The 144179-nt window shown below is 41.0% G+C and overlaps 2 protein-coding genes across 7 annotated transcripts; both read right to left on the reverse strand.

The window, feature by feature from the left end:
• Positions 1-4337: 4337 nt before the first annotated feature.
• KCNE5 (potassium voltage-gated channel subfamily E regulatory subunit 5) lies at positions 4338-5128 on the reverse strand. The gene has a single exon (XM_042975119.1). It carries the CDS (start codon positions 5035-5037, stop codon positions 4624-4626), a length of 414 nt encoding a protein of 137 aa, XP_042831053.1. The 5' UTR covers positions 5038-5128; the 3' UTR covers positions 4338-4623.
• An 8425-nt stretch (positions 5129-13553) lies between these two features.
• On the reverse strand, positions 13554-82650 carry ACSL4 (acyl-CoA synthetase long chain family member 4). Of its 6 annotated transcripts, XR_006213602.1 has the most exons (17): positions 69154-71117; positions 68733-68910; positions 67272-67381; positions 67014-67152; positions 64774-64924; positions 64495-64618; positions 61239-61310; positions 57324-57463; positions 55774-55946; positions 53704-53778; positions 50152-50343; positions 48906-49020; positions 45732-45889; positions 30545-30724; positions 18991-19270; positions 16055-16182; positions 13554-14418 (listed from the first exon to the last, which is right to left on the reverse strand). XR_006213602.1 is itself a non-coding variant. In XM_042975313.1 (15 exons), the coding sequence occupies exons 1-14, from the start codon at positions 69502-69504 to the stop codon at positions 30567-30569; spliced, it is 2136 nt and encodes a 711-aa protein (XP_042831247.1). In that variant the 5' UTR covers positions 69505-71117; the 3' UTR covers positions 18277-19270; positions 30545-30566. The 6 variants fall into 6 exon arrangements, 4 of the variants coding, with proteins under 4 accessions (XP_042831247.1, XP_042831248.1, XP_042831246.1 ...); XR_006213603.1 differs by lacking the exon at positions 16055-16182; XM_042975313.1 differs by lacking the exons at positions 13554-14418; positions 16055-16182 and having other exon boundaries at positions 18277-19270.
• Positions 82651-144179: the final 61529 nt, after the last annotated feature.

The raw sequence follows: 144179 nt of genomic DNA on the forward strand, positions 1-144179 counted from the left end.
AGAATCCCAAGCAGGCTCTGCACTGTCAGCATGGAGCCTGATGTGGGGCTCGAACCCATGAACTGGGAAATAATGACCTGAGCCGAAGTCAGACGCTTACTGGACTGAGCCACTCAGGTGCCCCTACCTTATGTATATTTTACCACAATTTTTAAAAAATGTAACTGAGGTATCTCCCTGTCTGCTCTGAGTGTATTCTCTTCAGAGGAGGAGGCCCAGGTCACAGTTTTTACCAAGACCCTGCCCTCCATCAAAACATAGCTGATTGAGGGACTGGTGGGGTCACCTAGGACCTAAGTGTGCAAACTTCAGTGTCTCGGTATGCCATGTATCCTGCAACATGAATATGGGTGTACTATTCTGAAGAAACAGTGTACTAAGACAAATAAGGAAGAGGCTAAAGAAAGAATATGCCAAACATTTGGCCAAGAGAAAGAGGTCATAGACAAACACCAGGGACAGATTGCCAAAAGACAGAGGCTGCCTTCTCTGAGAGCTTGGTATGCCTCATGTACTATGCTCTGAGGTCTAGCACAGAAGGAAGAGTTGCTTTAATCACTTTGTCTTCCTGCGTAGGCTGTAGGTTGTGGTAAGTAACAATAGGGGTTGAAGAGTGACTTCTCATCCAGCTTCTTCTCCCAAAGCCACTTTGATAGGTGATTCAAGTTCACCTAGGGTTGGCCATTGACCACCATAACCCATTCACCCTGGTGGTCCTCAGTCATGCTCCCTTACCTTCATAGAACATTCTAGATTGCTCTTCCTCCTAGCTCCCTCATGAAGCCTGTGATTCCTTCCCTTCCTTCTCTTCTCTTCTGCCCTCTCTCAGTCCTTGACCTGTTGTCTTCAAGGTCTACATTCCAGTCTTGGTGGAACCCTGAAAATACACAGTATTGTCGCATTTCTTTTTTAAAGAGGGCACTGTGGGCCTATGAGTAAAGGGAATGAATAGGATGGGGAGACAGTTATGCACAGATCCCTAGTCATCCAAGATTCTGAGAATGGGGGAGATCGGCTGAGAAATTTAGGAACCAGTGGCCAAGTCCCTACAATCCTCTTCTTTGAGCAATAAGAGCAGACGGTACATGGTGGAGAATTTTCTCTCCCCTGCCCCACCTTCCACCCACACAACTATCCAAAGGCACTGACTGTCCCAAGGAAGGAAAGGGAAAATATAAACTTAACGCCTTATGCTTCGATAGCTGTTATAGGTCTAGCTTTTTCCCATACATGATCTTACTTGATCCTCAAATCCCCACAGCTGTGGAGACAGGCCCAGGAAGGTTAAGCAGCTCTTTCTGAGAAATGAAGCCATCTAATTGGCAAAGCCAGGGCTGGGCCTCAGTCCTTCTGATTCTGGTCCTGTGCTCTCCACCACACTGTGGGACATTTGCTTTAGCCATCAGGCAAGATAGTTTGGAAAGCTGCCCAGTCCCTTTTCTCTTTGTTGGTACAAATCATGTGCAGATCCTTGCTTTCCAAAAGAGATGGCAAATTGAAAAGGAGAAGATGGTAATTACAAACTAATGAAAGACCCCATTTATATCCCTCTAGAAAAGTCAATCAGTCGACAACACAGAACTATGTGCATAATGGAAGAAAAGTTTCCGTTTATTTTTGCGCTGTCAATGAGCACTTCCAGACATCGGAACTCAAAACATCTCCTAGTCGTGCTCTGTTGGAAGCCTCGAGTTACAATTAAGGAAGCATGGGTCTTTCTTCATTATTGTTATGGAGCAACGATCTGACCTGACCTAAAACAGGATCTGCTTACACAGAAGAAATAGACTTGCCGGGTGGGTTGATAAAAGAAGTCACTCCAATTTATTAGAATCACATTCAGGAGAAGGCTAACATTTTCCCAACTTGTACAGTCAGCTCAGGCTATTCAGGTTGTCCTTTCTGCCAAGCCCTGGTTGTCCTTTCTTCTGTCTTTTGCCGACCACAATATGATCCCTTCCATGCTGTTGACACCCCCATTGGCCGGTAGAGATTCGAGTGCCCAGGCTTCTGGGAAACTTTACTCTCTGGGACACAGTCTCAACCCTGAATGTATTTGGAAAAAGTGACTGGACAGTAGAGCAAATCGCTCTCCCGGGGCCAGGTCACTTTTCTCACTGGGAGAGTTCTGTCACTCCTCTTGCTACGTGTTCTTCACAGGTACTGTAATCATCATTTAAAAAAATAATATTTTTAAAAACAGAAATATTTTTGCAGTGGGATTTGTTTGCCCACAGCTGGCAATTAATGTTAATTATGGGCATCGTCCCAGTGGCTCCCAGCTTCCTTTATATATACATCTTGGCAAGATGTTTAATGTCTATGAAAAATGGTACCGATTTGTCAACACCTAACCAGTGATTACACTTCATTGTCAGAACAACCTTGTGTCCCCATTTATGCAAGAAAAATGACGGTCATGGTTGTACTTGAAATACATGGCTGGGGATTGTTCCTCTCACATGCCCCTAGCATAGCTGGGTATCTGTGCCCTCCCTGTACATCCCACCCTGGCCGCCATGATGGCTCTCACAGCATCCCCTCTCTTCCTGTCATTGTCTTGGACTTCTGCCTAACCCCTGGCCCCCACTTGCACAGCCTTAACGCTGAAACAAAACTAGAGATCAGCCAATGGGGCAAGGCCAATCTATCTTCAAGGAGTGGATCCTGGAAATGAAAGTAAGTTCATTTAACTTATTAATAGCTCCAGTAAAATACCAGATGGGCTACAAGGTCAAAACCAATGCCTTGAATGAGGTTTATGTACTATCAACTCATTTAAGTGCCCCATAATATGCTTGCCTTGCTGTCACAGCTTCCTTAAGCTGTGTTTAAACAAGTTGGCTTGATGCTAAAAGGTGATTTTTATCTGTGTTTGATGAAACCCAACAGCCACCATCAGTATAAGCATTTAAGCCCTAAGCAGGCAAGTTCTGATCACTTCTTGAGACAAGGAGAATAAACCAATGAACATGCACCTGTAGCTTTACCCATCATTGGCTAAGATGGCTTAGTTGAAGCATTGTCCCTCTGACTTGAGATGTACAGCATTTGATGGATTTTTCTCTTTTAATAAGCCACATGATTAAGACTTACAAAGGTGGAGGGGCACCTGGGTGGCTCAGTCGGTTAAGTTCCCGACTTCGGCTCAGGTCATGATCTCACGGTCTGTGAGTTCAAGCCCTGCGTTGGGCTCTGTGCTGACAGCTCGGAGCCTGGAGCCTGCTTCGGATTCTGTCTCCCTCTCTCTCTGCCCCTCCCCTGTTCATGCTCTGTCTCTGTCTCAAAAATAAATAAACATTAATTTTTTTTTTAAAGACTTACAAAGGTGGCTTCTAAAACTTACCTTTGATAATAGTTAATAGGGATGGGTATGAAAAGACTTTTTTAAGTGTATCCTGAAAAACTACTTAAGTGGGAAACCCTTACTTAGCACCGTGGTATTTCAAAGTGGTTCAGAATTAAAGGGAGAAAAAAAAAGAGAAGAAAGCAGTTACAACTTTTGAAACAGCTGAAAAAAAATAAAACCCATTTAACCATATCAACCTTTTCTTCACCCACAATCACATCTGTGGTATTGGAATTGAATATATAGATCTAAATATTGCAACAATCCAACCCTCAAATCTAAACATCATTTTCAAAAGCAAAAAGATTCCTTTTCTGTATAGTACTGGGTCTCAAGGCTGGGATTGTTGAGAGAAGAGTCTTAGGCTATTGCTTAAACAACCTTTATTACCTGCCTCTGATAATCCCCAGGTTACAGGGGAGGGAAACGTCTGAGCCTCCTGTTCCATACATGAAACACACAGCTGCAATGGCAACTGAATCGATACAGGGGAGGCATTTGGAGGTATGGAGGTGACACACCCAGGGACGGTTACCCACACCAGAAGATGGCCACGCTGCTAAAAATCAGGCCAGTTACTTTTGGGATGACAGCGGGATGCAAGAAAGGCATACAGTTAGGGTCATAGATCTTCCCCTCCCCTTGCAGCTTCCCTCCCCCTTCAGTCCCCATGAAGTCCATTCTAGCCCACAGACTGGTCCTAGTGTCCTGCTAGCTCCCTGCTGCAAGAGGGAGGGAGGGGAAAGATGTCTGGGGTCTCTTCATTTTTCTTTGTCTCGGTCCCTAAGGCAACAGGAAGCTGGAACTGCCGCCGCCCGCCTGGCAGCGAGGGCAAGCCCGCTGGCTCCGTGGAGTGAGCAGTCCCTGGCAGCCGCTGGAGAAGCTTAGATGGCCCAGAGTTCTGATAGACTTCATTGCTTCACTTCAATGCCAAGTGCTGGACGTGTTGGATTCAGTTCCCAGGGGGCTGGAGCATGGTGTCAGGGCTGTCTGAAGACAAGAGAGCAGAGGCAGTTTAGTGCAGTTGGGTGTGCGGGGTAGGGGTGTAGGCATGGGGTGGCCGGGTGGGAGGGTTAAGAGGGAAAAAGCGGTCTGGGGGGTGGGTAGGGTGGTGCTCCTTCCAGGGCCTGTCAGACGAGGTCTGCGGGCCTATCCCCGTCTGGGCCTCAGGTGAGGCGGCACCTGGAAGGGGAGGAAAGGAGAAGGCGGGCGCCGCGCCCGGGGACGCGGGAGACCAGGAGGGCGCGCGCGAGAGAGCAAACGGGGCCGCGGTTCTAGACCCCCTCGGCGCCCTGGGCCGGGGCGGGCGGCGCCCCGGGGGCAAGCTGGCGGCGGCCCTGGGCCGGAGAGCCGGCCGCAGTCTCGGCGTCGGCGGCGGCCCACTCGTGCGCCGCGGAGGCCTGGGCCGGCTCGTCCTTGGCCTCGACGAGCTTGCGGGAGCGGGTGTAGGCCAGGATGAGGCCCCCGGCCAGGCAGGCGTAGAAGATCATGATGAGCAGGATGTAGAGATAGGCGTCGTCGCCCTTGGCGCTGGTCGCCTCGCGGCCCACGAACGGGTCGGGCCCGACCCCCATACCCATGCTCGGGCCGGGGCCGGCGCCCAGGCCGCTGGCGTTGCCCCGGTGGTGCAGCTCGAGCAGCAGGCGGCTGAGGAGGGTGCGCAGCCGCTGGCTCTCGCTGCAGTTCATGGCTGTCGGGGAGTGACACGGCGGCTCCAGGACGCTGCTGACCTTTCCCCCCTGGGCGAGGGGAAGCGAGCGGGAGGCGGCGGCGGCACCCGGGCTCCCGGGCGGGCAGTGGCTGGGGGCGCGGGCCGCGCGGGCCTCCTTATCCCCTCACCCCCGCCCTCCTCCCCTTCCCCACCACGCCCCCTCCGGCCCGAGGCCGCCTCTTCCCAGGCTCCGGCTGTCTCGGCGCTCTGGGGAAAGGGGACAGCTGGTGGAGGGAGGAGAAGGGGACAAGGGAGGGGGCGAGGCCCGGAGAGGCGCGGAGGGGCGGGGGCGCGGAATGCGCGAGGCCCCAGGCGGCAGAGGCTGGCGGGGCGGCTTGCTGGGGCCAAGCCTGGACCCTGGGCTGCGGAAGAGAATTCCTTCCAAGTTCTGGCCACCTGCCTTGCAGGCCCGGCTTTGGCCCAGAGACAGCATCTGGCCCCCCAAGGCAAGCCATGCCCCAGGGTTCCGTCAGCTCTGCCGCAACGGGGGCAGGCCAGACGGCTCCCGCGCATCTGATGGCGTCTGCTCCCATAGACCAGGACCTTGGCCTATCTTTCCAGCCCTAATTCCGTCCCCCGCGCCCGGAGGAGAGAGCGTGTTATTCTGAAGATGCTCAGGATGGATTTGGTGACTGAAGCAGAGGACGACCCCTTGGCCTTCCAGAAAGGTTTCTGACAATATAGGAGCCTCCTTGGAAGTACCCCTGCTCTGACCTCCTATCACGTGTTTAGAGAGGCCTATACATCTTAGCATGTGACTATACTATCCATGATATGACCCTGTTTCCCTCTGGCAAGCCCTCTTCCCAGAAACGAAACCAAGCTCTTCCATTAAAAGGAACACAGACCGTAAGAAGGCCCATTGACTAAACTCTCTAGACGTCTCAGGATCTGAAAAGTGCAAGTTCTAGAAAATATGTGCACCTGCCGCCTGTACATCCAGTTAGGTCAGCACCCAGCCCTGTGCCTCCCCAGGGCTTGGTAACAGGTCTAGGCCCTGCGGGCTTGTGGGGCAGCCATATTTTCCCCAGAGGGTATTTTCTTTTAGGGGAAAACAAGGCACTAAGACGAATGATGAGACCACAGTATGTTAAACTACAAAAGGTCTGGGCTTCACAAAAGAAGCATGCTCAAAGGATTAGTTTGTAGGCAGTGAGTAGAAAAACACAGGAGGTAGTGCTGATCAGATCTGGTTGTCCAGTGAGAATAGAATGAATGAAAAAAAGGATATGCCCTTATGCACACCTTGAAAATCAAGCTGCACACTCAAGACTTTTCGGTCCAGGGACCATTCAGTCTGCAGGAGCCACGGGTTTAAAAAGGAAGGTTTAAAAGAGAGAAAGAGAGAGAGAGAGAAAGAGAGAGTGAGAGTTTTCATGTGCCTCTGCCCCAGCCATCCTTCAGGGATTGCAGTCTTCTGTGTGTTGGGGTGAGGTTGGCACCCCAGGGCACTATATCCAGGGTCTCAAACAGAGCCGTTCTTACCAGCTTCTGCAGGACTCAGAAACATTCCACGTGGCCCTGACCACTGACTCCCTCCTAACCACCTTTCCTCAGTGTCCTCACCTCAGAGTGGCTGAGGGAACAATTGTTAAAGGGATTTGGCATGACTAATGCCAGAGGACATACCTAGCAAATTCTCAAAACAGTATCAACCTAGGGACAGGACTGATAAGCTAACAGACTCCTCTTATCTGTTACATAATGCCCAGAAATCTCTAGGGTTGGGGGGTGGGGTGAGGGGAGGTAAGGAAGAAGCCCCTCCACTGTAGCATAAAAATAATCATTAAATTTGTATTGTACTTTCAACAACCTTATGAGCTAATAGGATTATTCCCATTTTCAGAAAAGGAAACAAGTTCAGTTAAGAAGCAGGACTGGAATGAGCAAGTTTGACCTTGTTCTTCTCAGTCCTAACACATTACTCTTGTCACATGGATGCTATCCATGAGCTGCTTCCATTTCTCCACCTCTCCCCTGGAATCTTCTAAAATCCAGGACATTTTGCCAAACCACTCTCTGTAAGTTCACCAATGACCTCCTGACCAAATTCAAGGATCTCTGCTCAGTTTAAGTCTTTGACCTCGAGGATGAATTTGATACCATCCACCACCCACTCTTTCCTGTAAGTGTCCTACCCTTGGCTCTCATGGCATTGCATTCTCAAGTTTCGCTTCTTATCTCTCTGACCCATCATTCTCAGTCTCCTTTGCTGGCTCCTCTTCTTTCCTCCTCTCATTAACTATTGGAATCCCTGAAGACTCAGGCCTCAGCTTTTCTCTCTTAACATCCATTTCCTTGGAAAGTGTCTCCTGACATGGTTTCGCCGACCACCTGCCATATAGTTAGCCAAATTTGAATCTCTGGCTCTGATCCTTTCTCAGATCCATCAGCCCCTTCCTTTCTGGTTTTATTGCCACAAGCTTAATCCAAGCTCTCATTACCTCAAGTCAAATATGCAAACGGCAGAGTCTCCTGACAGATCTCCCTGCCTATAACCCAATCCACCCCACTCTGGCTGGAATACAGGTCTTCCTCGACTTACAATGGAGTTATGTCCCCATACACCCATGACAAGTTGAAAATATCTTAAATCAAAAATGCGTTTAATACCCAACCTACATCACAGCTTAGCCTATAGCCTACCTTCGAAGTGCTCAGAACTCTTACATTAGCCTACTGTTGGGCAAAATCATCTAACACAAAGCCTATTTGATAATAAAGTGTTGGATGTCTCATGTAACTTACTGAATACTGTACTGAAATCAGAATGGCTGTTACACAGAGCATATTGGTTATTTACCCCAATGATGCAACTCACTGCCACTACCCAGCGTCATGAGAGCAAATTGTATACCACATACAGCTAGCCCAGGAAAAGATCCAAATTCAAAACTGGAAGTACAGTTTCTAAGAATGTGGGTCAGTTTTGCACTATTGTAACGTCAAAGAATTTTAAGTCAAGCCATCCTAAGTCAGAGACCGTGTGTAATTCTTCAATACCACTTCCATCAATTCAGCCCTATGTTCAGAAACTCAGTGATGTTCCCCATTGCTTCTTTCATGAAGTCCAATCTTTGGTAGGCCTGAGGTCCTCACCACCAATGGGCGCCATTTGGTCCCTCTTGAATCTGAAAAACCGCATTTTCCCTGAGTTCCTCTCCAATGCTCTGTGCCTTTCACCTTCCTCAAAATCCACTGACTGAAGGAAGCCTTGTCTGATACCCCTGTTGGCGCTCTCAGAGTCTTTACCATGCAGCCCTCCTCGTGGTACCTTAACTCGGACTCCAGCATTCAATACAGAAAATCTAGAAAATAGAAAAACGCCCAGAAAAAAATTACCAATAGCATGCACATGTGTGTGCACACATCATTGTTTGGTAACCTATCTGTTCACTTAACATCTTGTGGGGTGCCTGGGTGGCTCAGTTGGTTAAGCATCTGACTTCAGCTCAGGTCATGATCTCAAGGTTGGTGAGTTCGAGCCCCACGTCGGGCTCCGTACTGACAGCTGAGGACCTGGAACCTGTTTGGATTCTCTCTCTCTCTCTCTCTCTCTCTCTCTCTCTCTCAAAAATAAATAAGCATTTAAGGAAAACATCTTGTGAATTTTTCCTATATCAATTACTATTTTTATAACACCATGGTACTATCCGCAAAGTATTTAAGACCATAGATCTGCCATTATATATGTAAATTAGCTCCTATTGTTAGATCTCTGGTTATCTCCAGGCTTTTGCTATTCAAAATAATGTTTCAATGGATACATACAAAGCTAATTCTAATTCCGTTAAATGAAATAATTGCTAGAGGGAAGGCACATCACTAACTTACAGAAGACTGGCAATGGGGAATGGGAGATGTGTAGAAGGGGGTGGAGACAGGAATGGAGACTACTCATAAAATTTAAAAAGGCCCAACCCTCAGAAAAAAACAACAGGTGTGTGTGGGGGGATCTGGCTTTCTTTTCACTCAAGGGGCTGCTGTGTATCCCTTCAGATCCCAGTTCCAGGCCAGCCCTGAATGGCTGAGATGCCAACCCCATTTCCCCACCACACTTAATGAAATTGTAAATCCATCAGATGAAGATTAGATCTCATTCCTCCCCACCCTTCCACCCCCCCTTTCTAAACCTACCCCATACCTGTCAAATAATCATCTGTTTATCTATCGTCCAGAACTCACTTATTTCCTGGATGGCAATCGAGTGTGTCGACAGAGGGAAGTAATTTTGCCAAAGGACGGGCACAGATGGTAAGCCCTGTTAGAGTCCAGAAGGCCGGCAAACCCATAACGGGCCCTGAGGAAGGGGAAGAAAGAAGGCTTCATGAAGCCTGAAGTACAGACTGAGAAAGAATCATTCATTCATTCATGCGTTCAAGAAATATTTATCACATGTATTTATCACATGTTCCACTGGGCAAGGTATTGTGCTGAGCCTGAGACACACGGATGAACGAGTCACATTGGTGGACTATCTGTGGCTTCATAACACTTACAGCCGCTTTGTGAACTGCAAAAAAGCAGGGGGCACAAGATCTGGAGTGAAATGAGCAGTGGGCTTGAAGTCTCACCAGAATTCTGGCTTGGAGAGAATTCTGACTCTGGACCCAAACTTTAATCACTAGAGCCCAAAGCCTTGTTTGAGAAAGGAAAAGCCCAGGGGCTCCTGGGTGGCTCAGTCAGTTAAGTGTCCAGTTTCAGCTCAGGTCATGATCTCAATGGTTCATGGGTTCGAGCCCCACATCAGGCTCTCTGCTGCAGAGCCTGCTTCAGATCCTCTGTCTCCCTCTCTCTCTCCCCCTCACTCCGAACTCATGTACGCGCACACACTCTCTCTCTCATAAATAAATAAAAAATTTTTTAAAAAAGGAAGATCTCAGGTGGTCTGAGCTCACCTTTTTGGCAAACTGCCCTATGTGCTCCTGGTGGCACCATCTTGAGGGTGTGGCCTGCCAGCCGCCACAGTAGATCCATTCTCAAAAGACAGAGGAGAATAAATGAGAGACTGACTGGGTCCAACTGGGGCTTCTCAGTTGTTCCATAGGAATATGCATGGTATTTGGGTGGGGGGTGGGGTGGAGATGGGTTTGATAAAGATCACAATATGTGTGGGTTGGAATGGGCCTCAGGGGCTTCAAGTGCCTTCTTTAGAGACTATTGGGGGTCTTGGTGGGCTTGTGCTGAGGTCACCCTATATCCAAGCCACAAACTGGAGCATCAGATATGGTTCCCTGACCTCATCTATTGAAGACTTAGCATGTGCTGGGCAGATTACATACATTATATTAATTAACCTTGCAGCAACCCTATGAGGTGGGTAGGAGTGATGTTAAAAATATTTAACAGCAGGGCGCCTGGGTGGCTCAGTCGGTTAAGTGTCCAACTTCAGCTCAGGTCATGATCTCATCGTTCATGGGTTCTAGCCCCGCATGGGGCTCTGTGCTGACAGCTCAGAGCCTGGACCCTGCTTCAGAATCTGTGTCTCCTCTCTCTGCCCCTGCCCCGCTCTCACTCTTTCTCTCTCTCAAAAATAAACAAACATTAAAATTTTTTAAAAAATATTTAACATCATTATGTCTTGGGAACTGACCATTCAGAGTAGACTAACAATCAGAATAGATGCTGGCCAGGGGCGCCTGGCTGGCTCAGTCAGAAAAGCACAAAACTTTTTTTTTTTTTTTAAATCTCTAGTTCACATACAGTGTAGTCTTGACTTCAGGAATAGAAACCAGTGATTCATCTCTTACAACACCCAGTGCTCATCCCAAAAATGCCCTCCTTAATGCCCAGTCACCCGTTTAACCCACCCCCATCAACCCTCAGTTTGTTCTCTGTATTTAAGAGTCTTTTATGGTTTGCCTCCGTCTCTGTTTTTATCTTATTTTTCCTTCTTTTCCCCTATATTCATCTGTTGTGTTTCTCAAATTCTACATGAGTGAACTCATATGATATCTGACTTTCTCTGACTGACTTTTTTCCCTTAGCATAATACCCTCCAGTTCCATCCACGTTGTTGCACATGGCAAGATTTCATCCTTTTTCATCACTGAGTAATATTCCATTGTGTATATATACACCACATCTTCTTTATCCATTCATCAGTCAGTGGACATTTGTGCTCTTTCCATAATTTGGCTATTGTTCATAGCACTGCTATAAACATTGGGGTGCATGTGCCCCTTCCAATCAGCATTTTTTAATCCTTTGGATAAATTTCTAGTAGTGCAATTGCTTGATTGTAGGGTAGTTCTATTTTTAATTTTTTGAGGAACCCCCATGCTGTTTTCCAGAGCGGCTGCACCAGTTTGCATTCCCACTAACAGGAGGATGAAACTCTTGGTCTCAGGGTTGTGAGTTGGATCCCCATATTGTATATGTAGAGATTACTTAAATAAATAAAAACTTAAAAAAAAAAGAATAGATGTGAGCTATAAATAACCATTATAGCCTTACAGAGCCACAACATCATGGAGCAAAGGAGGAAGAGAGGGGCATAGACTAAACAGCTGCCTGTTTCCATGAAGGTGAAACCAGAATCTCATCCCTTTGTGCCCTGGGTCATTCTGAACTTCCCTCCTCCCCATGGGAGCTTCCATCAGTTCCCTCTGCTCATCGAAGATACATGAAAAGCTCCCTTGCCTGCCAACCCCCCTAAAGCAAAGATATCTATTGCGGCTACCCCCTTTCTCCCAGCAATTTTCCAAGGATGTTACTTGTTGCCTTAAAATTCTTGAATGGGCTCCACTGGATCGCCAAATTATCACCTCAGTGTGGCCTTTGAGAGACTCTCTGTGGGTTCTGGCTTGGAAATGCCTTCCAATCATATTTGCAGCAATAACTACCCACATGTCTTCAATGCCAGGCACTTTTCCTTTTTTAGTTACTATTTTTTAATTGAGCTATAATTGACATATAACCTTATGTAAGTTCAAGGTATATAGTGTGTTGATTCGATATATTTATATATTGCAATATGATTGCCACTGTCGTGTTACCTAACACGTCAATCACGTTCCATACTTATCACTTCTTTTTTTGTGGTAAGAATAATTAAGACGCTTTTTCTACTAGATGAAATTTCACTCGCCTTAGCATCTCCACAGTGTAGGATGACAGTGACATGTGTGTTTGTCAGATGGTCCCTACAGACCCTTCGAGGGCAAGTGCTGTGTTCTTCCTCTTTGTAGCCTTGGCCTAGTCTGGCACGGTGCCTGGTGTATCACAGGTGCTCAGGAAATATTTACCTAGGTTTGTGGTCTGCCTTCCTCCAATGAAGCCTTTTTACATTTGTAAAAAAAAAAAAACAAAAAAAAAAACCAAAAAACACTCCATGCAGGATACAAAACCTTGTGGTTACATTTTTTTTTCCAAAAAGAAAAACTTCATTATGAGAAATTTGAAACACACAGCAAAGTTGGAAGAATTTTCCAGTGAATACCTTGTTACTTACTGGCTAGATTCCACCACTAATGTTTTCCTATCCTAGCCTTTATTCATCCATCAGCTATCCATCTCTCCGTCTGTCCACTGTCTTTTTGTCTTTTTGAAACTGCAGACACCAGTACACATCCCTACTCCTAAACACTTTCCACATGCCTATCCTTAACTTGAATTCAATATGCGCTTATTCTTGTTTTCCTTTTAAGGTAAAATATACATAAGATGAAATGCACAAGCATTAATTGTACCTTTGCTGAGTTTTGACAAATGTAACGGTGTAACTTAACCACCTACTAAAATATAGAACACTATCATCTCTCAAGAAGGCTTCCTCTTATCCCTTCTCAGATTTTCCCTTCCCTTCACCCCCAGAGGCAACCGCTCTTCTGATTTTTTGCCCATCATTGGTTGGTTTGGCCTGTTACAGACCTTCATATAAATGGAAACATATAGTATGAATTCTTTTGTATAAGAGTTCTTTTACTCAGCCTGATGTTTTTGAGAATCATCCCTGTCATTGTATATACAGTATTTAGCCCCTTTCATTGATTTGTTTATTTCTTTATTTTGAGGGCGAGAGAGCACAAGGGGGAGAGGGGCAAAGGGAGAGGGAGAGAATCCCAAGCAGGCTCCGTGCTATCAGCACAGAGCCCAAGATGGGGCTCGATCTCACGAACTGTGAGATCGTGAACTGAGCCAAAATCAATAGTCAGATGCTTAACCAACTGAGCCCCCCAAGCGCCCCAGTGGTTTACTCCTTTTGATTGCCGAGTGGTACTCCATGTTGTGATCATAACTCAGTTTGCTTATCCATTCTCCCTTCTCCTGCTGATGGAAGTCCAATTTTTGCTATTAAAAGTAAATCTGCGGGGTGCCTGGCTGGCTGAGCTTATAGTGTATGTGACTCTCGATCTCAGGGTTGTGAATTTGAGCACCCATGCTGGGTGGGTGTAGAGATTGCTTAAAAATAAAATCTTTTTTTTAAAAAAGTAAAGCTGCTAAGAATGTTTTCATACAAGTGTCTTTGTGGACATATGTTTACCCAAGAAAGGGTAAATACCTAGGGGTAGAAATGCTGGGTCATAGGAAAAAGAGTTTTAGAAGACACAGCCAGACTGTTTCCCAAAGTGTTTGTATCTTGTATACTCCTACCAACAATGTATGAGGATTTCAATTGATTGTGGTTACTTTTAGCCTTGCTTTGTACTCACGAAACGCATTTGCCCTTACACTTCTGAAAGGGCCAAGCCTGACTGTGGTTTATTACTTAAAGCCTTCCCCCTATTTTGCTGATTACTAAATGCACATCCAAACTAAGTGTAGATAGAGTTGCTAAAACGCGAAAGTCAGTTCTGTGTGACAATAGTTTTCACTGAAAGCTATTCAGTGAATAGCTGTGTGCCAAGCACTGGGATAAGACTTTATACCTCACTCAGTCCTTGCAAGAACCCTGTGAGGGACGTACAGGACCATTCCCATTATACAGATGAGGAAACAGGCCCAGAGAGGTTAAGTAACTTGCCCCAAACCCCAGAGCTTGTAGGTGGCCAAGCTGAAACTTGAACCAGAGTCCTTAATCTTTATTACTGCCATGCTATAATGCTGCTGTATAATGTCCTTTGTACAGAGGCTGGTAGGGTGGGGGGGGGGGTAGACGGGTGGAAAACTTCTGTGTTAGAAGCCTCATCTCACCTCCTTATTTTTCAGCTGAGGATATGGAGGTCCAGAGAGAAGGGACTTGCCTGAAGTCCCCCATTAGTTCATGGCAGAGTCATCTGAATCCAGCCAGGGAGACTTTCTACTCCACAGCACAGCCTTCTTCAATGATTTGTGCAATTCAGATTTTATTTCTGACTTTTCGTTGGTGACAAGAGTCTGCAAACCACTTTGAGGTCTTTCAAAGAAGTGCATAAATCTGAAAGGGTGGAGTAGAATCAACCTTCCCTTTGGGGCCAAAGCATAAGGTCATAAATTGTCAGATGTGTGTCAATACATGCCTGAACATTATCTCAAAACTGTTCCTCCCACCAACTCGCTTTTCTCTGGAAAGGGAAAGAAAACAGTGAGAATGCTTGGGATATTCTGTGGGAAAGGAGTGGGAAAGGAAGAGTCCTGAGGGCACGTTTCTCTTGGACTCCCACGCCGCCACCTGGTGGAAGCCTAGGGTTTTGTTTTCTCTTTGTTCAGAATGTTTTTCAACTGGAGCGTTTAATGCCAGTTTCTGTGCCAGGACCTGCTTTATTTAGATGGTTAGGCAGGGGGGGGGATCTACAGGAGATCTGCTTCCTCCCATGATAGAGCTAACTTTCTAGGGTTCAGGGGTTACCTAGACCATTGCAGCAGGGTGTTGGTAAAGACCCTATTAGAGGCAAATAGTAAAGCACAGTACTTAAAAGCAGCAGATCCAACAAATAAACTTTAAAAAGCAGGGGCTGGGCACCTGGGTGGGCCAGTTGGTTGTCTGCCTTTAGCTCAGGTCATGATCTCACCATTCGTAAGTTCAAGCCCCACATTGGGCTCTGCACTGACAGCACAGAGCCTACTTAGGATTCTCTCTCTCTCTCTCTCTCTCTGCCCCTCCCCCACTCACGCTTTTTCTCTCTCTCTCTCTCTCTCTTTCTCTCTCAAAATAAATAAATAAACTAAAAAAGAAAAGAAAAGAAAAGAGCAAGAACTCCAGCCTCAGATAAATTGACATTTTAGTCCTGGCTTGGCCACCTACCAGCTGTTACCTTGAGCTGTCCCTCAGTTTCCTCTTCTGTAAAATGGCAATAATAATAAAAGTGCTTATTATAGGAGTGCCTGGGTGGCTCAGTAGGTTGAGCGTCCGAATCTTGATTTCTGCTCAGGTCATGATCTCACTGTTGGTGAGATGGAGCCCCGAACCTGGCTCTGCGCTGACAGCTCAGAGCCTGCTTGGGATTTTCTCTCTCCTCTTTCTCTCTGCTCCTCCCCCACTCATGCTCTCGCACTGTCGCAAAATAAGTAAACAAATAAATACACTTAAAAATATCTTTTAAAAAGTGCTTACTATAGAGGCGCCTGGGTGGCTCAGTCGGCTAAGCGTCCAACTTGGGATCAGGTCATGACCTCACGGTTCGTGAGTTCGAGCCCTGTGTCAGGCTCTGTGTTGATAACTCAGAGCCTGGAGCCTGCTTCAGATTCTGTGCCTCCCTCTCTCTGCCCCTTCCCCACTCGCACTCTGTCTCTCTCTCTCAAAAATAAACATTAAAAAAATTTTTTAAAGTGCTTACTATAGGATTTTGTGGCAAAGGTTGAATAAGATAATGCATGTAAAACACTTAGCCTAGTGCCATGAACATATTAGATGCTCAATAATGTCAGCTGGGCTTATTTCCTCATTAACAATAAGCATGTGGTGTGTGGAACCCATAAGAGGAGCATTCAACTCAACCTTAGAGAGCTCACAGCAAATGTCCCTGAGGGTGCGACACTTGAGATGTCTTGAGTAGGAAATAACTACTTGAACCCTTTCTCCAAGTGGGAAGCAATATCCACAACATATGGGCAAGCAAAACGACAGGACTCACCTCCCTTCACCCCTCCGTCATGAGGGATTTCAGGGCGGGCCTCTGAGCTGGAAGATGATCTGGGAACATTTAGGAATCACTGGAATCGGGCCCCAGTGAGTAGGAGCAGCTTGACTTATAATTAGATGCTAGGAGAAAAATCAAGACCAGTTTTATCAACTACCATGTGTTTGTTTTCATTTTGGCTTTGTTTTGGGGCAATAATGCTTCAGTGGCTCTTCATTCATCCAGCATTATGCTAAATAGGCATGATGGGGCTTGCTAATTTCCCACTGCCTCAAAACACAGTTCTGGGCCCCTCAGCTGATTTTCCAAATTGTGCCTGGCACACGCCATGACCGTGTGGGACTTTTTCTGTTTTTCCCTGCAAACTTTTTTTTTTTAATGTTTATTTATTTTTGAGAGAGAGACAGAGAGACAGAGAGAGCAGACAGAGCATGAGTGGGGGAGGGGCAGAGAGAAAGGGAGACACAGAATCCGAAGCAGGCGCCAGGCTCTGAACTGTCAGCACAGAGCCCGACATGGGGCTCAAACCCATGGACTGCAAGTTCATGACCTGAGCTGAAGTGGGATGATTAACCGACCAGCCGTCCAGGTGTCCCCTCCTTGTAAACTTTTAACCCTTCCATATTATCCAAATTTTACTCGTTCTCCAAGGTCTAGACTTTTTCAGTCATCCATTCATGAAATGTTTTCTTTTTTTTAATTGAAACATAATTGACATATGAGTTTCAGGTTTACAACATAATGATTCAATATTTGTATATATTGGGCGGCTAACTATCCAGCTTTGGCTCAGGTCATGATCTCATGGTTCATGAGCTCAAGCCCTACATCGGGCTCTGTGCTGACAGCTCAGAGCCTTGATTGAGCCTGCCTCAAATTCTGTGTCTCCGTCTCTCTGTGGCCCTCCCCCACTCTCACTCTGTCTCTGTCTCTGTCTCTGTCTCTGTCTCTCTCTCTCTGTCAAAAATAAATAAACATTGGGGCACCTGGGTGGCTCAGTCTGCCTGAGACCGCATACGTGAAAGCAAAGGATTGTGACCACGTGTTTCCAATGCCTTCCAGGAAGAGGGATATATCCAGAAGAGTATTTCCACGAGCTTTCACCACATAGCACACATCAGTAACACACAGGATGCCCCGGGATCAATGAACAAGAAAGCAACCACCTGAAGGGCAGAGGGCATCGCTATCTCAGGCACACCTGGAATCTCTGAAAGACCATTGGTCTAGAATGTCAAGCTATGAGATCGCTGTTGCTCTCACCCCACTTTGTTCTTGCAGGCTGATGGGCACAGGAGGGATGCTGCTACAGATGAATATGCCCTCTTTGTTATTAGCTAGAAGCCGGTGAGAGTCACTCTGGCCTCCTCAGCATCAGGCTCAGACTGGAGGTTCCAAAGAAGCCTTCCCAGACAACTGAGGCCTGAAAGGATCTCTCCCTTTTCCAAATTCCTATACACTTAGTCTTCCGCTCACAGTTCAGCTTCTAATTCACCCCCATAGGCTGATATTGTGCACTGATGGCACAAGACCTTCCTCCTGCCTGCCCTGTAGCCACCTAGCAATACTAAACAGGACAGGGCTCAAAAGTATGGCGGATTAAGTGCCGTGCTTTAAGACAGAAGAAATTTCATTGGAATTTAAGAGGGCCTTGCCACAGAAATGTCTACTATCCAAGAAGAGTCCAGTGCCCAATCCATGTTTAAAAACTTAAAAAAAAAAAAGTTACAGAGAGGGAGGGAGGCAAACCATAAGAGACTCTTATATACAGAGAACAAACTGAGGGTTGATGGGGGCTGGGGGAGAGGGGAAAGTGGGTGATGGGCATTGAGGAGGGCACCTGTTGGGATGAGCACTGGGTGTTGTATGGAAGCCAATTTGACAATAAATTATATTAAAAAAATAAATAAATTAAAATTAAATTAAATTAAATTAAATTAAAAAAACTTTAAGAGAGGGGCGCCTGGGTGGCTCAGTTGGTTAAGCATCTGACTTCGGCTCAGGTCATGATCTCACAGTTTGTGAGTTCGAGTCCCGCGTCGGGCTCTGTGCTGACAGCTCAGAGCCTGGAGCCTGCTTCGAATTCTGTGTCTCCCTCTCTCTCTGCCCCTCCCCCCCCCCCCACACACTCTGTCTCTCTCAAAAATAAATAAACATTAAAAATTTTTTTTTAAAAAAAGTAAAAACTTTAAAGAGAGAAAGTTACAAAGTTTTAAGAGGATAAAGTCACAGCCTTCTTCCTGGAGACACGATGCTGAATCCCCATAGCTCCAGGCCAGTTTGGAGTTTTTCTTCTCTGAGCAAAACCAAAGGCCAACTGAGACCACCCACAACCCTGGGAGATAGGATCGAGGGAGCTCTTATTTCCATCATAAGCACAAGGGAAGAATCCAGAAGCAAAGAGCACCCAAGGGACCTCTTGCAGACCAAGCAGAGGCTCCTGCTGAAATGAAACAGAAGACTCTTTTCCTTCACTCAGACTCCCTGTGAGAGGTTAATTCTCTCACCTTCAGGAATCCTGATGGCTAATGAAAGGCAGATCTGGATTAGAATTCCTTCCCAGGGGAAGGCTGGGGATCCAACTGGACAGATCTTAACTCCCTCAAGTTGTTCTTGCTTCCAACAGTCACTGTCTGGGCAGAAAGACTTCCTGACTTCCCTCTCTGGCCCTGTCCCCTACCCCTTCTTGGGGAGCTATGTTACTACTGCCCTGGGTTGATGTGTGCCATTCACCATCCCACACAGAATGTGGGCGTTAGAGTGCCCGATCCCAAGGAACGTTGAAGTCACAGCTAAGGTAGGACTGTTGGCCATAAAGAAGAAAGTATACTTGGACACATCTGTACTAAATATAGGTGTATATGTATATCTGATTCTGAGCCTCCTGTAATACCATGGGCTGGCAAAGAGCTGGGCACATGAAGAAATACCTGACTTTGAAAGAAATCGTTTTCAGATTTCTGCTGCAGAAGTCTCTCTGGAGAGATACAAGACACAGGAGTCTCTTGACTTTTGTTGTTTGATTGATTCCTTACCACTCCAAAGCAAAAATACAAATTGGGTTGAGTTGAGTTGATGTTGAGTGGCCTCACCACTGGAGCCTGTTTCTGATCCTTGCCACCCTTCAGGAATGTCTCCCAAGAAACATCCTGCTTGTAGGTCTCATTCTCTCGGGAATCTCTCAGGGTTTCAAGTGTCAAAGAAAATAGTCTGCCAAAGCAAAAGAAATACCAATCTCAGACAAATAAGAGTGGGTTATGGGAGCCAACGTTTAACCAGGAGCCTCCTTCCTTGGTAACCTATGAAGATTGTTCTCTCTTATGTGAATTCATTTTTGGTTTAGTCCGAAAAAGAGGTGCTTTCTGTTTGTTTGGGTTTTTGTTGTTGATATTGTTAATCTTCCCATATGATTATTTAAAAAAATGTTTATTTTTGAAAGAGAGCATGTAAGTGGGAGAGGAGCAGACAGAGAGGGGGACAGAGAATCCCAGCAGGCTCTGTGTGGAGCTGGGACTCACAGACCATGAGATCATGACCTGAGCTGAAATCAAGAGTCGGATTCGTAACCGACTGAGCCACCCAGGCACCCCCTTCCCATGTGATTCTTAAGTGCAGCCAGGGTGAAGAACCACCTGAAGGGATGAGCTTGACATACTGGAGAATACAGAAGTGAATTGAATGGAGGATCCCTGCTGGAGAAATGAGGTAAGATAGGTAGAGAGATCTCTCCATCCAGGGACTTGAATACCAAGATGACATTTTGATTTAAATTAGAATAGCATCAACAAGGCAGTATCTTAGCAAAGTCAGTCTGGTGGGTTTATATACAAGATAGAGTAAACTGATGGAAGGAATAGATAGACTTGCCACGAAACTAGTTAGGAGGTCAGTGTAGTAATTCTAGGTGAAAAGGAGTGAGGGTCTGATCTGGGGTAATAGCGGGAAGAGAGAATCTCCCAAAAACTAAGCCCAAGTGAAACTACAAGTGGGTGCAAACATTGAAATGTAGCTAATCTGGGGCACCTGGGTGGCTCAGTCAGTTAAGTGTCCAACTGTCTTGCGGTTCGTGGGTTCGAGCCCCGTGTCAGGCTTTATGCTGACAGCTCAGAGCCTGGAGTCTCCTTCGAATTCTGTGTCTCCCTCTCTCTCTGCCCTTCCCCTATCTTCTCTCTCTCTCTCTCTCTCTCTCTCAAATAAACATAAAAAAAGAAATATGGCTAATCTGCATTTAGTGTTTAATTTTAGGCACGTTGTCTTGGCCCTTTACATCACAGCTGTCTAAGCCTGCTTCTTTCCAATCAGGCCTGCAAAGATGTTCTTCATCACACGAGCCTTGGACCCTCCTGCACCATTAATTACACACACTTGTTCCAAAGAGTGAGCAGTTGGAGGATTAGCACATTTCAGATGGAATATGATGAACCGAGTTGGTTCATCCTTTTCTCCCTCGATATATGCAAATACACCCACCCTTCACCTTCTTCACTATAGCACCCATCTTTCCTGCCCGGGCCAGGCACATCCAACTCTACACAGGATACTCCTATAAAAAAGATACAGGATGCAGCTCCTGGGTGGCTCAGTTGGTTAAGCATCCGACTGCGGCTCAGGTCATAATCTCACAGTTCGTGGGTTCGAGCCCCGCGTCAGGCTCTGTGCTGACAGCTCAGAGCCTGGAGCCTGTTTTGGATTCTGTGTGTCTCTCTCTCTCTGCCCCTCCCCTGCTCATGCTCTGCCTCTCTCTGTCTCTCAAAAAAAAAAAACCCAAAAACAAATGTTAGAAAACAAAGATACAGGACATTTCCAGCAGACCTGAAGATTCTCTCATGCTGCTTTCCAGGCAATAATACCATCCCCTTCAGAGAAAAACCATTATTCTGGATTCCATCACCATAGGTCTGTTTTGCCTGCTCCTGAACTTCATATAAACGGAATCATAAAGTACTCTTTTGTGACTAGCTCCCTTCATACAACATCATTATTTGCGAGATTTATCTATCTGTATGCATGTAGCAGTAGTTAATTTTTTTTTATCTGCTCTGTAGTATTTCCTTGTATGGATATATCTACCACAATTTCTCCCAATAATGGATATTTTAGTTGTTTCCAGTTTTAGGTCATTATGAATAGTGCTGCTACAAATCATTCTTGTATGTGGACAAAAGTACTTATTTCTCTTGGGTACATCCCTAGGAGTGGGATGGCTGGGTCATTGGTTAAATGTATATTTAGTTTTATGGTCAAATAGCTTTCCAAAACAGTTGTACCAATTTCTACTCCCTCCAGCAATGTATGAGAATTCAGATACTTTATTGCACATTTTCACCATCCCTTAGTATTGTCAGTTTTTCTAAGTGTAGCTATTCTGGTGTGTAGCTAAGAACTTCTTCGTAACTTAGATATAGACTTCATCATATTTGATAAACTTTGGGGTGATTTCTGGGTAAACAACAAAGGAATTCCAGAAAGAAAACCCACTAAAACTACTGTAAATAAAATCTGGTAAAGGTGCAAACCCATGAGGACAGGGAAAATAGAAATGGCAACAATAACAATGTTTTGGAAGCCAGAGGCTGATGGAAAGTCAAATCTTAACAGAATCCTAAGTGGGTAGTAGGGAAAACAGAACCAATCTAATTTATATATCATAAAATGTCCAAAAGGCTCCAGAAATGGCAGCACCGGGTGCTTCTAAAAGTGGAGGTAGGAGCGCCTGGGTGACTCAGTCAGCTAAGCGTCTGTCTTGGGCTCAGATCATGATCTCGCGGTTCGTTGAGTTCAAGCCCCATGTGGAGCTCTGTGCTGACAGCTCGGAGCCTGCCTCGGATCCTCTGTCTCCCTCTTTCTCTGCCCCTCTCCCACTTGCGCCCTTTGTCTCTCAAAAATAAAGAAACATTTAAAAATAAATAAGTAAATAAAAATAAAAGTGGAGGTAAAGAGGGTGGAGCCAAAATAAAGACTGGGTAAAAGCTGCTGTTACGGACTAAACGTTTGTGTCTTCCCTGCCAAATTTATATGTTGAAATCCTAACCCCCAATGTGATGGTACTAGGAGATGGGGCCTTTGGGAGGTGAAGAGGTCATGAGAATGCAGCCATCATGAATACGATTAGCGCCCTTATAAGAAGACACAGACATTGCTTTCTCTGCTGTCTGCCTCATGAGGACATAGCAAGAGGCCGGCTGTCTGTAAATCAGGAAGGGGGCCCTCACCAAGAACCCAACACTATGGGCCCCCTGATCTCAGACCTCTAACCGCCAGAACTGTGATAAATGTTTGTTTACGCCACATAGCCTACAGTATTCTGTTATAGCAGGCCAAAGCCTGGGGCAGCTGTTTTGTTTTGTTTTTGTTTTTTTTTTTAAAGAAATGAAACAAAATAAAACCACATCCATCAACCACTTGCCTCATCCATACCACGGGGCTGATGGCTGTCCCTCATCTCACCACAGCAGAACACTGAAGCAGAAAAAACAGCAGACATTGGGCACAGCACAGGGGAACTGTGCAGAAAACAGGGTAATTAAGCAATGGTATGTGTGATGAATGTAGAAACCACCGACCCCCAACCTCCTTGTACATGTTCCCCCAGAACACTGGTCATTCAAGGTTAACCCTCCATACAAGAGATTGGAAGAGACTTCTCTGAAGGGGGCTGGCCCTAGAGGAGAACTCCGAAGATACTGACATGGGGTTTGCCAAATGGCGCGGCCAAAATCACCTGATAGCAAAACTCTTTTCATGAGCTCCACCCACACTTTCAGACCTTCCAGTCAGCTTTCTAGTACTTTCTTTTTTTTTTTTTTTTAATTTTTTAAAAAATGTTTATTTATTTTGGAGAGAGAGACAGAGACAAAGTGCGAGCAGGGGAGGGAGAGCAGAGAGTAAGTCGAGATAGAGGGAGACCCAGAATCCGAAGGAGGCTCCAGGCTCTGAGCTGTCAGCACACAGCCCAGCATGAGGCTGGAACCCACAGACTGTGAGATCATGACCTGAGCCGAAGTCAGGCGCTTAACCGACTGAGCCACCCAGGTGCCCCTCTAGTACTTTCTTCTTAAATGAACAGGCAAGAATTGTCAAACCTTTAAAGAACAGAGAAAAAATCAAGCATCAAGCAGGAAAAAGCAAGTAGTTGTAAACTGGCTCTGCAGAATACAGAAAGCTTAAAAACTTAAAAAAAAAAAAAACCCTACCATTCACTAACAGAAAGCTTCAAAAAAGGAATGTATAAAAAACAAACAAAAAACTCCAGCTCTTAGAAATTGTTAACATGTTATTTTTTATTCCCTTCCTCTATGTTCATCTGTTTTGTTTCTTAAATTCCATATATGAGTGAGATCATATATTTGTCTTTCTCTGACTGACTTATTTCACTTAGCATAATACACTCTAGTTCCATCCATGTTGTTGCAAACAGCAAGATTTCATTCTTTTTTTCCACTGAGTAGGATAAAAAATGAGAGGGAGGCAAACCATAAGAGACTCTTTCTAAAAAAATGTTTTGATGTTTCTTTATTTTTGAAGAAGAGAGAGATAGCACAAGTGGTGAAGGTGCAGAGAGAGAGGGAGACACAGAGTCTGAAGCAGGCTCCCGGCTCTGGGCTGTCAGCACAGGGCCTGACACGGGGCTCAAACTCACAATCTGTGAGATCATGACCTGAGTGAAGTCAGATGCCCAACCGACTGAGGCACAAGAGACCCTTATATACAGAGAACAAACTGAGGGATGCTGGAGGGGAGGTGTGTGGGGAGATGGGCTAAATGGGCGATGGGCATTTAAGGAGGGCACTTGTGATGAACACTGGGTGTTGTATGTAAATGATGAATCACTAAATTCGACTCTTGAAACCGTTACTACACTATATGTTAACTAACTTGGATTTAAATAAAATTAAAAAAAAAACTAAAACCAAAACCAAAAGAATAGCCATTTACTGATAGTGAACTGTGTTTATCATTAAATATGTCTTTGTTTGAAAAAAAAAAAAGAAATCATAAACACAATACCAGAAATAAAAAAAAAAATCAGGAGTTTGAAAGAGCCAAGAGAGGAAATCTCCCAGACAGAATTTTTTAAAAGATGAAAAATAGGAACACAAAGAATATTAAAGGATCAGCCCAAGTGATTCACCATTTGAACAACAGACGTGAGAGAGAGAACAATGAAAATGGAAAGAAGTCAATGAAATAACTCGGGAAAATTTCCCAGAACAGATGTACATGAGTTTCTGGGTTGAAATGGCCCTAGCACAATGGATGAAAACATACAGCAAAGCTCAGTCATGAGATTACAGAGAACATGGAGATTTTATGAGCTTCTGGGGGGAAAAAAATCAAGTCCTAGGGAAGGGGTGGGAGAAATCAGAATGCCCTTGAACTGCCACAGTAATACTGGAAGCTTAATGTCAGTGGAATAATGTTTTCAACAGGGAGGGGACATGTTCTATCTAGAATTCTACACCCAAGCAAATGATCAATTGAAGGTCTCAAATGTACCTCCCATATATCCCTTCTCAGTAAGCTACTGTGGGATGTGTTCCATCAAAAAGAGGAAATAATCCAAAGAAAAAGACATGGGATACAGGAAACAGGAGGTGCAACCTGTGATTAAAGGTGACGGGAACTCTCAGGATGATAGTGAAGTTAGATTCTAAGTTAATGGAGGGATAGTCTTAAGGTAAAGGAAGGTGAACGATCTAGCTTGAAATTGGTCAGAAGGTTCTAGGAGATACTTCTTCCAGGGATGAAAAATTGTTCGAATTCTTATTGTCTGCAAACATTGAAAGGAGATATATGGACGCTTGGTGGAGAGACTGGGGTTAAATCCTTAGAAAACCAAGCAAACGCATGAGAGACTTCTTATGAGCACTATGGGGTTCAAAGTGCAGGAAAGGAGAATTCATCATAGCTTTCCTCCACACATTTCAGCCTTGACTAGCATAGTTATCCTAACTGAAACTTACTGATTTGATTACACTTCTATACTGACAGGATGGGAAGTGTGCCCCTGTATCGCGAGGTCAATGGATAAGGACAAAGCAGAGAGGTAGCAACACACGCACGTTATTTAGATACAAGTCAGTAAATACCAAAACAATCCACTAAGAGTCAAAAGTGGATGGGCTCCTGGGTGCCTTGCTTGATTGAGCTTCCGACTCTTGATTTCGGCTCAGGTCATAATCCCAGAGTCGTGGGATCAAGTCCCAAGTTGGGCTCCATGCTGAGTGTGAAGCCTGCTTAAGATTCTGTCTCCCTCCCTCCCTCTTTCCCTAAAATGACATCATTTTTTAAAAAGTGGTTGCCTCTGAGGTAGAGGAAGCAGGAGGAATGAGGGCAGGGGATGGCTTTCTTTCACAAACTTGGTAGGGTAGTGGGCTTTAAACCTATGCTTTCCAAAAGTGGCTTGCAAGTTCCCTAGAGGTGTGCTAACAGGAGAATGAAATTAGAGATTCAGTTCCTCAGTCACACTAACCCCTTTCAAATGCTAAGCAGCCACACGTGGCTAGTGGCTACTGTAAGGGATAGGAGAGATCCAGGACATTGCCAACTTCACAGAAAGTGCTGTTGCACCGCAGTATTTTACAGGGTTGTGAAATCAATAGGGGGGATCACAACCGGAATTTAAATAAATGAAATAGAATAGAAAGTTGGTGAGCAAGTCATTAATACTGTTTTTTCACATAAACAAACAGTTTCACAGAATATCGCTTTACGTACATGTCAGTGGGTGTGCACAGCTTTGTGAATCATGGTAAAAAAATGTTTGAAAGCCCTTCTTTAAATTATGTGTACAGAATGTGGATGTTTTCTTTTTTAAACAAGAGAGTGGCAGACTCCTTGTACCTGGCAGAATCCTCACTTCTTGTGATGGCATCATCCACAGCCTCATTTCCTTGAAGGAAACTTTGGGACCTAGGGCATCATTAAAAAAAAAAAAAAAAAAAAAAAAACAAAACAGGGGCACCTGGGTGGCTCAGCCAGTCAAGCATCTGACTCTTGATTTCAGCTGGTCATGATCCCAGGGTCGTGGGATCAAGCCCTGTGTCCGGCTCCATGCTGAGCATGAAGGTGCTTCAGGTCCTTTCTCTCTCTCTTTCTCTCTCCCCTTCTGCCCCTCCCCATGCTCACACTAAAATAAAATAAAAAAACAAAGGGTATCTTTTTTGAAGTTTGGCCTTTGTATTTATTTTTTTAATATAGGAAGAAGAAAGTAAGGCTAAGAGGGTATTTTGGGATTTGCCCATGGTTACAAAGCCAGTGATAGAATGAGCCAGGTCTCCCTCACCTCTATATCCAGAACTCTCCACAGTCTTCAGGGACTGGCGATCCTTTCGGCAGGAGTATGTTGATATGTTAACCTGACTGACAAAGATTGGCTATAATGATGATGATGATGATAGCTAACAAAAGCTTACTATGTTTCAAACATTTTACCTGGACTAACGCGTTTTAACCCTCACAACCCCCCTGTGAGGTAGATCCTATTATCAACCAATCCCATTTGTTCAGATGGAAGAATGCAGGGGAGGGGTGTAGATTAACCTGCTCAGTCACCCAGCTAGTGACCAGACTGAGGCAGTCTGATCCCAGGGCGCTAACACTATATGACAGACACCCTCATAGAGGTGCCTGGTTGGTTCAGTCCATGGAGTATGTGGCTCTTGACCTCGGGGTTGTGAGTTCGAGCCCCCATTGGGTGTGGAGATTACTTAAAAATAAAATCTTGTGGTGCCTGGGTAGTTCAGTTAGTTAAGTGTCTGACTCTTGATTATGGCTCAAATCATGATCTTAGGGTTGTGAGATTGAGCCCCGTGTCGAGCTCTGTGTTGACAGTGGAGCCTGGTTGGGATTCTCTCTCTCCCTTTCTCTCTGCCCTTCCCATTGCTCACGCTCGTGCTCTCTAAATAAACGTTTAAAAAATAATAGTAATAACATACACCCTCATATAACTCAGATAAACTGACTTCCTAAATTTTAAGTAGCCTAAAGATAACAGTTATCATTTATTAGCACCTACTAATAATCCACACTGACAGGACTGTGTTTTGTTCCACAATTAGCAGTGTTACAAAGGAGGTCTACTCTATGAACTGTATCAATGTAACAGCTTTGGGTTCCAGCGCTCCAAACTAATGGATGGGATTTACACAGGCCAGGTTAGCTGCTTAATGCAATTCCATAAACCTACATTTGAGTACTTTTTATTTTTTTTTAATGTTTATTTGTGAAAGAGAGAGAGAGAGACAGGGCGTGAGCGGGGTAGGGGCAGAGAGAGAGGGAGACACAGAATCCAAAGCAGGCTCCAGGCTCTGAGCTGGCAGCACAGGGCCGGATGAGGGGCTCGAACCCTCGAACCGCAAGATCATGACCTGAGCCGAAGTCGGTTGCTCAACGGACTGAGCCACCCAGGCGCTCCTACATTTGAGTACTTCTTAAATATGTGTTTAAAAGTCTGGCTAACAGGGGTGCCTGCCTGGCTCAGTCAGAGGTGCCTGTGACTCTTGATCTTGGGGTTGTGAGTTTGAGCCCCATGTTGGGTGTAGAGATATAAATAAATAAACAAACAAACAAACAAACAAACTTTAAAGAAGAAAGGAAGGAAGAATGGGAGGGAGGGAGGGGGAAGCAAGAGAGAGAAGGGAGGGGAGGGAAGGAGGGAGGAAGGAAGGAAGAAAGTCTGGCTAATATTCTGGATTTTTATCTGCAGATTTTTATCTTGGCACATCATTAGGCACAAACTGGCTTGATATGGATGGTTTTATTTCTTAAGATTCGAGTGCAAACTTAAAAACAAGAACAAACCAAGTTTTTCATTAGGAATAAACACAAAAATCAAAGTAACAATCCTGCGATCGTGCATTTTTAACAGAAAGTACAAAATATGAATACATTATCATTTGTAACTACATTTGAAAATTAAAATATTTCTCTCCAAGTTCCAAATACCACACAATCATTAACCTGTCTTCTTCTTGTCACCTCAGAGACATTTGTCATGTGCTATCAGGAAAACATAGGCAAGGATTATTATGAATCAGTCTTTATGCCCCAAAGAAACATTATTCTCCTTAACTTCTGACTCTTTGAATCATTCACCTGTATCTCGGTTTTGAAAAGCCATACAATTATATCCTTCCACTCTAGGAAGAAAAACAAGAAAGAAGCAATACAAGTATCAAGGAGGCAAGATATTTTCATGTAATTAAAGCAAAAGTCACAAGTGTTCGATTTAGAAATATACAGAACTGTAGTAAAATCTTTAAGTACAACTTCATTTGATGGCTGACATGTCAGAATAACAGTGAACAATTTAAATAGGTATAAAAATGTAGGATTAAAATCTTTAGCCTCAAATACTCGAAAAGTCACTATGAACATGGAAAGACTGGTTTACATAAACATGTATATATATATTTTTTTTTGGGGGGGGGGATGAAAAATCAGGGGGTAGTGGCATCTCCCTGGTCCCTTAACAGTATTTGGATTTTCCCAAAGAATTAGCAGCACCCAACTTGAAGTGTTAATTCCATGTTTCTAAAGGACCTATACAACAGATTAGTTGGCAGTGTTCTAGCTTTCTGGAGATGGGAATGGGTCGGGGTGAAGACACTGGGGTATGCATGCATTCACATATTTAAAATCACCATTCCAAATGGGGCGGGGGGGGGGGGTGGAATTCACATATTGAATAAAAGATCTAAGGAAATCATCCTTAAAGGATCAACAGTGGGCCAGAACAGCAGAAGCTGACCAGTAGTCTACTTGATGATGATGGTTATTCACTCTTCAAAGGCAAGTCGGGAAGAATGACAATACTCACATACACATAACTTCAGAGTGCTTGCCTTGAATTTGACATTGCAGAACACTGAACAGAAATGTCAACAAAAACCTTCATTCTTGCTTATAACAACACCAGACTATTTTTTCCTTTTCACCACCATATACAGAACATTTAAATATTTTCATTATAAATATCTTAGAGCAAAAAGAATGTATTTTGTTGCAGTGGTGGCCCATGTCTGTACAAAGCAATGTCAGCAACATATATGTGTGTGTATGTATATATATATATATATATATATAATGATTAAGAAAAAAGTGCAAAGAATAACAGTATTAAGAAGTTTTGCTTTTTACAGTAACTATGGTTCAAGTGTGAAAATCTGTCAGATGTAGAATCCCAGATCTTAATGAAAGATTCAAAAAGAAGCCCGCATTGCCAAGTTACTGCACAAGTTATCAGTCCCTTATCGAGTATCTTCCCTTTTCCCTGATCTAGCATTTCCAGTTTCTCAACTCTTCCCACAGACAGGAAAATAGGGGTAACAGTGTATCCTTCCCTTTAACTTCCCCAAACTCCTCCGAGCAAATCATTCAGAGATTCAAACAAAATACTGGGGAGGTCATTCATCATCACCCGCTTTGCTCAAATTAAAGCTAAATGAATCAAATCAGCAACAGCAAGCAGACCTTAAATTACACGGCTAATTTAATATGAGTACACTTTCAAATCAATCCCTGTTATCAAAGATAAATCCAGAACTGAAATTCTTTCCCAGGTGGTAATCCTAATGGATTTCATCACCTTTTTGAACACAGAAAATAAAAATACTTCCTGTTAAAATGTGATTTCACTTTTTACCATTTTACCCATGGTCTCAGTCCTTTCTTTTGAACAAACCTAGAAAGACAGCTCTCGACATTCTTCAAAATGTACTTTACTCTTAAGTCGTTCCAATAATTACAGTTACTGATTTCAGACCTCTGAGTTTCCAAAAAAAAAAAGAAAAAAAACCAATTTCCCTTTAAATATATCACTAAGTAATTTTTGGTGCATTTAATGTTGTATTCAGACTTCAGGCACTGTAATTATTCACAACATTACAATGATTCTATGTCTAACCTATGCCAACAATTATGAATCCTAAAATGGTTTCCAAGGTACTGTTTGATTCTGTAGATTATATTATGATTGAATTTTGCCTTCAAGATAAATTGTTGGAAGAGAATTTTAAAGCCCTGCAACACTTCTGCTTTGAAGTAGTGTTAGTACATATTTCTTTTGTCATACTTAATATTTAAGCTTCTTCTGAACTAGGAAGACAGTAGACATTGGAAGATGCAAATTACCTCAAACTACATTCTACACCAGCTCCAGTTCATTTTGTTCAACATTCAATATTTTCCTTTAAGAGAGCAAGCAGATGGTAGGCTAATTTTTAAAAGCAGAATTTTTGCTCTAAAATTAATGACACAGCTAACGGGAAACAACTTTTCGATTTCAGCTTCATGAGAACTAGGCAAAAACTAAGTTAAAGTAGACTCCATGACTATTTTAATAACTTTGGGTTTCTTTCTTTCTTTTTTTTTTTTTTTTTTTTACTATGTCTTTAGAATGATACGCCCCTTACATTCTAACAGACAGCTCAGTAAGGCTTAAAACTCTAGAACTGAAAAACCACCAGACAACCTCCCACACACCTGTAAATGACTGAGCAGCATTTTATTTGCCCCCATACATTCGCTCAATGTCTTTGAGGTAATGGTTCTTCAGTTCCTTTCTCTTCAGTTTGAAAGCATCAGTGACCAAACCAGTTTCAGGGGTCCATGGCTCTGGACTCAAGCGGACCTTGATAGGAATTTCAAATCGCTCCAGATTCACTGAAATGAGAAAGGTAGGGGGAAGGTGGGAGAGAGGGAAAGAAAGGGGAGATGGGAGGGAATAGTTAATGATTCCGGTGCCTTCCAATTTCATCGTAGAGTTTCATCGTATTGTTTCAGTTGAATACAGTTTTAGCCTACAGAGATTTTATTCTACCATATTCCTACCATATGTAGGAAAAGCCTTCAGAGCCTTCCTATTTGTTGTTTCTTCTGCCTGCGATGGTCTTCCCTTTTGGTAGCTGCATGGCTCATTTCCTTACTTCATCCACGTGTCTACTCAAATGCTACTCCTCGGGAAGGCTTCCCTGACCCTTCAGAACAGATGTCCCCGTACCCTCTTTGTCCATCCCTTGGCACGAGATTTTCTTCAAAATACTTATCGCCACCCCACACATCATGTATATTTGTCTCACCTGCTAGAACATAAGCTCCATGAAAGCAGAGTTTTTGTTTCGTTCACTGCCATCCACGGGGCCACATTAAGAGCCCTCAGGAAATACATACGTATGTATTTATTCATTCTGCAGGGACCTAAACCGCTAGCCAGCCGTTCTTCTTGAGCTTTACTATGCATTCAAATTAGAATCAAAAGGGGGATTGTGAATTTCACACTTAAATGGTCTCAAGAATTGAGGTGGCACATACTGCACCTGAGTTAAACAACTCAGCACATGCTGAGATGTCAGAGCACAGAAGAAAATAAGGACACAGAATCAATCAATAGAGTACTCAGTAATTTTAAATTCAATTACACTCCATCAAGTTATTATTAGTACAAGCTCATTCCTAAAATCCTGAAGACCCATTAACAGCAATGCTAATCTACAGAGGAGCTTTATTTTTTTATTTTGAGAGACAGAACGCGTGTAGGAGGTGCAGAGAGAGGGAGAGACAGAATCCCAAGCAGGGTCCTTGTTGACAGTGAGGGAGCTCCCAGATGAGGTTTATTTTATATGCAATTATTTAAAACAGCAATTTTGGGGCACCTGGGTGGCTTAACTGGTTAGGCCTCCAACTCCTGGTTTGGGCTCAGGTCATGATCTAAGGGTTGTGAGACTGAGCCCCGTCAGGCTCCATGCTGGGTGTGGAGCCTGCTTAAGATTCTCTCTCTCCCTCTCTCTCTGCCCCTCTACCCCTTGCTCATGCTCTCTCTCAAAAAAAAAAAATATTAAAACAGCAATTCTGAAGGAGCACACATCTGCATGTTTAAAAACTACTGCTAGACAGCCTAGGTGACTTTAGAAACAACTTGGTTTCAGTGACAAGCACAAAAAGAAATCAAACTCAGGGATGTTTTTGACCTACTACCAGTCCTGAGTTTTTCAAAAGCTGGATTAAATTACTGAATTTCTCATTAAAATCAGAGAAAAATATAAACTGGAGTGTGGAAAAATAATCTTTCCCATTACACAGAACCAAATCCCTAAAAGTAATACCTGAACAGGAACATGAAACTTGCCCAAATTAACCAGGTCTGCTCTGTTGATACATTACAGCTCAGATATGGGGGAGGTGCCAGAAATAAGCCCATCTGTTCCCAAGGTCACATCTGGATGTTAAGGATACAGTTACATCCTCAGCTATAGATTTGGTTCCCAAACCTTTTATTTCATAATACAGTAAAACCTTGGCTTGCGAGCATAATTTGTTCCGGAAACATGTTTGTAATCCAAAGCACTTGTATATCAAAGCAAACTTCAAGATCCATTGGCCCAGTTGTGATCATGTGACGTTCAGCATCACGGACTATTTGCATTGCAAGACATCACTTGTTTATCAGGTTAAAACTTATTGGAAATGTTTGCTCATCTTGTGGAATGGTCACAGAACAAATTACTGGCAATCCAAAGTTTTACTGTACTTCCCTTATTTACATAAGTCCTATTCCGGAAACACTGATAAAATCAGGACAAGGTAGGCATATTATTTCAGTTGCACACAAGCAAATTTAGGTATATTTATAAAAGTGACTCTATTTAATCTTCATGAACTAAATTCCTGTTCAAAGGGGGAAAAGGCTACATTCTGGGAAATGTACATTTTGGGAAATTTCATTTTGGGAACTCCTAAATATTATCTAGTACCACAAGCTTCAGAGAACAATGGGTAATACCCCAGTTTCTTATAAACAGGATACACTGCCAACAAGTGAGAAAGAGCAGGGGGAAGAAAAAACAAACAGGATTTTTACACGTGGCATTTTATATGAATTACCTGCAACATTATGAAATACAGCCTGCAGGTGGCAGCAAATATCGTTGGGTTTTTTTGTTTGTTTCCCTAGCCATTGGTAGTTGTCAAATCACTACAAAACTTTTCAGTTTGTATTCTTATGATAGGTAACCTGAAAGCAAGCCCCACTGGGGTTAATGAGGTTGAAACTAACAATTTAAAGCTTGTTTTTCAGAGACGTGTTTCTCCCTAATCAGCTATGGTTTCTTGCCAGACCCCACTAGCAAACCCGCTAGATGTCTCTGCAGAGGTATAAACTGAAGGTCATGGATATGGCTCCAGCCTGTGAACAAGCATTCCTTCCCCGAGATAATGAGCTTGACACCGATCCAGTTTATACTGACTCACAGAGCATGCACCTAGCCCCTCACCTTGTCCTAAGAGGACCTCCTGAAGGCTGGGGCCAAATTTTGTCTCCTCCTAATGGTAAGTCTGCACCGCAAAGTGAACATGGGATGTATGTTACTTATATGTGCAAGCTCCATCTTTCTTCATTCAGTTATAAGTTTCCCAGCCCTTTTCATCAAGGTGCATGTAATCCCAACCCGTATGATTATTTTTTAATAATTTTGTTTGAGAGAGCGAGTGAGCACAAATGGGGGAGCGGCAGAGAGGGAGACACAGAATCTGAAACAGGCTCCATGCTCTGAGCTGTCAGCACAGAGCCCGACATGAGGATTGAACTCGTGAACTGTGATATTATGACCTGGACTGAAGCTGGACGCTCACCTGACTGAGCCACCCAAGATGCCCCCCAGCCTCTATGATTATTAATAAAGAAAAGAAAAGAAAAGAAAAGAAAAGAAAAGAAAAGAAAAGAAAAGAAAAGAAAAGAAAAGAAAAGAAAAGAAAAAAAAGAAAAGAAAAAACCTTGTCCTGTTCCCCTTCAGGAAGGCAGATTTGAGGCTTGCCCTTCTGTCTCTTTGTTTGGCTGCCTCTTAAACCCTTTCCTTGCTGCACATTCAATGTCTCAGTGATTGGCTCTGCTGAATGTCAGGCACGTGAACTCAAGTTTGGTTACAAATGTGGTGAGCCAGCCAGGAGCTCATTGCACATGGTTTGTCGGCTCCCAGCCGGGAACAGGAGTCTGATGATGAGTCCAAGCAGCTGCCTAGGCTCCTTGTCGCAGGGACAGTTCCTGGGGCCCCAGCTGGACTGGGCACCGGACCTTTGCTGCTTAACTTTTGCAGCAATAGTTTTGGGGTTTGGTTTGGACAGACCTCTCTTGAGTACTTCACGTGGGATGGCACGTGAGCTTATTTCTTCCTCCCATTCAGTTGCCTTCAAATAGGGGGTTTTGGTTTGGCTCTCTTAGCTTGAGTAGGAAGCCATGTGGTTGAGTCAGTAAACCTCTGACTTTTAAGAAGAACTAGCAAGTAGGAAGCTGTTTCGTTCAGTTGGCGAAGTCCCGACTTTTCACGAGGACCCAACACTCTTCTGGGCTTTATTTATTGTGTTTCTTGCTGCAGTGTTTGGTATCTTTCGATCAAATGGGCCACATGCTAATTGGAAAATTGGAAATGCCTATTCAGTTCCCAAATGCAACCCTATGGGCTGTATTTCCCCAAACTTGACAATGTTTCATTATGAACCCATGAAAAGGGGGAAAAAATGGAGGCACGTGGGTGGCTCAGTCGGTTGAGCATCCAACTTCGGCTCAAGTCATAATCTCACAGTTCCTGAGTTGGGAGCCCGGTGTTGGGCTCTGTGCTAACAGCTCAGAGCCTGAAGCCTGCTTCAGACTGTGTCTCTTGCTCTGTCTTGGCCTCTCCTCTGCTGGCGCGCTCTCTCTCAAAGATAAATAAACATTTTTTTTTTAATTAAAAAAATGATCTTCTTTTTGCAACATGCAACATTGCTTGGCCACAATGTTCATTAGACTCTGGAGAAAAATAATGAACTAACAGACCCAGAAATTATAATGTTATCTTGCAATTAGCTTTGTTCTGTAAAAGGGAAGAAATGGGATGAAATACCCTATGTTCAGTTTTTTAGGATGCTATATTAGAATAAGCCCATGCAGAAGAAATGTAATATTTTATTTCAACACACAGAGACAGACTTGGAAATTGGGCTTTTAATGTCCTCTCCACAAATATTAGTAAAACAAAGGCTATAAGACTTTGTTTGTATCTTGTGTATTTGTAGGTGTGTCCATAGATGTTGTAAATATATATTCTCTACCTCTGGGTGGTACTGTTAAGATTAATTCATAAAAGAGCTCTATTTAGTTGGTTTATAGGCAAGAGCTTGCTAAGAATTGGGCATTCTTGGGGCTCCTGGGTGGCTCAGTCGGTTGAGCTTCTGACCTTGGCTCAAGTCATGATCTCACAGTCCATGGGTTGGAGCCCCATGACAGGCTCTGTGCTGACAGCTCAGCCTGGAACCTGGAGCCTGCTTTGGATTCTGTGTCTCCTCTCTCTCTGCACCTCCCCCACTCACACTCTCTCTCAAAAAATAATTGTTAAATTTTTTTTTTAAAAGAACTGGGCATTCTTAAAACTCAGAAAGATAGAAACCAACCCAAATGGTTTTCAAGTTCACATGATCTGCAAAAACAGTCAGTATTAAAGCTAACTTAAGGTTGTTTGTTTAATTAAAATGGAAATGTCTTTCAAGTTGCCAGCATTAGATGTAAAACTTTTATTCTGCCTGCATTTACTTAAGTCAAATAAGTTGATAGGATCTGTTACAATTTTTTAAAAATATGCCTTGGGAGAATGACTGTGATATCTTATAAAGTTTTTATGGGTGATCAAAATATAATTGTTGAGAGCAAGTAAATTAAGATAAAAAGGTTTCTAGGTAAACTTTTAAATAGCTTCCAAAATCTTTGGTAACCTGAAACCTTAAAGTTAAATTCATTAAATATCCAGATCATTTCCAAATAAGAGAAAATAATAAAACATTCCTTACCGACCATAGGTTTATGCACTTTTGGTTTCTTTATTACAGAGAATCTAAAGATCAAGTGGGGTCTCGGGGCACCTGGGGGGCTCAGTTGGTTAAGCATCTGACTCTTGACTTCAGCTCAGGTCATGATCTCATGGTTTGTGAGACTGAGCCCCGCATCAGGCTCTGCGTTGACTGTGCGACTGTGCAGAGCCTGCTTGGGATTCTCTCTCTCTCTCTCTCTCTCTCTCTCTCTCTCTCTCTCTCTCTCTCTGCCCTTCCCCCAGTCATATGTGCTCTCTCTCTCTCAAAAATAAATAAACTTAAAATAAAATAAGACAAAACTAACAAGATAAATTGGGGTCTCTTAGTAAACATGTTTTGTGCTTTATTAAGAGATTATACTATGAAAAGTCATAGGTTTCTAAAAATTATTAAATAAACTCATAAATGTGCTGAGCTAAAAAATTCTGGTGTAAGAGTCAGTTCACAATCGGTTACTATTAGTTTTCACTAGAAATTGAAGTTTATAATAGTTAAGAATTCTAATAAATGTAATTAAGGCTACTGGAAAAGGGGAACAAGTCTGTATGCAAAGAAAATGGTGTATAAAAGTGTTGAATCACTGTATCATACCCCTGAAACTAATATTAACAGTGTATGTTTACTCTACTGGGATTAAAATAAAATTAAAAGAATAAAAATAAACCAAAAAAAAAAAAAAAACCAAAGGAAATGGGATATATAATTTTGGTTAAAAAAAAAAAAAAAGGTATGAAGAATGTGAATACATTTTTGTTGAGGGAAAAGGATTTTGTCCTAAAATAATGAGACTAGTTATTTAAAAAAAAAAAACTGAGGAAATCTTTTTTTTTTTTTTTTTTTTTTTTTTTAAGAGATCGGGGGTTGTGGACAGAGAGAGAAAGAGAATCTCAAGCAGGCTCCATACTCAGCATGGAGCCTGATGCAGGGCTTGATCCCACGACCCTGGGACCCTGACCTGAGCTGAAATCAAAGGTTGGATGTTCATTGGGTGTTGTATGTAAGCCAATTTGACAATAAATTATATTAAAAAAAAAGAGTGGGACACTCAACGGACTGAGCCACCTAGGCGCCCTGGAAAAAATCTTAATGTAAAAAAAAAAAAATTATGGAGGGTTTACAAAGGGAAAGTTTTGAAACAGAATTTTATGTGTGGTCAGGACTAAACTTGTAATAAATGAGTTTTAATATTAATAGTACACTAATATAAGACTGGAATTTGTTTTTTCTCTGTGTTAGGATAACAAAGTTTTCTTAGATTGTTGGTATGCTCTTGATAGAAAATTACAAACAAAGGTTTTCTTCATCTGCCTGGAAAAACAATTTGTATGTTTTGTCTTTATCAGGCCATTGAAAATACTTAAGAAAGCTGAATCTTCTCCATATTGAAAAAGCTAAGTTTTGCTAATGCCTATGCAACCTTCTGTGTTTACGTTTAAAATCTCGTATTGTCATCTTGGTTAAACAGATAATTATTAAGTTTTGTAACGATCTGTAATCGTATTTTGGTATGTATTTTAAAATGTTCTGATATTTTTGACAAACTTCTCCAAATTCAAATTCTAAATGAAATCTTTTCAACCAATTAGGCTTATTTATTTGGTTTGTCCAATTACACAAGAAGCATTGTCAAATAAGTGCTGATAAACTTTCTTTTTTAAAAAAATTTTTTTAACATTTATTTTTGAGGCACAGAGAGAGAGAGAGAGAGAGAGAGAGAGAGAGAGAGAGAGAGAGCATGAACAGGGGAGGGTCAGAGAAAGAGGGAGACACAGAATCTGAAACAGGCTCCAGGCTCTGAGCTGTCAGCACAGAGCCCGACGCGGGGCTCGAACCCACGGACCGCGAGATCATGACCTGAGCCGAAGTCGGACGCTTAACCGACTGAGCCACCCAGGCGCCCCAGTGCTGATAAACTTTCTTAGGCTATACTGTGTAGATAAATGTTATGACTGTTCCAGAAATTATATAAAATTCCTAAGGTCTTGATATGTCCTGGTATAATGTCATCACTTGTAATTCTGATTACTGAAATGTTATGTGTTTGCAGAAGTAACCAAATTTGCCTGTCAATTGCATTATAATAAACTCTTATCAGATTTTTAACCATGGCCAATTTTTACATCTTTTATCATTTACAGACAGTTATACTTTTGCTCAGATGCTCAAAAGCATCCTGCAAATGTGTTTCATCATGAGAGAGATTCATAAAAAAGACTTTCAACAATTACAGGTTTCTGATAACCTTAAGATCATAAAACTAACACTGGTTAAGAATCCTGAAAAACTGGATTCAAACAGAACAAAAACAACATGGGCCTGAAAGAACTGACAAAGAGGATTATATTTTTTATGACTCTTGTTTGAAACATGCTGGCTCTCTAATGTTGGCTCTTCCAAATTTAAAAAAAAAAAAGCTTTTTTTTTTCTCTTAAGCTAACTGGTCTATAGCAATTTGATGAATTATACCTTTGTAAGCAAAATCGAAACATTTATCTTTTCCTCCCCACTTGGTCCCCCCAAAATTCAAAACTCCCAGTGATTATTCTTATTTTCATGGCAGTTACAATTGTTTGCTGAAGTTCAATAAGAATCTGTTCTCCTTGTAATAAGACACTACTGGAAACACTGGTTATATTACCAAGGCTTTGACTGGAAAGTCATATTTGAGGGCAACATGCACGGACCCGAACAGGACCAGACAGCTTTAAAGAACTAAGATTCAGGGGCACCTGAGTGGCTCAGTCAGTTAAGCATCTGACCTCAGCTCAGGTCATGATCTCCTGGTTTGTGAGTACGAGCCCCACGTTGGGCTCTGTGGTGACAGCTCAGAGCCTGGAGCCTCTTTCCAATTTGGTGTCTCCCTTTCTCTCTGCCCCTCCCGCACTTACTTTCTCTCTCTTTCTCTTTCTTTCTCAAAAATAAATAAACATAAAAAATAAAACAATTAAAGAGCTAAGGTTGAATTTATGGATCCAATAGCGCCCCTGGGAAATACCACCCTGATACCTTGCTCACAGAGTTCCCTGCAGCCATTCCAGGTGAGTAAAGAAGTCACTTCCTGGCAGGTGCAGGAACCTCAGGATATCTTGGTGGGGCCAGGGGGAAACCTCAAGAAGGGAGGAATTCACCCAAATCTATAGGTGTTGCAGGCAAGTCTGAGGGCAATTATTTGGCTTGGCTTCTTAGCCTCAAGAGGCTCTTCAAAGTTCAACTCTGGGGCACCTAGGTGGCCCGGTCAGTTGAGCATCCCTTGATTTCAGCTCAGATCATGACCTTGATCGTGGGATCAAGCCCCTCATTGGGATCCTCGCTGAACCTGCTTGGGATTCCTTTTCTCTCTCCCTCTGCCCCTCCCCCACTCGAATGTGGGTACATGTGCTCTCTCTCTAAAATAAAAATAAAATTAAAAGTTCAATTTGAAACTTCCTTATGAAAAGTTCCAGCAAAGCAGATTCAAAAAGAACATACATGGCCAATCACTATTCTTGCTGCACTTATGTAAATAATTAGGCCAAGTTAAAACTGGATTTATTTTACAAATAAATTTGTCTAAATGTGGCAGATCTTTGATGGAAATGAGGGTGATTTAGAAAAATTATGTTTCAGTAACACAGCTTTGTGGATGTTACATGCTAGTTCTAATTACCTGTTTTTTTGAGTGTTTGCTGTCTCCCCATAAAACTGGGCTGGATAGTCAATTCTTCTGGTTTCCTCGCATATCTAGCCATGACTCTTCAAACTAAGGGTTCCAATTTTCTCCCACTCCCTTGACTTGAAATCATTTAAAACTAAAACTGGGGGCGCCTGGGTGACTCAGTGGAGCATCCAACTCTTGATTTCTGCTCAGGTCATGATCCCAGGGTCGTGGGATTGAGCCCTGTGTCAGGCTCTGCACAGAGCATGAAGTGTGCTTGAGGTTCTCTTTCTTTCTCTCTCTCTCTCTCTGCCCCTCGCCCAAGTTTTCTCTCTCTCTCTCTCTCTCTCTCTCTCTCTCTCTCTCTCTCTTAAAAAAAAAATAAAAACCAAATAACTAAAACTTCCCTTTTCCTCAAGCGCTCTGAACTGAAGCTAGACTGCTCAAAGTAAATTTCAGAGAAATTGCCACAATAGCTCATGTTTGGAAAATCTTCTTGCCTATTGCTGTATCAAGGCCACCCGGAAAGGTCGCTAAAGACATCTGAACTACAAACTAGGAAAATCTGTCAGTCTGCCACTGCCTGCCCTCACTCCATCTAAAGATGCTTCAAGCCTGGGGATGCCTGGGTGGCTCAATTGTTAAGCATCCAACTCTTGATTTTTCCTCAGGCCATGATCTCACATTTCATGAGTTCGAACCCTACATAGGGACCTGTGGTGACAGCGTGGAGCCTCCTTGGGATTCTCTTTCCCTCTCCCTCTCTCTATCTTTCTGCTCCTCACCACCACCCCCCCCCCCACATACACACACTCTCTCTGTCGAAATAAATAAAAACTTTTAAAAAAATGATGCTTCAAGACTGACATCTAGAAACCTTCTCACTGGCAGCACTGGGTTTGTAATTTGCTACAACCACTAATAAGGGGTTTTCTTTTGTTTCCATAGAAATTCCACTTAAAATTAATTACTTGCTTGCTTGCACAATATAGCCCCCTAAGTTTGAGATCCTGCTGGCATGACTGCCTCCTGAAATGGGACAAGTGTTCTAACTGAGCTGACCTTTTCTCAAGACTAAGACTGGTTCATGTGATATGGAGCAAACTTCTTACCTAAGGTTCAGAACAGTTGAACCCCAGCTACTAGTGAACCATGTTGATCTGTGTGATGTTTTTCTAAGAAAAATCTTGGTCAAAGGGGGTATCTTCCAATTACTTCTAACCAGCCCTGGGTTAGCCATGCCTTGGCAGTTGGAAAATAAGAGAAATCTACTTATTTAAAAATTAGGTTTCCCTTTCTCTATTCGCAATCTCAATGAAACCAGTTATTGTACCAACCCTCTTAAACCTTTTTATCAAACAAAAAGGGAATGAACACCAGATGGGAGTTACCTGCCTGGTTACCAAGAGGACAGATTTTGACATCTGTCTGGGAAAACATTTTTACCCTGGAGGGGAATCAGGGCTCATGATCAAGAATCTTTCTATCACCTTAGGCATGCTCACCAACAAAACTGCTGTTGTTGTTGTTGCCCAACAAAAAAGAAAATAAACGTGTTAGCCAAGGTAGTGTTTGATAAGCACGCTGCTTTGGACTATGCTTGCAAAACAGGGTAGGATATGTGCCAGTGCTAACACAACTTGCAGTGTTTATATAATGCTTCAGATTAAGAACAAACTCATTCAGATAAAAGCAGAGAGTAAGCCACTTGGCTACGTAAATTTCCCCAGAGGGGTCTAGAGAAATTGATTTGGTTAGTGGACTCTTTTCCCAGATTCCTCAAAGGATTGGGTCAGTGTCACAGGGAATACTAAGATTTGGGTTATCTACACTTTACATTAATTAGATAACGTAATAATCAAATATGCTTTCCAATGTTGTTTCAAAACAATCAAAAAAGGAACTGATATTTTGGTAATGCCAAATGTACATGTTAAGTCAAGTACCAGGGAATATTCCCAAAGGGGTACAAAGTTGCTTCATTCCTCAAATCCAGAAACTGTGCCCTTTTGCTGCAGGAAGCAGCCAGAGTGGCCACTGTCCCAACTCCTTCAAGACACAAGAGAAAGCGAAACCATGCCCATAAGGTTAATGAGGTTGAAACTAAAAGGAAATTTGAAGCTTGTTTTTCAGAGATGTGTTTCTCCCTAATCAGCTATGGTTTCTTGCCAGACCCCACTAGCAAACCCGCTAGATGTCTCTGCAGAGGCATAAGCTGAAGGTCACAGATATGGCTCCAGCCTGTGAACAAGCATTCCTTCCCCGAGATAATGAGCTCGACACCCAATCCAGTTTATACTGGCTCACCGAACATGCACCTAGCCCCTCACCTTGTCTTAAGAGGACCTCCCGAAGGCAGGGGCCAAATTTTGTCTTTTAATGGTAAGTCTATACCCCAAAGTGAACATGGGATGTATATTACATGTATGTTTGCCAAATGTGCAAGCTCCATCTTTCCTCCTTAAAACTCATAAGTTTCCCCACCCTTTTGATCAACATGTATGTATTCCCTGGCACTATGATAATTTAAACAAAAACGAAAGCAACAACAACAACAACAACAACAACAAAACAACAACCACCAAAAAACCTTGTCCTGTCCCCTTTCAGGAAGGTGGATTTGAGGCTTGCCCTTCTGTCTCCCATTTTGGCTGCCTCTTGAACAAACCCTTTCCTTGCTGCATACTCGATATCTCAGTGATTGGCTTGGCTGCGCGACAGGGCACACAAACTTGGTTGCAGACCTCACACTTCTATTTAAAACATGAAGAGGCCCGCTATAAAAGTTGTGTGCTTTCAGGCAGTTTTAGCTGAACACAGTCAAGACTATTTTATACTTTTTTGCCTTAAGTCTCTGAAATTATAACTGGAAGCAAAAGGTTGGCAAGATAAATATTTCGTGGCACAGAAAAACTAGGACTTATACATTTAAGCTCATGATTACTGTATATTTTCCAAATCACTGATTGTTCAATTTCATGCCTCAATCTAGGAAAGTTATGGGGGTCCTGCAGATCCTAGAACCTTATTCCATTTTTCACCTGATTGTGATCCAGGTTGACTTTCCCCATTATTGCTTTTACACAGTGAAATACACAATGACAAATTATTCAAGTCGCATTTTACCCATTAGTACATTCAGCGGGTGACTAAGAATAACAGCCTATTTGCTGAAATACTTTTTGAAATACTACATGAAAAAAATTCTGGTAGCCTGGTGATAACAACATAAAAAGTGTGATATGTCAATAATACTATAACTGACAAAGCCATCTTTGAGAAAAAAAAAAACATTAAGCCCCTGTCTTTATGGTCATAAAGCAACCTACCTTTCAATCTGATTATGTTAACAGGCATCTGTTATGTAAAACTTTATAGTGTCCACAGTTAACTACAAGCATGTTCTTCTTGGGGAAAAATAGTTTTTCAACTTCCACCCAGTAGCTACTATTACAAACCATATTTTTAAGCCAAAATGGAACCTAAGTAGTTAATTAAAAAAAAATAAATTATATGTAGCCTAGTTAGGGAAATAGGAGTGCTTGTGTACCTCTGATAAAGGTATAAACTAGTCTACAGTTTTTCTGGGAGAAGAGGGAGTTATGTGACAACAGAGAGGAAAAAGCCTTTTAAAAATAGACATTTTCTTTGACTCTGAAATTCCATTTCTAGGGATTCATAGTAAAAAAAATAATTAAAAAAATAATTTGAGTATGTAAGATATGTGTTATATTTGTTTACAGTGCAGGACAGAGGAACTCACTTAAAAAGTCCAACAAAGACTTAAGTGGATACCCGGATACTGGAATACTATTTAGCTGTTAAAAATGAAATGCAATTCTGTATCTACTGACTTAGAAACAGGTCAATGATGCTGATGGGTTGGGTATGTTTACCAGAATGTAAGGTCACCACCCAAAATAACTACTGTAATCACGTGATTTTTACTTCCTCTTTTATAATTTTCTGTACTGTCCAGCATTTTACAATGAATATACATAACCTAATCAGAAAATGATATTTTCACTTTTTAGGAGGGGAAGCAATAAGGTTAAAAACTGGGTTAATTTAAAAAAAAAAGAAAATTTATTGGGGCACCTGGGTGGCTCGGTCGGTTAAGCATCTGACTCTTGGTTTCAGCTCAGGTTATGATCTCATGGTTCGTGAGTTTGAGCCCCGCTTTGGGTGACCTCGAACCCTGCTTCGGGTGAGTCCCAATTCTCTCTCTCTCTCTCTCTCTCTCTCTCTCTCTCTCTCTGCCCCTTGCTCACTTGGGTCCTCTCTCTCTCTCTCAAAAAGAAAAAAAAAATTAGGTTAACAGCCTCCAATTAAGCATGAGGAGTTCACAGTTTCTCTACGTTCCCCTTGGAAAATCATGTAAACAGTTTAAAATAATTTTTAAAGTGAAAAAGTTATTAACCACAAGGAAACACCTGAAAGGAGAGAAAGAGGACACTGGATGAGAGTTCAACAAAATTTTGGAAGACCTAAAGCAAGCAAACTAGCAGTAACTGACAGGGAGCCGAGAGAGCTAAAAGCTAACGGCCAACAGAGGACACTGACGAGAGGCAAATGGACCCCCTGAGCCCATGCCTCTGAAGACAGAGATGAGGGATACGCTGAAGAAAGAGGGTTGGCCCTCAGCTTGCACAGAGGACAGTTCCTCTCCCTGATCCTGCTCTTCCCCAGCTGGGCTGGAGACAGGTTTTCTTTTCAGAAAAGCGAACGAGAGAAACTCTGGACTCCAGGACACTAGGTACAACAGAAGGAGGGAGTAAAGCTGAGACGAAAAGGATGCTGTGGGGGTAAGAACCACCCACCCTACCCCCAGCCCCATTCCAATTTCCTCTTTTTGGCTACCGGAATAGGCAGTGAGGCTAATATCCTCCAGGCAAGGGACTGAAGAAGTCTGCTTTGTAGAAATGGAATGACTCAAGACACCAACATCTGAATAGCCTGTTGGTAAAGCCCAGTGAGCTTTCCAAACAGTATTTTAGTGCCTCGTTCTCAAATATGAATGGACAGACAAGGATCTGCAGATATAGGAGAGGCTGTGACCAAAACAAGCAGGAAGTGGAACTTGGAGGAGATAGGCAATAACAGGAGAAGTATCCTTCATAAAAGGAGTCCCTTGAACATGCTCGAAGGAATAAGAGACAAACACACTGACTGCATTCATGAAAGAGCAACAGGGTGCTACGAAAAGAACATGGAGGAAATGGGAACGAGCTCTTGAAAATTAAAATTCTGATACTGGAAATGGAAAATCCAATAGCTAGAAGAAGTGATAAAGTAGAGAGGCTCTGGGGGCGCCTGGGTGGCTCAGTCATTTAAGCATCTGACTTCAGCTCAGTACAACAGAAGGAGGGAGTAAAGCCGAGTAAAGGAGGGAATAAAATTCATGGTTCGTGAGTTCAAGCCCCACATCAGGCTCTGTGCTGACAACTCAGAGCCTGGAGCCGGCTTTAGATTCTGTGTCTCCCTCTCTCTCTGCCCCTCCCCCACTTATACTCTGGCTCTCAAAAATAAATAAACATTAAAAATGTTTTTTAAAAAAAGTAGAGGGACTACGCCAGAATGTAAAACAAAAAGGATGAGATGGAAAACAAAAGATAATAAAACCAGAGGATGAAAGCAGGTGGTCCAACAGTCACAGAAACGTAGTCCCAGATAAAGACACAAAGAATCTGGATGGGGAAAAACTATAAAAATAAGAAGGAGCAAACAGACAAAAAAGATAAATGGGTATTTCCCAGAACTGAAGGGCAGAGATCTCTAGATTGAAGGGGCCCACACCAAGTTAGTATCCACAACAATAAATGGTAAGAGATCCACACCAGGGCACCTCATCATGAACTATCAGAACAAAGATGGGCCATTCCGAGCACAGGCTGGGTGACCAGTCAGCAGGGATGGTTGTAACATGCAATAAGGAACTAGATAGGTTATTCTACTCTACGACATTTAAGGATCTTTCCGACATACAAATACATTTATATATGTTTCTATATATTTATTATAGTATAATACATAATGTATATATAATGTATGTGTATATACAATTTTTTTTCAAGAGGCAGGTTTTTAAAGCCCTGTATTTTACCATTAAAACAAAGAAATAGACGTCTCAAGGAGACTAATGCACAAGACATCATTAAATGACATCCAGGGACTTCAACAGACAAGTGATTTCTTACTTACTGGCATTGGCAGCTTCTCTAATTTCTTTCAGTATTTCAGCTTCCATGGCAGGGTTATTGCAGATATCGACCCAAGTTCCTTCCACTCCTTTCTGTTGTGCCAAAAGTGTCAACCTTTTCTGATTAGGAACCACAAAACTAATCACATACGACTGATCACTAAAAAATTAGAAAATAACACAAAATAGAAATTAAAACATTGAGAAAAATTGTAAGTTACTGAATGGAACAGTATACATAATTCCAAATACATATTTCTCTTATGTGTTACAGCTTCATTAAGAAGTAATAAAACCCATAGTCCTGGCATAAAGACAGACATTTAACCAATGGAACAGAACAGAGAGCCCAGGAATAAATCCTTGCATATATGGTTAAATGATCTTCAAGAAGGGTGCCATCACCACTCAGTGGGGAAATGACAGTCTCTTCAACAAACGATGTTGAGAGAATTGGATATCCATATGCAAAGGAATAAAGTTGGGCCCTTAGCCCATACCACTTACGAAAATAAACTCAAAATGGATCAAGGACCTAAACACATAAGAGCTAAAATTATAAAACATCTAGAAGAAAGCACAGGGAAGAAGATTCATGACACTGAATTTGACAATGCTTTTTTAGATATGACACCAAATGCATAGGCAACAAAAAATTGATAAATGGGACTACAACAAAAATTTAAAATTTCTACGTTACCAAAGGACACAGTCAACAGTGTGAAAAGTCAATTTATGGAATTGGAGAAGATACTGGTGAGTCATATATCTGAGAAGAGGTTAATATCTAGAATATAGAAAGAACTCCTATAACTCAATAACAAAAACAAACCCCCCGAAATAACCCAATTAAAAAGTGGGCAAAGACCTGAAACTATAAAACTCCTAAAGGAAAACACAGGGGGTAAGCTCCCTTGACATCAGTCTCAACAATGTGTATTGTTGGTTTTGACACCAAAAACAAAGGCAACAAAAGCAAACATGAACAAGTGGGACTATATCAAACTAAAAAGCTCTGCACAGCAAAGGAAACCATCAACAAAATGAAAAGGCAACCTACAGAATGGGAGAAAATATTTGAAAACATATATCTGATAAAGGGTTAATATCCAAAATATGTGAAGAAGTCCTATAACTCAAGAGCAAAAAAAAAAAAAATCAAAAAATGGTCAGAGAAACCAAATAGACATTTTTGCAAAGACATACAAATGGCCAACAGGCATACAAAAAGACGCTCAACATCACTCATCATCAGGGAAATAAACGCAAATCAAAACCACAATGAGTTATCACCTCACAACCGCGAGGTTGGCTATCATCAAAAAGACAAGAGACGACAAGTGTTGGTGAAGATGTGGAGAAAAGGGACCCCGTGTGCACTGCTGGTGGAAAGGTAAATTGGTGCAGCCACTGTGGAAAACAGTATGGACATTCCTCAGAAAATTAAAAAGAGAATTACTGTACGATCCAGCAATCCAATTGCCTAGACAAAGAAATAAAAATCCAAAAGAAATGAAAACAAGATATTGAAGGGAGACGTGCATTCCCATGTTCACTGCAGCATTAGTCACAATAGGCAAGGTATGGAAACAACCTGTGCTCATCAGATGTGGGATATATATACAAGGAAATATCATTCAGTCATGGTAAAGAAGAAACTTCGGCCATTTGTGACGACATGGATGAACTCAGAGGGCATTATACTAAGCGAGATAAACCAGACAGAGAAAGACAAATACTGCGTGGTATCACTTATATGTGGAATCTTAAAAACAGGAAAAGAAGTCAAACTCCTGAAAACCAAGTAGAAAAGTGGTTTCCAAGGGTTAGGGGAAAGAGGGACAGGTTGATAAAAGGGTACGAACTCTCAGCTATAAGGTAAACAGGGCCTGAGGATCTAACGTAAAAACATGGTGACTACAGTGGAGAACACTGTATTGTATAACTGAAAGTGAGAGAAAAAATGTTTAATGAGCAAAGGACTTGATATTTCTCCAGAGGTGACATACAAATAAATGGCCATCAAGCGTATGAAAAGATGCTCCATGTCACTGATCAATAGCAGGGAGAGATCCCCTCGCACCCATTATGATGACTATCAAAAAACTAGAAACAAGTGTTGGTGAGGAGGCGGGGAAATTAGAACACTTGCGCATTGCTGGTGAGAAGGTAAAGATGGTGCTGCTGCTCTGGAAGACGGTACGGCGGGACCTCAAAACATAAAAATAGAGCTACCCTATGATCCAGCGATCCCACATCTGGGTAGATACCCAAAAGAATGGGAAGTAGGATCTTGAAGAGATATTTGTCATGTTCATAGCAATATTATTCACAATAGTCAAGGGGTGGAAGCAACTGAAGTTGTCCATCAGTGGATGAATGGATACACAAAATATGGTCTACCTGCATAATGGAACATTATTCAGCCTTAAAAAGGAAGGAGATTCTGACACATGCTACAATATACAACCCTGAGGACATTATGCTAAGTGAAATAAGCCAGTCACAAAAAGACAAATACTGTACAATTCTATTTATATGAGGTATCCAGAGTAGTCAAATTCACAGAAACAGAAAGGAGAATGGTGGGGAGCCAGGGACCACAGCCAGGAAAAATGGGGAGTTGTTTAAGGGACAGAGAGTTTCAGTTCTGCAAGATAGAAAGCTCTAGAGATTGACTGCACAACAATGTGAATATACTTAACACTAGTCACCTATACACTTAGAAATGGTTAAGATGATAACCATTATATTTTGTGTTTTTTACAGTTACGTTTCTTAAAGGGTGTAATAAAGCCCATAAAAATAAACCATATTAACGTGTAAAGAAAAGGATCTAACCTCTTAGGTTTCTGATTTAGAAAACTTTGACTAGGGGTGTTAACTTCTTAGGAAATTTACTTATGCTATGTCTCAGCTGTTAAGGATGTTGAATGAAGTAAGTGCTGTGGCATAGCTAAGTACTTAGCAAGACACAGAAGGTGTCCAATAATTAGTTAAAACGTCTCAATCATCTCAAATGATCTTCAAACTGTTGAACTTTCAGAAATGCGTAACATTCCCCATTGCTGATGAAAATTTGATGTTTCCCTTATGATTATACGTAATCACAATTTTTTTTCCAATCATCCTTTTTCTGGAATAATAGGAGACACAAATGCAGCCTTTAAAATTACCTTTTGGCAAAAGCACAGATGTTGTCTATTAGTGGACAGTTCTTCAATGCAGCTTCAACTTTCCCAAGGGATACATATTCTCCTGCTTGTAACTTCACCAGATCTTTCTTCCGATCTAGAAGTCATGAAGAACGAATGGTAAATTATCCGGTCCATTTTATTAAGATCCGCACAATTCTGATTTTCCCTCAATCTCATTGCCTTAATCTTTATTTACACAGATACTTCTTCTAAAATTCTGTTATAGAATAATGCTTGTTCATGCACATCCATTACAAGGAAAACACCTAGCTGAAGAAGTACTAGCTAAAATGCTCAGTATTTTATTATAATCTTAAATACTATGATAAAGTTAATGGAAGGGACAGGGTCTTACAGCATTAGATTTGAATGACAGCTCTGCCCATTACAAGCTACATGATCCTGGGCAGGTCAGTTGACCCTACCAACCCTCAATTTTATCAGAGATACTGACCCCTACCTCATATAAGCATATAGGACAATGTCTGGCATACAGAACATGGTTAATAAATGTTAATTCCCCATTTTCCTTATTTGACATTTCCTTATTAAAATGACAGTGCTCTAAGAAAGAATGTGCTGGCACAGGATGGCACAGCTTGAATAATCATCAGTGGCCTTACAACTCCATATGAATTCTGACTTGCCTACCCATAGCCTGGGAACCCACTCTACATGCTGACAGAAACCCACCTTTGATTCCAGTGCAATTAAGGATCAAGAAAAAAAAAAAAGTGGAGGGGATTGGTTCTAGATTAAATCATGTTTACCGGGGATTTCCCCAGTAGATCAAACTTCAGGATGAAGAACCAATTTTCCCAAGAAATCTTTAACTACATTCAGGTCAGGTACAGGTCCAGAGACAGATTTAAATGGACCGACCGCTAGAGATATGACTGAGGAAATTTTATGGCTTAAAAAGGACCTGAATGGGACTCTACAGAGTGGTCCTTCCCAGCTGGCTAGTCAAATTTTTATTTTAGCTTTTGCCCGATTAAAGGGAATAACAGAAGGGCTATTTTGGAGCTAAAAATCTATTTCACTAGGCTTAGTGAGGGCAGTGCCAAACCAACTGACATTCTCAGAAGAACAGATTACTGTTGAGGATTTATGATTTTCTAAGGTTCCAGGATAGCTGGAGCCATATGTATAGATAGCCACTAGGGAAAATAATGTGTCCACACTGCCTCTTGGATAGGAAGGAAAATGGTGAGAATATACTGACCTATAATCTGTAAACATCCATCAGGGTGAAATTCTCCAATATCTCCAGTACAAAACCACCTTTGGCCATTTTCATCCACAGAGTAATCCTCTGCCGTTTTCTCTTCATTTTTAAAATACCCCATGGAGATATTCTGTCCACCAATTACAATTTCCCCTCTGGGGTTTGGCTTGTCATGAATTGTGTAGCCGCCTGGAAGCCATTAAATTAGTTATTGTTCTAAAACAAAATGTACTTGCATTCATTCTTAACACTCCTGTGCTAATATTTTTCTGCAGATCAAATTTTGTTACTCCTTGGGAGAACATTAGTTTCCATGTATTCACATTGACCTGAGGATAATGGGTAACTGTAATTTGGGGGTACTGAGGAAGGCACAATGATAATAACCAACCACCACCCATCCCAAACCTTCCCAATGACAAAATTTCACACTTAGAACGCCACTGAAGCTTGGGGTTCATAGAGCTTTAGAAAAAATTACCCCCAAGAAGGGTAACGCTTGAAGCTGTTTTAAGTAAATTAGTAATATGCTGGTATCAATGCATTTCAGATTTTTTTCTAAGGAGGTTTTAATACAGGGGCGCCTGGGTGGCTCAGCTGGTTAAGCATCTGATTTTGGCTTAGGTCATGATCTCACAGTTTGTGAGTTTGAGCCCTGCATTGGGATCTCTGCTGTCAGCACTGAATCCGTTTTGGATCTCATCTCCCTCTCTGCCCTTCCCTCTCTTGTGCTCTCTTTCTCTGAAAAATTAAAAAAAAAATAATAAAACATTAAGGAGGTTTTAATACAAGAGAGCAGGTAGGGAGTGTCTACCAAAGGCAACACCATGAAGTGAGAGGGAAAGAGAAGCTATGGGAAACCGGAAGGAAACTGGATTTTCTTAACTTTGGCCTATGGCCAGTCACGACTTTAGACTTTTTAAAAAATTTTTTAATTTATTTTTGAGTGAGAGACTGAGCATGAGCAGGGGAGGGGCATAGAGAGAGGGAGTCACAGAATCTGAAGCAGGCCCCAGGCTCCAAGCTGTCAGCAGAGAGCCCAGTGCAGGGCTTGAACCCACGAACTGCAAGATCATGACCTGAGCCAAAGTCAGATGCTTAACTGACTGAGCTACCCAGGCACCCCACCCAGTCACAACTTTAAAACACTGAAATGACTTACAAGAGCTCTAAAATATTTTACCACTACTCATTACCTATTTATTATTGAATAAAGCTTAAGGGAAATATACAAAAATCTGAATTCATAAACTGAGATGTTGATTACGTTTTATGTTTAATTTTGTAATGTTTATTTATTTTTGAGAGAGAGTGCTAGAGGAGGAGAGGCGGAGAGAGAGGGAGACACAGAATCTGAAGCAGGCTCCAGGCTCTGAGCTGTCAGCACAGCACCCAACGCAGGGCTCGAACTCACGGACCGTGAGATCATGACCTGAGCCGAAGTCGGACGCTTAACTGGCTGAGCCACCCAGGCGCCCCTAGGTTTTAAGTTTAAAAAGGATTCAAGCAGAGTCCTTTCAGCTGTTAGCTGCTCTTAAAAATTTTAAACTATTCAATATTTAAATATAAAATCCATTGCATATAAAATATTAAGATCATTCCTATTATATAAAACAAAGTTTCCCTCATGGCAAGGAAAACTCCAGAGACATATGCAAAAATGGCCCCACTCCCCAAAACTGATAGATACTGAAGTACAATAACAGAAAATAAAAATTAGGGGCAAAATTTGCCTTACCAAGTTGTACGATATACCTGCTTTCTCTAATTTCACTGCCTAATAAATAACCCATCTAATGAAACAGTTGTGCTGCTGAGGCTCAACACACCCAGACACATATTGTCTATGATGTCTTCAGATTTTCATCCTAAAATCAGAACAGCATTGCCATGGGAGACAGAAGGAGGACTTAGTCCCAGGATGTAAAGATCTTGGGAATGCAACTGGATTTTAAATGTGGTTTTTAAAAAGAAGTAGTTGTAGGGCACCTGGGTGGCTAGTCAGTTAAGTGTCTGACTTCAGCTCAGGTTATGATCTCATAGTTTGTGGGTTCTAGCCCCACATCAGGCTGTCTGCTCTCAGCACAGAGCTCACTTTGGATCCTCTGTCCCCCACTCTCTGCCTCTCCCACGCTCACATTCTCTCTCTCTCTCAAAAGTAAAATAAACGTTTAAAAATAAAATAAAATAAAGGGGCGCCTGGGTAGCTCAGTCGGTTAAGCGTCCGACTTTGGCTCAGGTCATGATCTCATGGTCCGTGAGTTCGAGCCCCGCGTCAGGCTCTGTGCTGACAGCTCAGAGCCTGGAGCCTGTTTCAGATTCTGTGTCTCCCTCTCTCTCTGCCCCTCCCTTGTTCATGCTCTGTCTCTCTCTGTCTCAAAAATAAATAAATGTTAAAAAAATAATAAAATAAATAAAATAAAATAAAATAAAAATAGTCATTTGCTCTTTGAGCACTGACAATAATGCACATAGGCAGAAAGTCATAGAGGAGAAACACTTAGGAACTCCAAGTTTATGTCAGATACAGCCCATTCACGGTCTTGGGTTTGAACAACCTAAGAGAATTGTCCTAGAAGGTAACTAACTGGTCCTTTAAATTTTCAGCCTATGGCTCCATTCAACAATGAATATTCCCTTTTAAGATCTTAAGTTTTTAAAAAAAATTTTTTTAAGTTTATATATTTATTTTGAGAGACAGAGAGAGAGAGAGAGAAAGAGCACATGTGGGGGAGGGGCAGAGACAGAGGGAGAGAGAATTCCAAGCAGGCTCCACACTGTCAGCACAGAGCCCCACGTGGGGCTCAAACTCATGAACCGTGAGATCATGACCTGACCTGAGATCAAGAGTTGGACACTTAACCAACTGAGCCACTCAGGCACCCCTAAATTCTTAAGCTTCTTAATTACTTTTCCTTTATCTGGCAAGGCCAGGCTGTTCATTATTTTGCAGTTAATGCAACACATTTAGTAGTTTTCAGTTTTACCAGGAAGACTGGTTTACTTCTGCCTCCAGCTGCTTTTATAGAAAGGATTATCACCAATGTCTATAAAGTGCAGCCCTCCCTTTGCAATTAAATATAAAGATAAAATCATACAAATGGCCTGAGAACTGAGTCTCATCTGTGAAAATGTTTGCGGGGGTCAAGAGCTAAGAGGTTGGAGCATGCATGTGTGATTAGTCAGTCCCTCAATCCCTTAAAAATCTGGGGTTTCATTTCCTGGCCCAAATGTCCTCGCTAGCAAAGTCAAGCTTCCAAAGATCGGATATACATCCTTCTCCAGACCTAGGGAATGCCCCACTAAGAATGTTCTTCCTCTTTACCATCAAGTATTCTCAAGTTCAGAATCATCATGCCTAAATTCCAGAGGTTTTTCTTTTCCTCTTGGGACCCTCTTTACTGAGGAAAAGAAAGCACCGGGAACCAGCAACAGCAAAGAGTCCCTTGCTATCACAGACGACCTAACACTTTAAAGACTGGGTGTCTTGGGGCTCATGGTGGTTTTCAGCGTATCTAGAACCAGTAGAGCTGGTCATAAAACTCTTACCTTCCTGCCAGTCTTTTAGCTTAATTTCACAGCAAATAAGAGGGGCTCCAACTCTGCCCGTAGTATAGTCAGTAACTAGGAGGAAAATGCAACAAATATATTAGCATACCACATTTCAGACTCGTGCCCATGGGAGACCAGGGATATTGGAGTTAGAACCAGAGTCTCACAGATGATAAAAGAGAGGCCACTGTGAGTGCAGCGCAACGTGTGACCATGCTTCAGTATTTCAACTCTATTTCAACAGTGCAATCAGTACCAATGTTGTTACATCACTTTCGCTTCTCACGGGCTCTATTTGAGATAATAAGTACAAAAATCTCTGTAAAAGGAGGAGAGCTGCCCCTACCATTATCTACCTAAGATTCCAGGAGGACAGGTTTGGATTGGAATTCCTTTTCTGCCACTCACTGATTGACTGTGTAACTTGGACAAATTACTTAACCCCACTGGGCCTCCATCTCCCCATCTATTAAAGGGGGAGAGTAAGAAAACCTACTTCTTATAGAGATATGCTGTAGGGATTCAATGAGATGATGCGTGGATGGTGCTTAACACTTCTTGGCACAAACTCAGTTTTCAATAAATGTTAACTGCTATTACCAAACAGGATGATGACAATATTCTCCTTTTGTAATTTGTAAGTACTGCTATCAATAATCAAGTATTTATAGATACCCTATAATGTACCTAGCATTATATTAAACACTGAAAGGAGGAAACACGTAAAAGATAAGGAGACTATGCCCTCAATGAGCTTACAAACAAACTACCTGGGACAAAATGCGCATGAAGCAACTCAGAGCACATTTAAATACTCAATTGCATGGTACTGGAAGTGCACACAACGGTACCTCAGGGACTTGAAAGATCAATGTGAAATGAAATCACTGGCAAAGACTTAATTGAAGAGTTGGGCATTAAAAGGTGGCTGTGTCCAGTTAGCAAAAAGGGCATTCCAAGACAAGGGAACAGAAAATACAGAGAGGTGAGAGCAAGAATGCCCGTAAGAGAAAGAGAGGAGAGCAGAGCCAGGGTGTGTGTGTGTGTGTGTGTGTGTGTGTGTGTGTGTGTGAAATAATGGAAAATAATGATGGATGGGGACAACGGCAACAGATTAAAGATGTCTGGAAGCTAGATCCACCAGGGCTGAAGCAGTGAGTGTTTGAGGTGGAGATGCCCAACAGAAATATACAGGATCAATCACAAGTGATACAATAGAGGCAGGAATGGCTGCCGAAAGGCTGTTACCTCAGAGGAGTGTGAGGCAATAAGAGGCCAGGTACCAAAGGTGGCATGCAGGGGAGGGAGGAGTCCAATGAACAAATGGGAAGATCCAATTGAAGTTAAAGTTTTAAAAAATAAACAATTAGAAGACTTCAAAGCTAATGCTGTGAATGGTTTTAAGGATGGTAATACCACAGTCACCAACCATCTGCCAGGTGGACAGAAGGTCTGGGATGATGGCGTTGATTTTGGGCACATGAATATAAAGTGAAAGTGGGATGATCCAAAAAGTATTACCTACCCCAGTGTTTCCCAACCCAAGATGATTTCACCCCTCAGGGGGTATTTGGTAATGTTTCGATTTATGTTCCATTGCCACAGCTGGGAGGAGTAAGTTACTCCTGATACCTACCTGGCTGATAAACATCCTATAATGCACAAGAGAGCCCCACCAATAAAGAATTATGTGGTTTGAAATTTCCATAGTGCCAAAGTTGACACGGCTATCGGGTTTTGAAAAGAACAGAAAACAAACAAGAAGTCATGGCAGGAATATACATTCAAGAGGGAGCATAAAAGTGATACTTTCTTCCAAGAGTGCAGTTCTCCGAGGAAACAAGCATTTAGACAGAAGAGACTAAAGGACCAGGGTGACAGAATTTTGAGGACTGACAAGATGGCATAAATACAGACAAGGCTTAAACATAAAGGGCACACATGATAGTTCAACTGGAAGTTTCTAGAACTAAACCTGTTCAGGATTACACTGAATCTGTTATTACTTAAGGGGTATAAACATTAGTGGCAACAAACAGAATTATTTGCCATGTTACCAGTACTTACCTTCAGTAACTGTGCCGGCACCACATGATTCTGTCAGTCCGTAACCCTGACCCACAGGGCAGCAGAAGCAGACATTCATGAATCGGTGTGTCTGAGGAGACAGCGGGGCTCCACCAGACAGCATCATGCGGACATTCCCTCCCAGCAAAGCCTTCACCTTTTTAAACAGTAACCTTGAGAAAAGCACAAGGGGCAATAATTTGAATACATGCATACATTATGCTTGGTCACATCCTACTGTATAAGCTCTGGGAACTATTTCTTGACTTTGGTTGGACACCTACATTTCAGAACCATGGTGGTAATTAATGAGAGGTTCACAAAGCAACGACTAATAACATCTTGAAAAAAAAATGCCAGAAAATGACAGATGGTAGCTATACTTGTGGCGAGCACAGCATAATGTACAGAGTGGTCAGATCACTATGTTGTCCACCTGAAACTAAGGGAACACTGTGCGTCAGCTATACTTCCATTTTTAAAATGCCAGAAAGACTCTTAAAAATTAAAGAAAAAAAAAGAGGCAGTGTTGGGAAACTGCTCTCACATACAGCAAATGAAAGAAAATGATGATGTCAAAGGAAACAAAAATTACAATTGTCTTTAGAACATTTAGTTATTGACCTTATCTCCCTTTTAATGAAAAATGTTTCCCTATATCCACCCTCCAGCACAACATTTAAAATAGCTGTTATGCTCAGGGTGCCTGGATGGCTCGGTCGGTTGAGTGTCCAAGTTCTGCTCAGGTCATGATCTCATGGTTTGTGGGTTCGAGCCCCACATTGGGCTCTGTGCTGACAGCTCGGAGCCTAGAGCCTGCTTTGGATTCTGTGTCTCCCTTGCTCTCTGACCCTCCCCCACTCGTGCTATGTCTATCTCTCTCCCTCAAAAATAAAATAAACATTTAAAAAAATTAAAAATAAGGGGCACCTGGATGGCTCAGTCAGTTAAGTGTCGGACTCTCAATTTTGGCTCAGGTCATGATCTCACAGTGTGTGTGGGTTCAAGCCTCTCACTGGGCTGTGTGCTGAGAGCTCAGAGCCTGAAGCCTGCTGCGGATCCTGTCTCCCTCTCTATGCCCCTCCCCTGCTCTCTCTCTTTCTCTCTCTCTCTCAAAAACAAACACTAACCAAAATAGCTGTTATGTTCATATATTTATTACACTGTTTTATGAATACAATAAATCAGAAACCTTCCTGCAGATTAAAATCTTGAGTATCACCTTTTGTCAGAACTGACCCTTTGTAAACTCACACATTTTGATTCCAAAGTCTAATCTGGTTTTTCTTCATAAGGCCAAATTCTGCAATAACGTCTTAAACATTTACTCAATTATTAAAATCTGTTCAACTGCCAAGATCAGAGCTCAGAGTCTTCTATGTTTGCTATGGAAGCAATGAGGGTTAGAAGTGAATAAAAGGGAAATGCAACCTTATGATGATGGTGGTGATGCCCAAAGTAAATTAGCTTGCCATTTACTTCTTCATCTTCCAGATGTAAACACACAATATCTCCAGGCTCACACTACAGAGTCTATGAAATGTACTTACATATTGCAAAGTGGTGCATCGTATCCCTTTTTGATCTGTTCCAACTTGTAATCATACCCTATCTTGAACAGTGTTTTCTGAATATAATTCATCTCTTGGACTTTGCTCATAACATTCTTATAAATTCTGTCCATGATTTCCTAAAAGGCAAGCAAAATATTCAATAATCTGAAAAGAATTACACCAACACGGAGATGGTCTTTAGTTGAAGATACCTTGTTTCTGACCTCTTAGGTCAAAGTTTTTAGTATAATGGATATATTTACTTTATTATATAATTAATTTCACTGACTTTACTTGTTCACGATTTCAAAAAGACTAGGGACACGTATAGGGATTTTCCGGTTCTATACACTAAGTTTATCTAAAAATTTTAAAAAATGTTTACTAGATTGTAAATAATTCATTCACCTCCCACATAAGTTATCATTTTTAATTTTTTCAAATATATTCACTTATTTTCCAATAGCACCGAAAAACACCCAACTATGTTGAATCTAATTCTGATGTTTTTCTCGCTACTACCTTGTGACTCTTATAGCATGGCAGAGAGATTTACAGAGTTTCTTAAGAGTTGTCTTACAGAATTTTCTAGAGTTCCTTAAAATTCTTATGTCCCTGTAATTTAGGCATTTCTACTCCCTTTCAGTAGAAGCTAAGATTACAAAAACGAACAGGATTCTTGCTCATGGCTCCTTGGAAAATTCAAGGAGGACTAGGTTCGAGATACAGTGACTCCCAAGGTAATACACAAAACAACAACAAAGACCCCTGAAACAAACCAGCAAAAAAGCCCAGACTATCACTAAATGATGTTTTCTTGAAATGAGTAAGCACAAATTAATAAGAATTATTGCATAAAGCACATCTATTTATAAACACCTAGTTTTAAATAGTTAAAGTGGCAATTAGTGGAAATTCAGTTGTGCTACCATGAATAGTTTTATGAATGGCTCTTTCGATATCATAACAGAGCCATTCACAAATAAGGACAGCAAAAACATCTCTTGCCTTATGCTATGGGAAAGTAGTCAGAAAGGAAAAGACAAATACTATATGGTCTTACTTCTATGTGGACTCTAAACCGGCCAACCTCAGCAACAGAGAGTAGACTGGTGGCTGCCAGAAGCTAGCGGGTGGGGCAAATAGGGAGATGTTGGTCCAAGGATACAAACTTACAGGCAGAAGATGAGCAAGTCCTGGGGATGTAATGTACAGCACAGCACAGGGAGTATAGTTAACAAGACTGTATTATATGCTCGAAAGTTGCTAAAAGAGTAGATCTTAAATGTTCTCATCACACACATACACATGGTAACTTTGTGAGACGATGGGTGCGTTAACATTATTATAGTAATCTTTTCACAATACATACATATGTCAAATCACTGTACACTGTATACCTTAATTGACACGATGGTATGTGTCAATTATATCCTGATAAAGCTCATGGGGGTGGAGGGAGGCTGCAATGGCATTCAAGGATGGCACAATGTTGTCCTGTCCATTTCCACAGATGGAATCATTGTGTTAACTGACATATTTGTCTAGATCTGTGATTGAGAAATTCCAAAAGTTCCCTACAGGACTTTAATATCCTGTAACTATCCCACTTAAGAAAGTGAATAGGATGTCAGGTGGAGGAAAAAAGCCTACAGGAGTGAGACAGATGTGACAGAACTACCTCCACTACTCTTTCCAGTAGATAAGAGTCATGGGCACTGGAAGGCCTCTATGAGTAAGGAACACAAATGATAGTCGTAACAAATTGGCAGGATTTATTATTAGCACAATAAGTCACCCTTCACTTCAACCTAATGTTACATGATGTTCAACTGAGTCAGTGCTTACAAGAAGCAGTGATGTATTCTAAATTCTCAGCCTGTGAATATGTGACTGTACAATACTAAATGGATCTTTCATTCTGATCCAGGAAAGAAACAAACTCAGATAATAGAATCTATCGATTTTCAGTAAAAAAGATTTTTTAAGGCCTATTTATACAGGAGGGGGAGGAGTTAAGGGAACCAACAAAGTTCAGTGAAACACCCATGGACCAGCAACATGAGAGTCTGTTTACTATCCTCAGGCCTAAAGAACCAAGAGGAGAGATGTATTATTGGAACCCGGTGAAGACTGTAGCCACGGGCAAGACCTGGTTACAGCCAATGGGAAAGAGATTGTTCAATGGACGCTTGACAACTGCCCCAAATCGCAGCCCAACAGGGAAGGAGCAAAGGCAGTAAATATGCAGAACCCCTCCTCTCTCCCTGCCCTGTGATCTCTCCTGAGCGCCAGTAATTGGCTGAACCCAACAAAAGACAAGCAAGCCCTGGTGATTCATCCACAGAAGTTAGCCTTCCAAGGCACCAAGTAAAGAAGAATGGACCATGGGCAATTAGAAGATACACAGCATATCCACAAACTCCTGCTTATCCTTCAGGCCTAAATTCAGACATTGCTTCCTACAGTCCTTGGTCTTTTTCCTTCCCTATGTTCTCTGATAGGGTTTACTAGGGACTCCTGTACTTTGAGTAATAAACCCAAAATATTATTTCCCAAAACACCAAACACAATCACAATCCTAAACAGACAGGCATAGTAGTTAAGAAAAGTCTGGTATCAGACTGGTAGAGTTCGGGCTCTGTGACTTTGGGAAAACTTTTTTTTTTCTTTATAAAACCAGAAAAATAGGATCCACCTAGGAGAGTCTTAGGGAGGATTAAGTGAGATAATCCATCTAAAGCCCTTAGGGACAGGTCCTAAAAACAGCAAGTACTGTAGTACCTATCATTAGCATCACTTTATTATGTTTTAATCAGAAGCTTCTTTCAGTTTCCAAACTTGCCGAATTCTTCAGCACCTCTAAATAAAAAGGCAAAGGCTACTGTGCCCTCTTTTAATTCTTTCGTTATTTAATAATTTTGTAATAAGAAGCTTAAAAAACAAAGTGGCTGAACACTTCATTATCTCATCTCCAATTTTCCATGTACAAAAATAATTCTGGGAGAGATACTGGGATGAGACTTAAAATCTGATCGCAATACAAGCAGTCACGGTATACAGTCCCGCTGGAGTTTCCAAGCCTAAAAGTGCTAGAACATATCTGATTATGCAAATTTGAAACACTGTGTGAAATGTTTATCATTACAAGGCCAAAAACGCTGTAACATCTTATTTTGATGAAAGGCAGTATTTCACATAAGGATTTTAAACGTCTGGAACTAAGCTTTTTTCTTTGGAAGATCTCTCAAGTGCCAGTTTTCCTAGTCACGATTAGGGTCAGGAGGCTTGGATTTGAGACTCAGTTCCATAACTTTGGATATGCTGCTTCAGTTCTCTGGGATGACCTACGCTTCCTCATTTGTTTGAAATTTGTGATTAGGGGCGCCTACATGGCTCAGTCAGTTAAGCATCCAACTTAGGCCCAGGTCATGATCTCGCAGTCCATGAGTTCAAGCCCTGCATCAGGGTCCACGCTGTCAGTGTGGAGCCTGCTTGCGATTCTCTCTCTCCCCCCTCTGCCCTTCCTCCGCTCATGTGCACATCGCGTGTGCACACTCTGTCTCTCTCTCTCAAAATAAACTTTTAAAAAGTTCAAAATAAAAATAAAATACAGTTTGTGATTAAACAAAAATGAGATCTAGAATATCTTCTACCTTTGAAATATTATGGCCACTTCTCACGCTAGGTAATCTGAACTAGGTCATGTTCATCACTAATTTTCCAGGATCAGCAACACTAACAGGCATACGTGTCAGAAGTTTGCCAATGCTGATTTCAGATTTTAATGAACACACTTGCCACGATCTCAATTGAGTGAAGTTGTTTAAAACTGTATGCAAAACCCTGAGAACATCACCTTTAAAAAAGTCCAAGTGCAAGCAATAAAGGACATTTATATTCTGTACTCACCGGAACGGCCGCCATGAGTGTCGGCTTCAGCACAGTACAGTCTCCTTTGCTTCCCTTTTTAATTTTGCTGGACTACATGAAAGAAAAAGCAAATAGGATCAGGAGAGCCAGCCTCAGCAAAAAAGTGTGATAATTCAAGTACTGACAGTGACAGAAATTTACACAATGGAATCTGATCTTCTATGGCCCCGTTGAGTTATTGGTTACAACTCTCATAACTTGCAAATGTCTAAAGTGGAAGTGGCTTTAGTGCTTTATCCTGGAGATGATTTCTTCTAGTACATTTCGGCTTTCCTTAGAGGAGAAGCTCTGACTCATAATAAAGGAGAGTGGGATATTTGGGTAAAGTGCGCATTCTTATCTCTCACGTATCAAGCACAGCACAAATCATCCATTAAAAAAAGAGAGAGAATACAAAACCTCAGCTAAGGTACACTGAACACTAAAAGAAAATGGAAAATATTTTAACTTTCTTTGATTAGCCAAATGGCAAAGCCACCTCTTCAAGTCACTGCCGTTGATGAACACGATGGAAAAACACTAATTCGGTAACATTGTGGTTGACAGAATACTGAAGACCCTGCCAGTGACCATGTGGGGATATGCACATATATATCTAAGTATGTATATATTTCTCCTTTCTTTTGTTTTCTTTCATTGCTTACACACATAAATACTATTTGGGATTTCAAATATCAGAGCAACAGGTAGAAAAACTGATAAAGCAGCCCACTGAAAAAGGGAGATGAAAGGAAGAAAGAACCAGCTATAATGCAGTTCATTAGTCTGTAAGTTTAGATGTATGATGTGTCTATTAGTCACGCTGACACAGGCGGGAAGTAAACCAGCTCTTAAGGGACAGTGTGATATGCCAGGACCACCGGCTTCGTCATAGAAAATTTTCTGCCAATAGAACCAAATTGCTTTTATCCTGCTTTTCTTTAAGAGGGATAAAGGAAATAAAATAACTGCTTGTTGTTTTATGTATGTGCGAGTGTGTGCACATTTGCAAGTGGAAACCGACGCCTGCACATGCATATGACACATGGGAGGGCAGCTCTGTAGAGAGAAAGATGGGCTCTCATGTCCTGCAAGTCCAAGCTGCCCTCCATGTAGTGCTGACCAGTTGTCGCTTTAAAGAGCTGTTCCAGGGTAGCACTAGCCACAAGGAGCCCTTCTTCACTTTCTTTATGACTCTATGTAATGGTATCAGTTCTCTTCTTATGATCGCAATAATCTCAGGACAGCATCATGCTTATCTGTTGGCTTCAAATGTGGCACCTCTAATGTCCCACCTATTTCTGATTTCCTATCTGAGGGAGATTCCTGGGTTTTTGATTCCTAGGAAGATTGAGACTTTTTATTAGGAAGTTCGTGAAAAAGACAGGTGGGGCATTCACTCCAACTGCCCCCCCCTTCCCTACACTGAAGCTATTATTTCCAGAAAGGCAGTGAAAGCTAGGGTTGCTAGTCCCTGACTTCTGAACTTCCCTAAGGTGGGGGGGAATCATACTCAAAGCTTATTGAAAGGTGTTTCACATTTTGAAACATTTCTAAATACAAGAAAAGCCCACTACAGTGCATCAAAAACATAATCGTTGTGGATTTTTTTTTCTTTTAACATTACAGAGTTTTCTAAAATTTTTATTTTACAGTTCAAGCCCCAGTCTTATTCATAGATCAATTTTAACTTGACTACATCAAGTCTCGTTTATTACTTTATTTGATCCCTTCTTTTCTCCATTACTGTTCTAGCAGATTTTAAATGTGAACTTTCAGCTGAGTAGTTCATACGGCAGCTCTCCATCTTACAATGAGGTTGTGTTCCCTAAAGTACCAAGTAGGTAGTTGTCTAGAACACAGAACATTTTTCTCATGATAAACCCACTTCAAGAGGTGGTTGGATTATCCTGAGAAGTTGCAGGGAGGTGGTCATCATTCAGAAAGGACACAAGGACGTTATGGAGTTCCAGGAATGTTCTTTTTTATCTTGATCTAGATACGGATGGTTACAGGGGTCTATGTGTGTACATTAAATGCAATCAAGAAGTGTACTTAAGATTCATGTCCTTTAAGTTATACATCCAAAAACAATTTTTTTAAAAAGATGGTTGGAATCTCAAATCTAAAGACATCCATTTAACTTTTCTGCCTTAATATCACACAACCTACCTAACCTCTCCCTAAAACCAAGTCATTCCTATCTATACTCAGAAACTCTTTTTTGCCTCAACCTCTGGTTGACATTTTTCTATAGCAACAGGTCCAAAGAAGAAATTAAACAACTGTGGACAGTAGGTATTAGCTGTGTAATTTCAAATGCACGTAAAATACGTGAGTTAGCTCTAGCCATTGTTGGGCTTCCTACTGTGAACAAAGGAGAAGGGAGAACCCAGTTGGACTCCAGGCGCAAAGCTGAGGGCTGCCTTTGGATACTCAATAGAACTTTCCATGATGATGGAAAGGTCTGGTACCTGTGCTGTCCAAAGTGGTACCCACTAGTGACACTTAGCTGCTGAGAACTTGAAATGTGGCTGGAGGGGAGGGGGACAAAACATAAGAGACTCTTAAATACAGAGAACAAACTGAGGGTTGCTGGAGGGGTTGTGGGTGGGGGGGATGGGCTAAATAGCTAAGGGGCATTAAGGACGATACTCATTGGGATGAGCCTTGGTTGTTATACATAGGGGATGAATCACTGGAATCTACTCCTGAAATCATTATTGTACTATATGCTAACTAACTTGGATGCAAATTTAAAAATTAAAAAAAAATAGAAAACAAAAAGAAATGTGGCTGGAGCAACTGAGAAATGAGATTTTTCTCATATCATTGGAATTATCTCTACTTCAGCGTGCTGTTGTGGACAGCACAGTGTTAGAGAAAACTGAGAGCAAAACTGGGCCACGATCCTACCGCCACATCTTCTCCCAGAAAATCTATCCCTGTTTATGGGTAATGTATCCAAAAGACTCGGTGCATTTATCTTCTCTACCCAAGCTATCCAGAGTCAAAATCTCATAAAACAAAATGAAAGTAACTGTAAGCTTCAAAATCATGTAAGAAGATGTAGATGAAACAACGCCAACAAATCCATAACTCTTTTTTACAGCTACATATTTGCCCACAGGGGCTATTTTTGAAGTCGAGGAGAAAGCTGCCAGTGAACTGAAGTGTCTCACATTCGCAGTAATACGTTCTCAGCCAAACAGCGCAACTTAATAGGATGGCGCGGAAAGAGTAAAAGGCTTGTCACCTGGTCAGAGAGTGTAAGTGGAGAAGAATAGCCAATCCTACAGCCGTAGGTAAAGCAGGATATCTCTGCTGTCAGTTCTAGCACATGAGCCAAAGGCAAGTAGCCAATGTAAGTGTCCTTTGGTCTAAAATGAAATAAGAGAAACATGTAAGCCGTCAGGAAAAAGGCATGGTTAAGTAGAAACATCAATAGCCTTCTCGTTTCTACACAGATGGAGTTTAGACGATGTCGAACAGGAGCTCTCATCGCAAAGAAGAACATGGAATGAGTCTCTCTTACCCCAGCCCAGGAATCCTCTCACACTGGCCTGTCATTCCAGCTATCAAATTGCTATGGTGCATCATCACTCCCTTGGGCCGGCCGGTAGAACCACTGGTATACATGACAATAGCCATGTCCGAAGGAGTTGGTCTGTTCGGAGGAATGCTCGCTAAAAGAATGAAAAAGCACTGCGTTTTCTTCAGTTTAGAAGTTCAATTGCTTACACAAAGATTAAGAGTTTTTAGGTATTTTTTGCATAATGATGAACCATGTAAAACAAATGCTCTCTACTGACAACCGACACAAAAAATGGTGATCGAATTTCTGGTTACCTGCAGTGAGAGTCTTGAACGCCACTGTGGCCCTTTTTCTGGGTGTTGAGCCCAATCCTGGTCTACCCCTGCCTGGCCGAGGTGCTGCACACACAGCAGTGCTGTGGAAAGCTAGCCAGGACTTTGGAGAATTAGGGAGATAGACTATTGTGTGCAAGCCCTTCAGGCCTCAGTTTGCTCACCTTTAAAATGAGATGGCTGGGCCTGATTATGGTTCTCAACCACTGGGGGGCATGAGAATTACCTGCAGAACTTAAACAAAATACAGTCTCTGTCTCTGGCCCCCACCTCTGAGCATTCCGGGTCTGGGATGGATCAAAGGCTCCACAGGTGACACTCATACACACCCCTGATTGAAAGCCACTGGACTTGGTATTTTTCTCACTTTTTATAAAAATAATTTAATAATAACTGAACCATGGACACTGAATTAGATAACCATTATACATTTAACAGATTATTTTAAGATTACATTCCAAGCAGCACATATAATCCAAAGAACACCAAACCAAAATGATATTTTCTACTGTTTTTAGTGTTGCTTCTTGAAATCTGTGTAGGAAATCAGTTTTTCAAAGTACTGAAAGTGTACCTAGATAAAAATAACACCAAGAGGTCCTTTCTCTCTTCTCTCTCTCTGTGACTCACTCGCTCACTCACTCCTGTAATTACAACCCATGTTATGTGTCTGGCTTCAGGACTCTTTTGGGTCTTCCAGATTTAGTGCTTATTGCCCTATCTGGATTGGACCATACTTTGATTCTGTCTAATCAAAATGAGACAGGAATTTTATGATACTGAGAGAGACCGTGTGGAGAGGTTTATAAACACTTCATTCCCTATCAATGGTAATATCTAAATAGTATCTAAATTTCACTTCTCTTAGCCCTCTGTCTGAACTTAGGAATATTATTGTTGTTGTTATCGTAATTTATTGTATTTTCGAAAGAGAGAGAGTGTGTTTGCATGAGTTGGGGTGAGGGGAAGAGGGAGAGAGAGAGAACCTTAAGCAGGCTCCATGCTCAGCGTGGAGCCTGACACAGGGCTCGATCCCACGACCATGGGATCATGACCTGAGCCAAAATCAAGAGTCGATGTTCAAGTGACTGAGCCACCCAGGTGTCCCTGAAGGTACAAATGTTGCATCATCTTAAAGTCCTGAGCTCCAGTGCTATCTTTGCTTTTACTGAATGACTGGGGGAGGAAAATAGAGAGGTCTTCCCAACAGATTATATTCAGCGATCTTGAGCAGGGGTCGGCAGACTCCTTTTCAGAAAGGACCAGACGGTAAATATTTTAGGCTCTGAGGGCCATACAGCCTCTGCCAAAGGTACCCAGCCATAGACACTTGTTAAATAGTTGTCACGGTATTCTAGTCCAACTTTATTTACAGAAACAGACAGCAGGCTGTAATTTGCCAACCAATGTACTAGAGTCGTGTTTCTCAAACTATGTGTTGTGAGGACCTTTTCCCCTCTAATGATTTATGGATAGATGCTTTTGTAAAATACAATAAAAAGGCATTATTGGAAAAATGAAATGAACATAACACACAAACTTAAAATTTTTGCATTGGGGTGCCTGGGGGGCTCAGTCCGTTGAGTGTCTGACTCTTCATTTCAGCTCAGGTCATGATCTAGCGTTTCGTTGAGTTCAAGGCCCACGTCGGGCTCTGCGCTGAGGGTGGAGCCTGCTTGGATTCTCGCTCTCTCCCATTCTCTCTGCCCCTGACCCACATGCACACACTCTCTCTCACACACACACAAAGTAAATAAACATTCAATCATATATGGTCTTGATAAAAATTTTAAAACTTTTTTTTAAATCCAAGAAGTGTACAGTTTTCACTTGCATTACTTCCTTTCCTGCCCTACTGACAACAAACCTTAAACAGACGAATAAATTTGTTTTACCAGCTTTACTTACCGTTTTCGGGCTTGGATCCCAACTCTTCTACTGATTGCATGCTGTGAATCTCAAATCCTTCAGGGTATTCTGCTTTATTGATAGTCTTATTGTCCACATAAATTATATGTTTGACACAGTTGATATCTAACAGTGCAGTCTGTTGAACAGAAACAAGATCCAGCTATTAAATACGGGCCCACGGTAAACTCAGTTATTGGACATTTTCATGACCTGTCAGATAACACCATGTTAATTAAGAGAAATATTTTTATTTACCTTAAGTTTACTTTCCAGAAGTTCAACGCTAGTGATCAGGTAGGTGGCCTCGGATTCATTTAACCCATGAACTACAGCTTCTTTGCCAAGCGTGGCATATAAAGTCACAACTACATAATAAAAAAAAATACAAATGTGAACTAATTAAACAGTTAGGAGCTACATTATTTAAGTCAGCCTTTTGTGATAGGAACATTCATGGATGCACACATCTTATAATGTAATTTCATTTCACAGTCTCTGCCAATATCTTTCAACACTGCCTCAAACTTCGAGGTAGCCCCAACTTTTCCTTATAAATTCACAGGATTCTAACATCCTAAACCTGAAGAAACCCAGAAATACTGGAAGTGCCACAACTGTTCAAAAATTAGGCAATCATGATTCTCGAGGTGAGTAAGTTTCTGGCTGAACTGCTAATTCCGGTCAGAGCTAGCCTACCTAGGACTACCCTGTGACATGCAGGTTCACTGGCCATGGCACCAAACAGTGGGTAAGTCCTTGAGAATCTTCAGACTGAGGATCTCAAATCTGAATCATGTTCTCACTCCTTCTAGGGAGTTTTTTATGTGGGCCCAACGTCCACGCTGATTAGTGACCTCTAAGCCGTAACTGGGTGGCCAAGGAGATCTAGTCTTTAGGAGCTACCAGAGAAAGGAAACATGGGCTGAAACCAGGACCAGTTAGTATCAAAGGACATCTGCTAAACCTAGATCGGATTGGAAATTCAGCTCTAGGCTCGTAACCAAAACAGCGACGTGGGTAAGAAGAGCCACTTTTCACAAGCTATTGTTTATTGAAGTTGGGTGATGGGTACATAGGGGATCATTTCATATTCATTTTTGTTTGCCTGAAATTCAAACTCCTGATTCCTACACTACACCTGTAGTGTTCTACCTCATTCAGTAAATAACTTAGTGCCTAGCACACGACAGGCACTATTCTGGACTTAGAATTTTTTTAAACCATTTCATGCACAATTGCAAAAACAAATGTTTGTGAAGCAGGAAGACACCCAACTTTACTTTCTGGCCAACATATCTAATGTGCTCATTTCACACGTAAAACAGAATGAGTCAAATGAGATGCCCTGGACGTGAAGCAACAAATTAGAATTATCCTAAGCAACGGTATTTTTGTTTTTAATCATTATTTTGTGTGTCACTTCCTAAAAAACACCCCCAGGTCCCAAATATTTCAGGTACAATTCACTTCCAATTGAAAAGCAAAATCCTAAATTCTATCCATTCAGCTGCCAACTAATTCCCACGCTAGCTCTTAGAAATTACTTTAACAGGCATTATCAGATATCTTTTAACTACATTACGTACTGCTTTATGGATACAATGGATGCAGAAAAATTGCTAAAGAACACCTACCTTGAAAACAATAAGGTTGCAGGACAATTTCACATGTTACTAAAACCCTTTCTGTCCCCCTTCAAAAACACAAGGCACTTACGAGGGAAGTTGTACTTAAAGCAGGTCTGTGCCGCAATCATCCATTCGGCCCTGGTCTCACAGAAAATGGCAATAGTGTTCTTTGGTTTTAGTCCCAATGCAGTGAGTCCACTACCAAAATTATTCACTCTGCGGTTCACTTCGAGATAGCTCATCCACTTATAAGTCCCAAGAATTAACTGTTAAGGAGAGACATTCTCTGAATATTAGTACATTCAAGCAAGCAATTAAAATACCATTCAAAGTGTAGAGCTCTAAAATTGCCTTTAAGTGAATACACAGAAGCCATGAGCACCTTCTGAGAATTTGTTATGCAGCATATTTAAATGGAATGGCAGCATATTTAACATGCATTCGATTTATGATAAAGTAAAAACATACCTTCCCCTTAAAACAAATTAAAAAGCACAGAAATGCTATACCTTCTTAAAAACCTTTCCATTTGGCTGCATTTCATTTTCTTCACTTAGGATCTCTCTGGTCCCAAGGCTGTCCTTCTTCCCAAACTTGGACACAGCATGATCAAATAACTTATCCAGAGTGTCTGCTCCAGGGATGTCTATGACAGCTAGCGAGTCGAAGTGCGTGACAGAGCGATATGGACTTCCAGGTTTGTCTGAAGTGGGCTTAGCTTTTATTCTCTTTGCCATAGCGTTTTTCTTCTTCGCATTGGTAAGAAAATACCATGGAATAAATATAAGGGCACTGTATATTGTTATTAACAAGTGGACAGGCAGCAAAATAATGGTGAGCACGTTTAGCCTAAGTTTCATAGTGGCAAGGCTTCTACAATGGTGTTTATTTCTTGTTATTCTTTGGCTGCAGAAAGCCTTATTTTGCTGAAGAAGGCAATAATGGAAGCAGCAGTAAGAGGAGTATAGCCAAGGCAGTTCAATTTTAATGATACAGATAAAAGTTAGTAATCTTTGGAAGCCGACAATAAAGTACACCTGTAGGTGAAGACAATGAACCAGGCAGAGAGCAGGAAAAAAAAACAAAAACAAAACAAAAGAGTATTAACAAGTTGATAGCAACATTGATTTAAATACTCAGGTCTTCAGTAGTTTATATAATTGATTTGATACAGCAAGTTGAAATAACTGGTCTGAAAGACTGGCATTTTCCATTTTAATCATTATTACCATAAACTTCTCAATTTATTTATTTTTTTGGTTTTTAGGTATATTCTGCCATCACTCTGCAAGTCACTTGAGGGACACTACTTTAATGCATACACGAATGCACGGATGTGGTATTTCAGCTTGGCTAAACTTTGGGAATGCCAATGATGAGGTTTCTCTTAAGTATGCCCATGTGAACCAGGTAGTTTTAAACAGGAATGGGTTTTGTAGCCCAAAGGGGAGAAATCCACCAGTTTAAGGCTTACTTCTCAATGCTCAACCCAGAGATACTATTCTGAGTTCCTCATCAAGGTAAATTTCTGCGGTAATGCTATGCATTATCTCCAGTCCCCCAAAGTGGAACAATACAATCATAAAGTCATTTCCTAAGTGTCCATTTTGTGCTCAAAATTGCACCCGTGGCCTGGGAGGAGGAGGAGTCAGAAAGAGGTCCGAAGTAGTGTAAGTCCCGGCCTTCGCTCATTACCAGTTACCGCTAATGAGGCCATCTGCACACAAGACAGAGCCAGTGTTTTTCAAACGTTTTGGAGGGAGAGGGGCGGCGAAACAAACCACTCCTTTGAATAAAAACTCCTGCCAACGTCCCACACATGCAAGCAAAGTGGAACTACTCTGGCTGAACCCAGGGGTGAAGTGTGCCAAGTCCCACCCCGGACTTCCTGGAAGCCTGCTCCCAAAGTGCCCACCGAAGCATTTCCAGTGAAAAGCCTGCTGGAAACACCTAAGTGCTGTGGCATGCGGTACAAACAATGCGACAGACATCATGAGGAAGTGCAAAATGGCCAGCAGTAACTAAAGGGAGCTCTGTGAAGAGTAGACTTTTAAAGTGGACCTGATGTTGGGGGATCTGGAAAATTAAGGAGAAAGAATGGAGAGCATTCCGGGCAGGGAAACCACATGGCAAGATGCAGAGGTAGGAGTGAAAGAGCTTTGGGAGAGTGGGAGTGCCCATAAGGACACTAGACTGACTGGGGCATAGAGTAAGTACATGTTGGCTAAATAGGCTACGGGTAGTGCAGGATCTGACAAATCAGACCAAGTAATTTTGATCTGATTGAATCAGACAGAAAACTGGGGGCCTCTGCAGGTCAGAAAGAGAGTGCCAATTGGAAAGGAATGGCAGAACCGGCCTCAGGGATGATTATAACTCACAGGGAGCTTGCCTTCAGCTGAGAAAGCTATTTTGGTGAGTGGAAGAATATTTCAGCGATAAAAATTAAAATAATAGTTCGCTTTGGGACACCTGGTGGCTCAGTCGGTTAAGCATCTGACTTTGGCTCAGGTCACGTTCTCACAGCTTGTGGGTTTGAGCCCGTGTCGGGCTCTGTGCTGATAGCTCAGAGCCTGGAGCCTGATTCGGATTCTGGGTCTACCTCTCTCTCTCTGCCCCTCCCTCGCTCATGCTCTGTCTTTCTATCTCTGTCAAAAATAAATAAACATTAAAAAATTTTAAATAATAGTTCACTTTAAGGAGACAAATTGAATGAAGCCCATCCTTCTGCAACTCTGGTGGAACCTATTGAACCCAGGACAGTTGTTTGTTTTAACACCAATTACCATAAAGTGGTTACCTTAATCCTGCCTCCACTTTAGTTTATGCCCTGCAACCTAGTGGGGCAAGATGAGCAAGAAACTACAGGAACAAAGACCTGGGTTTCAGTCCCTATCTCTGTCACCAAGTGGCTGTGGAAGCTTGAGCCGAACAAGCTATCTGAGCTTAAAATCAAACTAGATCGGTAGCCCTTAACTTCTTAGAGGTGATGGACCCTTTTGAGAATCCAACTGCGACCTATAAACCCAAGATATGCAAAAGGGTCTATGTGATTTTAGGGGGTTTGTGAGTTCCCTAAAATCCATCCATAAACCCCAAAGGGTGACACCAACTCTGAACTAAGAACTGCTGGCTTATATGATTTCCTGGGGTCCTTCCGACTTTAAATTTGGGGATTTACCCTACCTAGAAATTGCTGCCTTGGTCTGACAAGTCGGGTCATTCATCTCTTCAAAACAAGTTATGTCAAGTGTCCATCATGGTGTCTGGTCCTCAATATGCAAGATCCCCTCTAACAATCCTCCATCATTCATTTCACAATGACTCAAATCCACAATCATCTTTCCTTTTTCTAACTTCCTACATCACTTGAAATGTCTACCACTCATTTCAATCCTTGATTACGGATATTCTAAACATCTAAGCCCCTAAGTCCACAGCAAGGACCAGTAGTTCTCAACCTGATCAAACCCAACACCTTTTTCTTAGAACAAATATTCTGTAATACTCTCTTATCAATCTTGAAAGGTAGTCATAGATGATAACCCACTTACATACATAATTTTAAAAAATAATTCCTTACTGGTAATAGAAAGGAGTACCAAAAGGAAATTAATTCAAGACACAACAATACTTACTTCGATACATAAATTGTCAGAGACAGTACCAGAAGTCCCCCCAAAAAGTCTCTGAATTGATATTATGCCCTAATGAGTACCACCTGACCTTCAACTGAGACATTGTCAGACTTGGGGCTGAAGATATATAGACAGCTTTTGAAGGGTTTATAATCTAATTGTATTAGTTGCATTATACATTTTTATTAATCTTTTACACATATTTGCCTTAAGGCTCAGAAGTAGGGCAATGTCTTTTGCTTAATCCTCGTAATACAGAGACACATTGGTGTAAACACACACACACAACACAACACATACACAGCAGACAAGCCTCAAAGAACATCCAGGTGAGGAGAGCTCTGAGACATCAGTTAGTTCAGGTGTTTTCAAATTCTTTCTGGTGGTGATGAGGGGGGCCTGGGTCATCTACTGGAATAAAATCTTATATGAACATGAAAATACAAAGGTAGATAGATAGATAGATAGATAGATAGATAGATAGATAGATAGATAGATAGATAGATAGTAGATAAAAGGAAAACGCAGAGCTGCTTTGGGAGGGGAGGACTGACAGCCCCTGACAGGACTCCTTGGAACCCCCGGTTCAGCTGAATGTTTGAACCATTGGCGTTTTCAGTGAATGAGTGACAGCTGAGGCCCGTCCCCTGGTCAGTTGCTCATTCAAGCCAGCCTCTGCCCAGCGTCGCCTGTCATCTGAAAATCTTTCCTTGCCAAAGGTTTTCCAGGGTTACATTCAGGTCTATTGATAAATTGATTTCAAGAAAAGAAGAAAACACCTACTCTGTGTAAGTTTTGAGCCCTTAGTACAAAGATGAGTAAAGCACACATGCCTCAATCATTTACATGCATTACACATGTGTTCATATGTATGGTAGGGGGCAGGGAGATCAGTTCACAAATACATAGAAAATGTAGAATGTAATATATCCCATAAGAAGGGTGCCTGGCTGGCTCAGTTGGAAGAGCATACAACTCTTGGTCTTGGGGTCATGAATTCAAGCCGCACATTGGGTGTAGAGATGACTAAAAAAAAACAAATACTAATAAACTTTTTAAAACGTTTGTGTGTGTGTGTGTGTGTGTGTGTGTGTGTGTGTGTACATACACCTCCAGTAAGAACAAAAGGCTAAACATATTCAAGGGGGGGAACTGCATCAGTTTTGGGGGAAAAAGAGATGAAGGAGGAAGTAGAACCAGCTGGAAAGATTTCACAAAAACCATAGTAGTTGAGATAGGTAGGTTTTCAAAAGGAAAAGAAAAAGAGTGGAGAATGAGGACAGTCCTATCAGAGAGAACAAATGGATGAGCAAATGGACGGAAGCAGAACAGCGCAGGATGGAGGTGAGAACCGGCCAGTAGGGTAGCAGGTGCCTGATGCTTTCCATGTAAGATCCTGCTCCACTTTGGGGATCTAAGTCAATGAGAAAACTGCATTTTTTCAGAGCCAACTTCACTAGCATGTAGCTCTACTGTAAGAGTCACATGCGTATGATGGTTTAGCAACTCAAGATTCACTCCCTGGCTATCGCATTACGGGGATATGTCCTCTGCAGAAGAGAAAGGCTGAGTTCCTGGGCGGTAAATGGGTTAAACCGAGGTGGGAGATCTGGGTCTGACCTCGTATGTGCTATGAAGTGTGACTCTGAACAGGTAATATGACCTCTCACAAGCTCTGTATCTCTGTCTAAGCTCATGTATAAAACAGGAATACTGCTTGTGCTATTTGGTGGCATTGTTGGGAGAATCCTTCCCCATGGCCAGCTTACATTCCATGGGCAATAATAATCAGTCTCTGGAATACCCTCTTGAGTTTCTGGCCCCTCTCCCATTTTGTTGTACTTCTTCAGCTAAACTACACCTGGGCTGAATCCAATCCTCCACTGAAGTGTGCATCTGCACCCATGCAGCTGAATTTGGCTAGAAAAAAACCGGACGTGCTGAGCATCCCCCCTTCACCCCTATTTGATAAGGACCTGGTGGTGCTGCTCCACTGACTCTTCCCTCACCCACCCCGTTAATTTTCCCTGCTTGACTGAATCGTTCCCATAAGCATCGTAACAGGCTATTACCTCTGTCACTTTAAAAACCATTCCCTCTCTCGGAAGCTCTTCTCTGGCCCCAGCCCCCTTTCTTTTCTTCAGGACTCCTTGAGAGTTGCCTACACTTTTCATCTCCCAGTCCTTTCCCCCTATTTCCTCTGGAACCTACTACTCAGGCTTTTACACACTACCACTCCACAAAGTGCTCTGATCGAGGGCCCCAATGACTTCCATGCCATCACATCCCAAGGTCAGTTAAGGCTCCCACTTCTCCCTTGATTCATCAACAGACTTTGACACAGCTGCCCCCTCTGTTCCTCACTGAAACGACTTCACTTGGCTTCCAGGAGACCACAGTTCTTCCAGTTTTCTCCTGACTTCTCTCGCTGTTCCTTCTCAGTCTTCTTTGCTGCTTCTTCCTCATCTCCCTGACCTCTAAATGCAACAGTCCTCAGTCCCTGCCCCTCCTCTTGTCTTTCTCTCCACCCATGCCATGGGGATCCCATTTAGTCCCACAGCTTCAGATAGCATATATATACGGTGATGACTTCCAATTTTTTCCCCCTAGCCTGGAGGTCTTCCTTAAACACCAGATTTGTCAATCCAACTTCTTCCTCAACAGATCCCTATCAGTTAAATACCTCAGACTTAATATGGTCCAAGTGGAGCTGCTGATCATCTGGCCTCACACCTGCTCCACCCAGTCTTGCCCATCTCTGTAATTCCAGTCACTCTGACCAAAAAAAAAAAAAAACCCTTAGAGATTCACTTCCACTCTTCTTTCTCACACATTCCACACCGATCAGCAGCAAATCCTACCAGCTCTGACAAGACACATACCCAGGTGAACTGCTTCCCGCCACTTCCACTGCTACTGTACTGGTTTCAGCCACTATCATTGCACCTGAATAAATGCATTTGCCCATCTGATCTCCCCGCCTCCACTTTTATAACACATTCTAAACTCAGCAGCCAGAATGCTCTGCTGCAAATGTAAGGTTGATTATGTCATTGCTCTGCTCAAAACCTTTCAAAGGATCCCCATAGGACCCCCTCAGTCCTCACTCTACCCAATGAGACTATGTGATCTTTCCCCTATCTCTGAAATTTCTGACTTCCTCTCCTATGCTTTCCCCTGGCTCATTCTGTTATAGTTCTACCTGTTACTTGCTGTTTCTGAAACACATCAGGCATGACCCTGCCTCAGGGCCTTTGTACACACTATTCTCTCTGCCTGGAATGTTCTTCCAAGATACCTGCATAGCTTATTCTCTCATCACCTTTTTGTCTTTACTGAGATACCACCTTCTCCAGCCATCCGAAAATTGCACCCCAACAACCTGCAGTCCCTTTCTCACTCTGTTCTTCTCCTTAGCACTTATCACCAATATGACATATGCTTTCTTCTTCATATTTATTATTGACATCCCCATTAGAACATAAGCTCCATGAGACAGGGTTTACAGTTTGCTGCTGAACCCACAGTGATTACTGTGGTCTTTCCAAGCATTAGCAGTTCAATAAATTCGTTGACTGAAAATAAGAATATACATGGAACTACTCTAAAATAAAGTAAAAATGTATGCAAGGACCACAGCCTGAAGACCACCAACCTCAGTCATCTTTAAAAAAGAAAATCACTCTCTATGTCAAGAATAAATAAAACATTTAAAAAAAGAAGAAAAAGAAAATCAGGGGGGTGCCTGGATAGCTCAGGTAATTAAGCTTCCAACTTTGTCTCAGGTCATGATCTCACAGTTTGTTGAGTCAAGCCCTGCATCAGGCTCTGTGCTGACACTTGGCAGCCTGGAGCCTGCTTCAGATTCTGTGTCTCCCTCTCTCTCTGCCCCTTCCCCCCTCACATTCTCCCTCTCTCTCTCTCTCTCTCTCTCTCTCTCTCATAAATAAACATTTAAAAAAATTTTAAATCACTTGTCCATGCCAACATTCTATGAGAGGGTATCCTGTTAAAATATGTGCTAATTATAATAAATTTGAACATGTTCTTAGTCACTTAATAGAAAATATGGGGACGCTTGGGTGGCTCAGTTAAGCATCCAACTCTTGATTTCAGCTCAGGTCATGATCTGACTGTCATGAAATCAAGCCCTGCATCAGGCTCCATGCTAGGTGTTGAGCCTACTTAAGATTCTCTCTCCCTCTCAAAAAAAAAAAATGTATAAATCTGCCTGTTGCACAGAAGTGAAAGACTGCTGTTACAAAAGCCTGAAGGCTTGGGGTGCGCCTGGGTGGCTCAGTCGGTTAGGCGTCCAACTTTAGCTCAGTTTATAATCTCATGGTTCGTGAGTTCGAGCCCCATGTCGGGCTCTGTGCAGACAGCTTAGAGCCTAGAGCCTGCTTTGGATTCTGTATCTCCCTCTCTCTCTGCCCCTCCCCAGCTTGCTCACTTGCTCTCTTTCTCTCTCTCTCTCTCTCTCAAAAATAAATAAAACATTAAAGTTATTTTTTTAAACAATAAAAAATAAATAAAAGCCTGAAGTCTTGGGGCAGCTGGGTGGCTCAGTCAGGTAAGACTCTAGATTTTGGCTCAGATCATGATCTCACAGTTCTTGTGTTCGAGCTAGGCATGGGGCTCCACGCTGGCAGTGTGGAGCCTGCCTGGGATATTCTCTCTCTCTCTCTCTCTCTCTCAGCCCCTCCCCAGCTCACTGACTCTAAGGAAATAAACTTAAAAAAAAAAATAAAGAAAAGCATTGAAGGCTACACAATTGGTACTATGTGCTTTTTCACCAATGCCTTTCACAAAGGTTATGCTGTCCTTACATGTATGAAGAGTGATACTGCTGCCCTACCAGAGGCCATGAACTCTCAGCTGTGCTTCCTTGAAATCAAGTAATTCACTTGTATGGCAACCAGGAAAGGGAAGGCCATCCTTTTCAGTCACAAAATAATTCACTGTCCCTGCTGATGTTTACCGTTCCACATGGAAATCAGATTAATAACTACATACTGAGCATTTACTATGGGCTAGGCACCATGCTTGATCCTTTAGATGCATTATCTCATTTAATCCTTCAGGAAACCCCTTTGAGGTAGTCCCCTCATTTTACTGATGATGCAACTGTCTCAGAGAGATAATATGCCCAAGGTGACACAGCAAAGCAGGGATTTTGACCCAGGTCTAACAGATTTTAAAGTCTATGCTTTCAGCTATACTGTCTGTGACCCTGATCATACTGGTATAATCCAAATAGGTGAGAGTGACAAACCTTGTGTATGAAGAAATCCTGGCAGCAATTTTGAGCACTGATCTGTCCTAAATCCTAAGGCATTTTTATGGGTGGGGGAAAAAAGCCCTTTAGGCATCTAGTAAGTCCTAGAAGTCTTAGTGGAAAATCAGATAAAATTTTCTTTTACTTTTTGTCCTGAGGTCAAGTTTAATGTTAAGTATTTCATTCCAGTTACTTCAAACGCTCTCAGATAGTTAGGTTAAAACACAAAAGCATTAGTGGTACATTTAAGCTTTGGCATATGCAAAGTAAACACATACTACATATTGATCAAAATCTGAATTTAAAAGAAGAAATCATCTCCCCCAGAAGCATGTGACACAACATCAATTTAAGAATGAAAGAGAAAAACTCATAAACTGAAGTCGATTAATGCCAAGACATTTTTTTTTCAGAAGTTTGAGAAAATGGAGTAAACCAAGCAAGGACCCATGCATTTGCCAACCTGAAATACGCAATAAGGACAAATTAACTTCACCTGTCCTTGCACAGGACTTTATCAAAATGTAAAAGGCATCAATTTGAAAACCAACGATGAACTGTGTGAGTGCTACTTGAAGAAATCACATTTTCAAGTCACACGTTATTTAAGGATAATTTAAATACCAAATAAAGAAACAAGTTGCCTTCTGAAAAGGAGTAGCCATATGCACTAAACATTAAATCAGGAAACAATTATAAAATTTCAAAGAGATTAAACAGATAAAGCGTACCTGTGGCTCTTTAAAAGATCGTATTTCTACACAGATGTTGCATCACCAAGACTTTTGTAAAGGGGTGGAGTGCTTTTTTTAAAATCCTAGTTTGTTTCATACATTCTTTAAAAAGTTCCAAATGATATTAACATACAGGAGAAAGCTCAAATGCAATGTTAAAAGAATAGCTGCATTTGGTTAATGAAATCAAACTTTACAGGAGCTATATTACAATAGAATTCACTTAATATTTTAATAGTAAAACTTTAAAAATATTACTGTTTTAAGAAAACAAAAGGCATTAAAAGAATAGCTAGTAGGATCTTTTGCTGTTAGTCTGCAAGACTGAATCATCTTGTGAAAGATATATTCATCAGCCCCTTGTAAGTCTCACCTGATTCAAATTGACAGACCAATCTAATCAATATGGCATAATCTGTACAATCAAGCTTTAAATCCGATACAAAACAATTAGAAGAATACATTTGAAAACTGAAAAAGCAAAACAGAAACAAAGACCTAGGGTGAACATATACATGCCCTATCCCAACACACTGCACCTGTGCCTAGCAAGCTATTTTTTTTTTTTTTTTTTTGACCAGCAGCGTCTCACAACTATGACTGATCTTTGGGTGCGTCTCTAACAAGATTAACCAAGCCTGTCTACTTCATCACCTGGAGAGTTATTAACTCCTGAAGTCGCCATCCTGCCAGTCTCTTCCCAGCTTTTCCCAGCAAAGAAAGCACCTCAGCTGCCATGTTGAAGATGCTCTTTCACACTGCAGCAAAAGTTCCCTCCCATAATGCCTTAAGAACATCCCCAGCATGCATCAGATTATGTTTTTTCTAGGTCATAGGATCTTGTAATTGGGATCCTATCTATATGTGTTGAAATAAGGTGATCTAATGTGTTGAAATGAGGAGATCTGGGAGCCAATGTTGCTGCCTACACATTTCACATACATTGTGTAATTATATATCTATTCCCCATTTTAAGTGATCACCACACACTTGATTTTTAAATATTATGAAGCTTTCAAAAGTCAGGAGTTGGTTGTATGGATTTTACCCAAAGATTGCATTTAAGGAATTGTGAGGATAAACCATGCTAGTAATGGCCACATACTGACAAAGCATGATGTTACCATCCAACTTTATCAGACACCTGGAAAAGGGAAGAAAAACTAAGTTCCGAGAGGTATGTGTTTGGAGAAACATAAAAAAGGGTTCAGTGCCATAAAGGGTGAGTAGATAGCACAGTGCCCATTTCAATGTTCTGCAGCTACTGCTGAAAATTAACTGCTACAGATCCCTGTAAACAAAACCTTGCTGCTGAATTAGGGGGCGCATCGCACCGTGGCGTAGCCTTTAATTTTGTCTGTAAAGTCTTCTATTGCCTAGGTAATTTTTCTCCAAAGGAACACAGTTATGGTTTTAACAGATGCTAATCAAAAATAATTGGGTTACAGAACTTCACTTTAAATTAGGGGAGCCTGGGTGGCTCAGTCGGTTGAGCATCCAACTGCAGCTCAGGTCATGATCTCACAGTTCATGAGTTTGAGCCCCACATTGGACTCTGTGCTGACAGCTCAGAGCCTGGAGCCTGCTTCAGATTCTGTGTCTCCCTCTCTCTGCTTCTCTCTCTCTCTCAAAAATAAACAAACATTAAAAAAATTTTAAAAATCAAATTAACTTAGTTATAATAAATGTATTTTGTCCAAGTGAAAGTTACACAGACTGTATCTCCTGTCATGTTACCTACTTGTCAACAATAAAGTAATACAAACCACAAGTATAGATTACAAAAAAAAATCTGTGACCAGCAGTAATACTCCCATAGTAATAACTTTGTGTAGCAGGGAGAATTTTGCAACTATACCTTTTTTGCCACATGACTTACCCTCCACATTTGCTAGAGGAGCCAGTCTAACAGGTTAGTTCTTTGTTAATGTAGTTACCCAGTACTTTATACTGTTAAAAATTATGCAACAATGTAATCTTTATTTCTTACAAAATGGCCAAGTAAGTCACTAAAATTCAACCCCATGGCCACCATGTGAAACTGGATGACCCTGTTTTGTTTTTTTTTAAAGCTCACTCTGCTCTTCAGTATTAAATACATCTTTATAAGTGAGACTAATAAAAGAACTCAAAGACTGATCGGTCTGTTGAAGACTGAAATCCTGTAACCATTCAGTCAACTCTCAAATATTAGCACTGGTAAAGAGAAGGGCACAGATATTCCAAAGACAGATCATTCAAAATGTATATTATGGGGGGTGGGATGCCTCACATTTTAGAAATTAAAAAATTATTAACTAAAGCATGTATTTATGAAGCTAAATACAAGAAGCCATGGAAAAGTACTCATAGAGTCAATGTCTCCATACTAGGGATGAGGAATACTTTCCATTCTGCTCTCTTCACGTTCATTTGTTTACCTGGCCCATGCATGTTTCACTAAGGTGAGGGAGGGAGGGAAATGGAATTCGGTATTTCTGTTTTGAAGTGTATTTTGGGATAAGCAAGGCCAAGCTCTGCCAACTGAAGAGGAGTCTCTAAAGTGTCAAAGACACTCCCAAGAACCTGTACACACTCCTGAACACAATTGGCCATATGTTTCTGCTAATGCTTTTTGGCAACTCCCACTCTTTGCCTTGGTAGTTTTTTCTCTTACCTATCTAGATGGGCTGTAGGCCGATTGCTATAAATGTTTATCTATGTTTGCAGTGTGTGTGTGCGTGAGAGAGTGAGAGTGAGAGTGAGAGAGAGAGAGAGAGAGAGAGAAGTAGGGAGGGAGAGAGAAAGGAAACAAACTCTGTGGATAAATAAATTAATTATACAAGTCTGAATACTACTGCCTTCACAATGGAACCACAGTCTATTTCCCAAAGGAAACACTAACCTCACTGGTATCTTACTTGTTTGATCAATCCCGGCGTAGTGTGCTAAGTAGCTGAATTCAGAGACAGTGAATTCAGGTCTGCTTATGAAAATTTCTGGCTGCGCTTAAGGTTTTTCTAATGCAAACTAATAATCGGTCGACTTTAGCACTGAGCTGTACAAGAACATCAAGTCTTGAATTTCTTTACACTTGCAATTCAAAAATAGTTATTAGCACATGAGAACTACCAGTTCGTCTGTTTCAAGTTTATAACCTATTATAATTAAAGCGATTCGTAGAAAGACCAGAAATACAAGAGAGGCAGCATCGTATACAGGGTTTTGGTCCTGGTTCAGCAGCTTGCTGAACTGTAAGACCTGGAACAAATTAAATAACCTCTTGTCTGTTTCCTCATCTGTAAAATGAGAAAGCTGGGTTCTTATTTTAAGATATCACAGACCAGTAAGTTTTTGAAACAAAAAAAGGATGGTGAGAGAAATAACACACCTGCCTTTTTTTTTTTTTTTTTTTTTGGCCAGGTATGGACATTTAAAAAAAAACAAAACAAAACAAAACAAAAAAACCCTACCATTTGCTCTCACCATCATTTCATAGAAGATAGAATGTATTTAATCTCCCAAATTAGATGGACAGATCTTATAATAACAAGTAATCGTGTAAATGGGAAGAGTTTAGCTTTAAGAAACAAATGGCCCATTGTCCTTACTCTCCTCACTTCACCGTGGACCAATAAAAACTCTTCACTGACCAGCATTTGTCTGAAAATCAATGTTTGGGAAATACTAGACTAGATAATTTTCAACGTCCAAGACTCAAACACTGTGATTCTAATTTAAGTGCTCTGTTGTATTTCTTTGATTCCATGCTATGGTCTAGAGTAGATGCTTCAGCGAAGGACAGGACTAATACTTACAACTCTGAAAATCAGGAATATATTTAAGTCAGTTTTGAGAAACAGTAACTGGAATAAGGTTTAATTTATTAGGGAGGATATATGCTACTACAGATCTATCTTCATCAGTAATAATGAACCTCATTACATCTGAGGAAATTGATGCAAAGGGAAGCAAGATACCTTGTCAAAGACACTCAACAGCCTGTAAGCCTCAAGAGTCAGAACTGGAACTCCAATCTGTGAGTCCATGTTTTGGTATCACTCAAGGAAAAAGATTTTACTTAGATTTCAATTATCACCTCCCCTTTTATAAATGAATGATGATGGTCTAAATTTTACAAGGTGTACAGGGTGAAAAGTTTTCCCACTTTACTTTTCCAAATCCTGCCTTTTTAAGACAAACATTGGCAGGGTTTTTCCACTACAAAATGAGTCAAGATGCCTGTTAGTATGGTTAAAACTTAATTTTCTCCAAAAGTTGATAAAATTACAAAGTTAGAATTTTTAAAGAACAAATACTTACAGATTTCCTTTTTCTCTCAAGAAGAACACGTCTATCTTCTTTTATTTCAATCTGCAATAAAAGACAACACTTATGGCTACAATGACATGAGAAAAGAACTCCTTTAAAAAAAAAACAAAACTCAAGTGCTGTTTTGCATTACCTGTGCACCTTAGCTCATGATGAGCCAGGTATCAAAGGAAAACCAAGAAATGACTAGAGATGATCTGGCTAGAAGTAATGCTATTAGAATCTCAGAAAAGTAATTGAGCCTGATTAAGAAACCGTAGTCAAAACTCTGTGGGGAAAAAATGGCAAGATTAAAAAATGAGTGGAGGGGGTATCTGGGTGGCTCACTCGGTTAAGCATCCAGCTCTTGGTTTCAGATCAGATCATCATCTCGTGGTTCATGAGTTTGAGTCTGGGTGTTGAGCTCTGTGCTGACAGTGCGGAGCCTGCTTGGAATTCTCTCTCTCTCTCTCTCTCTCTCTCTCTCTCTCTCTGCCCCTCTCCCACTCTCTCACTCTCTCTCTCTCTCTCTCCTCTGTCTCTCAAAATAAATTTTAAAAACTTTACAAAAATGGGCAAAGGAACTGAATAGACATTTTTCTGAAGAAGACATACACATGGCCAACAAGCACATGAAAAGGTGCTCAACATCATTCATCATCAGGGAAATGCAAATCAAAACCACAAAGAGCTATCACATCACACCTGTCAGACACCTGTCAGTACATATAAGTCCATTATATACACATATTTGAGTGGGTAGATATTCATAGAAAAATTAGTAAGATATGTACCAAATATTAATGCTAGCTAGCTATTGCTGTGTGGTAGGATTACAGGTGAGTTCTATGTTTTAATATTTTCATATATTTTCATATTCTTTGTGCTGATTTAATAGCTTCCAAAATTCCCATAAATGTTGTTTATTTCAAAAATGATTTTTAAAGAGTCATAAAGGAAAAAGAAAATGACATTTTTTTTAAACGTTTATTTATTTTTGAGACAGAGAGAGACAGAGCATGAACGGGGGAGGGTCAGAGAGAGAGGGAGACACAGAATCTGAAACAGGCTCCAGGCTCTGAGCTGTCAGCACAGAGTCCGACGCGGGGCTCGAACTCACGGACCGCGAGATCATGACCTGAGCCGAAGTCAGACACCCAACCGACTGAGCCACCCAGGCGCCCCGAAAATGATGTTTAAAACAGGCCTACATGACTGTCATAAGTCAATCAAACTACTAGAGAGCACTGCTCAAAATCTAAGCTACAGTACAATCTTTTCTTTTCCCTTTAAGAATATATTTGAGTATGAGTGGTCCAAGAATCTTAAATGTTTCATAGGATCATAGGTCACTTGATTCATAAACAACTAAAACGTATTAAACAAATGTTATAACCTAAATAAAACGACCCAAAATTTATCATGTAATAGTGTAAAGAGTATGGAGATAATTCCAGACTGTCACAGACTAGAATGTTGCTTCATGGAAAAGTTATGTAACCTAAAACAAAATGTGTTTTAAAAATATTCATGATATCTCAATAAAGAGGTTTAAAACCTCAAACATTACAAAATATAAAATACAAAGTGAAAGCATGTTTCTTATTCAATCTTGTAGAAGTAAGAGCTTTTAATAGTATGGTGGGTACCCTTGGAGACATTTTTGTAAGCATATTCTAATACACTCACACATGCACAGCTTTTCAGCAAAAACTGAATCATACTATCTATACAGTGTGCAACTTTGTGAGTTCGAGCCCCACATCCGGCTCTGCGCTGACAGCACAGAGCCTCCTTGGGATTTTCTCTCTCTCCCTCTCTCTCTGCCCCTCCTCTGCTCTCTTACCCTATCTCTCTCAAAATAAATAAACTTTTTAAAAAAAGATGGAGACATACCAAAGGAACACAGGGGCCAACCCAAAAGAGCTCCCAATGGTCAAATATGGGACAATTTGAACAAATAATGATAGTGTTAGCCTAAATCCCAAAGAATAAAATAAATATCCATGAGGGCATACTAATAAAAATAAATGATTGAATAAATAAGTACACAAGGGAGAAGGAACAAATATTCCTTATACATAAATTCTAATTAACAAATGTGGAAGAAATAAAGGAAATAGAAAACCTGGTGAGTGAAAGTTTTAAAGTTAAAACTGGTCTCAAAGTATTATCCCCAAATATGTATTAATACAATATAATAAAGTAGAAGCATTTATAACATTTATTAACTACAAAGAGAAAAACTGTAACTTTACTGTAGAGAAACACAATTGACATCACCTTAACTAGGTGATCAAGGTTACCATCACTGATAATAGGGCACATCGACATCGCATACCCCGACAGGACGCACTTAGAAGGAGACAACATTGCTTCTGTGGTATTCTTGCCCAAATTACATCATCTCAATCTAACCAAGAAAAAAAATTAGGTAAACCCAAATTAGGGACATTCTACAAAGTAACCAGTATTCCTCAAAGCTGTCAAGGTCGTAAAAGACAAAGACTGAGGAACTGTCATGGATTGGAACAAACTAAGGAGAGCTAGAGTCTTATGCTAAATGAAATAAGTCAGAGAATGACAAATACCATGTGATTTCACTCATATGTGGAACTTAACAAACAAGCAAAGAGGAAAAAATGAGAGAGAGAGAGAGAGAGAGAGAGAGAGAGAGAGAGAGAGAAACCAAGAAACAGATTCTTAACTATAGAGAACCATCTGATGGTTACCAGAGGGGAGGTGGGTGGGGGGCTGAGTGAAATAGACGATGGGGATTGAGGTGGGCACTTGTGATGAGCACAGGGTGATGAATAGAAGTGTTAAATTACTATATTATATATATGAAACTAATATAACACTGTAATCCTACGGGAATTGAAATTAAAAACTTAAAGTTAAAAAAAATGGAAGAGACTAAAGAGATACGGCAACTATATGAGAACCTAGATTGGATCCAGGAACAGAAAAAAAGATGTTACCGGAAACACCAATGAAATTTAAACAAAGTCTGTAGTTTAGTTAATAGTATTATACCAATATTAATTTCTTAGTTTTAACTAATTGTACTATAATTACATAAAATGTTACCACTAGGGGGAGCTAGGTGAAGGATCCATGGAAATGATGTACTAGGTTTTGCAACTCTTTTGTAAAAGTTTAAAATTTATTCCCCTCAAAAAATTTTAATGCTCTATAAAATAGAATACATCATTTCACATTCCCACCAGGAATGTGTTAATATGCCCATTTCTCCACATCCCCTCCAACACTGCATTGAATTCTGTTCAACAGGCACCAAAAACACTTTTGTGATATTTTTCAATGGATGTATTAAATTATTTACAGTAGTCACTATATCTGAATTTCTTATATGAATGAATATGAATCAAATCCTTTGCCCATTTTTTCCACTTGATTATTCATTTTTTCTTAGTGATTCATAAGAACCCTTTATATATTAAGGAAATAAAGCCTTTGTCTGCAGTATTCTTCCCAATATAGTTTTTCTGTTGTTTTGGGTGCTTAGGGCCAAATATTGGTTCTCAAGTTTTAATAACACATATTGGTAGTCTCATTTGTGGCTTGTAGGTTGTTTTTCCACTTCAAGATTATAAAAATTATTTCCTCATAGTTCCTAAAAGTGTGATTGCCAAGTCAAAGGCAGATTGAGGGGGTAGGAAGGGTGGGAAAGGAAACTATTAATATATAATAAAAAATTATTTTCCAGAAAGGCTGTACCTATTTATATTTCCATCAGCAGCATTAAATATTTTACTATGAAATAATTTTTAATAGGAAAAATGTCTACCTTACTATTCCACCCAAAAGAAACCATTTATCACCTTGAAAAAATATATATCATATTCATATTCTCTGGAATTCTCCTGTGTCAAAGACTTCATTCATGTCCTTTCTACCCAGAATTCTGCTCAAAAGCCACCTTTTCTGGGATATCTTCACTGATACCTTGAGCTAACATTTCTTGCCTTCTTTTGAACTTCTATAGCTTTTCTCCAACAGCTTGAAACTTCTAACATTTTTTTTAAATGTTTATTTATTTTTGAGAGAGAGAAAGAGGGACAGAGACAGAGCTCGAACAGAGGAGGCGGAGAAGAGAGAGGGAGACACAGAATCCGCAGCAGGCTTCAGGCTCTGAGCTGTCAGCACACAGCCTGACGCAGGGCTTGAACCCATGAACTGTGAGATCATGACCTGAGCCGAAGCCAGATGCTTAACCTACTGAGCCACCCAGGCGCCCCAACAGCTTGAAACTTCTATTACATTACCTTGTATTATTTATGAATTTGCCTTAATCACTTATCTAAACAGTAAGCTCATTCAGGGCAAGGACTGCGTCTTACTACCTCTGTATCCCACCTTGGTTTGAAAATAGCATCAAATACTTGTTGGAATGGACAAAATAAATAATCTAACACTTGTCAGAGAATAGAGCTGGTTTAAGTCATTATTTTTTTTTCCCTCCACAATTCATATCAGCCTTCACTTTATTTGTAACTATTTTTTTTATTTATTAATGAAGTATAGTTGACAAAATGTTCTATTGGTTTCAGGTGTGCAACATAGTGGTTTGACATTTCTATACTATACTTAAGCTAGAATTTCTGTTTACATTATCATCTTCGGCAGGTATTTGGTAACAAAAAACTACCATTATATTTTAGAATGATTATAATCACTTTTAGCCAAACAGAAAGTCCTTTGTTCTACTCCTAACTCAAAAATTATTCTTGTCAGTACCGGGAAGAACATATCACCCGTATATCCATGACAACAATGGATATTTCTTCGCATAGTTAAACCTGCAGTATTCTGGGGTAGTTTCTTTGTTGTACTTTCTCGGTTTTGAAGCAATGCTTATTTATGCTACACCCATTGCCTTTACCCAAGCTCAAAGACAGAGTCTAGTTTCAATGCCAAGAGAAATACTCCAACTCTAGAATTATGTTACCACCCATTTTGGTATACAAACTCTCCCCCTATAATTAGTATCTTTACACACACACATACATTTAGTTTTACCATTAGTATGATAAACTTTATACACATGTGCGTGCACACACACACATCTATGTAAACTCTGTGTGTGTGTGTGTGTGTGTGTGTGTGTGTGTGTGTGTATAAAAATAACAAGTACCTGAACTACAATATAGGTACTAGACTTCATCTGGAACAGAAAAATAAACTAGATGTATATAAATTCCACTCCTTACTTATAAAGTTACAGATTTTTCAGAGCCAAAATAGGCATTAAAATGAGAGTAGTGAACTAGTCTCTAAAATGATTCTCTTCTCGGGGCACCTGGGTGGCTCAGTCAGCTAAGCGTGCGACTTTGGCTCAGGTCATGATCTTGAGGTCTGTGGGTTTGAGCCCCATGTCGGGCTCGCTGCTGTCAGTGCAGAGCCTGCTTCATATCCCCTGTCTTCCTCTCTTTCTCTGCCCCTCCCCTGCTTACGCTATCAAAAACAAAAAAAAAAACAAAAAAAAACAAATAAACATTAAAAATATGTACATTAAAAAATTCTCTTCTCTCTCTTCTCCAAATGACCATAGGAGCTAAAATAAAGTCTACTTTCTAGAACACTAGGAAAGCATCTTATGTGCTTCCCTATGCAGGAGAATTAAGAATTTCTTTCTCATCAGTATTGATTATTCTTTACTCTTAAGATGAATGTGAGAATATTAGAACACAGGGGCACCTGGCTCAATCAGAAGGGCATGTAACGATCTCAGGATCATGAGTTCAAGCCCCACATTGGGTGTAGAGATTACAAAAATAAATAAATAAACTTTAAAAAAAGAATATTAGAGAACAACAAAAAAGTTCCAATCCTTTCTGCTACCTAGGATTAAATTAACAACAGCATCAAGAGGGAAAAACACATCTTATTTAAAAGTTCTTAATACTCAATTGCATTTAAATAAGAATTTCTTTAAGTAACAAACACCAATAAATCCTTGTAAGGTCTGCCTAAACATATAGCTTCACTATTATGAAACACCAATAGGGGAAAAAATGTTTTAACACATGAAAATTGCTGTCGCACTGGTAATTCTTGACTTGGGACCAACAATGTTATAACACTGATTTTTTAAACATTTTGGCCAAATAGATTGCATCATATCAAAAATTGGACATACCAAATCCCTTCCTTCCAAGTTTATTCAAGAAATGTTTTGATACACAGATGGTTCTGGATTTATAAGGCTTTCATTAAAATACTAAAGACCCAGGGGTGCCTGGGTGGCACAGTCGGTTAAGAGTCTGACTCTTGATCTCAGCTCGGGTTATGATCTCACAGTTCGTGGATGCAGGCCCCCATCGGGCTCTGTGCTGATGATGTGGAGCCTGCTTGGGATTCTCTCTCTCTCCCTCTGCCCCTCCCCTGCTCTCTCTCTCAAAATAAATAAACTTGAAAAAATTTATAAAAAAAAATACTAGAGACCTAAACAATACTTGAATGCAGTGCTTGTTACTCTAAGTGATTCTCACCAGAAAGTACTCCAGTATAACAATTCAAACTTTCCAAAAATTCATGTAATTTTTTTCCAGAAGTTACATTTTGTTTTTAAAGACAACAAAAGCATGAGTCTTAATAAACAGTATGCACAGAAAGGGTAAGTCATAAACGATAAGCACTCATGGAGCAATAATTTTAGGAGGAAAAAACCTAGCACTTTCCCCTAAAGTTGAGATTGATAAACTACTTGAGGAAGGAAAAAATATATATTTTTAGAAACACAGACTCTTGGAGCTAAAATATGGTCTGTTTTGATGGTTCTCAAAGTATCCAGGGCCACCAACTCCTTGCACTACTAACTGTTGATATTATATACCCACTTTCATTTCACCAGGAATAATTTTTATTTACTAGAACAGCAATGTGTGGAAGTTCCATCAGAAGGAGTGCCAATTAAGAATAAAGAAAGTACTCAGTGCTGCCAAATATATACAAAAAGGCACTTTATATACTGTTGACAGAAGCATAAATTGGTACAAGCTTTACAGAAAGCAATTTGGAAATATGCCTCTTACATCATACTCCCAACCTAGTTATTTCACTTTCTACTTCTAGGAATATCCTAAGGAATTAATCAGAGGTGCACACACACAAAAACGTAGACAACACTCATCACTGTTACAAAAAGAACTGAAAAACAAAGAACTAATTGCAAATGCCCAAATGGATGGATATTGGTAAAATAACGATGCATCAATATAATTAAATACTACACACTCATCAAATGCAGCACTGCCAAAGCGTATTTAAGGATATATTCAAGATATATACAGTTTCATTGGCTTAAGAGGAAACTTGAACAATATCAACCTCTTCAAACGGTATGCAGACTACAAGCTGAAATGTTAACCCCACCCCCCACCGACGTTGTAGAATTATCAGTGATTTTTAGTTTTATCCTTATATTTTTCTTACCCTTTCTAAAACTTCTGCAGTGAACATATTAGTGTCATCATTTAATAAATAAGGAGAGAATAGAGCACTAGTCTTTCAATTAATTCTAGTGTGTATCTGTGTTTGTGTGTGTTGGGAAGTGACAATGAATAGGGCCCCTAAGGCATTTGGTGCTACTCAAGTGGGGAAGTGACACTGTAAAAGCATCCAAAAGTTGACTTCAACTGTGCTACCGAAAGATTAGACACTTTTGTTCCTAAACTACCTAGACTCAAAATAAAAGAAACTTCTTTTGCTCATGCAACATAATCAACAAAGCAGAATAAAGTTCCTTTTTTCTTGCTATAACTACAATGTTAAATGTTCCCTAAAGCTAACTGTCCTCGTGGTCCCCTATGCCAAAATGTGACTAACAACCATTGACGACTACTGGCAAGTGAATGCACGATATCAAAAAAGCAGACAATCCTAAGGGGTTCCACACAGAATGAAATACAAGTAACTTCTAAAAAGCCCAGGGTTCCACTCACTTATCCTATTAAAATAAGCAGGAACTCAAATGCCAGAGGATATTTGCGTAAGATTTAATAGACACCCCGTCATACTTGCCAACTCTTCTGCTCTCATAAAGGAAAAGGGTTTTTGTCTGACCAGCATCAGCCCTTTAGGGGAAATCAAGGCCTTCTCTCCAAAAAGGTATCACAAGCAAAAGGCACCAAGTGGGGATCACCTCGTTGCCTTCCACTCAGGGGCTAAGAAGGATTTTGAAGCAAGGGCACTTCAGAACTGAAGTCTCCATCAGTATCCAGTTGTTTACAGCCTCAACTCTGGGACCAACTTCTCTGAACTTCAGAGTGTATCATCTTACCTAAGACTGTCTTGCTTTAGACATTCCAATCAACTGTGATATCACATTACAAACGCGTACTCGCTTCAAAAAGAAGCAGGCAGAAAAGGCTGAATCATCTCTTTCCCTCAAAGTTTTCATTTCAAAATGTTTCGGGTAACAGTAAAGTATCATTAAGTAATCTCACTTCCTGTAAGGCCCAGACAGCTAGGAGCGTGTCCTGCAATAATCTCGAAAGGGCCTAGCAGCAGAGTCCACAATACTAAACACTATCAAAAGACTACAGCTGATACACATACGATTGCACTGCAACATATAATAATATATCTACTTGAAAATTATGTTTTTACTGTAAAGTCAAGGGAAAACGATCTGTGGCTGCTGGTTAACTCAACTGGGTTGACCCAGTGCTCCTGAAGCTAAGCCCACAAATTTGATGCTTATGTGAACAGGTTCAAATGATGGTGGTCACACTTGCCAGTCTGCCAGAGTCTGTCCCCTGGTTTACCTGTTGGCCCAGTGTAATTATTGTCAGAATCCTCACCCGTTTTTGGCAAAAACATTCCTAGTGGTGACTCTAGTGATAACTCTAACTCTGGCCCCACAAGAGAACAAGGCAAGAATATATGCTACATCTGCAAAAGCCAACCTTCACTAGTGGAGAGAAATACAGACTCCTGATTAAATCCACTGTCATATAGAAAAGGGCAGGTAAATGAAAGTACCAGCTTTGTGCCATTAAGCATACATATGCGTACACACATGCACAATTCTTTATCCCCAGTGTTTCAACAATGTAAAATTATGACAATCTCAGTTTACATACAATGCAATATTTATAATCCAACTTCTGAAATCTAGATTAAAACCCTAATTGATAGGGGCGCCTAGGTGGCTCAGTCAGTTGGGTTAGCATCCAACTTGGACTCAGGTCATGATCTCATGGTTCGTGAGTTCGAGCCCCACGTTGGGCTCTGTGCTGACAGCTCGGAGCCTGGAGCCTGCTTCAGATTCTGTGTCTCCCTCTCTCTGCCCCTTCCCCGCTCAGTCTCTCTCTCTCTCAAAAATAGACAACATTAAAAAAAAATTTTTAAACCTTAATTGATAAATTCAAACTTAAGTATTCAATTCCTCATCTTACAAAACACATGCTTATATTTTAAGTACATAAAAGGATAAATCACAACCACTATAAGATCTCTCCATTTATAGGTTCTTAATTTATGACTTTTAAAGACTATAGTCCTATTTAAGAAGTTGTGTTTACCCTTTAACTAACTTTAAAAGTCAGAGGAAAGGATATTGCCAAATTAACTGTAGCAATCAAGCAAAAATTCCAGCCTTGCAGGGATACATATTTCATTACTCATTCTTTTTTACAAAAAAAAAAACAACAAGTAATTATAACTTCCCATCAATGATTCTCTGGAAAATACAGGGTAGCAACCTTAGAGCTGCATATCAAATGAAGTACTTGGTTCCCAATCAATGGTAAAAGACCAAAGCAAGCTGGAGAGTTTCTGGGCTAACCCAGATGCTGTAAGCTTAAAGAATTTTTCACATGTTTATAAGTTCTGGCTCTTGGAATAGTCTGCATCTAGTATAACCTCATATTCAGCTTAGTAAGAAAAATTGTATTTCACCTGGCCAATCTGAAAAAAAAGACCACAGATTAACAGGATAAGGTCCTATGCTTCATTGAAGGCTAAAGAAATAGACCATGAAGCTCCAATGTAACACAATGCCCTGCTGAGAGGCAGTCTACCATGGTAGTTAGGAGCCAAAATGCTGGAGCCAAATGGCCTGGGTCCAGCTCCTGGCTGTGCCCCTTTCTAGCGCTGGGTGACCTGGGGCAAGTTGTTTAACCTCTTTACCCCATTTGCCACAATTCTAAAATGGAGGAAGTACTATTACTACCTGTTGTGAGGACTTGTGTGAGGCTCAAATCAAGCTGATCTCACAAGCTCTGGCCATTATAAACTTTAGTTTTTCAAAAGAACCAAGCTTAATCTCTCACCTTGGAGTCTAACACATGCTTTTCCTTCTGCCAAGGACATTCTCTTCTCCCTTTTCCTGGCTTCCTTTAGGTCTTAGTTTAAATAGCACTTTTAAAAAGCCTTCCTTACCTCCCCACGTTGTCAGGTGTCTCTGCTATTTGCTCTGCGGGCACCCATACAGCACAGTACTTAAACTTGTTCAAGTTTCTGTTCCCTTGCTGGGCTGTAAGCTCCTTAAAGGCAGAGGTCATGCCTGTCTTGATCCCCACTATAATCCACAGGACCTAGCACAGTACAGGTGCACTGTAAATGCTTACCAAATAGTTTCTGGATGAACACGGGATGAATTAACAAGTCCTGCTACACAGAAGCGAAACTAAAGAATGACTTCCAAGTTAAATCTTTCACTCTTAGGTAGATGTGTATGCCCTTCAAATCTGACCTATATAAAAGCGCTTCCCCCCATACAACTGAGAAGCTTGAAATTAAACACAAGAAGTGTCATATTCTGACAGAATACACACTTAATGCCCATTTTGGGTAGGAATCAGGACTTTGTAAGCAGACCAAATAACAGTCTATTCGGTGTGTTTACTTATTACTTCTTGACTAGTGTTCCAAAGCCTTTATTTAAATAAGGATTATCACTGCAAAGTTATATAGCTAGTATATGAAACCCAGCTAGTATAATGAAACCCAGAAGTGCCATTGGCATAGATTGGGAGAAGAAAAGGAAGGGGAGACCATGAACATGGAAGTGCATAAAAGAAAGGGGAAAGAATGAAAATATTTGATATGTTGGAGGGTGGTAGAGAAACATGAGCCGTTCCTCTATAAGGCACCACTGGGTGGCACCTGTGTCCCTGGCCATCCAATACAGATCTGCAATTAGGAGACCAAGCTGTTGGGCTATCTTGCAGAGAGCTTAGGTTGAATGTTCAGCAGTCAATTTTGAAGGGGGAGTGTGTGAACACTCTTGCCTGACAAAATGTGTCTGCTCACCATTCTAAATGCAGGCATACTCAGTAGAGTTAGAGGACAGGGATTCTCAGATGAATGAGAATGGAGGAGGAGAGCGGGAAGGGATCAGAATAACCTAGAAAGCTTTTTCTTTTTTCTTTTTTTTTTTATTTTTATTTTTTATTTTGGAGCGAAACAGCATGCACGAGCAGGGGCGAGGGGCAGAGGAGAGAGAATCTTAAGCAGGCTTCATGCTCAGCACAGAGCCCAATGCAGGGCTTGATCCCATGAGCCTGGGATCATGACCTGAGCTGAAATCAAGAGTCGGATGCTCAACCAACTGAGCCACCCAGGTGCCACCTGCCCACCCATTTCTTTTTTTTTTTTTAGAAAGCTTTTCCAACTATTAGGCTGACCCATATAAAACTGCCAATAGTCAAAACCTGTTACATTAAAAAAACAGCACTTTCAAATGATTCAACCTAATACACAGATATTTAGAATCACTCGCTTAATGAGCCATTGTTACTGAGACTAGTGTCCTATTTCTCAGGTTTATGGGCAGGGCATTAAGAACACATGCATAGTTTGGCCTTAAGGCATGAAGAATTAAGCTCAGAAATGGAAACAACAAAATGTCTTAAGGGTAGGGAATAAATTAAACTATGTTAAAAGAAAGCATTAGATGAGGAAAAATGTAAACACAAAAAATGCTATATTAAGTGTAAAAAAGCAAATTACAACACAGTTTGTAACTTGTCTCTTAGGGAAATATGAATAGTTTTTTTTTTTTTGCAGGGGGGGAATGTTCTATAGGGAATATATTCTCTATAGAAAAAAATATGGAAGGATGTGTATTAAAAATATCAGTAGTTGTCTCCTTGTAGGGGATTACCCATATTTTGTCTTTTTATCTAAACAGGTTTTTTACAATAAACATGTGTAACAATTTCAGATCCTGGAACAGGAAAAAAAAAAAGACCGGTAGAAAAACTAGAGAAATCCAAACAAATTGCATAGTTTAGTTATGAGTACTATACCAATGTTACATTAAATGTTAACATTAAGGGGGAGCCAGGTAAAGATATACAGAACCAGTGAACTATGTTTACAAATCTGCTGTAAATCTAAAATTGTTCCAAAATGAAGCACTGTTATTTTTTAAAAATAAGCCATCTAGTAAGATCACATTTGAAAAATCTAAAAGAAAAAATGCATTTGGTTAAGAGATCCTGACATATAAACAAGAATATGTTGTAATAAAACTTCTTTGACAGTAAGTCCCTATGCCCTCTAGCATGACAAGAGAAAGGTGTGAAGATTATTACACCACATGGCCTCTCTTGAATATGATAGTGATGTCACCCTATTGTGCACAGACTCACTGATGCAGGAAACAAATGGTTCAGTCTCTCTTTTCTTTGATTTTATAATCATCATTGCTGAAAACTAACCACCATAATAACATTTCTATTTGAGGAAAGTAATTAAAAATACATATAGCCGGTAACAACCAATTTCCTTTGTAATATTTTTTTTTAATTTTTTTTAACGTTTATTTATTTTTGAGACAGAGAGAGACAGAGCATGAACGGGGGAGGGTCAGAGAGAGAGGGAGACACAGAATCTGAAACAGGCTCCAGGCTCTGAGCAGTCAGCACAGAGCCTGACGTGGGGCTCAAACTCACAGACCGTGAGATCATGACCTGAGCCGAAGTCGGACACTTAACCGACTGAGCCACCCAGGCGCCCCTGTAATATTTTTCAAAACCTAGTTTCTTAAATCCTGGGTGGTCACAGGTGCATGCACATTCATCTGTTCAAAAACAGATCTGTTCAAACATCTGTTCAAAAAGTATTCCGTGAGCATATACTCATGGAGCTTACTATTCAATAGATAATATTGTAAGTGGACATTATACTAACACTGAAAGCAGACATATAGGTAGAATCGGAAAGGAGGGTCGCCTATGAGGCAACCCTTGACCCTATAATAATGGCCCAACCAGACAATTACATACTTTTTTAAAAGCTAATAATAATAGCTACCCTCTGTCCAGTTATGTACGTATTACTGCTTAGGTATTCATTGGCTTGCCTAAAATGTACTTTTTAAAAACTTCTTTCAAATACTGGGGCAAGGAAAAGTCTGCAAAGCCAAAACATGAAAGCAAGGTTCTGAAAAACAATCAAGGAAAATGCAGAGCTGGAAAACACAAACCAGAAACTGAAACTCCAGATCGATTTCACCTCCAGACGACTTGCCAGCTTTTACAAATGACACTGCCTTTTGGCTACACCACTACTCTGGCAAACATAAAATTTGGAATAGGCTAGTTCCACTGTGGAACATATCTAACAGAGGTTTTATTACTTGGGAGGTTTCATTACTTAAGAATTTAAAACGCCTCAAAGTAAGGAAATTATGCACAGGATTAGATCTGCAAAAAGCATCTCAAAAACAGATTTAAAGGGGCACCTGGGTGGCTCAGGTGGTGAAGCATCTGACTTCAGGTCATGATCTCACAGTTTGTAAGTTTGAGCCCCGCGTCAGGCTCAGTGCTGCAACAGCTCAGAGCCTGGAGCCTGCTTGGGATTCTGTGTCTCCCTCGCTCTCTGCCCTCCCCCACTCGCGCTCTGTCTCTCTGTGTCTCTCAAAAATAAACATTTTTTAAAAAATTAAATAAAACAGATTTAAAGAGAAGCAGCAGAGCACTAAAAACTCCCAAGGAGAGCAGGAGTCTTTCTATCTCCGTGAAACACTACTGCTTAAGGAGGGGTACTAAGTGTCATATAAAGGTCAGCTAAGAAACTTGCTACAAGGTTAACAGTGCTGATATTTCCTACTAACAGGTACTGCCGTTTATCCCTGAAGCATTTAACTTGTGCTGCATCTGCAATGTAATGTGCCTATAAGACACCCTGTTGCAATTACTTCTGAAACATTTAATCTAAAATATGTCATCATTTTTTAATGTTTATTTTTGAGAGAGAGAGAGACCGAGCATGAGTGGGGGAGGGGCAGAGAGAGAGGGAGACAGAATCTGAAGCAGGCGCCAGGCTCTGAACTGTCAGCCCAGAGTCCAATGCGGGGCTTGGGCTTACAAACCATGAGATCATGACCTGAGCCGAAGTTGGACGCTTAACCGACTGAGTCACCCAGGTGCCCCGCTTTTTTTTGTTTTGTTTTGATGTTTAAAATATATCAGCTTTAAACCAGGTTATAATTCAACCCTCCTTTAAGCATCTGTAACCAATCTGAGCAGCAGTAAACCATAAGAAGGCAGTTTGCTTTTGTATGTACATGGGCCAATCTGCTGCTTACTCTTCCTCAAAAGCAAAACCAAGGTCAACCCAGAGGAAGGTCTGAAAGCAATAGCTGTCTGTTACTATACATCTTCGGGTCTGATACTTATGTGACAGTGGCTTACAGGTCAGATTTTTAAAGAATAAGAAAAGGGATTAGCCAAGCACTTCCAGCACCTCTATCTTAGGGTTTCCAGGGTTGCCGTGCCTGTAAGTAGAAGAGGAAGGCAATGAGGTTCAGTGCCTGGTGCCAAGCCCAGGCAACATCCTGCTCTTTCAACAGCGATGGGGCAGTGCCGGTAAAAGCAGGAAAAAAAAAAATTTTTTTTAAGGTCTAGCAATAGCAGAACGTGGCCCCAGACCTGGCCAAGTACCAAATTCAACACAAATTCTAAAAGTTCAGAACATCATTCCACAGAACAATTTTATGCAACCCAAATATGTAACTATGCCACTCTGAAATGTCACTGATTTTCTTTCACACAGGAGGGAGAAGTCAGCAGCAGAGGCAGCAACAAATCTTAAGAACTGATTTTGCATCCTAAACAAAGTCTGAATCACTCTCCCCAAAGCAGAAGAAACTTTTTCTCATGATTTCATCACAAAATGTTGTAACATCTAGAGGAGAATGGACACAGAAAATTACCTTAGTGGTACATTAGAAAAGAAGAAACCAAGTCCATGTTGAGAAACAGTTCTTTCAGCCAAAATTAGCTGCTTCTAAAGGAATCGCTTGCGTATGGCTGACAGATGGTAACTAGACATTGTGGTGATCATTTTGCAGTGTATACAAATGTCAAATCACTATGTTGTACACCTGAAACTAATACAATATTGTGTGCAACTGTAAGAATAACAAAATAAAGGATATATATATCTTTGATTACCTACTCAATGAAACAATAATCACACCTTTGAAAAAAGACAAGACTTTTGTCTCAATTGTGCAGATTTCCACTGGAGACTGTGGTATCACCAAAATAAACACAGCAGGGCTTCTCAATATACTCTTAGCTTAAAGAACCCTATAGGCTACAACTTGTTTTTAAAATATGTCTTTAGAGGGAGCGCCTGGGTGATTTAGTCGGTTAAGCATCCAACTTCGCCTCAGGTCATGATCTCACGGTTCGTGGGTTCAAGCCCCACATCCAGCTCTGTGCTGACAGCTCAGAGCCTGAAGCCTGCTTCAGATTCTGTGTCCCCCCCTCTCTTTGCCCCTGCCCTGCTCACACTGTCTCTCAAAAAATCAATAAATGTTAAAATATATATATTAAAATATGTCTTTAGGGGCGTCTGGGTGGCTCAGTTGGTTAAGCATCTGACTTTGGCTCAGATCATGACCTCACAGTTCATGGGTTCGAGCCCCAGGTCAGGCTCTCTGCTGACAGCTCAGAGCCTGGAGCCTGCTTCGGATTGCATGTCTCCCTCTCTCTCTGCCCCTCCCCTGCTTGCTCGCTCTCTCTCTCCCAACAATAAATGTTAATTTAAAAAATTTAAAAAATAAAATAAAATAAAAAATGTCTTTGCAGCACCAACTGAAGTTGAGATCCCTGGTTTTCAAACCTTAAGGTACACTCTGGGTATAGATCATATATTCACTGCCTCCTCCCACTCCTTTGGCAATGTCCTAGTATAGCATCCACCTCCTCTTTCCTGCCTGCGGTGCCCTAAGTGACAGGTCCCTTCACTCAAAGGCGGGGAGGCAGATGGCCAATCTTCCCCAGTTGAGGACAACTAGAAACAAGATTGTACATAAGCACTTTCTCCCTAAGAGGTTTAAAAAACTGCCATCTTCAGGGTTAGGGGCTTGTTGAGAAAAAGATCAGCTGTCTGAAAGTTGTGTTAGTGTTAGGGACAGCTCTCCCATTTCACCAAATGTTATCATTGCAAGCATAGGCCAATCACTCTACACAAACATTTCATGTAACCAAAGAACAAGGACATAAATGCAGGCTACCATAGAGATGAGAAAGGGAGTGGGTGACTATCTGGGCACTGGTATGTCTTCTTCCAAGGGCCAGGGTGCCATGGTTATGGCAGTCTCCAGGGTGAGCCCAACGCTTATGGTTATGGCAGTCTCTAGAGTGAGCTCACTGAGCTAGGATTCGAGACAGCCAGCAGAGCTGTGTCGTTTTAAGCCCACTGAATAATCTGTATTCCTGGGGTCAAGAATCATCCCTCATTCACTTCTACCCACCCAGTCCCCAAAGAAATGCTGTGAAAGTGAGGTGGGGGAATTCTATTTCAAAACAGAAATTAAAAAAACGAGGCAGAGGTTTCATGAAGATTTCCATTTTGCAGCTGTCTCTTCTAAAACTACCTTAAAGGAAGGCACCTGGGTGGCTCAGTTGGTTAAGTGTCTGACTCCTGATTTCAGCTAGTCATGATCTCATGGTTCTGGAGTTCGAGCCCCGCATTGTCAGGCTCCACGCTGTTAGTCTTGGGTGTGTGTGTCTCTCTCTCCCTCCCTCCCTCCCTCTCTCAAAACAAACAAACTTAAAAATAAAACTCCTTTAAGGGATACCACTTGTAAAGAATAAATTATTTGGGGGATATTTCCTAAAGAAAGCTACTGCCCTGCAAACATTTTAATACTCAACAATCTCTTGGTGGTCAAGAGAATATTAAAATTAATTAATTTATATACATATATAAATACATATATAAATTAAAAATCTGCTTCCACATAAAAATCCCGGGCTCTATACTTGGCACTAAAAACAAACTCTAGGAATACAAAAATTTCTGGGGGAAAATTTAGAGTTGTACAACATCCTTATGAGTTTAATCATTTTTCTTAAAAATGTGTAATGTAACTGTATTTGAATGGATATGCCAATGCTTATACTTCTATTTGGGGAAATAAACACCACATAGCTTCCCATCTGCGGCTTGCTATAATTCACCAACAGTGAGCCTGAACCCTGCACCTTTTCTAATTTCCATAAAACTACTTGCTTCACAGAAATTCTAATGGACTCCTGGTAAGCAACTGCCTGGGCACCAAGGGAATCCCAAATATTTTCCCAAAGACTTTAAAACATCTTAGACCAACCCTGCAATTGACCAAATGCTGAAGGTTTCTGTGGCTCCAGGTATGAGAATACTGATTTCCCTGGTCTGCTTTTCTCTTTTCTGCTCTACTTGTCTGAAACACATTCAGCTAGTTCTGCCCAGTTTGACCCCTTGGTCCAGTTGTGATTTTTCAACTCTTCTTTTAAGCTACTTCTCAACTTAGTTATCTTCAGTGGTCATGTGGAACATAGAATCTTTTACTTGGATTCACCCCATGAGATATTGGTGAGGGTCCTGTCTTCTCTTCTGTGTTCAAAGCCACAACTGAATTTTAAGCTCGTTGACCAAGTTGCTGTTTCCTGTGTGAGGGAAGTTTGCAGTTTTCAGTTCATTTGAGAAGCAGAAACAACTAACATATTCCGGGCATAGTGATGATCACCATCTCAACAGTAAGAGCTCTGCTCGTTTCTCCAGATTTTCTTTTATGACTCATCACTCAGGTACCCCAAGGGGAGTGGTCCTTCAAAACCCTGTCATTACTTTTTTATAGCATTAAAATACGTTAACCACATATTAAAGGTAATAAACAGAATACCTAAGAGAAAACAGTAATGTTTCCAACACCCTCTGTAATAGCCGAATCTTGCAAGCTCCCCTCTCGTTAATCAAGTAATACAGAATGTCTATCCTGACTCCTGTGTAAAATCTGCTACCCTGACAACCCCGATGACAGAAAAAATCCTGGTAATGCAAAATCAGTTTCCAAAAAGCCAAGATGCGCAGCTTTCAAGAACAGTGACGCTGTTCCGATCGCCATAACAAAAACACGAGCAGGTATGCCGTTGGTCTTGACATTCATGCTATTGTCTATGGGGTAGACTCTTCTTCTGGTACTCTACTGCATTCATTAAAAATGGCTAAAGTTATCAAAAAGTATTCAGTGTAATGTAAACTAAGGTATTTCCACCTCTAAATCCACAGCACAAACCCGGAAGAGGTTATAAAGGAACCTTCGATGGATGTGCTTAATAAGTGCTTCAGGAGGACATGAGAGAGAATACATGACATACTTGCCCAAATCAAACTTGATCCTCCAACACGGTTCTCATAATATTCAATTTTATATACCACAGACTGAGATGCCACAAAGATTCATGCTGCTACAGATAACCTAGACTTTCTTCACTTTTATAGGTTGTAAAAGAATACAAGTATGCCCACACCTTTGCCAAAAATTAGAGCAGCTGGGTGTTCTCTGAGTCAAAGCAACTGTTCAAGCTCAATTTTAAAATCCTTATTAAAACCAAACTCCACCGAAGAGAGATTGCTAATGACATTTTGATATATCACACACTTACACATCATTACTAGTAACTACAATTTAAAGAACATGTTCATGGTTAAATTCAAAACAGAACTGAACTGGTTCAACATCGAGAATTTGAGTGTTTTTTAATGTTTATTTACTTTTGAGAGAGAGAGAGAGAGAAAGACAGAGCGTGAGTGGGAGAGGGGCAGAGGGAGGGAGACACCAAATCCGAGGCAGGCTCCAGGCTCCAAGCTGTCAGCACAGAGCCTGATGCAGGGCTCAAACTCATGAACAGTGAGATCATGACCTGAGCCGAAGTTAGACGCTTAACTGATTGAGCCACCCAGGTGCCCCAACATTGAGAATTTTAAAATTCCTTGATTATTTGTGTTTTTTTTTTTTTATTTTTTTAATGTTTATTTTTAAGAGGGGGGGGGGGGGCATAGAGAGAGGGAGACACAGAATCCGATGCAGGCTCCAGGCTCTGAACTGTCAGCACAGAGCCTGACACAGGGCTCAAACCCATGAACTGTGAGATCATGACCTGAGCCAAAGTTAGACGCTTAACTGATTGAGCCACCCAGGTGCCCCAACATTGAGAATTTTAAAATTCCTTGGTTATTTGTTTTTTAAAAAATTTTTAATGTTTATTTTTAAGAGAGAGAGACAGAGTGTGAACAGGGGAGAGGCATAGAGGGTGACACAGAATCCAAAGTAGTCTCCAGATTCTGAGCTATCAGCACAGAGCCTGACGCAGGGCTCAAACTCAAAAACTGAGATCATGACCTGAGCTGAAGTTGGACACTTAACTGACTGAGCCACCCAGGTGCCCCTTGGTTATTTGTTTTTAATTTTTTTAATGTTTATTTATTTTTGAGAGAGAAAGAGAGAGGGAGACAGAGAGTGAGCGGGGGAGGGGCAGAGAGAGGGAGACACAGAATCTGAAGCAGGCTCCAGGCTCTGAGCTTCCAGCATAGAACCTGACGCGGGGCTCAAACCCACAAACCATGAGATCATGACCTAAGCCAAAGTTGAACGCTTAACCGATTGAGCCACCCAGGCGCTCCAAAATTCCTTGGTTATTTACTTATGGTGACCACGGCTTTTTTTTTTTTTTTTGGTAAGATTATAGTTTGCCCTAGAAACCAGTTATTTTAACTGGAACACTATTTACATGGCAGTGTTTTTCTTTTCCCAACAAAATGTCTTTTTCACTTATTCATAACTACCAATCATGAAAGATGCTCACACAATAATGCCAAGTTGAAGAAAGCAAATTACAAATTGGTATATACAGCAAGAACCCATTCTTGTATAAAGACATGGTTGCACATGACCATACACATGTGCATGTGTGTGTGCAAGTGCCCATACATGTGTGTACACAGTTTTGTGTGCACAAGCATATATACCCAAAAGTTGATAATAGATCTCTCTCTGGGTATGGAATTACAGTGATTTTATTCTTTACGCTTACACTTTCAGTGCAGAAAGTTAGAAAATACAAATAGTACTTTAACAAAGAAAGAAGTTACCCTAAAAAAAAAAAAAAAAAAAAAAAAAACCTCTGTGCTCACTAAACACAGGGCACTACATTTCTAGTACAGTGTCATCGTATAATGCATAATAATGGGATCATAAGTATCCTCCAGTGTGTAAATGTTCCATACTATTATCTGTATAATTACTATCAAAATAGTAATCACAAAGTTAGAAATTCACTAGAGAATTGTGCAGGGTGAAAAATAAACATATCCCTTACACTGCCTTTCGTTAGCAACACTGCCTTTTCCCCCAGAGGTAACTACTCATGGTATGTATCAATCAGACCTTTTTGTATTATCCATACACATAAGGAAGGTTCTGTTTGCTTTTAGAAAAGTGGAATCACGGTATATGAAGGGTGCAGACTCCCTCCTTCCCCTCCCTCCTTTAACAACGTACTTTGGAACTCCTGTGTCAGTCAAACATAGGTTTGAAGGGGTTTCTTTCCTTCAAACACCGGTATTCCATAGAACAGCACATTATTTAAATCATTCCTCTATTGACGGATATTCAGGTTGCTGTTAAGTTTTCACTGTTATGACCAGTTTCAGTGAAACCTTATACATATCTAGTTTCCTAACAGTATTGCTGCATCAAAATATACCGTACATTTTTTAAAAAATATATGTACATTTTAAAATGAGAGGATTTGGGTATTTTTTTTATCAAGAAGCCATACAATTTGTACTCTAAGTAACAGTGTATGACAGTCCCCATGTCTTTGCTAAAAGTGGATATTATATTTAGTTTTGCCAATGTATTTGGTGAAAAGTGGTTTTCATTTCCTTAATTACTAGAGGGAATTTGAGCATCCTTTTTCTTATTCATCATTTTTATTTCTTATTCTCAGAAATGCCAATTCATAACCCTCTGCTACTTTCTCTAATGTGTGCCTTTTTCTTATTGACTTGTAGGAGCTCTTTATATATAATGGATATTACATAGTAAAAGTCTTTTTCATAATAGGTGAAAGATTTATGTGATCTGAAGAGAAGAAAACAGAGTATATAGCAGAATCCTTTTAATCTAATGTCAGTTAATTAGTTAACCGAAACAGTTGATTAGTTAATCGAAAGTGTCAATTAAAATAAACAATCATAAAAATATGCACATGACAAACATTTCATCTTCATTAGTAGTAAATGTACACCCATCAAACTTTTTTTAAAAATTTTTTCTATGTTTATTTACATTTTGAGAGAGAGAGCACAAGCTGGGGACGGCAGAGTGAGAGGGAGACATAAAATCTGAAGCAGGCTCTAGGCTCTGAGCTGTCAGCACAGAGCCCGATACAGGGCTCAAACTCACAAGCTGTGAAATCATGACCTGAGCCGAAGTCAGACGCTCAACCAACTGAGCCATCCAGGAGCCCCCAACTCATCAAACTTTTGATACAGGGCCAGGAGGCCAAGAGGCCAAGAGGTTTTTTTTCTTTAACTCCAGGCCCACTGATTGTGAACATTTTTAAACTGAATTCTTAGAAAATGTAGAACTTCAAAGAATTTAAAAGACACTTACAAAGCACAATGAGTGAAGAAACACTTAGATTTTATAATTTTTTTTTATATAAATCTTTTATCTAATCTTACCCACACTTAACTGAATGGTAGTAACTTGCTTTCATCAAGTCTCCAAAACACTGGATTTGTTTTGTTATAATGACTTGAATGTAACTATCACCCAACTTCAACAATTATCCACATGTGCTGACTTTTCTTTCCTTTACCACTGGATGCACTCCATACTTCCACCCCATCCCCCCAGACATCATATCATTTCATCTGTGAATTTTCACAGGTTAAGTATCAATAGCATCTGTTCTAATGGTAGGTCCTCAAGCATACTGGCACACTAGAGACCAACCTACTAAATCCCAAGTGTTCAGTGCAGTGTATTTTACAAAGGAAATGAAGAGCATCATGTAATGTGGTAGGTCAGTTAAGAAGTCAATTAAAGCTTCTATCGCATATGTAAATGGTATTTTCCCCTAGTCTGTCTCTTGCATTTTAACTTTGTTACAGTTGTCTTATGCTTTCCAGAAAAGCATTAAATATACAGTTAAAATTTTAAACTACACCCTTAATTTCTTTCTGTATATGATGTGAGGTAGGGATCCATTTCTTTCCAAATATACGGCCAACTGTCCTAACTCAATTTACATTTTCGACATCACCCACAGGGTGTTTAAAAAAAACAAAACTAAAGTGTCAATTTCTAACAGACAAAAGAAAGCTATGCAAACAAAACAGTAAACCAACAGTCTAAGTTGAGCTTGATAAGATCAAACTCCTATGTATTTAAAGGTTTGGGAGCCAGAGCAACAGCACTGCTGTACCAGGCTCTGTCATTACCACTCTGGCTTACAGTTAGGATCGCCAAAGGACATCACAAAAGGGATGGACATCTCTCTGAATCTCACGGGTTGCCCTACCTGAAAATTTACATCACAACGAAATAGCCCACTTAACAAGAACAACAAAATCAACTTTCCCAACCCTCTATCCATTCCTTAATGCTACTCCTGGACCCAAAAGCCTTGTAGACATAGGAAAGAAAATGAATACACTCTTCTGAACCACAATTTCCCATAGAAGTGTAACTAAAAAGCACTAAAAGACAAGGTGAAGTTTGTTAAATTTCCTTTATAACTCAGGGATGTGATAATTTAGAAGGCTTGTTTTATCTCTGGGCAAACTTTTTCTGGAAAGGACCAGAGAGTAAATAGGCTTTCAGAGCCATACATTCTCTGTTTTGACTCTGATGTTGCATTTTGAATGCAGCCAGACAATACATAAATGAATGGATGTGAATGTGTTCCAACATAAGTTCATTTATAAAAATAGGGTAGGATTTGGACACCAGCACTGTTTTGCCAGCCTTTGCCTTATACCAATGATTGACCTTTATCAAGTAGGAATCCACTACCCTAGCTGTCTACTCTTCTGAGCAAATATGGTGACACTGAAGAGACAAGTAATAATTTCAGTACCACCTTACAGAAATGAATACTCTCAAAATTAATCACTAGCCTTTTCCTGTAACTTCTTCTCATAATTTGAGCACATCCATTTTTCAAAGTATCAAATTGTAAGTCACCTTAAAGCTAATGCTTATTTTTAAACAAAACGAACACTAAGTGGCTACTATACAAGGAAAGCAACAGTCTAGACATACACATTCAAAAGTCTGGTATTCATTATTCTGAGAATCAATAGTGAGTATAAAAAGCCTCTTAAGTATATGGTCATGATTTGTGACCTCACTACTGAGAACATAGAAGTGAACTTTTAAAGTATGTTTAAATGAGAGCCCAAATTTGTTCTTTGGATCACTTAACAGAAACCTTGATTTAAAAACCATACATACTCTTTTACCCAGTTTTAATTTAGAAAGTGAAACCAAAAATCGCCTTGGCACATCAGCATCTCTTTAATTTTAAAAGATTAATTTTAACACTTCACAGCCTGGTTGAGGCAGAAATTATATTTTCAAGGCACAAAAGATGGCAGCCATTTTAATATGGCAAGAGCATGTGTGAGTATGTATTCACACTCGAAGCCATCAAGGCAACTTATTCAAAGAATGCATTTGAGCTCCAGGATTGCTGAAAAGGAAAACTGTTTACACTGCTTACAGAAATACTGAGTGTCATGCAGACCAGCAAGGAATAAAATTAAGGGACAAAGGCACACCAGACCCCTGGACACCCAAGGCACCATCCACAAAAGGAAAAATTGATAAACTGGACCTCATCAAAATGAAAGGCTTTTGTTCTTTGAAACTCCCTGTGAAGAAGATGAAAGACAAGCTATATAGACTGGGAGAACATATTTGCAAGCCACGTACCTAACAAAGGACTAGTATTTAGAATATATAAAGAACTTTCAGAACTCAACAGTAAAACCAAAAACAAAACAAAAAAATAAATAATAAATCCAACTAGAAAATGAACAAAATATGTGAACATACATTTCACCAAAGAGGATACAGAGATGGCAACTCAGCACATGAAAAGATGTCCAACGTCATTAGCTATTTGGGAAATGCAAATTAAAACTATGACAAGATATCACTAGACAGCAATCACAATGGCTAAAATATAAACTAGTAACCACAGCAGCTGGCAAGGATGAAAAGCATTCATTCATACGTTGCTGGTGGTAATGTAAAGTGCCACTCTGGAAAACAATTTGGTAGTTGCTTTTAAAATGAAACATACAGGTGCCCGGGTGGCTCAGTTGGTTAAGTGTCCAACTCTTGATTGGCTCAACTCATGATCTCATGGTAGTGGGATCGAACCCTGTGTCAGGTTCTGTGCTTGGCATGGAGCCTGCTTGGGATTCTCTCTCTCCCTCTCCCTCTCCTCCTCTCCTGCTCATGCTTGTGCGTGCTCTCTCTCTCTAAATATAAATAAAAATAAACAAATAAATAAAATGAAACATGCAATGACCTTACAACCAGCAACTGCACTCTTGGGCATGTATCCCAAAGAAATGAAAACTTACGTTCACACAAAAAGCAGGACACAATTGTTCACAGAAGCTTTATTTATGATAGGTTAAAAAGGAAAAAATAAAAATAAAAAACCATGAACCAACCAGATGTCCTTCAACTGGTGAATGGTGAAACTGGGGCACATCTACACCATGGAATAGGACTCAGCAATGAAAAGGAACTGGATACTAGAGTCCCTACGTGAATCTCCAGGGAATTACTCTGAGTGGGAAAAAAGCCCATCTCAGAAAGTTACATACTGTCTGATTCCATTTATATACCATTCTTGAAATGACAAAATTATAGGCATGGAAAACAGATTTGTGGCTGCTTGGGGCCAGCGAGGGAGGGGGACTGCTGTGGCTATAAAAGGGCAACACCAGGCATCCTTGTGGTGATGGAACTGTTCTGTATCTTTACTGTGGAGGTGGTTACATGAATTTACCCATGCGATAACATTGCACAAAACTAAATACACACACCCAAATGACTGCATGTAAAACCGGTGACCTCTGATTCAGGTGGATGAATTGTATCTATTTCTTTTTTTTTTTTGTAATTTTTTAATGTTTATTTATTTTGAGAGAGAGAGAGTGAGCAGGGGAGGGACAGAGAGAAAGGGAGACACAGAATCCGAAGTGGGCTCCAGGCTCCGAGCTATTAGCAGAGAGCCTGACGCGGGGCTTGAACCTACCAACTGTGAGACCATGACCTGAGCCGAAGTCGGACGCTTAACTGACTAAGCCACCCAGGCACCCAGAATTGTATCTATTTCAATTTCTTTGTCATGATATTATACTACAGTCCTGCAGATGTTACCACTGGGGAAAATTAGAAAAAGGGTATTATTTCTTACAACTGCATGGGAATCTACAGCTACCTCAAAATGACCAGTTAAAAGACAAAGAAAGAAAAAGAATATATAAGGCCAGCCAGTGATAGGAGCGGAAAAATAAAGCTTTTATTTTTGCTAACATCTCAGGAAATGAAAGTCAAGGAAGGGGGAGGGAAGGAACGCCAAGAAGAGAATCTATAATACAATCATCTCCTAGTCCACTATGGGGGTTTAAGTTTCCCCAGGATTTTGTTTATGTCCCTGATTTGAATGTTCTTGTTGTTAATAAATATAAACTGTATATACATCTATCTCTTCACAGCCCCACCACAACCACCCCAGGCTATAAACTCACGAAGGGGGTTTTCTTAACCATCATATCCTGGTGGCCTGGCACCAAAACCAGGGACAGCTGAAGGAATGAGATAAGTTCAATGAGTGATAAATGAATGAATGAGATGCCAGCATATTCTTTAAAGTTCCTAGTCAATTACAGTTACAAGGCGGTATGTATATATTCACTTTCAAATTTCTGAAAGACATGAATGTTTTTTAAAGTGTTCTATGCACATTTCACTTGCAAGCAGAAGTTAACAACACCCAACTTTTGTAAAATGCCTCCCAATTTATAGACTTCCACATATACTCATTTGATAAGATAGGTTATGAATTATGCACACATAAATTGGAGCAAGCATATGCAGATGTTTGAGAAAAACATTCTCAACAACTGTTATAACTAAGGATTTAGGCCACAATGTTAGTGCTGCTTACATCATATAATCATATATCTATCAGTATAAGAACAAAGAATTCAAATTGGGAGACTTATGGCTCACTCTGCCAACCATCAAGAGGCTTTTACAGATGCAAAAACCAAGAGAGGTTAGGTGACTTGTTCAAGGTTATACAATTGGCTAGGGCTGGATTCAGAGCCTCTCCAGAGTCCCAATTCATTTCTCCTCTTAAATTGAATTGGGCAAGACTCTCTTATCTCCACCCATCCCACACCTACCCAAAACACAAACAAAAATGTTAATCTGAATCATTAATTTTTTAATAGGGTTTTTAGGGGAAAAGCTTTTAATTGTTGCAGTGCACCTTCCCATGGATGTTTAAGTGTCAAATTCCTTCTAGTATCAGAACAATATGGTACTTTATTCTATGGTGCGAGTATACTAACGGTGTAATGTTTCATCCTCCACCCAAAGAAAGGGTGGAGAGGGTGTTAACTCCAACAGGAGTCTTACATGTCTCACACGTTAGTAGCTTCAATCGAAAAAGAGAGCTATTTTATAATTCAAGAGGCCTTATGCTATAAAAAGCTTGACTGATATCCTCATTGACAGTCCTGTAATTGAATCTTCCATTGCATGCTGCCTTAGGTATCAAGAACAGTTAAAAGTATTAGAGGCAGAATAAAAGAAAAACTAAAGTGACGAGCAACTACCAGGAAATGGGACTTTAATTAGGTTAAATCTCTGTTACGCAGCAACATGTAACTAAGCATGAATTTAGAGGTCCTAGAATCAAAACACTAGAGGAACCTTATTTGTGCTCTAGTTCAACATCCTCATTTTTGCAGATGTAGAAACTGAGGCATTGATTAAGGACTTAACCAGTAAAGCAGCCCACTTACTTATTCAGCAACTCACCGTCGTTTCTTGGAGCCATGGCTGATTTTTTTTTAAGGTGAGAGACTATAGCAAAATTAATTTCAAGAGGGTGGGGAAATGCCTTTCAAGGAGGAGATGCTGGAGTGCGGAGAAAATATGACGTCCTTTTTAAAATATGTAACCCCTTGATGGGGGTTAGGCAATGAATCATATTCTCCTCGATTTTTCTATGTGCTACAGACATCAGCCGCAATTCTTTCTGTAGGGTCCTCAAATGAGAGGAAGAGGAAGTGAATGAAGCTGATGCTAAATATAAGGCATTCATGAGGACAGGGATGTAGACAGAACGGGGGGGCGGGGGGGGGGGTGAAGAGCACGCTTCTGCTAGAATTCAGCCGTTTTCTAACGCACCTAAAGATACGGAAGCCAGGAAGAGCTGGGAAGGCAGGGCATCCCTCAAATCCGAAGGGCGGATGCTGCTAGGACCAGAGGGACCACAGAGCACTCGGAGACAGAGCGACCCTGAAGGGACAAGATGGAGTTGAGGTCTAGGGGCGCCCTAAAGGTCGTCTGGAGGTCTGGCAAGCACTTGATGTGCTCCTTCGCAAAGGGTAAAGGCAACGCACAGTAAGCCCGGTCGGGAAGATGCTTCTGGCCCTCGGGGGATGGAGGACGGTGGGTGGCAGGAAGAGAAGGAGGCAGGGCTCTCGAGGACCCTGGACTTCGGAGGAGAAGACACAGAGACCCCCGGGAATCTTCCCAGCACCGGGAGGGAGGCGGGCGGGTAGATCGGCCGGGCTCCCAAAGAAAGAGAGCCCATTCCGGGAACTGGGACGTCCTCTCCACCTCCGCGGGGCTCAGGTGCGGGACGGCTGCGCCGCCGGAGCTGGGGCCCCTACCGCGACAAGGGTCAGCAGCCGGGGCTATACTTACCGGAGACGCGGTCCACACGGCGTCTTCGCAGCCGGCCCGCGACTGGCACCCGGAAAGCCCGCGGAAAAACCGCGTGCCCGCTAGCGCTGGGGCGAGGAGGGGCGCGCCACGGAGGCCGGAGAAAAAGCCGCAGCGGCCCGCGCGCACCCGGACGGCCGGCGGAGGCGGGACGAGGCGCGGCGCGGCGCGGCGCGAGCCCGGAAAAGACGCGCCCGGAGGGGCGGGCGGAGCGGGGGCGCGCGGTGGTGTGGCTGAGCCGGCCGAATCGCGGGCGGCCGACGTCTCGGCCCACCCACGCTCCCGCCTCCGCTCGCCCCGGACGTCAGCCGAGGAGGCGGGGCCGAGAGGGCTTCCCGAGGCGAGGGAGGGCGCTGCGGGCGAGCCGAGTCGACTAACGGCTCCTCGCTGGCTCGCCGCAGCCTCTCGCTCTGGCTTCCGAGTCGCCGGGAGGGCGGGCCGGCTGGCCGCGTTATCAAGTGTGCTTTCGGAAGGGCCTGGAGCCTATCCGATTTCAGCGAGGTCTGGGACGCGCCCATTGCCCGCACCTGTGCTGGCTTCCTAGGACTCAGCCCCAGGATGAAAGTTCCCCTCGGGTCATCTTCCAGCTGCCCTTTACAGATACTCATCTTTGGACCTAGCCTCTCTTTCTTCTGAGGGAGATCCTATTCTTTGATTAAAGGCATACTGCTCCTCCAAGCCTGAGCCAATGTCCTTGTTCCTTTCACCTCGCCTCTCACTGCGTTAAGACCCCAGCTCCCTCTCGCTTATGAAATACCAAAAGAATGGGGAGGAGGGGGGTTCACTTTATGTCTTTCCTTCCCACCGTGGTGTAATGGCAAAAGAGCCGACAGCTGATAAGGGTCACCGCGGCATTTTGACATTTTACTGGCCATGATCGTAGCTCATGAGCCAGTCCTACAAAGACCGTTCCCAAGAGATTCAAGAAATTGCTGTTAAAAATAGAATGCTGGTGAACTGCCTCAAGACTGCAAAAGGGACAGACCATAATTGTAAATGAGCCATGACAAACTGCAAGAATATATCACCAGAAGAAGTAAAAAGCACCAATATTCTTCCAAGCTCCCTGATGCATAATGGAGGACTAACTTCCTATTCCTGCTAGCAATGGACATTTCATTTCACTTGCTATTTCCCATCTTCCCATAGAATTACTTGTCACCCTACAGGCTAGAGTCATTGTTAACTTTACCATGCATCCAGATCATCTTGGGTGCTTGTTAAACTATGGGTGCCTATAGCTACAACCTCCGGATACTCTGTTTAGGATCTGAGGGGGACTGAGAAATTTTATTTTTTAATAAGCATCCCAGGTCACACCATGGTGGTTGGAGGCCAACATACTTATTCTGAACTGGGATTACTCAATTTCCAACAGGCCCGCCCACTTACATTTAATATGCCTACAAATATTACTAAGGCAATCATGAACTTCCTTTTTCGAGATTGACCTAGAAAGTTCTGGACTTCAAACGAATTTCTCACGTTTATTTTATGAGATCTTGTTGCAATAACAGAAATAAGTAATAATTTGCCAGCTATATAATTCACTGGGTGTCTGCAGTATACAGAGCCCTGTCATCCATAGCAGGGTTAACACAAATGAAATATAAGGAATGATCATCCCTGCCCTCAACAAATTTAGTGTCTAGTCATGAAATTAAAACACAGACACAGGACAGACCCAGTATAGCACGTAAGTCAATCTGTTGAACCAAGAAGAAAAAGAACTTACAATTAAAGAATACTTTGGTCCATTTCCTTCGCTACCTATCATTTAGCTCAGACCTCTTCAACTAGGTAATCTCCTCTGAACACTGAGTCCTCAGTTTACTGAAGTTCCTCCAGCGTTACAAGGTAAAAAGGAAACCCTAAAGCTATCAGGTTTTGTTGGTATGTATGAATTTGTATACATACATACCTGTGCATATGCATGTGTGTATATATGGATATAGATATATTTATCAGACCAAGAAACTACTTGAATGTTTCAAGATCTTTATCACTTAGGTTATTCATTAATACAGACAGTCCTGGCTACCTTTATCACATACCAGATCTCCCCTTCTACGGTTAACCACACCCAGGATGAAGCCGGAAGAAGAGCTACAACTCCAAAAAGGAAATCAAGTGTATCCATACTATTTCTAGCTTTCCTTTCTCACTCCTTCAAGGTCCAGACAAAACCTTGTTTAATTTCTTGTCATCGGAAACCCTCAAGCATTCCTACCCAGGAACAAAACATTCCTCCCCCCACCCCCCATCCCCCACCCCCCACCCCCCCCGCCACTGCCAGCTGCCTGACATTTTAGAGAGAACATTTGCACGATTGTTTACTAGCTGGGAAGACATGGGATTATTACCCCTATTTTACAGGTGGAGAAATAGATGCAGGTTAAATGACTTGTCCAGTCACATAAGTAACTAGTAACAGAGCCTGGGTTTCCTAACCATGGTTCTCACATCTCCTACACTACTGCCTTTGTGACTACATGAGGTTTCCTGGGTAGTAAGTCCTCCCCAGAACTACCAATCAAATTAGAAACAGAAGAGATAAACATATGGAAATGGAAAACACAGTGCAACTGACAGATTCAAAATACAACATCAAAAGCACTTAAAAGCATGAGAATTAGACTGAAGCCAAATGGAATTTAACACGGCAGCTCTCTTAGCAGGTACCGATATTTAGGCCTTGCTCATTTTACTCTCCTGTAACAAGAAGCTGAAAGAGATAGCCAAGCCGCTCCTGGCATTAGTTATTTATGGAAGGGCAGAAAACAACGTTCTTCATGGACTGTGTAACAAGCCTTTGCGTGTTAAACATACTTCACAGGTTTGTAAAATAATAACTTCCTCCTGTGGCCCAACTACACGCAGCAGGACTTTATCATAATATTTGCATAGACATGTTATGTTTTGTCATTAGCGAGGCCTTGTTTTTTTCAGGCCCCTAACGAGGCCAAATACTGTCTTCAAAGGTATGCCTTAACAACTGGTAAAATCAGAAACCTAGACAAGAGATGATCTTACTGTGAATATCCCAAGCTACTGCATTCAAAAATGGTCAGCAGTGTAGTAGCTAGATCTAAATGTTATCTTTCGAGAAAGGATTCTTTCATCTTTTTCAAATGATGATTTCTTTTCATCCTGGCATATTGTACAGGTTTTTATATGAACTGAAAAAATAAAAAAATAAACATTAAAAAAATTTTTAAGTGAATTCCTATCCCCTCTAAATAAAAGCCTCCACAGTGTCCTTGCAAATTGCTTTAGCAATTCCTTCCCAAAAGTGGGTGGAAAAAAAGAACAAAATATTCAGATTATCTGTAAGGCCAGAGGCAAATGAAATGGGCTGTGGTTGTCATCAGATCTGCATGGAAATTACCTTTAGTATATTTTTGCCCACTTTCTGTAGTGATTCTAGCCCGATAAGTTTAGGGGGAAAGATAGGTCATCAGTATCATAACTCACATTCAATCTGTCTTCATTTTCCTTTCCCTTTCACATTCAAGAAGATTAGATTTCATCTCCCATTCTTAAAAGACAAGTCAAATCACAACAACATTTTTTAATGTCCCTTACTCAGAATCATTGACTACTAGAGCCAGGAGGCCACTAAGAGGCAGACTAACAGGACTGAAAACCATATGGGCTTTGGACATGGACCAAACTAGACCAAGTTACATAATCTCTTCAAAGCCTCCTCATCTGTAAATTGGGGATAATAATGGTCCCTCATTCATAGGACTCTTCTGAGGGAGGTTAAATGAAACCATGCCCGTAAAAAGCCTGGTTTATGGCAAGTGTGGAGAAAATGGTGGCTATTAATTACTAAGTTTGACCTCCTCATTTTACACGTGAGAAAAAAAGGAAACTGGTACCAAAACTCACATCTCTCCATTAGACCACACCAGTCTTTCTCCAGATTCTCCTATTTACTGACTGACTTTCTTTAAAGCCAAGGGCGAAATTCCTTAAGTTTCTACAACCACAACCTTCACTTTCATTTACTAAATCACCCTCTGACCTCCAGGCTTCAATCCTCTAAGTATGCCCTTTGCTAGTGCCTTCTATGAAATGGACAAGCCCCTTCATTATACCTAGATATTCATTCTGCTTAAACCTTGAACACTTACTCAAAGCACTCCTTCTCCAAACTAAAATGCTATAATAAAACTGTCTCATTTGAGCGCCTGGGTGTCTCAGTCAATTAAGTGTGCCACTTCAGCTCAGGCCACGATCTCGAGTTTCGTGAGTTGGAGCCCTGTGTCAGGCTCTGTGCTGACAGCTCAGAGCCTGGGGCCTGCTTTGGATTCTGTTCCTCCCTCTCCCTCTCTGCCCCTCTCCGTTCCCCCCCCCCCAAAATAAACAAACATTTAGAAAAAAAATTAAAAAACAACAAAAACACTGTCTCCTTCATGTGGAACCCAGTACAGGCCAAGTTATTGTTATTAAAATGAAACATCTTTAGCAACACTTTTAAATAACAATGGCCACCAGGCGTGCCAGACACTGCCCCAAACACTTTGCACTTATTATTTCATTTTACCCTCACAATAAGCTTATGAGGTAGATATATTACTATTTCAGGGGAACATGTGCATATCACTGAATAAGGAATATTTCACATACCCAGCTCATTATCACATAAACCCGTCTAAAAGAGAAGCAAGTTCTCATGTGGGAGCATTCTACTTCTATATTAGGCACAGGGGGACCCCCCCTATAAAAAGACACTTAAAGCAAATACCTTGAAGGTGAACTCATAGATTTTGAGAGTCACTTTTAGCTAGGTTATGTATCTAATCCAGACTATCTATACAGACAGCTTTGAGAATCAGGGTCTAACCTCAACTTTCTGCAATCTCATTTCAATAGTATTTATAAAAGAATTCAACAAATCCGATTTTGTTGCCACTGGGGAAAATATTAGGTATGGCAATGTAGATCAGCATATGAATTAGTTCTCTCTTTGTTGAGCCATGAAGCAAATTAGGCCTTATGTAAAATTGTCTGAACTGTTTGTAGTGATAAATTGCTGTCCACAGACTAATACATTCCTGAAAGGCTATTTTTATTTTTTTTAAGTTTATTTATTTGTTTTGAGAGACAGAGAGAGCATGTGTGCACCAGAGGGGGAGGGGCACAGAGAGAGGGAGAGAGAGAGAGAATCTTGAACAGGCTCTGCACTGTCAGGGAAGAGCCTGATATGGGGCTTGAACTCACGAACCTTCAGATCATTACCTGAGCCAACATCAAGAGTCAAACACTTAACTGCCTGAGCCACCCAGGCACCCCTGAAAGACTCTTTTAAAGCAAATTTCGGGGCACCTGGGTGGCTCAGTCGATTAAGAGGCTGACTTCAGCTCAGGTCATGATCTCACAGGTGATGAGTTTGAGCCCTGCATCAGGCTCTGTGCTGACAGCTCAGAGCCTGGAGCCTGATTCAGAATCTGTGTCTCCCTTGCTCTCTGCCCCTCCCCCACTCATGCTCTATTTCTCTCTCTCTCTCTCTCTCTCTCTCTCTCTCTCTCTCTCTCTCTCTTGCGTGCACGCATTCAAAAATAAATAAAACACCAAAGCAAACTTTCACACAGTAAGCCCCAGTTATCCACTGATTGCCTCTTTATTATTATTTTGCTTATAAAAGAAGTACATGTTTGCTTCTTTTGTTCAAATAGAAGTTTACAAAGTAAAAGAATCTCTGATCCTGCTCTATGGAAATAATGACAGCTATGAGCAATCTGATACATATCTTCCCAAATGCACATATATGGTCACAAATACTTATTTTTTCAAAATGAGAATATATTATACACATTGCTCTACAAGTTGCTTTCATCCACTTAGTATATATCACAAACATCATTCCATGTTATTATATTTGTATGTAGATATCTAAATAATTAGGCCCCCCCTTTTTTTTACTGCTACCCAGTATTCCATAGTTCAGGTGTACCATAATGTATTAGCCATATCCCTATTGATGAACATTCAGGATCTTTCCCTAATTCTTCACAATACTCCAATTAATATCCCCATGCATGTGTCTTTGTGTATTTGTTCAAGCATCTCTATATAGTTGAGCCCTGTAAGTGGTAATGATGCTGGGTCAAAGAGTATGTGTATTTTATTTTATTTTGTTTAAGTTTATTTATTTATTTTGAGAGAGAGAGATAAAGCAGGGAAGAGGCAGAGAGAGAGGGAGACAGAGAATCCCAAGCAGGCTCAGCGCTGTCAGCTTGGAGTCCGCTTCAGGGCTTGAACTCAGGAACCTTGAGATCATGACCTAAGAGGAAATCTGGAGTCAGTCGCTTAACCGACTGAGCCACCCAAGCGGCCCAAGTATGTGCATTTTAAATTTTAAAAGATACTGTCAAGTTGTCTTTTAAAAGGACCAAACTTGGGGCGCCTGGGAGCTCAGTCGATTAAGTGTCTAACTTCGGCTCAGGTCATGATCTCACTGTTTGTGGGTTCTAGCTCGGCATCTGGCTCTGTGCTGACAGCTCAGAGCCTGGCCCTGCTTTGGATTCTGTGTCTCCCTCTCTCTCTGTCCCTCCCCTGCTTGTGCTCCCTCTCTCTCAAAAGTAAATAAACATTACAAAAAAATTTTTGAAGACCAAACCAACTTACATTCCTACTTAGAGTATATAAGAGTGCCATTTTCGTCATATCCTTGAAAGCTTTGAATAGTATCAATCTTTAAAAATCTTGCCGGGGCGCCTGGGTGGCGCAGTCGGTTGGGCGTCCGACTTCAGCCAGGTCACGATCTCGCAGTCCGTGAGTTCGAGCCCCGCGTCAGGCTCTGGGCTGATGGCTCAGAGCCTGGAGCCTGTTTCCGATTCTGTGTCTCCCTCTCTCTCTCTGCCCCTCCCCCGTTCATGCTCTGTCTCTCTCTGTCCCAAAAATAAATAAATGTTGAAAAAAAAAAATTAAAAAAAAAAAAAATCTTGCCAATCCAGGGGCACCTAAGTGGCTCAGTCAGTTAAATATCTGACTCTTGATTTCGGCTCAGGTCATGATCTCACGGTTCATGTGTTCGAGCTCTGCCTTGTGTCAGACTCTGCACTGATAGCCCAGCATGGATAGTGAGGAGCCTGCTTGGGATTCTCTCTCCCTCTCTTTCGGCCCCTTCACCATTCATGTGTGTGTGCACGTGTGTGCACTCTCTCTCAAAATGAATAAACTTTAAAAAATAAATAAATAAAATAAATAAATAATAAAAATCTTGCCAATCCCACAGGCAAACAATGCTATCTCATTATTGTTTAATTTCCATTCATTAAAATGTTTGAGGGCTGCTTGGGTGGCTCAGCCAGTTAAGCATGTGATTTTGGCTCAGGTCATGATTTCATGGTTCATGAGTTCGAGCCCTGAGTCTGGATCTCTGCTGTCAGCCCACTGTGGATCTTCAGTCTCCCTCTCTTTCTGCCCCTCCCCCCATTTGCTCTCTCTCTCGTAAACTTTTAAAAAAGTTTGATAATCATATATATTTTTCTAAAAGTAATAACTATTCATTACAGAAAATATAGAAAACACCAAAAATATATAAAGAATGCTCTTTACATCCACAATTCTGCTTCCCTGAGTGAGCCACTAGGAATATTTTGATGTATTTTTACCAGTTTCTTCTTATGCATATTTTTTTCCAAAACTGGAACCATTCTATACATTCAGTTGACCCTTGAACAGTGTGGTGGGAGGGTAGGGGTGCTGATCCCCTGTGCAGTGGAAAATCCACATACAACTTTTGATTCCCCACAAACTTAACTGCTAATAGGCTATTGTTGACTGGAAGCCTTACAGATAACACAGCCGATGAGCACATATTTTGTATGTTACATGTATTATACACTGTATTCTTACAAGAAAGTAAGCTATAAAAAAAGAAAGTGTTATTAAGAAAATCATAAGGAAAAAATCATAGGGAAGAGAAAATCCATTTATAGTACTATACTGCATCAAAAAAATTCCATATATATGTTGTTCAAGGATCAACTGTATAGTATTGTGTGCTTTTCTTCACTTGACCTTTAATGTGAGCCCTCTCCCATGTTATTAAAAATTATTTAAAAATCATGTTGAAGGCTGCATAATATTTTAGCATATGGATGTTACCTAATTTATTTAACCAGTCCCCTATTGTTTGTGGGCCATTTAAGTTGGTCTTTAAATTTTTCTAGTACTGTAACTGATCCTGTTCTGAACATCCTTGAATATAAATTTGCATGTCTCTGTAATTAGTTTTTTGAAATAATTCTTAGATGCAAACTTGCTGAATCAAATGATACATTTCAAGGTAATTGACTAGAATCCCTAAAACACTTTCCCTGTGATTTTCAAAAGCAATTGAAAACAATAATTTGTAGTAATAGTCCCATTGATAAATAGACCCCAATAAGAAGACAAACACATGCACTGATCTTCTGTAAAACCATGAAAGCAATTTTAAATTAAATTAAATTAAATATAATGATTCTTGAAATGAGTCACCGGCACAAAATAGTGCCTGATTTGGGGTGGAGAGATTGTTTCTTTTGTTTAGGATTTGAGTTTGGGCAGTTTTTTGGCAGGTGTACACTATTTTAACATTCTACTGGAGAAAAAAGGTGGGGAGAAATAGTTTAATTGAACAGAACACACTCACCTTAAAAGCCTTTCAGCTTCAATTACACCTCCCTCCCCCCAGACCTCACACTCTATCCTGTTCCCAGCCTTTAACAGAAGTGACTGCTTTTTTGGAAATAAACAAGCTGGCCTAGGGCTGAAAGAAAGACTAAATACAGAAAACCAAGGAAGGCACAAATGCAAAATAGGCTTGCAAATTAACAAAAAAAGAAATAGCCAAGGGGTAATCAAAACATCAAAAACAGGTCTTCAGAGAATGGAGATCATATCAGTTCCCTGCTCAGGTTGTGTGATTGTAAATTTTGATACAGCCTTTATCTAATCTATTGTTTTTAACTTGAGAAAACCTCCAAAATTGGAAATAATACTAATGCAAAGACTAGAGCTTTACTGTTTTCATTAGCTCTGTATTTTATTTACTTTTTAAGCTTTTTTTAAAAATTTAAATTCCAGCTAACAGTGTAATATTAGCCTCTGGCATAAACGCCTGGTGCTCATCACAAATGCACTCCCATTGGCTCTGTATTTTAATTCTAAGATTATGAACCAGCTTGTACTGTGTTGTAGCTGAAATGTAACATAACCCTTCCCAGATAGATCTTAAACTCTTGACTCCTCATCAAGGACTAAAGTTGTTAATTGTACTCCTGACAATGAGATGATCCAGAGCAGCCTAGAACCTGTGTTAGCCTGGCTGGAGGGAGGGGTGCCTGGGTGGCTTAGTCAGTTGGGCATCCGACTTCAGCTCAGGTCATGATCTCACAGTTTATGGGTTTTAGCCCCAAGTTGGGCTGTGTGCTGACAGCTCAGAGCCTGGAGCCTGCTTTGGATTCTGTATCTCCCTCTCTCTGTCTCTCCCCTGCCTCTCTCAGAAATAAAAATTTTTAAAAAAATTAAAAAATTAAGAAAACAAAAAAACAAAAAAAGACCGGCTGGAGGAAGGCCCGTATGGTGGCAGGGCAGAATCCCCTTATCATTTATTGTAACTTCCCCTACAAGTGAAGGGGGTGAAATGTTTCAAAACCCAGTGTCTCCCCGTGGAAAATAAAATGCATCATCAGGTGAAGTGAAAGTCAAGGTACCTCATTTGAGGTCACAAAAGTTCTAGAATGAAAGACTGGAAAAGTTCAGATGAGAAATGTTTTAGCCACTGACTAGGAAATAGTGCAATGTCCTGTCTGAGTCAGTTACACTGTTTGATAAACAAACATCTAGGACACACATTGCAAAATGAAGATTAAGAAACCTTAGGGCAGAGGGCAGATCATCACACATACAAGTGTACCGAGGCACTCAGCCAACACACACATAGGAGCCTGGCTTCAGAACTTGGAAGTCTATGACCCTGGGCCTTGTCTTTTCCTTTTTCAACTTATTCTGTTGATGCAGGTTTGAACTGAGGCGACAGTTTTAATTTCTATACATACAAAGAAAGAGTATGCATTTGCCTTTGAACTTTAAAGTCCATAACACATGAACTTCGCAAATAGAATTTCAGAGCTGCAAAGGACTTTTAAAGATAATCGGGAGTCCTATCGTTCATTTATTTACAAATGAGGAAACTGGGGCTCCTAGAGGTTAAGTCATTTATTCAAGGTTACAAAGCTAGTTATTTTAGAAATGAGGGCTGGAACACAGATCTCCTGACCATCAGCTCAGATCTCATCCTACTTTGCCACATTGCCTGCCCCACCTCCATTTTCCAGAGGTTTGATGACCTAACCATAAGCACAGTTACTATAATCACACTTATTAAGGTGCTGTGGATTGAATTTGATTTTGATTTTGAATAAACAAAAAGAATCAAGAATATCTGAGGAAAACAGGAACATAGATAGGGTCTGTTCAATTTACATAGACCGTGTCTGAGAAAGCAAGCACAAGTTTTAACGGGAAAGATTTTTTTTTTCTCATTTTCATATCTTGTTCGGGAAACAAGCCCACAGACATTTCCAATACACTTGTCAATTATTTGCGTGTGCCCAGTTGACTCTGCAAAAGACCCAATCCAGGGTGCAACCTCCTTCTTACCCAACAGGCATAGGAAGTCAGTTGTCAACTTGTCCTGTGTACCACTGCTTTCCTTATTCCCTGTTTGCCACTTTTATGACATTCCTCCTATTTCGTTTAACTGTGTCAGCAAATATTCACGGTCTCTACGACTTGATATCAGAAAGGAACTTTCCATTATTGTGGAAATGTTACATTCTCAAAGGATGGGGCCAGGAAGACATTTGGGGCATCTGCCAAATATAATTCGGTAACACTAGCTGTCTCATTCCTGTTTGCTTCTGATGTTTCTATCTTCTATACCATATACATATGACAGAAACTATAAACATTCAGAAATATCCTAAAGTCACCAATAGTCTACATTGAAAAATGACCAATAAATACAGGGAAAGATGCTCAGCATCATTAGTCTTTCGGGTAATATAAAATGTAAATCAAAGCCGCAATGAGGTAACACTTCCCATCCACTAGAAGGGCTGTTTTACAAAAAAGGAAAGGGGCACCTGGGTGGCTCAGTCGGTTTAGCGTCTGACTCTTGATTTCAGCTCAGGTCATGATCTTGTGGTTTATGGGATCTGGCCCCATGTCGGGCTGTATGGTGACAGCAAGGATTCTCTGCTTGGGATTCTCTCTCTCTCCCTCTCTCTCTGCCCCACACCCAGCTTGCTCTCTGTCTCTCTCAAAATAAATAAATAAACATTTTTTCAAACACTTTTTTGGGAAAATAACAAGTGTTGACAAGGATATGGAGAAAATGGAAACCGCCTATACTGCTAGCAGGGATGTAAAATGGTACAGGTGCTATGGAAACCAGTTCGGAAGTTCCTCAAAAAGTGAAACATGGAGTTATCATTTAATCCAACAATTCTCCTCCTAAGTATATGTCTAAAATAACTGAAGACAGGTACTGAAACAAACATATGCACACCCATGTTCATAGTAACACTATTTATAATTTCTAAAAAGTGGAAAAAACCCAAATGCCCATCAATTTATGAACAGATAAACAAAATGTGGTATATCCATACAATAGAACATTATCTGCCCATAAATATGAGTAGACACTGATACATATTACAACATTGATGAACCTTAAAAACAGCCCACCAGAGGCACCTGGGTGGCTTAGTCGGTTTAGCGTCCGACTCTGTTTCAGCTCAGGTCATGATCTCATGGTTTGTGAGTTCGAGCCCCACATGGGGCTCCATGCTGACTGTGTGGGACCTGCTTGACACTCTCTCTCTCCCCCTCTCTCTCTCTCTCTCTACCCCTCCCCACCTCATTCTCTCTGCCTCTTTCTCAAAAATAAACTTAAAATTTTTTTGGAAAAAAAAAACTTGCCAAGTGAAAAGGGCAAGAACAAAAGATCACATATTGTACAATTCCATTTATACAAAATATCCAGAATAGATAAACCCATAGGGACAGGATACACAATACTGGATGCGAGAGCTGAGGGAGAGGATACAGCTTAACAGGTATAGGATTTTACTTTGAAGTCATGGAAAGGTTTTGAAACCGGACAGGGGCAATGGTTGCACAATATTGTGAATGTACTAAATGGCACGGGTTGTATGCTTCAAAATGGTTATGTGAATAACAGGTATGTGAATTTCACCTCAAAAAATCATTAAAAATCTGCACTGAAAGAACAACGCTAAAGATTACAAACTTTCTGTTTTCAAGAGTTCATGGGGTGAAGCATCAGAGGAGACGCTGGGGGTAAAATTTATGTTCAGTGAGTCGTGGGGGTGTTTTTCTTGCTCACTTGTCTTGGCTCATTTTCTAAGACTTAATGTTTTCTATATCTGCGTGATACTCTAAGTCCTGAAAACTAACAGCTTCAGCACTGAGAGTTTAATCTGTTCTCATGGATTTTTCTTTATTTCTCTTAAATGGGAAAAAAATATCTAGGGATAAAATACTAATTTAAAAAATTTTTAATGTTTATTTGTGAGAGAGAGATAGGGAGCATGAGTGGGGAGGGGCAGAGAGAGAAGGGAACAGAGGATCTCATATGGGCTATGTGCTGACAACAGAGAGCATGATGTGGGATTCAAACTCACAAACCTCAAGATCATGACCTGAGCAGAAGTCAGACACTCAACCAACTGAGACACCCAGATGCCCCTAATTACTTTTTAATTCAATACCATATCCAGAATTACCTGAATAAATTCTTCACTGACATACAATATAAGTTATAATGATTTTATGATTTAATAAAATTAACACACTGTGTAGTGTGTTCCTAAATGATGAGGCATTCAAACTACAAATGTTCTTTGAAAACATTCCACAGTTTGAAACTTAAGTCCCTAATTCCCATTTTTTCTTTCTTCTTTTTAATAATTGTTTTAATTATATTTATTTTGAGAGAGATAAAGTACAAGCTGGGGAGGGCCAGAGAGAGAAAGAGAGAGAGAGAGAGAGAGAGAGAGAGAGAGAGAGAATCCAAACAGGCTCTGCAGAGTCAGCACAGAGCCCAATGTGGGGCTGGAACTCACAAAACCGTGAGATCATGACCTGAGCCAAAATCAAGAGTCAGATGCTTAACCAACCAAGCCACCCAGATGCCCCTTGCCTTTTTTTCTTAAGAGATTAATGAAGTGAAACACGTTCCCTATGAATTCAGAATTTCCAGAAATTTTAAATATTTATTCCAAACTCCTTCATTCATGCATTCAGTCATTCAACAAATATTTATTTAATTCGGACTCTGTGCCATACTGGGTGTGGGCACACAGATTCAAGCTGAAATAAAAAGACAAAGTCCCTGCCCCTAGAAGCTTACATAGTAATGTAGAAGATGAACAAGGTAATTCCAGAAAGTGGTAACTTCTACGGGCAACATGAAACTATGAAATCAAGATCATGTTTGTGTGTGCATGGAGGGTATACTTTAGATAGCGTGATTAGCTTTGCCGAGAAGGTGATGTCTGAGCTGAGATGAAAGTCATGAAAAGGAGCCAGCCATGGCCACCCAGGTCTGGAGGAAGAATATTCCAGATAGAGGGGATGGATCATCAAGTGCAAAGGTCATAAAGCCAGTCTGGCCTTGGGCCTTGTACTGCTTGGATGGGTCAAGGGAATCGAGGGCACAGGGTCATGGGAAGAAGACGTACATGTAGAGAAGGCCTGGTTTTTCAGAGTTGTATAGGCTAGGGTTAAAAGTTTGGTTTTACTAGGGTATATCTGTGCTCTGAAATGTCTTTCAATACCAGTGGTAACCTGGTTACAAACGCAGTAGCTAGTGGTGAAACACACACACACACACACACACACACACACACACACAGATGCACACTTAAAAGGGGATATACCAAGACAACTACACCTCTCTCTGGTTGTGAGAAATTAATGTGATCAACCTGGAAGATTTCTTTCTTGCCCACTAGTCCAGGGTTTCTAAATCTTGGCAATATTGGCATTTGGTGTAGATAATTTTTTCCTTAAAAATTTTTCAATGTTTATTTCTTTTTTGAAAGAGAGAGAGAGAAAGAGACAGAGCATGAGCAGGGGAGGGCAGAGAGAGAGAGGGAGACACAGAATCCAAAGCAGGCTCCAGGCTCTGAGCTGTCGGCACAGAGCCCGATGTGGGGCTCAAACCCACAAACCCTGAGATCATGACCTGAGCTGATGTTGGACGCTCAACCAACAGAGCCACCCAGGCGTCCCTGAGAATTCTTTATCTGGGGAGCTGTCCTATGTACGGTACCATGTTTAGCAGCATCCCTGGTCTTTATCCATTAGATGCCAGTATACCCGTCCCTCAAGGTTGTGACCCGTCTTAAACATCTTCAGATATCGACAAATGTTTTGGGGTGGGTGGTGCAATATTGACCTTGGTTGGGGCGCCTGGGTGGCTCAGTCGGTTAAGGATCTGACTTCGTCTCAGGTCATGATCTCACGGTCTGTGAGTTTGAGCCCTACATCAGGCTCTGTGCTGACAGCTGGGAGCCTGGAGCCTGCTTCAGATTCTGTGTCCTTCTCTTGCTCTGCTCTCCCCCCTCATTCTCTCTCTCTCTCTCTCTCTCTCTCTCTCTCTCTCTCTCTAGAATAAATAAAACATAATTTTTTTTAATATTGACCTTGGTTAGTACTATTGCTCTAGTGTGGAGCAAGAGAGTGAAAAGGTGCCATGTACAGAAGGCAGACTTTGAAGAAAATGGCATTTTCTTTTTAATTTCACCTTTCCTACATCCAGACTCATTCCAAAGCCTCTCTTGATTCCCAGAACTCATGCAGTGGTGTTAAGTAAATATTCAGTAAATTCATTCAATGCAGACTACCAACCTGTACACATTGAGCCAAAATTTTTCTTTGACAGCAGGGTGGTGGGTGCAGGATACCACTGCATTTGAATCATCTGGGCAGCCGCCTCAACTTTCCAGCTCATTCTGTTTATACAGAACCTTAGAGAGACTACATCTCTTACTTTGTGTTCATATGACACCAAAAGAATTACTCATTTTATGCATTGCAACAAAGTTCTCTGAAAACACAACTTTTATTCACTGACTTCAGTGAGCCTGGTTGGCTCCGTCAGTGGAGCGTGCAAGTCTCAATCTCAGGGTTCTGAGTTTGAGCCCCACATCGGGTGTAGAGCCCACTTAAAAAGTAAATCTTAAAACAGAATTAAAGTGTCTGAAATATGTATCCATACCAGGCATCCATACTGGTGTGAATGAGTGATGAATAAAGCAATATGGAAGAAGAGACAAATCTCCCACGAGGAATTCCAAATAATTTATGTAGATATTCCCCCCTCAATGACATGGAGCATAACTACTCACATGGCAAGTCAAGGCTGCACATGCCATCAAAGGCAGTGGCAATAACATTAGAGCAGACAAACCTCATAAACACTATCTTGGACAGGTGGTCAACATTAACACCATCAATGATAAGTCATTCTGATAGCCCTAGATATGATGTGACGACACTTGCACCTGACCTCTATTGTCCTTCCCTTTAAAAAGCCATAAGCAAGCATTGGGTGTTGTATGAAAACCCAATTTGTCAACAAATTACATTAAAAAATAAATAAATAAAAATAAAAACCCATAACCACAGTCTAATCATTAGAATAACATCAGAAAGATGGACATTCTACACAAGTTCTGACCTATATTCCTGCAAACTCTCAAGGTCATCAAAAGTGAGGAAATTCTGAGAAACTGCATAGGCAAGAGGAGCCTAAATACAACGTGGTTTCTTTGATGGGCTCCTGAAACAGAAAAGAATATTAGGTAACAACTAGGGGAATTTGAAGAAAGTATAAAGTTCAGCTAGTAATAATGTGTCGATATTGTTTCTTTAGTTGTAACAATACACCCTTCTGACGTGAGGTGTTAACAAGTGGGTTTGCAACTTTTTGCAGTTCTAAAACTGTACTCAAATAGACAAGTTTATTTTTTAAAAATGCCTGCAGACATGGCCAAATGTCCCCTAGGAGGCAAAATCTCTCCCGGTTGAGAGTGACTGCTCTAGGTCCACATAACCATTTGTTTTTAATTATAACATTTTTCAGCCTCTATATTTTACCAACTCCCAAGTTTTTATCCATGCTGGCAGCAACCCTTGATGGGCAAGAATTTTTCTTATGACTTCAAGATCTCCTGAATCGTCACCCACAGCTGCCCCAAATTTCCTCCTCTCTAGTTTTGTCTGGCAATTCACAACGTGCCAATTGAAGTGGGGGTTCATTGTCATATCCCTCAAGGGTAACAATATCTAATAAATCGGGTCTATACTTCTACTTCCATAGTTTGCTGATTTGTTTCTTTTGTGTGGTTTTCAGGGTTTGAAAACCTTCGTGGTGAAATGACTAGCTAAAAATGGCTACTTGAACTTCACTGCTGCAGTAACTGTACTTTGAAAGCAATACTGTGTTCATATTAACGTCACTTTGCCTGTAGAGATATTCCACTGATTTATGGAACAGAAGGCTCCAGCTTTGGACATGAAATAGAATTAATTTAAGGCAAAGGGGTCTGCCAAACTCAATGTCATCAATCACTTTCCATAGCATTTCATGATGCAAACCCACCTTAATTAGCGGTTGTTTCGGCTACGAGTGCTAATTAATGTCTGTCCTCTTCTGGATCTGAAGATGAAGGAAAAAAAGGCTTTGACTTAGTATTGAAATTAAGCCTGAGAAAATGAAAAAAGATCAGTGAGAGAGACAAAGGGAGTCAATGACTCTTTCAAGGTTTAATTCTCTTTCCGAGATGGTAGTTCCTTTCGTATCACTGTTTCCTTCCTCTGATACGCTCTTCCTCTTCCCACTCAGGCCCTGATAGAAACATAGCCTGTGTTTTTATCATACACATAACAGAGTGTCTTGGCTGGGCTCAAGCTAGTGCTAGAACTTCATCGGAAATAGGTCAGGTGATAGTTTCCCTTACTCCTTCCTTTACTTATTGGCATAAGTCTATAGGCATGGAGACTTTGGAATTGGGACTGAAGGAAGAGTGATAAGTTGGTGTGGTTTTTCTGGGGCACACAGAAGAGAGAGAGATCTGGAAAGAATACAGGGCAAGTAGAGTGTTTGATGCTTTGGCTAGCCCTTTGGGTTCAAGGCCCAGTGGGGAAGATAGAGCCAAAAGCTGAAGGCACTGTTTTCCTGAAGTCCCTTCTATGATTCCGGGCTCAAATTATGCTGTTTAGAGCCAAAGTGACAAAATCTATATGAAGTTGGGTGACAGGCCCAGCTCTTAATACCTCAAGGACTGGAAGTTCTGTGCTATTTGCACAAAGGGCATCAGCAATGGAGGCAGTGATGAGGTGCCTTAACCAGTAGTTCAGACTATAAGAATGTGAGTGAGATATTCACAGGCACATGTGGTAACAGTCCCCCCCCCCCACCTCCCCACTGAGAGTCATCAGAAATAACTGGAGAGTCTTTGGAATGGGGTTAAATTCCTCTGTGAGCAGGTGGGGCCTTGCAGCTGATGAAATTTGGATAGTAGGGTTCATGTGATCTCATTTCACCAGCTGGAAAAGTCTGGGAGAGTTGTGTTACATAATTCTTGTTTTCTAGGGCTTGCTGTTAATAGGAACTGGGAGTTCTTAAGCTTACCTCCATTATAGACTAATACTGCGCCAAGCCTAAGCCATCATTCCCCTCCTAGAACTAAGGGAATTCTACTGCAGTTTCCATTGAATCCTTTGAGCTGTCTTATCTAACATCATAGTCACTGGCTACTGCTCTCATCCTCTATAAATTCCCTAGAGTTAGTCTTCCTTAGATAGTCTCTTAAGTCAACAAGGACAATCCTCCTCCAGAAGAGTCATTTAGCTTTATCCACCTTGGTAAGCTCAAAATATCCTTTTATAAACACTTCCCAGAGGGAGCCACTTGCTTCTTTCAATGACCAATGATTTCTTCTTCTTCTTTTTTTTTTTTTTAAGTAGACTCAACACCCAGCATGGAGCCCAACATAGGGTTTGAACTCACAACCCTGAGATCAAGACCTGAGCTGAGATCGAGAGTCTGGCGCTTAACCGACTGAGCCACCCAGGCGCCCCTGACCAATGATTCTTGTTATGAAAGTGAGTCTCTTCACATCATTACTTTGTTGAAAATCTAGACTTTTGTAATGCTGGGGGGAATATAACATTATTTTGTTCTTTGTCTCATTTTTTTGGTACTGTTTATCAACATGGAAAGCAGGTATTCACACTCTGCATTGTGGTGGATACAGAAAACAATTAAGCGAACATCAAGATTTCTTGACTATATCATCAACTGACAAAAGATTTGTCACACATTTTCTGGACCCTAGCCACATGTCGTGTTGCTGATTCATATAAGATCCACTTAAGGTTTCAGAATAATATGGTTGGTTGTACTGTAGATATTGGTATCCTGACCACTCCCCTCTATCACTAAGGATATGACAGAAGGTCATGCAATAGGTTCATTTTTATTTTTGACAAAGCCAATACTAACAACCCAACAAGGAATTTGGATTCTAGTCTTTCCAGTAAGCTTCTAATCTGCTTCTCAAGTAACACATAATTCATCCAAGATCAAAGTGCTCCTGCAGTCTATGTATAGAATGGAAAATATTTACAAGATGACACACAAAAGATCAAAAAAATAGGGGGCACCTGGGTGGCTCAGTCAGTTAAGCGCCTGACTTCAGCTCAGGTCATGATCGTGCTGGTTTGTGAGTTCGAGACCCGTGTTGGGCTCTGTGGTGACAGCTCAGAACCTGGAGCCTGCTTCAGATTCTGTGTCTCCCTCTCTCTCTCTGCGTCCCCCACCTTGCTCATGGTCTGTCTCTCCCTCAAAAAAATAAACATTTAAAAAATGTTTTAGGGCACCTTGGTGGCTCAGTTTGTTTAGGCATCTGAGTTCAGCTCAGGTCATGATCTCACAGTTCATGAGTTCAAGCCCTGCATTGACCTCTGTGCTGACAGCTTGGATCCTGGAGCCTGCTTCAGATTGTGTCTTCATCTCTCTCTGCCTCTTCCCGGCTCATGCTCTCTCTCTCTCTCTCTCTCTCTCTCTCTTTCTCTCTCTCTCTCAAAAATAAATAAACATTAAAAAAATTGTTTAAAGATCAAGAAAATAAATATGAATACTACTGAGTTCATATACAAGACTTTATCATGGAAGTGTTACAAAACATTTTAAGATATTCATGGAGATAGACAAGCAAAACCTAATGACAAATCCGCTATCTAGAGAAAGAAAACCAAAATTATAAGATAGATGTCTCGGCAGATTAAGCAAGAAGAAATAGTGGTAAAACAACAACATCAGTCTTTAGAGCAATCCAAAGATCTTCAGAGTTTGGTCTAGGGTTTCTTTAATAACTATAGCATCATTGTCTTTAAGTCAGATGAAAAACCAAGATGACCAAAAATGAGGTCTTAAAATGAAGCTAAGTGAAATTATACTAGCCCTCATGTGATGCACATTCCAACAGTTTCCACATAGCAAGAGCAATTTCAGTAAGTATAAACAGAGAAAATGCCATAAAGTGGGGCGCCTGGGTGGCTCAGTCGGTTGAGCGTCCGACTTCAGCTCAGGTCATGATCTCACGGTTTGTGAGTTCGAGTCCCGTGTCGGGCTCTGTGCTGACAGCTCAGAGCCTGGAGCTTCTTCGGATTCTGTGTCTCCCTCTGTCTCTGCCCCTTCCCCACTTGTGCTCTCTCTCAAAAATAAATAATCATTAAAAAAATTTTAAAAACCACAAATCAGATTACCTTCATGTGTTTTTTGGTTTTTTTCTTCATTTGTTTTTTAAACATTTTTTAATGTTTATTTATTTTTGAGAGAGAAAGCAAGTGGGGGAGGGGCAGAGAGAGAGGGAGACACAGAGTCTAAAACAGGCTCCAAGCTGTCAGCACAGAGCCCAATGTGGGGCTCGAGCCCACAGACCATGGGATCATGACCTGAGCTGAGGTCCGAGGCCCAACCCACTGAACCACCCACGCACCCCTGTTTTTAAAATTTTTATCTAAACATCACTGAGATAACATCTACATTGAAAGATGGCATTGGAAACACAATAGGCACTTCTGGTTTCCTGTCCAGCATGCAAGGAGTTTGGAAGTCACCCCTGCATCCTAACAAAAAGTACAAAAGCTGAGCAAACTGAAAAACCCACAACTCTTCTTAGATCCACAAAAGAAGTGAGATCATAAGGCAAAATGTTGCCCTTGAAAGTGGAGAAACAGGCAGATACAGACACTCACAACTCACCTAAGCAGAAATTCAGGGCAGAAATCTCCACAAGAACCAGTACTGGCGTAGAAAGTCCTGATTTATAATTAATGAATTATGGGAGGCTTAGCAGGGACAGGTCCAAGAGTTAAAAATTCCAGGGGCGGGGGGGGGGGGAGGGAACCCTACACTTTTGTCACTTTCACCTCCCGGAGCTCTACCAGGTTCTTAAAGTGAAGAAAAGAGGAAAATCCCCTTAAGCTTCTGGTAGAGGGAGGAGAAAATGAACTATTTCTAAATAGACCAGGGCATTCTGTTCTTCCTAACAAGACCTGACCTCTAGAGAATTTCTTTTACCATGGCCAAACCTACTGGGGTTTTAGCAGAGCCTAACTGACCTGGGGGAAAGGTAGTAACTCCATTTCAGTTTGCTCTAGCCTTCCATGAAAGGGAAGGGACGTATCCAACTCCAGCCCCTTCCGGCCACCCTGTCATAGCTAAGATGAGGGAGGAGGACTGAGAAACACTGGTAAAGTTTATGGTCCACTGGCACAGGCTTATTAAAAGACTGAAACCTGATCATTGGACTATGAAACACTTCCCCTGCCCCCACACCTTATAAGCACATTCCTGAAGACTTATTTGCTGGAAATCTTTTCATTCAGTACATCATGTTTGGCTTTCAACAAAAAATTGAGACATACTAAATGGCAAAAATACAGTTTGAAGACACAAAGTAAGCATCAGAATCAGACTCAGATATGGCAGGGATGTTGGAATTATCAGACTATTAATTAAAAACAACTGAGGGTGGCGTGCCTTGGGTGGCTCAGTCAGTTAAGCATCGAACTTCGGGTCAGGTTATGATCTCACAGTTCGTGGGTTTGAGCCACGCATCGGGCTCTGTGCTGACAGCTCACAGCCTGGAGCCTGCTTAGGATTCTGTGTCTCCCTCTCTCTCTGTCCTTCCTCTGCTCCCACTCTGTCTCTGTCTCTTTCTCTCAAAAATAAATAAACATTACATTAAAAAAAATAAAAACAACTGGGATTAATATGCTAAAGGCTCTAATGAAAAAGTGAACAACATGCTAGGACAGATAATGTTAAGCAGAAAGATGGAAATTTGAAAAAAGAATTAAAATGAAATACTAGACATCAAAAATACTGTAACAGAAATGAAGAATGCCATTGATGGGCTCATGAGTAGACTGGACATGGCTGAGGAAAGAATCTCTGAAATTGAGGACATTACAATAGAAACCTCCAAAACTGAAAAGCAAAATAATCTCAAAGCAAGCATAAGGAAGAAAACAATTAGTAATAGAGCAAAAATCAATGAATTTAAAAACGGGAAACCAATAAGGAAAGTCAATAAAATCATAAGTTAGTTCTTTATAAAGATCAATAAAATCAGTAAGCCTCTTGCTAAGCTAAGGAAAAAAGAGATATGACACAAATTACTAATACTAATGTTAAAAATGAAATAAAGGGTATCATTACAGATCTTATGAACATTGAAAGGATAATAAAGGAATAGTATGAACAATGCCATGCCCATAAATTTCATAAGCTAGATGAAATGGACCAATTCCTTGAAAGATACAATCTGCCAAAACTGACACAAGAAAAATTGACAATCTGAATAGGGCGATATCTATTTAAAACATTGAACAATAATTAATAACCTTCAAAACAGAAAGCATCAGGGTCAGATAGATTCACTGATGAATTCTACCAAGCATGTAAGGAAGAAATTATAGTAATTCTTTACAATCTCTTTTAGAAGATAGAAACAGAGAGAATTTTCCTAACTCATCCTATGAGGCCAGCATTACTTTGATACTCCAAACCAGGCATATATATTATTAGAAAAGAAAAATATGGATCAATATCTCTCAGGAACATATAAGCAAGAATACTCAACAAAATATTGGCAAATTGAATCCAACAATATATAAAAAGAATTCTACAGCATGACCAATTGATGTTCATCCCAGATATGGAAGGCTGGTTCAACATTTCACAATAAATTAATGGAATCTATCATATCGACAGACTAACGAAGAAAAATAACATGATCATATCAATAGATGCAAATAAAAGCGTATGACAAAATCCAATATCCATTCATGGCAAATACTCTCAGCAAATTAGGAATAGAGAGGAACTTCCTCAAGTTGATAAAGAACGTCTGCAAAAACACTACAACTAGCACCATCCTTAATGTTGAGAAACTAGAAACTTTCTCACTATGATCAGGGGCAAGGCAAGGATGTCCACTCTCACCACTCCTTTTCAACATCACATTGGAAATCCTAACTAATGCAATAAGATAAAAAAACGTAAATAAAATGTGTACAGATTGGGAAAAGAGGCATAAAACTGTCTTTGTTTAAAGATGACATGAGTGTCTATGTAGAAAATTCGAGTCAACAAGAAAACCTTCTGGAACTAATGAGCAATTATAAGCAATTATCCTGCATCCTTATTAGTTGCAGGATACTAGATTAATATAAAAAACTCAATCACTTTCTTATACACCAAAAATGAATAAGTGGAAATTGAAATTAAAAACAACACCATGTACATTAGCACATACAAGATAATTAAGTTTAAATCTAATCGAATATGTACAAAGCCTCTTTGAGAAAAACTATAAAACTGATAAAGAAATCAAGGAAGAACTAAATAAATGGAGTTATTCCATGCTCATGGATAGGAAGATTCAATATTGTCAAAATGTCAGTTATTCCCAATTTGATCTATAGATTCAACACAGAACCAATCAAAATCCCAGCAAGCTATTTTATGGCTATCAACAAACTGATTCTAAAGTTTATAAGGAAAGGCAGAAGACCCAGAATAGCTAACAGAATATTAAGGAAAAACAAAGCTGGAGAACTGACACTATCAAACTTCAAGACTTACTTTAAAACTACAAGCATTTTTATTTATTTTTTTAAAGGTTTTTAAAAAATGTTTATTTTTGAGAGAGACAGAGACAGAGCGTGAGTGGGAGGGGGCAGAGAGAGAGGGAGACACAGAATTAGAAGCAGGTTCCAAGCTCTGAGCTGTCAGCACAGAGCCCAACAGGGGGCTTGAACTCGTGGACCATGAGATCATGACCTGAGCCGAAGTCAGACACCCAACAGACTGAGCCACCCAAGCACCCCAAGAATTTTTATTTTTTAATTTTTATTTATTTATTTTGAGACAGAGACAGAGACAGAGAGAGAGAGAGAGAGTGAGAGAGAGAGAGAGAGAGAGGGAAGGAGGAGCACAGAGATAGAGAGAGAAAGAATCTCAAGCAGGCTCTGTGCTTTCAGAATTGTGAGATCATGACCTGAGCCGAGATCGAGTCAGACGCTTAACCAACTGAGCCACCCAGGCGCCCTGAGAATGCACCTCTTGATCTTGGGGTCATGAGTTCAAGCCTCACACTGGGTGTAGAGATTACTAAAAATAAATAAATAAAATAAATAAATAAATAAATAAATAAATAAATAAACATTTTTTAAAAATAGAAAAGATGCAGAGCGTCTGGGTGGCTCGGTCAGTTAAGCAGCCAACTCTTGGTTTCAGCTCAGGTCATGATCTCATGATTTTGTGACTTCAAGCCCCATGTTGGGCTCTGCACTGGCATTGTATGGAGCCTGTTTGGGATTCTTTCTCTCCCTCTGTCTCTGCCCATACCCCACTCACGCTATCTTTATCTCTCAAAATAAATAAGTAAACTTAAAAATTTTTTTAATAAAAAAGAAAAGATGCTCCATATCATTAAGGAAATGAAAAGTAAAACAACAATGAGTTATCACACACACCTGTTAGAATGACTAAAATTCAGAACCTTGATAACACCAGATGCTGGTGAGCATGTGTAGCAACTGGAATTCTCATTTTTCCGAGTGGAAATGCAAAATGATGCAGCCACTTTGGAAGGCAGTTTGGTAGCTTCTTACAAAACCAAACTTATTCTTAACATACGATCGAGTGTTTGCACTCCTTGGTATATATCCGGATGAGTTGAAAACTTGCATCCACAGAAAAACTGCACATGAATGTTTGTAGCAGCTGTATTCATGATTGCCAAAACTTGAAAACAATCAAGATGTTCGTCGGCAGGTGAATGGATAAATAAACTGTGGTACATCCAGATAATGCAACATTGTCCAAGGCTAAAAAGAAAAGAGCTATCAAGCCATGAGAACATATGGAGGAAATTTAAATGCATATTACAAAGTGCAAGAAGCCCATCTGAAAAGACTACATAGTGTATGATTTCAAACTCTATCGTGTTCTGGAAAAGGCAGATCTGTAGACATAGTAAAATGCCAGTCATTTCCAGGAGTAGCAGAGGGTGGAGGGATGTATAGGCGGAACACAGAGGCTTTTTAGGACAGTGAAAATGATGATCATAGTGTGACAGTGTAAGTTCATCAGTTCTAACAAATGTCCCACTCTGGTTCCAGATGCTAATTGTGGAGGAGGGGAGGTGGAGGCAGTGCATGCATGGGGGCAGGGAGTACATGGGGAACTCAATTTGGCTATGAACCAAAAATTGCTCTAAAGAAATAGTCTATTTAAAAGGGGAGAAAATCACAACGGACCCAGTGTTAAAATTAAATTATTTAATAACACTAACAAGGTGGCATTCTTTCCAATAGTTCAACATCAGAAATTCCAGTTGCAAAATTCCCTCCCTTTCATTTCGCTGGCATTTATCTTTATGGGGACGATAACTCCGTCTATTTTTTGCCACCCTTGAATGTTAGGCTAACAAAACGTAAGTGACTATTTGCAACTGGGCGTGGCTATGGAAACTAGTCAATAGCTTGAAGCATGGAAAAAAAACTGAAAAGGTCCAGTATGTTTTCTCCAGGGAAAAGAAGTACTGATCCAATGTACTTAAATCTACTTAGTTATTCATTCGACATGGATTTACTAAGCACTCACTTTGTATCTTGCTCTCGGGGAACTGACAACCTAGTGGTGAGACAGACGAGAATCAGGTAACCACACTACCAAACCTCAAAAGGAACTTTGAGAAGTACAATGAAGGCTAGTACACAGTGGTGTGACACCTTTTATTTATTCTTTTTAAGTTTATTTATTTATTTTGAGAGAGAGACAGCTTTCACGCAAGTGGGAAAGGGGCAGAGAGAAAGAGAGAGAGAGAGAGAGAGAGAGAGAGAGAGAGAGAGAGAGGGAATCCCAAGCAGGTTCCACACCACCATTGCAGAGCCTGATGCAGGGCTTCATTCACCAACCTGAGAGATAAAGACCTGAGCTGAAGTCAGATGCTTAACCTACTGAGCCATCCAGGCGCACTGCTGTGACGCCTTTTCACAGTTGGAGTTGACCTAGTCAGGGCAATCAGGGAAGGCTACCCCAAGGGGCTTACTCAAAATGAAACTGAAGGATGAATAAGAGGTGAGAAAGAAAGGAACAACAAAGAAATCAAATAAATTAAAGTTTGCAAAGGCCCCACAGCAAGAAGGAGCAGGAAGGGTGACAGGGAGAATGTAAAGACAGATGTGGCTATAGTGCAGAGAGTGAGGGAGTTCCAGATGAGCCTGGAGAAATGAGTGTGTGCCCCGTCATGTGGCCTTGCAGGCTACCTTGAGAAGTTTTGTGTTTATCATAAGAGTGATAGGAAGCCATAAAGCTATTAAGCATGAGGATGATATGGTATTCCTCATGCCAAGACCATTCTCTGAAACCAAAGAACAAATTAGAAGGGACCCAGAGTGGGGCACCTAGGTGGCTCAGTTGGTTAAGTGTCTGACTTCAGCTCAGGTCATGATCTCACCATTCATGAGTTTGAGCCCCGCGTCGGGCTCTGTGCTGACAGCTCAGAACCTGGAGCCTGCTTCGGATTCTGTGTCTCCCTCTCTTTCTGCCCCTCCCCTGCTCACTCTCTCTCTCTCTCTCTCTCTCTCTCAAAAATAAATAAATGTTTTAAAAAGAGAGAGAGAGAGAGCTACTATACTCTTCCAGACTGGTTTCTGTCCTGGTGGGAAAGGGTGGAAAAGGGAGAGCCACCGTACTATTGTGATTTTCAAGGTGGTGGGGTCCTACATGCCCAGCCATTTTCTGAGAGTGGAGCTACACCATCAAAGTTTACAGGCTTCTCAGGGGCACCTGCATGGCTCAGTCAGTTAAGCATCTGACTCTTGATTTCGGCTCAGGTCATGATCTCACGGTTCGTGAGTTCGAGCCCTGTGTCTGACTCTGGGCTGACAGTATGGAGCCTACTTGGGATTCTCTCTCTCTCCCCTCTCTCTCTGGCCCTCCCCCCAACTCACACTCTCTAAATAAATAAACTGAAAAAAAATTAAATTTTAGAGGTTTCTGGTCAAGGTCTCTGCTCTGAGAGAGAGATTGAAAGAGAGAGAAAACAAGGCCTACCCCTTCAAGACCTTACTAAATTCTGTAGTTCATATTTTTATGCCCTTGGGAACCAAACGGGAGGAACAAGTTAATAACTCGGTCGATTTAACATTCTGACCTCTGAGTCAAAAAAGTTACTCAATAATCCTTACAGTGGAGGATGAGGGGGTGGGGCCTTCAGAGTCAGGAGTCTGTGGCTGTGCTACTGACTCATATGCTGGATGATCATGGGGTAAACCATATCAATTCCCTCAAGTTCCTTATCAGTTATACCGCCTGTTCTTCCTATCTCTTGGGGTGGTTATTAGAGTCTGATGAAATCACAGATGTGAAAGCATTTTGAAAATGTCAAACGTTATCACACCAAAAACTAAGCCATCAACCCCCAGACTAAGCCTTGAGTAAGATACAATTTTGTTACACCATGCATGTATCAATTCCTGTTCTAACTGTCTTATGTCCAAATCATGTTTCTTTTTGAAAACAGGACTTCTGAGCTATTGAGATATATGCTAGCTGCTTGTACCACCACGACTAAATACTAAAATATCTAAATATGACATTGTTATGTTAATCGATATTCCAGGTTGCAAATGGAAACTCCTTTAAAAACAAAATAAAATGTAAAACCCAACGCTCATTTTGATCATAAGGTGAGTTCAAAGGCCTTGACTTAGCCCACTAGACCTTACATTATCTAGTTCCTATCTCTTTGACCTCCTCTTGTGCCACATCCCCCTTCCCTCACTCTGTTTTAGCCCTTTAGCGAAGACTTCTTTGCCATTCCTTGAGTAACCCAAGCACTGTCTTGCCCCAAGGCCTTTGCGCTGCTCTTACTCAGAATGCAATTCCCTCTGACATCCCTCATCTTATTCAGATCGCAGAGGATGTAGAGGCCTTCCCAGCCACCCTATATAACTAGCCAGAGCACCCTACTTAAAGTTGCACCTACCCCTATCACTTATCACCTTTGTCTCTCTTTCTCCATCTTCTTAACTTGATTTCTTATTCTTCATAGCACTTACAACCAACTGACATCCTATATTTGTTTTACTGTTTTCCCTCCAACAAAAATGTAAGCTCAATGTAGTAGGGGATTCTTGTCTGGTTCGTTCCACTGCTGTAGCCTTAGCACTTGGAATATAGCCCAGCACATAGTAGGCACACAATAAAAAGTTGTTGAATGAGAGAATGAAAAAAAACATGTTCTTACTGCTCCCTTGGCTGGCAAAATCCTTCGTAATGCAGCACCTCACACTCATGCACTCGAGGAATTAGAATGCAGGAATTGAGGAGCAAGATACTTCTGTGAGCATGATCGCTTGGCTGATTTTGCAAAAATATCACAGGTGTTATGTTATTTGGACCTAACAGAAGCCCTTAATGGCACCAACAGAACCGGGCTATGGCAACTTTTGAGTAAACCCGGTTACCTTGAAAATTCCTGTGGGTTCAGAAGTTCCCCATTGCTAGAGATGGACGTCTTATCTAGATGTCCCTGAAATTCCTTACCTTACCGAATGAAGTGTGCTGGGATCAGCTACAAGCTATAATCAGCATTAATTGTCAGGATAGATTCACCAAAAACCAAGCCCTAGGATGCAATCAGACTACTGGCGTTGAACAACAGTCTTAGTTCATTATAACCCAAACCAGAGAAGAGAACACACAGAAATGTACAGCTGCCAATGCCAACCCCAAATGGTGGAGTCATCACAGAAGGCCAAAGCAAACTTTGTGCACGATATGGACTATCTGTTGGTGTGGTGAATCTCAATTTTGTTGGAACTTGGGCGTCTGTTATTTAAGTGATCCCATGTCTGGGATCATATGACCACTTTACAAGAGGAGGAGATGGTCTCTCAGAATATATCACATAAATAACCAGCACTCATAAGAACAATGAACAAGATTTAAAAAGAAAAAAACAGAGTCACGCATTGTGGAGATAGCCATGACAGAACTGTTTTGAGGAAGTCTGTTAAATCACGTCAGAAAACTGAACGAAATACGTTAGAATTCACAGTCACATTTCATTTAGTCAAATATGTTCTGTGTTTTTAATTGAGTTGTAATTAACATATAACATTATATTAGTTTCAGGTATACAACAGAACGATTCGATGTGTGAATATACTGCAAAATGATCACTATAACAAGTCTAGTTAACATCCATTACCATATACAGCCGTAAAATTTTTTTCTTCTGATGAGAGCTTGTAAGGTTTACTCTCTCAGCAACTTTAAAATATGCAATGCAGTATTATTTACCAGAGTCATCATGCTGTATATTACATCCCCCTGACCTATTTATTTTTTAACTGAAAGTTTGTAACTTTTGATTCAATTCAGCCATTTCTCCTGCCCTTCCAACCCCTCTGGCAGCCACCAATCTGTTCTCTGTACTTATGTTCCCTTTATTTTTAAACTTTGTAGAGTATCACTTACTGATTCAGCACTGTAGTCACTGCTTGCTTCTATTTTCCATTTTGTTTACAATAAAGAGTTAACAAAGTATTGACATAGTTCTACTTCCTCTCACAGGCTCAGGGGTAGCCAGATCCCTAAGCAGTGACTCTAATACCTGCAACTATATACTCATACATTGACAATGACCTAAGATGGAGTGAAACTCCTAGTAGAAAATTCTTTGCCTTCAAAATCATATGATTTCACTTATATGAGGACTTTAAGAGACAAAATAGATGAACACAAGGGAAGGGAAACAAAAATAATATAAAAACATGGAGGGGAACAAAACAGAAGAGACTCATAAATATGGAGAACAAACTGAGGGTTACTGGAGGGGTTGTGGGTGGGGGGATGGGCTAAATAGGTAAGGGGCATTAAGGAATCTACTCCTGAAATCATTGTGGCACTATATGCTAACTAATTTGGATGTAAATTTTTAAAAATACAAAATAAAATTTAAAAAAAAGAAAAAGAAAAAAAAAAGAAAATTCTTTGTCTTCATCCTCTTCCTGTTCAATGTCATGTCATGCCCAACAATAATACATTTATTGACTGAATTTTATGTGTCTGGTACTCTTATCAAGCACCAGGATTTTAAAAGCTTTATAAGGGCACCTGGGTGGCTAAGTGGGTTAAGCGTCCAAATTCAGCTCAGGTCATGATCTCACAGTTCGTGGGCTCAAGCCCCACATCAGGCTCTGCACTGACAGGTTAGAGCTGGAAGCCTGAATCAGATTCTGTGTCTCCCTTCCTCTATCTCTGCCCCTCCCCCCTTGTGTGCGCTCTCTCTCTCTCTCTCTCTCTCTCTCTCTCTCTCTCTCAAAAATAAATAAACATTTTTTAGAAAGCTTTCTACATCTTGCCTTCAAACCTCAAAATTCTAAGTGGTACCACTTGAGAACAACAGCACATAAACTGTTTTCATATTTAGAAATCAGAAACTGGGCAACTCTTTTGGAGTAAAGGATTCAGACAGGGAGGATGGCAGAGTATTTAAAAGCACAGGTCTTGTCTGGAGTCAGAGTCCTCCAGATCCAATTCTTGCTCAGGTACTCCCACAAGCTGTGTGCCATAGACATGTTGTGTAACCTCTCTGGGCCTTACTGTCCTGAACTGTAAAGCAGGAATAATAATAATAACCTGTGCACCATTGAGTTGTTGAGAAGAATATATGAAATAATCCCATGTAAGGTGCTTGGAACTAAGCCTGATTCATTGAAAGCACTCAATAAATGTGAGCTGTTATTATGCCAAAAACTCAAAACTGGCAAATTCTATAAAGAGCAACTCTGGCTACAAATCAAAGAAAATCTTCTTTTGTGAAGATTGGTAAAACTATCAGTTGCCTGATATCCTTTTGTGTCAAGCCCTCATACACAGTGGTCATTATAAATGTGTAACTAGGAGATCTAGCAATATATGAGAAGTTAAAGTCAGTTACAGGGCTTTTATTTTTTTTAATTTTTTAAAAATGTTTATTTATTTTTGAGACAATGCGAGAGACAGAGTGCAAGCAGCAGAGGGACAGACAGAGGGAGACACAGAATCTGAAGCAGGCTCCAGGCTCCGAGCTGTCAGCCCAAAACCCGACGCGGGGCTGAACTCAGGAAGCTGGAGATCATGACCTGAGCCGAAGTAGGATGCTTACCCGCCTGAGCCACTCAGGCACCCCAAGGGCTTTAAAAAAAACAAACAAACATACATTGCTATACAAAAGGGGTTGGCAAATTTTCTCTGTAAAGGGGTAGATAGGAGATATTTTAGACTTCACAGGACAGACAGTTTCTGTTGCCACTACTCAATTCTCCTGCAGTGAGATATTTACATATTTACAACAATATGCAAATGAATGGGCATAGCTGTGTTCCAATAAACTTTATTTACAAATACAATCTTTGGGCCAGATTTGCCTCATGGGTCATAGATTGCCCACCCCCACTCTGAAGAATTATCCTGGCTTATCAGGGTTCTAATGGCCACTTCAGCTGCATGACCACAGAAATCAAATAAAGGTGGGAATAAAGGGAGTGAGAAGAATTGAAGAAATGAGAAGATAAACATTGGCTTCTCCAAAGTCCCTCCCTCATCCTAAATGGTCTTAGACACCTTACAGGACCAGGGAACAGCATGCTCCATTTATTGTCTCCTTCATTGAATACCTGAAGGTGAAGCATTTACCATGAGAAGTGTTGCTGTAGTTGTAGAGCTCAAGGTAGGCTTTCCTGAGGAACCTAAATCTGAAGCTCAGGCTGATATCTGACAAACAAGTAGTCATTTGGGAATAGGGCAGAAGACCATTTCAAGCAAAGGGACCAACAACATAGGCTCTGTGATGGTAGAAAGTCTGGTGCATCAGGGATGAGAATAAGGTCACCATGATTTGAGTCCAGAGAACCCAATGGAGCATGGTGGGATATGTGCCTGCAAAGGCAAGTAGAGGTCAGCCTATGCAGGATCATGTGGTAGCAATCAGTTATTCATTTATTCAGTAAATATTTACTTAATATTACTCTATGTTAGACTCCATGGATACTGTGGTAAATGAGAAAGGCAGACATTAAACCGACATGCATATAAATCTATAATTAAAAAGTTCTGCCTCTGGAAGCTCTATGTGCTGAAACCCTGTTTAGTGGCCTGATATATTTTTAAAAATTACCTGGGCTGTTCCCAGGATGCAGTCCCAATTTAACCGAGAAGCCCTGTTTAGGGTTACATGCAAATGTATTACTCATTCTACCTTTTTCTTTTTTTTTTTTAATTTATTTTAATCTTTATTTATTTTTGTGAGAGAGAGAGAGAGGGAGAGACAGAGTGTGAGCAGGGGAGGAACAGAGAGAGGGAGACACAGAATCTGATGCAGGCTCCAGGCTCTGAGCTGTCTGCACAGAGTCTGACACAGGGCTCGAACCCATGAACTGTGAGATCATGACCTGAGCCGAAGTCAGACGTTTAACCGACTGAGCCACCCAGGCACCCCTCTACTTTTTTCTTTTAAGTCATAGGTGAATTTGATGTATCATCACCAAGGCTAGCCCCATGAAACACCATGCTTCACATGACTTGCAGGTTAACAAGGAAGGAGCCACTAATGACAACTTTTTTGGGGTGTAAGCTTCCAGAGAGATGTGGCCCGCTTGTGATGTTCACGTGGACAAGGCTTTACAACTTGCTATGGGCATGACTGTGACAATATAGTCTGAGTATTTGACCCATGAATTCAATTGTTTCAGTCTGAGCTGTTTTTCTGTTTTTTCATTTTCTTTTCTTTTCTTTTCTTGTTTTTTTTCTGTCTGCTTCCCTTACATATTTATTCCTGAGATAAACCCTGTCAATGTATTCTAGCTTACATTTTAAACTCTTAGAAGGAACAGGGATCTGTTCTAAGGAATTGCGAGCTTAGCAAGTGCTTTTTGATGTTGGTGGCTATGAAAACCTAAGGAGACTTTTGAACAGTTTCAAAGAGATTTCATGACAATGGTACTGTTTCTCTCTTAACCCCATGGCCTATTTTTCTATCAAAGAAGGAAATTAAAATGTCACAGAATGACTTGCTTTATATAAAGCTGGGCTGATTGCTATCCAGTACTTGATGCTAGACCAGATGGGTGAACGGATTATTTCATTATCTCCTCTACTGCAGCAGTTCTGGTTCTCAAAGTGTAGACCACAGATGCTTAGGGTTCCTATGACCCTTTGTGTGAGAGGTAAATATTAGTTTCATAATCATACTAAAATATTATTGGCTTTTTGCAGAGTGCTGGTATTTGTGCTGATGGTCAATGACAGTGGTGGGTAAAAGTGCTGGTGCCTTAGCCTGGATCAAGGCAGAGGCATGAAACTATTCTACTTGTCATTGTATTCTTTACCACTGTTCACTTACAGATAAAGAAATGCCATTTTCCGTAAGAATGTCCCAGATAAAGTAGAAGTTATAAAAATTATTTTTCTTTTTTTAGGTTTATTTATTTTGAGACAGAGAAAGTGAGAGCAGGGGAAGGGAAGAGAGAGGGAGAGAGAGAATCCCAAACAGGCTCCGTGCTGTCAGCACAGAGCCTGATGCAGGGTCCGAGCTCACAAACCGTGAGATCATGACCT

This window comes from Panthera tigris, chromosome X, assembly GCF_018350195.1.
Source record: "Panthera tigris isolate Pti1 chromosome X, P.tigris_Pti1_mat1.1, whole genome shotgun sequence".
NCBI lineage: Eukaryota > Metazoa > Chordata > Mammalia > Carnivora > Felidae > Panthera > Panthera tigris.

What these genes read in the sequence shown, in the direction of transcription:
- ACSL4 (XM_042975313.1), bottom strand. Translation starts at nt 69,504, where the DNA reads ATGAAACTTAGGCTAAACGTGCTCACCATTATTTTGCTGCCTGTCCAC. An exon ending in GATGCACCACTTTGCAATAT is followed by an intron (nt 55,947 to 57,323) that starts GTAAGTACATTT and finishes GCTTTTCTCAAG; the next exon opens with GTTACTGTTTAAAAAGGTGA. An exon ending in TGGATGTTTACAGATTATAG is followed by an intron (nt 49,021 to 50,151) that starts GTCAGTATATTC and finishes CATGACTTCTAG; the next exon opens with ATCGGAAGAAAGATCTGGTG.
- KCNE5 (XM_042975119.1), bottom strand. Translation starts at nt 5,037, where the DNA reads ATGAACTGCAGCGAGAGCCAGCGGCTGCGCACCCTCCTCAGCCGCCTG.